The following is a 144,179-nucleotide window of genomic DNA, read 5'->3' as shown; positions in this document are numbered from 1 at the left end:
TAAAGCTTGGAAAACACAGTCAAGCACACTTCCAGGAAATGTTCAGCTTACATGGTTTCTCCACCTCTTAGAAGAATCTCTTTGTATCATACAGCTACTCTAAGTGCATCTCATCTTTTTTGTGGAAGGAAATTTGTTAGGAACTGACTTGATACACATACGGTTAACCTTTCTCCAAACAAAGAATGCACTTAGGTAACAATAATAACAAGACCTTTATGTCAAAAGCTATGTAATTACCTTCTAATTTAATATTGCCTTTCCCCCAGGAAATCTAAATTATTGAAGATTTACCATAAGCTGAAAATTATGGATTCCCGAGGAGAGGGATTGTTGCTAGAAATATAACAGTTTGGTCTTTTGGTGGTTGGAGGGAGCAGGTTGAGTTTTTGGTGAAGCGGAAGATTAAAGCAAGCACTTGGGCACTTTGACGATGGGTGAAGAGATGATGCGTGAAAAGATGGCTATGGTTTTATTATCAAGGCTTCACATCTGCCACAGGAAGAGGTCTTTATTAACTAAGGGTCGCAGCCACATCACTTTTGTTATTAAACGTTTACAAAAGCCTCCCTGAAAAAAAAATAATGTGGGCAGAATATGTACAAGGAAGGTTTCGGCATCTCATAAAACTGACACTAACACTTTTTCCCCAAAGATGTGGGGGCAGGGGTGAGGGCACTCAAAGAGCACGATGAAACCCTCACTCCCTAGCTATCTGTCTTCCTTAAAAGCGGGTTCCAACTCGGTTGAGTTTTGCGGTCAGAGAGCAAGCCGAATTCCTAGCCTCTGGACACACCGGTGGTGAACAATGATGGGCAAGTGTGTGTGCACACGTGCCCGTGTGTTTGCACGCAGTGCATTTAAAACACATATACTGTCCGTTATTTCCAAACACTTAAAAACATACTTGCCTTTGCTGGGTAGGGAGATGGGGGGGCTCGGCAGTTCTTATGAATAACGATGCTGACACGTTAAAACAAAAGAATTCAGGTGTTTCCCCGCTAGCTCCCCCCCCCCAAGGGATTTTGTCGGTTAATAAATTAATCAAGACCAAGTGTGGACTGCATTTGAAACTATACAGGGCCTGGCTCTCCTTGGATCCAGCTGCTCATACTGATGTCAAAACAGTAAAAGCATCCAAAAGTGATCTTGGGCTAACATGGAACTTGGGCCCGTTATTTTTAAACAAAGCTAATGAAGGATGTGAATTGCAACTCTGGGACAGACTGGGACAGTAGTTATTAAGTACTGATGTGGGCAAATGTTGCTTGTCAGCAGAGATAATAACGAATGGGGCAGCTGCTCAGATTCCTGACTTCGAGATGCTCTCTCCCGCCCACCTCGCCTTATCCATCTACATACACGTTTTACCCTTATCCCCTCCACCCCACACAATTTTTCCCCCCTGGAGACGCAGTGACAAGCCACAGGACATCTATTAGCATGCATTAAAATAAAAAGCATCACTTGGAATCTCTACTTTAGTTGGGGCCAGTCCAGCATCCTCGGGAAGCCAGAATCTGCCAAGTTTCTCTCTCTCTCTCTCTCTCTCCTCTCTCTCTCTCTCTCTCTCCTGGAATTCAGACATTTAATCAATGACACTTGCTTTGCCAAGGTTGTAAAAATAAAACAACTCTCAAAGTGCTAAGCTTTTGTTTTGGTCCGTAAAGAAACTCAAGCACTTCAGCTGGTGATCAGAGTGTAAAGAACCAGACCCCAATTGAGCAGAAAAGAATTGCACGCATGTGCAGGAGTGTGTGGCAAGTATTTGATGCCACCAAACATGGAAAATAGTCACCATGAGGGGCGCCTGGGTGGCTCAGTCGGTTAAGCATCTGACTTCAGCTCAGAGCATGATCTCGAGGTTCGTGGGTTCGAGCCCCGCGTCGGGCTCTGTGCTGACAGCTCAGAGCCTGGAAACTGCTTCGGATTCTGTGTCTCCCTCTCTATCTGTCTCTCCTCTGCTCACACTCTGTCTCTGTCTCTCTCTCAAAAATAAAGATGAAAAATATTTAGAAAAGTAGTCACCATGAAAAAGACATAATATACCCAACAGTCCAGCTAAATTTGCACTCCTGATTATCTTCAAAATCTTATCTTTTTTTTTTCTTTTTTTTTTTTTTAATTTTTTTTTTCAACGTTTATTTATTTTTGGGACAGAGAGAGACAGAGCATGAACGAGGGAGGGGCAGAGAGAGAGGGAGACACAGAATCGGAAACAGGCTCCAGGCTCTGAGCCATCAGCCCAGAGCCCGACGCGGGGCTCGAACTCACAGACTGCGAGATCGTGACCTGGCTGAAGTCGGACGCTTAACCGACTGCGCCACCCAGGCGCCCCTTCAAAATCTTATCTTACCTAAAACTTCTGTTTCCACATTTACTTCTGGTTCCGTATGTATACTAAGAGTCGTTGGATTTTGTACACTTCGTATTTCCATTACTTAAACTGTGAAGTACACATGTATGAAAACTTCTTTGCATGGCATTTTCACCGTCTCATATCCCAACATTAACATGTCATTTAACATAAAATTCATAGCATGGATATACGAGATATCCCCCCAGAAATGAAAAAGCATTGCAGTGTCTTCTATTTAAAAGCTATCCGCCATCATGATAAACCCTCGATAGACAGTAGAGTAATTTGCCTCTATGTCATGCTCAGTGTGCCTAAGTAAACAAGGTCTTGCCTGTGGGACACGGAATCCACTCATCCTAATAGACTAGGTGGACTGTTTATCATGATCTTTTATTCTGTGGGATAGGCTGTTCACTTTATTCGAATATGCATGGTTTCATAAAAACAGAGGAAGGACAGAGGAAGAACTCTTGGGGACATGTGCTAGGCCAGCTCCAAACTGGGTTTTGCAGCCCCACTAGATGGGGGAGAGTCCGCGGTAAGCTGGATCCAGGGTCCAGAGCCTTGAGCTGGGCTGTTGCGACCAACGGCTCTGCGCACACTGCCTGTGGGTCTCGTGGGTCCCTCAGTCCCCCTTATTCCCAGCCTCCGGGCCAGGAGGACAGCTGGACCCAGTAACTGCATTCTTTCTCCCACCGATTGAGATTAAATAAAAGCTGGAGGTGCTGATGCATTATTCATGATTTTCTTTGTAATGGAATCCAGAGTACATCTGAAGGCTCTCTACTTCAATATTTGCTCTAGGCAAAAAAAAAAAAAAGAAAAAAGTGTGGGGCCGGGGTGGTGTGGATGTGCCTGCCTGCCCGGCTTGCCGCAAAGATTCCATCTGAGAGCGGCAAAGTGGCCTGCCACCAAAGAAGCCCTTTGGTGACTTACAAAAAAGTGGAAGCCTGTTTTTAAATTCAGGGCGACTCTTCCCAGGTTAAAAAAGAGAGGGAGGGCATATTTTAACCCTACCTGATAGAAAGGATAGGCTTCTTTTGGTATCATCTGTTGACCTAAACCCCCAAACTAACTTTTTAGTTTCTCGCAAGCTCAGGGAAACCCTTAGGGCAATTCCTTTGTGAGAGAAAAGAAAACGGAACTTCATCGTCCTTGCGTTTTGCCTCTGAATCGACAGGCTTTCTGCTTTCCCAGGAACCCGCTGCGGATCAGTGGTCCCGTCCGCAGGTTTCTAGCAGGTTTCTAGTACTAACATACCCTGCACAGAGGGGCCGCCTGCAAATCGGTTTTTGGCTGACACCTTTCACGTGCGATGTCATCTCGTTCTTTTGGAAGGAGCCTTCCTGAGACACCACACTGCATTTCTGTTCCAAAGCTCCCACGAAGACATTCCAGTGGCCATCCCTTTACTACAGAGGTTTTGCAACGTTTCCATGGAGGGACTTTGTGGCTTCGTGGGGGTGACATAAAAGGAACGGAGGATGCGTGGGAACTTTGTGTTGGAAGAAGCTTGTCTAGCCCGGTAGTGATTAAGAGATTATAAATTGTGTTTTGTCTGAGCGGCTCACATGGCTTTCGATGCTATTCCCGTTTAGGGTTGGCCGCCGGCGGTGGAGGTGGGAGGCGATGGGAGACGGAGAGGCCAGCGAAGTTTCTAAGATTACGTGGCAAGTGGCCCCAAATCCGGGTGCAGCTCAGACCTCCTCACTCGAGAACGACACGTACTCTGCGTGGGTTTAGCTGGAGACTGTGTGGGGAAGGGGATTTCGGAAACGGCTGCTTTGGTTCACTTTCAGGGTTTTGGCATTGACGGTGACGCCTGGCTCCCTGAGCTGCGATGATTTACAGACGCGGGCTCCGACTCGTCTGTTACATGTATGTCACCCAAGACACAGAGGAAGGATCCTTCTTACTTTTGTTCGTGCTGTGTCCAGAGGGCCGCGCTGTGCGCGACTCCCTCTGGCTGGCCCTGGAGGAGTCCCTTTTACCTAGCATGTCACTGTAACTCAGAAGCCCCAGGCTGTGCTCAGGACTGCCCCGCAGTGCTGGCAGCTGCTGCCGTTTGTCTGTGACAGGCGAGCAGCAATGTGTGGTCTGTAACACAGGGGAGAAAACAGGAAGCTCTCCCTCTTAACAAGCGGTTAAGCAAGAAGCTTGAAACTTTCTTTTTTCGTGCCAGTATTCCTCCTTCTTCCCTAAAGCTTTGTTTTTGTGCCTATAATAAGACTGCTGTCAGTTGGATTCACTCTCAAACCTCATTGTTCCGAAAAGAGGAGGTAACTTGATAAAGGCGACCAGAAAAATGTTTTGTTGCAGTTTGGCATTTCTTACGAAGCTAAATATAGTTTTACCATGTGATTCAGACATTGGTGCTCCTCGGTATTTATCCAAATGAGCTGAAAACCTATGTCCATGAAAACACCTGCACACAGATATTTATGGAAGCTTTATTCACAGTTACCAAAACTTGAAAGCATGCCTTTCAATAGGCGAATGGATAAACAAATTGCATAATATCCATACAATGGAATAGTATTCAGCAATAAAAAGAAATGAACTATCAAGCTATAAAAAGACACAGGGGAAACTTGAATGTATATTGCCAAGGAAATATGGAAGCTAATCTGAAAAGGCTAATAATACTGTATGATTCCAACTCTATGACACCCCGGAAAAGGAAAAACTATGGGGATGGCCAAAAGATCATTTATCGCTAGGGCTTAGTTGGGGGGAAAGGACTGATATGATACGGTCATGGTGGGAACATGACTTCATGTATTTGTCAAGCCCATAGAGTGTACAGCCAAGGAGTTAACCCTAACGTAAACTGTGGATTTCACTTAATAAAAGTGTATCGATATTGTTTAGTTGTAACAAATAGAACTCACGAATCCACGATGCTAAGGGGAAATTTGAGGTGGGGGAATGAGTCTATGGGAATTGTCTGAACTTTACCTTCAGATTTTCCATAAACCTAAAGCAGCTTTAGAAAATAAAGTGTACTAATTAAAAAAAATAATTGGTAGGCGGGAGATAGTCAATACACTGGTTTTTTGATGGGTAGAGTGGGGGCAAAGTGTTTGGGGGCTTTAGGATATGAGTAGCAGGCACTGTATGAATCTCACATAATTCAGATTTCTCTACAGTCACATTTGATAGGCTTTGATTTTGGTTAAAGTGTCACTTGAATGTGTTGAAGAAATTCAAATCAAGAATCACATGGCCACCTTTTCATCTGTGAGTCTAGTCCTTTCCTTCCCCCTTCTTTTGTTCCTTTCTAGTTGTAGTATCAAGATGGGTGAGAGAATAAAAAAATCATCATAATCAACATCTTCATAACTTTTGTTTATTGACAGTCTATTGAACATTGTAGGAGAGGAAGAATAGTCTTTTCTCTACCCATCTTAGGTTCATGGGCTGGGGCCCTGTATATCCGACTAACAAAAGACAGATCACCAAAAGAAAAACAAACAGAAATTTATTAGCACATGTAGTGCAGCACAAACCCATGAGAGTACCCAGTGAGGAGTAACTCAGAGGGGTGGTTAAAATTTGGGCTTATAGAGCAGCTTAACAAAAAAACACATTCAATCAGGACAAAGGAAAAGAATTTTTAGTTTTTAGGGGTGGCAAATTGTGGGAAGGTAAATACATGGGGAAACTAATGGTGGATAAAGGCTAGTTTTTACAAGTTTATTGTGTCGATTCCTCTGCTGACATCTCTGGGCTGATGTGGGTCTAGGGTTGTCTCCAGAGATTAACTTCTGTTTATCCTGGTGGGGGGTGGAGACATCTTTACAAATTTGAATTTGTCTATTTGCTTTTAGTCAGATAGGGGGAGGGCACAGAACTTTTCTTATATCTGCTTCTTCTCAATTGCCTTCAATTCAAAATAATTCTTATGCCCAAGTGGCATGTTTTGGGGTGGCATATTCTACTTTTTAGCACCTACTATGAATATTGAGTTATTTTAAGTACATGGAGAGATACAAAGTTTAACCTGAAATCCTTTCTCCTGGATTCTTAAACTCTAACGGAGAGATGGTAAACTAACACATGAAGAGAACTACCATAAGATCAGCAATCCCACTTCTGGGTATATGCACAAAAGAAATGAAATCACTATCTTAGCAGTGTAACTTACAATAGCCAAGGTAGGGAAACAACCTAAGGGTCTGCTGATAGATAACTGGACAAAGAATATTATATGGCCAAACACATATATAAATATATACATATATACATTACATATATACACATATATATTATATATATGTACGTATTACATATACATATATATGTATGTACATGTATATATTTATATTTATATACACACACACACATACAGAATATTATTCAGTTTTTATAAAGGAAGTCCTGACATAACAATATGGATGAACCTGGAGAACAGAGAACAGCATGATGAGTAAAATAAGCCAGATGGAAAAAGACAAATATTGCGTGATCTCACCTATATGTGGAGTCTAAAAAAGTTAAAGTCATAGAGACAGAGAGTAGACAAATAGTTACCAGGTGCTGGAAGGTGGAGGAATTGGGGAGATACTGGTCAAGGGTACAAACTTTCAGCTATAAGATGAATAAATCCTGGTGACCCAATGCACATCGTGGTGACTACAGTTACTAAAACTCTAGAGTATACTTTCTAAGAGAATGGATTTACATCAAGTAATATGTATCAGTGGCTCCTTTGGTAAAATCATCACACTTGGTCCTTGCCCTTGTAGAGCTTAAAGTTTCTAGAAAATATAACCATTAAATTACAGGTAATGACACACAAGTGGTTGATCACTGTCTCCACTCCACTCCTTGTACTTTTCCTGGGATGCTTGGGACAATGTAGATATGGAAGAAACAGAGAGACCAAGCTCAGTGTCTTTGGAGGAGAAGGGTAGGGATGAGAAAGGAATGGAGGAGAAGTTTCAAAAGATCAACAGGACCGACTTTGACAGCAGAATTCTTTAGAAAATTTTGGTGGAGGGTCATGAGTCAGCTTTCCAAACTCGGAGTGAAAGAGGGCTTCAACGACCTCCATTTGGACCTCAAGCTTTCTAATTTATTAAGTTCTTATTTCTAACTTTTCTCTGACCTCTGGCAAAAGACCCTTTGGGCAAAGCATCCCCTGATGGGAACTGAAACCACCACCACCTCCCCAAGCAATAAAGACTCTTCTGAGCCAGCAAGACTCCTCCCACGATAAAGATCATGGTGATGATCAACTTGACTTTCGCTGTCCACCTGCACATGCTTGCCAATCCTTATCCCACATTTTCCTTACATAAACCTGGAAGTATTTTTGGCACTTTGGAGACAGTCTTTGAGACTTAGTCTGCTGTCTTCCCTGTGTTGGCCTCACTGAAATAAATTCCTTTCTTGGTTCACCAGCGCTCATCTTTCTGCCTTTGGATTTTTTCAGCAGTGAGCGGCCAAACACGGTCTGTTTGGGACCCCCTGGAGCCAGATGCTCCTGGACCCTTGTGCCCCTGCTCCAGGAGGAAATATTGTGAATGAAAAGTGGAAAGATAAAATTTGAAGACGTGTCTTGTATCCTTTCCTGCATCTTCCCTTTTCAAGCCTATATGGGGGATGGGTTTATTTATTTACTTATTTTTTGGATATGACCCCATGTTAGGAGGGCTATGGAAAGGGGAAAGAAATCCCAGATGGATTCTGTTGATACAGGAAATAGGCTGAGAGGCTCAAAGAGGGAGGAGAAGCAAATAGGATTGTGTAGTGGGAGAAACTAGCCCAGTGTGGAGGACCGAGAAAGCTGCCTGGAGGCAGCACCGTCTAAGCTGAGACCCACAGTCCTGGAAGGGTAGGATGGGTATGATAGACACAGGAGGCCACGAGAAAGACTTTTTTTTTTTTTTCCCCAAAATGACAGACTCTTGCTGACTCTGGAGCAGCAGGCAAGAGCCCAGAGGGCATAGGAGGGTCTTCAGTTTTATCCTGAGAGTTGAGAGCAGTGCCGGCACACCCAGGCCGTTTGCTCTAAGGGGCAGCTTGGGGGTGGTGGTGGTGACAAAGGACAGAAGACATTGGATCCGAGCTGGGAGTGGATGGATTTGCCAGCAAAGGGAAGAAAACATTATTCCAGTTGGGGGAACAGCAGGAACCTGGGACAAGAGACAGCATGGATTCTTGAGGTTTTCACTTTGGGCAGTTTTGACCAGACAATTTCTGTTGGTCTTGCACTCTAGTTGAACACATTCTTTCAGAAGCAAAATTTGGCTGGATCATTGGTTCTACCAGCTTTCCCAATTTCCTCCCAACTTCCACATTTGGATAGTTCTTTATATATAGCAATTGTTCCTGCCTTCACCAGGTAAGGCAGAAGTCTAGAAAAAAACCCTGGGGTCTACTGGTAGGCACCAATCAGTTTTAAAATCTATTGCCAAAAAATACGTACAGAAGGGACAATTAGCAGTGGATTAGTAGTTTCGAGGTGTCTGGCTGTGCCAGTTGTGTGGCCACTGCAACTGTTGGACATTTAAAGTGGGACAAGTCCGGGGGCGCCTGGGTGGCTCGGTCGGTTAAGCGTCCGACTTCGGCTCAGGTCACGATCTCGTGGTCTGTGAGTTCGAGCCCCGCGTCGGGCTCTGGGCTGATGGCTCAGAGCCTGGAGCCTGCTTCCGATTCTGTCTCCCTCTCTCTCTGCCCTTCCCCCGTTCATGCTCTGTCTCTCTCTGTCTCAAAAATAAATAAACGTTAAAAAAAATTAAAAAAAAAAATAAAGTGGGACAAGTCCAAATTGGTATGTGATGTAAGGGTTTCAAAGACTTTGCACTAAAAAATGTAAAAAATCTGACTGATAATGTTTATATTGATAACATGCTAAAACAATAATAATTTTGGATGTATGAGGTCAAGAATATATTGTTAAAATTAATCTCAGCTATTTCTTTTTCCTTTTTTATTGTGGTGTCTTCGTTCGTGAGGGCTGCCCTAACAAAACACCGCAAACAAACAAAATGCCAATAACATAAATTAATTTTCTCACAGTTGTGGAAGCTGGAAGTCTGGGATTAAGGGGTCAGAGCAGTACCACCCATGAGGTCTGGTGCCTGGGGGGCAGTGTGGTTCTCTGAAACTTAGAACACAGCCTCACCCCTGGGGTCCCGGAACCTTGGGGTCTATGCTGGTAGGAGCAACCTGCCAATCTCTGCCTACATTACCTTCAGGGTCGTTCCTCCCTTTTCTTGAAGGATAACACATGTTCACAGCTGGATAGCTCTATTGTTCTGTCCCTAGAATGACAGAAGTCCCCCCACCTTCCTTCATTTTGGCCCATCTCTGTCCCCCTTTGGCCAAAGGAGCAATGTTTCTTCCGGTATAACCCCATCTCTAATCCTGACTTCTGCTGAGATGTCTGACTGCGTACATACGTCATACCTGTAATCTTTATCAAATGATTTCCCAGCCACATCCTTGGTGTTCTCTCCAAGACACGCAGGCTCATTTTTTGCAATATAGATAGGCTGAGAATTTCCAGTCCTTCGGGTTCTGGTTCCTTTTGGCTAAACAAACCCTACTTCAATATACCCCTCTCTTCTTATATTTTACCATAAGCAGTGAGAAGAAACCAGGACAGGCCTTCAACACTTTGCTTAAAAATCTTAGCTAAATATCCAAGTTCGTTGCAAATTCCACCTTCCACAAAGCACTAGAACACAATCCAGCCAAGTTCTTTGCCACTCTATAACAAAGATGATCTTTCCCCCGGCATCCGATAGCATGTTCCACATTTACATCCGAGTCTCATCCATGGCACATTTAACATCTGTATTTCCATCAACAGTCCTTCAAGGCAACCTAGACTTTTCCTAGCTGCATTTCAAAACTCTTGCAGCCTCTGCCCATTAGCCAGGTCCACAGCCATTTCCACGTGTTCAGGTGTTTGTTACAGAAGTACTCCCCTTCTTGCTACCAAAATGTATATTAGTATGCCAGGGGCCACCACAACAAAATGCCACAGACTGGGTGGCTTAAACAACAGATTTATTTTCTCACAAGATCTAGGTGCCAGCAAGTCTGATTTCTCCTGAGACCTCCCTCCACGGTTTGCAGATGGCCGCCTTTTCCCTGTGTCCTCATATGGCCATTCCTCTGTGCTCAAGCATCCCTGGTGTCTCTCTGTGTGTCCAGATTCAGCCTTTTTATAAGGACACCAGTCAGATTGAATCAGGGCCCACCCTAACAGCCTCATTTTTACATAAATATCTCCTGAAATACCCTATCTCCAGAGTCATAGTCTAAGGTAGGGGGGTTAAGGCATGTGAATTTCAGGAAGATAAGCTTCATCCATAACATGTCTACTAAAAGTTTCAAAATTGCAAATATGGCTTGTGTTCACAGCTTGCCTCCTATTTCTACTGGATGGCATAAGTTACCCACAAGGGAAGGACCATCCCAGTACATTCACTTTACAGCTGGAGTTCAACTATCTAGTTCCCTGTTGACACCCAGTTACAAATGGACTTTGCCCATTAGGGCCTAGGAAAAGGGCGTTGGCGTGACTCTCTTTTTTCCTGATGTCCTTTTCACATATGAACCCAGTTACTCACTGAACAGGATGATAACTTGCAGACATTTGGCCACGGGGAGTAATGCAGGGACTTCCACTGTCACCATTCAAAATCCCCAAAGCTGGAGGTCTAGGATTCATTTCAAAAGCAGAACCATGTGGAAAAATTCACTCTCTTGTAGGTCACAGGGCAAGAGGCTAGGAACTTACGTGGTACCTCACTAGAAATTTCTTTGCCAGGTTTCAAAGACACAGACAGAGGTAGCAGGTGGGCGTGTGTTTAGAAAATGTGCCTGGAGAGTAGGTAGGGTGTGTGCATGTGTGTAGTTCCTTAGGACTGCTGTAACAAATTCCTACAAAGTGAGTGGCTTGGAATGATAGAAATTCTCTCACAGTTTTGGAGGCTAGACATTTGCATACAAGGCGTCTGCAGGGTCATGCTCCCTCTGAAGGCTCTAGGCGAGGGTCCTTACTTGCTTCTTCCTTGGCTTATAGCTACATTCCTTCAGTCTCTGCCTCTGTCATCACACAATCTTCTTCCTGGGTCTCCTCTATGTCTCTGTATCCAAACCTTCTTTTCTCTTCTAAAGACACCAGTCATTGGATTTAAGGCTCAGTCTCAAGTATAACTTCATCTTAACTTGATTATACATGTAAAGGCCCTATCTCCAAGAAAGGTCAGATTTATAAGTCCTGAAGGTAGTACTTAAACATATCTTTTTGGGGGGGGGGCACAACTCAACCCACTAGCATGTAAGGCAAAGATGGAATGTTAGGTAAGAAGAAGTTTGGGGAGATTCTAATCCCAGGCTAATGATCTTGGGTATCACTTGGAATGGGGGGCAGGGGAGCCAGGGAAAAGCTCGAGATGACACCTTTCTTAGGATCTAACCCTGGCAACAGAACATAGGTTGGGGGATCAAGAAAGGTTATAGGCTGGTTAGTATTGGTAGTTCACTACATTAATCTGGTAGATAAGCAAGACCTGCCAATGGCAATGAAAATGGTAAACTCACAGAGGAGGTTTTATGTAGGTGGAATCAGTCACATGGCCATTGATAGAATACTGGGTGAAAGAAAGATGAAGAAAGAAAAGAAAGGGAGAGAGAGAGAGAGAGAGAGGAGAGAGAGAGAGAGAGAGAGAGAGAGAAGCTGGTTTTGCCATGCAGATAACAGAGATAGGAGAAAAAAGAAAAGATAAGTCAGTTTTCAACATGTGAACTCTCAGGTGCTAGAAATTATTCCACAAAGACAGATTCAACAGAAAGCTAGGGTTGTGCATATAGAAGTTCAGCAGGAAATATTGGTTGTAAGAGAGTTTGCAATAAGAAAAAAAAAGGAACATTATAGCTTGTTATCAGTTTGCTGTTTTCCTGGTTTTCATTTTGAGGGGAGAAGTAAAGGGAAGGTGGTGGAAATAAACACATCATGTTACCTATATCCTACTAATCTGGGAGAGAGAAGCTCATGGGACAAATTGGGGTCAGGAAGCTATAAACCATGAAAATCAGAGTCTTTGATGAAAGATTTGACCTTAGATGGCAGGTGATGTGTGAAACACAGCCACAGTTACAAAAAGACAGGAATGGTAGGGCATGGCATGTTTACCAATATTCTTTTAGCTTCTTCTCTCCCAGGACCAATATTTTGTAAATCCAAGCAATTATATTTCTTGTCTAATTGTATTTCTTGTCTGTACTTTGAGAGTTCTGTTCAGTTCATATACTTTATCCATTGTGCTGACAATTTCATCTTTATTTGTATCTGGTGGCATATTTCAGTGTTTACTGTGCTCACGGACCTGTTTTCTAAGGACTTATTCCCATAATTCATGCTGAAAGGGTAGGTCTAGAAGGCCATGTTTTGCTCTATCCTGTCATCGTGTTTGCCATAGATGGTTGAGCAGAGCTGAACACCTGACCCAATGTCAACCAATCAGCTTGCTGGCTCATGACCAATCGGTTCCTCTCACAAAAATTTGAACAGAGACACTGAGAGTAGTAATGGGTATTGCATCTAAAACACTCAGACCTCTTGGCTACATTGAATCCAGTGGAGACACAACGTAGGCAGAGAGGAAAAGTGACAAACACAGAGAAAGGTGGAGGACCATGGAACTGCTGAGACATGGAGAGAGTCCTTTTCTGAGAATTTCCTGGCTGAATGGACCAGCTGTATTTTTCCTTCCTCTCTCTGGATGAGATAACTTTCTTATCCTTATAATAACCCACTTTGGGCAACTAACACCCTCACTCTCTGTAATTGAGCCAGAAATTAACCAGAAAAACAGAACTACTGGGAAATGCATCTTTCTAGTTGATATTCAAATATTCATGTCAACAATATGTAATATAATGTAATGTACTATAGAGCTATGCACAATCCTAGATACTGTAGGGGATAAAAAAGTAGTAAGGGACAAAATTCATTTTCTTGAGAGGATATGAACTTTCTTGGGAAAAATACACGTGTAACAAAGCATGGTTAATATCTCACGGAGTGGAGAGATCTGTGTAGACGACGTTGGGTGAAAACTTGGTGCCAGTTCTGAAAGGTTAGGTAAGATGCATGAGTTTTGTTTTGTTTTGTTTTGTTTTGTTTTGTTTTGTTTTGTTCTTCAGGTGAGATGAACTGGAGGAAAGTATGAAGAAAGTGTCTGCAGGGCCGTGAAACCGTCCTGTTTAGAGCAGAGTTCACATAAATGGATCAGAAAGTTAAGCTGTTTGGGTAAAAACTCTTCTGGAATGTTGAAGCCTTTGATATTCTGGCTGGAGAATTTGGACTTTACTCAGGGGACAATAGAGTTATTGAGGAGTTTGGGGGAAAGTAATAACATTGAAAACTGTTGCACTGATAAGATTACTCTGGGGCATCAGTACATCAGGAGGTAACCAGTGCTTCCGGTACCCTATAACATGCATCACTGGTCCACATCTGACTTCAGCTGCTGCTGGGGTGGACAGCCCCCCGGGGCACGCTGCCGGGGTCGCATCTCAAGGGCAGCTTTCAGTATCTCTGGGCTTTCCTCCCTCAGGCCATTATGCCTGCCCAGAAATGTGGGGGAGTTATGTCTTCTGAAGTCACTTCAACTGCTGGGGATGGGGAATCAGGTGATAAATGCCCCAGGCTCCTGTCCTTTAGAAGGACAGGTCATGAACATTCTGGAACGTACTTCAGAAGGTCTCCAACAGGATTGCACCGTATCTATATCTATATCTATATCTATATCTATATCTATATCTATATCTAATCTATGGTGATATATATATATATCACTACAAAATCACTCAACTATTGCCTTCCAAGTTTCAAAGAATCTCTCCATTTCCATCTGGCGCTCCTTTCCTCTGAGGTTGCAGATGGGACAATAATGACAATAGCTCTATCTGTTGAGTCTTCACGATTTTACAGGTACAATTTTAAGCACTTGACATGAATCCATTCATTTATTCTTCACATCAACCCTAGAAAGTAGATACAATGATGAATTTCATTTTGCAGATAAAGAGGTTGAAGTAAAGGGAGATTGAGCATCTAGACTAGAGTTATATAGCCTTCCAGTGGTGGGGTCTGGCTCTGAACTCAGTCCAATCTGATCCGCACCTCAGTAGCTGTGTTTCTTCACTAGCTGCTCCCATTTTGGAGGAACCTAAGATCAGAATTAATTCTTCCTTTAGAAACCATGGGGGAGTTCAGGAGAGAAAGATGGGTTCATCACGCACATGGAGTTTCGCATTCTAGCTGGGAATTTAGCTACAAATATGAAAAGAACAAAGGAAGAATGTTGACCCCCCACCCCCGGCCAGAGAGGTCACCCATGGAAGCTGATAGTGACCTCTGCTCTGTGGTCCAGGACAGATTGGCTGGGATGCACAGGTGGGAAAGCAGCCTGCTCCCAGCCAAGGACCCGTGCGGCTCAAGCCAGAGAGAGGCAGGAGCGGTTACAATCCACCGTGATAAAACCCACACTCAGTGGCAGAGGCTCACGCGAGTGAGACTTCGTATCTTATATCTCTTACTGCTGCTGGGTGCTAACACTGGCCTCTACCTGGCTCCCCTTCCTCCTCATACCTGGGCCTCCGAGAGACTAAGTTAAATGAAATGCCACGTAGCACGCCTCCCCAGTGCTCATATATGGAGTGAGCATCTTTACTGCAAGGCCACAGGGATCCCTTCTCCCGGGCTCCGCTACCCGCTAAGTAACCCGCAGAGCAAAGCATCCATGTTCTTCTAATGCACTGTTCGACACACATCCCGGGCAACATGTCTGTGGGATGTGGGATGTGGAAGTGCGTTGGGAGAATAATCCATTAAAGAGGGGAAAAATCAATAGCACAATTAGGAACCATTTCATCCTATAACGACGCCAGCTGCTGTGAGGGCCACTGCTACCCAGTGCTGCCTCTAATGGCGTCTGCTGCTCACATCAGCCTCTCTCCCTTCCCAGGATGTGATGTCCTCTTAGGACACGAAGGATGTCGAAAATACAGCAGATGCAAGGCATAAATATCCTGTCTTCATCACCAGTACAACAGAACAATTTATTACGAGACTAAAAACATCCTTCCCCAATCAGCTAAACTTCGTGGACAATGCAGTTTCACTTCTGGGCGTATTTTCTCTTTGGTTTTCTTCTTTTCCTCTTCTCCTTTCCCATGGAAAGAATTTAAAGCACCAAGACAGCTGATTTTACTATGTCAAAGAAGCATAACATTCCCTGGGAAATTTTGCATGAGAAATGACTTGCATGTTGTTGTTTTCATGTCTGGAAAAGAGCTCAAGTTTGCCGTCTTTGTCCTCAATAATCATCGTCTTTCATGACCACCCATTGATTCACTCTAGAAACATGCATTCGGTACCTTCCATATGTTAGAAATGGTGTGGGGCAGCTGTAAAGGTCATTAAAAACACAGGTTATTGACATTTCCCCCAAATAAAAAAAAAACTAATCTCAAGACAAACCATGAGCACATCTTTTGAAGGTCACTTAAAACCTAAGTTATTCGTGTTTGCTGGTGAAATAATTAAGACTAATTAATAATTAAGCTTTTAGAAGAAGAGATGTTCCCTGTTAGTTTCAGTGTAATTAAAATGTGTGTATCTTATAGGACAAAGTGGAAACGGAAAAGCACTTTGAGAATCCTGGCTTGATTCTTTAATTAAATGTCCTCGGACACCTGGGACAGTCTCGCATGCAGGTCTGGCTTGGGGTTGAGCGTTCAGTTGGCCGTATGACCTTTCTTCTTGTTTCCCGAACATCACTCAGATCCCAGGGACGAGCAATCATGTTTTAAATGGCTCCTGGAGGCTAACCACCCGGCCCCTGCCCCCAATGCCAGAACACTTCTGTCTTCCTCTCCGTCTTATGTCCTCCAGGGGAAAAAGCACTTAAAAGTCAATCTTTCAGGGGTTCAATCCACATGCCCCTTTCTCATTTTCTAATGCTCAAGAGGAACGAGAAATACACACACAGAACATGATGTCAGTGCTCCCTTGTTCGCTGCCTTGCTTCTTTTTGCCTTTGAGGCTCTTGGGCAGTGAGGTATCTGCTCCTCAACTTTGATAAGGACCGGAGGTGTCCACCTATCCACTGTGGTCCCAACTGCTTCCTTTTCTCCGACCTCCACAGAGGAAGGGGACCCTGCTACCTATCAGTGGGACAACATCAGGGCATTGGCCATCGATAATGGTGTCAAATTGGACACGTCTCCAACCGGCGTTTTGAGTTGCTTTTTCTAAATGCTGGTCATCTGCTTGCCTTTGCTGTGTGTTGAGAAGGGGCCATCCTCATGGCCAGGAAGCCTGGATCTGTAAATAAAAAAGGGTAATTAAATCTAATGCAGGACAAATGACATACGCTCATCACTGAGGTCAGGAAGGCATTATCAGTTCTCACGTCAGAATTACATTATGGCAAATAGTATGGTTTGGGGTTTCCCCTCTCATAGTTTTCGTGCATTAAGCATCACTAGAGACAGGATGCAGGGTGCAGTGATTCTCCATTACTGTGCAGGTCCCTGAATTGCATTTAGCCTCCTAGTTGTGCTTGCGTTTTCATAGCTGCTTATTCAACTTGTTGCTTTGGGTTAAGTTTTCCTTCCCGCAGAGATTCTGCGAGGAGAGGAACACTTGCATCTGTGTCAGGGAGGGAGCAGGAAACATCACCATCTTCCAGGCCACTTGTCGGTGAACCGATTTTCACATCAAAGATGAAAACCGAGCTCAGATATACATTGCCTCTTGTTTCAGGATTATAAAATATCCCATATTTCAAAATCAGTGTGATCTTTACATATAAAACAAGTAGTTCTAGTAATTATTTACTTTCAGATATTTTTTTTAAGTTTTTTTTAATTTATTTTGAGAGAGAGAGAGAGAGAGAGAGAGAGAGAGAGAGTCCCAAGCAGGCTCCCACCATCAGGGCAGAGCCTGACATGGGGCTCAATCTCACGATCCTGGGATCAGGCCCTGAGACAATATCAAGAGTCAGACCCTTAACCGAATGAACCACCTAGGCACCCCTCAGATCTTTTTTTTTAATGTTTATTTATTTTTGACAGAGAGAGAGAGAGAGAGACAGAGCATGAGCAAGGGAGGGGCAGAGAGAGAGGGAGGCACAGAATCTGAAGCAGGTTCCAGGTGCACAGAGCCCGATGTGGGGCTTGAATTCACAGACTGCGAGACCATGACCTGAGCCGAAGTTGGACACTCAACCTACTGAGCCACCCAGGCGCCCCGATCTTATTTTATTTTTAATTTTTTTAATGTTTATTTATTTTTGAGAGAGAGACAGAGACAGAGACAGAGAGACAGAGACAGAGGGACAGAGCATGAGCGGGGGAGGGGCAGACAGAGAGAGGGAGACACAGAATCCGAAGGAGGCTCCAGGATCTGAGCTGTTAGCACAGAGCCCGACACAGGGCTCGAACTCACAAGACGCCAGATCATGACCTGAGCCGAAGTCGGACACTTAACCCACTGAGCCACCCAGGCGCCCCACCTCAGATCTTATTTTTTTAACTGAGGTTCTACTAATCAATTGGATTTGAAAGCCAACACGAATACATGTTTCATAAAAGTGTCAACTTGCCGTCCTCCCTCCCCCTTCCCCTCTTACTCTGCCCTCTTAAAATCACTGAAAGCTCAAAGAGCTCTCCACTTCTGGACATGACTTTGAATTCTCTGGGCATAGTTGAGTCCAGATCTCTCTCTGTTGTGATGCTTAGGGTGCTTTTCATCAAAGGCGTTGCTGTGTGTTTTTGAGACCACTCAGGACAAGCAGCAACCAGCAGGAACCTCCTTCCTTCAACAAACTCCGGAATCCCGGCTTGGACACAAAATGTCCTAATTTACCAAACTTAAGCCTTAAAAAGTGCTCTGAAATGCTTCATGCCATGAAGTTTGCCGGGGCATCCCTTGGTTTGGATGAATCATCCCAGATTCGTTTTGCCCTCAATCCAAATGAAGCACAATTAACCTCGAGGGAGGAAGGAGATACTTTTCTTGCAAGAGGAAGGGGATATGAGTTGTTTCTAGCATTTGTAGTATCTGGATGCCAAAAATATATATGTTCAAAGTACGAAACAGAAAATTTGAAAAAGAAAAAAAATGAAATACAGGGAATAAATTACTTGAAGCAAGATAGTTCCTCTGTCAAAACTTTTGTCCCTGTTCTTCTATATTGACATACATTTGCACACACACACAAATCCTAGTTGCATGTGTTCCTTTTGAGAAAAGAAGAGGGTTTTACTATACAAACTTCTCTGCCCTGTACTTTGTACTTTACAATATATGGTGAACATTTTCTCCTGAGGCAAATATAATAGCCACCTTGTGTCTCATCTTATGAATGGGTCATATTTTGCTTTACCAGTGTCCTCCTGTTAGAAATTAAGCTGTTGTACAGAGAGGGCCACAAACTGTAAGAGACTCTTAAATACAGAGAACAAACTGAGGGATGCTAGAGGGGAGGTGGGTGGGAGATGGGTTAAATGGGTGATGGGCATTAAAGAGGGCACTTATGGGATGAGCACTGGGTGTCATATTAAGAGACGAACCACTGGGTTCTACACCTGAAGCCAAGACTGCACTGTATGTTTACTAACTTGAATTTAAATCTAAAAATAAAGAAATCAAGCTGTTGTAGGCATTATGCATGTTTCTATCTCATGATTATCTTTGCATTAGACCTCATGGTTTCTTTAAAATAAATTCCCAGAGGGGCGCCTGGGGGGGCTCAGTCGGTTAAGCATCCAACTTCAGCTCAGGCCATGATCTCACGGCTTGTGGGTTCGGGCCCCACGTCAGGCTCTGTGCTGACAGCTCAGAGCCTGGAGCCTGCTTCAGATTCTATGTCTCCCTCTCTCTCTGCCCCTCCCCTGCTCGTGCTCTGTCTCTCTCAAAAATAAATAAACATTAAAAAATGTTTTTTTAAAATAAATTCCCAGAAATGGAACTACAGGGTCAAATATTATGTACATTCTTCAAAGCTGTTACACCTGTAACTTAGTGGCCCAGAAAAAAATGGTAACCGTTTTCTACTCACATACATAAGCGGAGCAGCTATTTCCGTAGTCCTGTGATAATCATGAATAGTATGATTTACCATGTGCCAGGTGCTGTGTTAAGGGTTTTCTATGCATTTTTTCCCCGCTGGATTCCCACCCCATCCTCTGAGGTAGTACAACTATCATTTGCATTTTACAGATGTGTAGGATGAAGCTTACAGAGCATGAGTGAATTTGACCAGAATCCCATGACTCTGGTTTTGAATTGGAAGCCTGACTCTTAGCCACCATTGCATAGACTGATACATGCACATTTACTGAGTACCTACTAAGCACAAGGCACTGTGCTGGGGTACTACAACAGGCCTGTACAGGGAAATCAAGGATGACCTTTGTTTCCAGGATCTTCTAATCCAGTTCAGGGAAAGAATAAATGCTCTCACGAATATAAAATACAGCTGGGCCAAGTTATATAGTAATGGCAGCAGAAGAATGAGGTGGGATGGGAAGGAAGGGGACATCACAACCAGCTGACAGGACTAGGAAGCACTTTGAAGAGAAAGGAATTCTTTGAGCTGGCCTTTAAAGACATGAAGGATTTATGCATGTGGAAATGGAGCATGTGCCTTTCCAGTAGAGTTGGAGTCACGGCAATGGAGGAACCACACGTGGTCATAAGGAAGAGTTGATGGTAATGAAGGGGGTTATGGGAAATACGATGGGAAGCTGTGGTTGGAAGGAAAGTTATGGAAGTCTTTGCTGAATTTAGGAGATTAGATGTGTTCCTGCAAACAGATGAAGTGTCACTGAACTCTTTTAGTAAAGAGACATGATTCGTGTGCTGAAGGTTGGTGTGAGAATTGTTTGAAATGTGATTAGAGAAGAGACCAGGGGTGGGAACACAAGTGTCAGCAAGAGAATGCATAATCCTTAGGTAGAATCAAGATTGGATGTCTTATTGGCTACGGGGGCCAAAAGGGAAAGAATGCAAGATTTCTCCAAGGTTTTAGCCCTGGGTGAGTGGGAGGCTCAGATGCTATTATCAAAAAGAGGATGGACATTAAGAGCAAGGGCTGGTTAGGGAGAATAAGGAATCAAGTTTGGAACTGGTTAAGCCCCAAGTGCTTGGTGAATACTGGAGACACCAGCCGAAAATCTGCCCTTGACCTTGGGAGACAGTTCAAGATTTTAGAAATAAAGGTAAGCACTATCCGTAGGGAAACAATAGTGGAAGCCATAAACTTGAGTATTACTTTTGAAAGAAAAAGAAGAGAGAAAAGAGAAGGCCAGGTGAAGCTCTTGAAAACTTTTAAAATGCAAAGGAGAAGATGAATGAGCCAAAGAAAGTAAGGATCTGTGGCTATAGATAAAGGAGGATGGGTTCAAGTGTTCTGAGCTTAGGAGACCGAAAAAAGAAGAGACTCAAAAGAGCAGGAGTTGGTGAAGAGCAGGAAGCAAGGGCTTTGCAACGTTGGGGAGAAAGTGTCCTAGAGGTTCCCAGGCAAATGATGACTGAAAATAGGTCTTTAGACTTGGCAAGAGCCATGTTACAGGTGGTCCTTTAGAGGGCCACCTCAGTAGAATTCGAGGGGAGGGGCCCAAGGCAGGAAGGGATTTGGATGTTTGTTGTTGAAAAATGTGGAAGCAATGAGGAGAAAAGAAGAGAGCTCGAGGGTGTGAATATATACCAACGTGCATGTACACATACACATGTTATATACCTAAAGCTTCAATGTGGAGAAGACCTACCGTACTTAATAAGCTGAAGATAAGGAGCCAATAGCAGTATCCGACATAGAATGGAGATACAGGCAAAAGGGAATAACTTCTGGGAAAAGGCCCAAAGGAGGTGAAAGAAGTAAGAGCAAGAGCCAAGGTGAAAAGCTTATCTACTAACATGGTATGTCTTCTGGAGGAGGAGAAGGGAGTGAAGGTCATTGAGAGCAGTGTAGAGGTGGAGGGAAAAGCCAATGAGGCAATTGCTCTGATGTCCTTGGGGGCTTGGTAGAGAGGGAGACGCGGTCCTCTGGGGGGCATGGGGGCCAGGGAGAGGGTGGAGGAAGGCCTAGGGCAGGTGGTGTGGGACAGACACAGTAAGGAATGCATCATACTCTGACATTTATTTATTCCTGGCAAAACTAGCAATGGGAAATACCCTTCCCTTAAGAATCCTAGATTAACTTTTTCTAGAAAGAACATTCTGCTATGAAGGGTTAAGGAAGACAGAGGAGAAAGGGCAAAGTGATAGATGGGGCACAGGTGTTTTCACACATGGAGAGTTTGTTCAAGTGTGTAGAATGGATTGAGCGTCCTACCCCACCTCAATTCCATTTCAATAGGAAAGTGGTAGGATATCATTTTTCTTTGTAAAATGGTGTGTGGGGATATATAAAAGCTTTTAGGTATTTTACATTCTAAATCTACTATGTGACATGTTTACTAGATTTGCATATGCACGGAAACTGGAGGGAAACACGCACAATGAAAAATAACCACGTGGGAATAATAATTATTTAAATATTTGCTTTTTCTATATTACAAACCATGTATAAGGCCTCTGGCTGTATCGTTTTTTTAAATACAGAGAATGCTTTAAAATTGTTCTTTTAAGCATAATGTTTGCCATCCCTTTCTGGACATCTGAGGTTTCATTTTGACATAAGCGCTCAGATATTTGTGAGTTTCAAGGTAGCATAGTGACCCTTTTGTATCAGAACTGAGCTAATTCTGTAGAAGCTTTCGACTCAACTATTCATGACCTATTCCAGGAAATGCATTACGAAGGAGTGAGCAGATAACAAATCTCCAATCTAGGAAGAATTGCTTCTGGAAACTGCGGAGCATGAGATAAGGTTTATTCCATGGGAGCTGACTTTATCCAACCCCACACTCGAGTGATGTAGTGCGCTCTGAGTAAGCTGTGTACACAGAACTGATAAACTCTGCACTAAATTAATTAAGAATTCTATTGCTTTAATAGCTTGTCTTCAAAGACCAGTGACTAATACCAGGATTTATTATGCAAACAACAAAAAATAGACTATGTAAATTTTATAATGGGAGATCTAGGGTCATATTAAATCATCTCCAGATTTGCTGCTCTTTGTGATAATCAAGCTACACCATTACACTATCAGGCTACAGAATTACTGGATCATAGAGATCCAATGATTCTTTTGTAGACAGAATAGGAAATTTTGCCGTTGAGCTTAGGGTTTGTAAGGTAACGAAAATTGTGTCCTTTGAGTTTCATGACATCCCTTACAGGAGATATGACTAGTTCCAATGTATAGATGTAGATGCTGGTTCATTAAGATTCTGCTTCCTGGAATTCTTTCCAAGGAAGCTGATCTACTTAAGTGGTATGGCTGGGATTTTTTACTCTAGACTTCACGCTTCACATCCAATTATTTCTCTGCTATGCTCCAAATGCATTGAGATCTTGCTTGATTTTCCCCCTTTTTTCCTTTCCTTTCCTTTCCTTTCCTTTCCTTTCCTTTCCTTTCCTTTCCTTTCCTTTCCTTTCCTTTCCTTTCCTCTCCTCTCCTCTCCTCTCCTCTCCTCTCCTCTCCTCTCCTCTCCCCTCCCCTCCCCTCCCCTCCCCTCCCCTCCCCTCCCCTCCACTCCCCTCCTCTCCTCTCCTCTTTTCTTTTTCTTCTTTTTTCCCTTCTCTTCTCTTCTCTTCTCTTCTCTTCTCTTCTCTTCTCTTCTCTTCTCTTCTCTTCTCTTCTCTTCTCTTCTCTTCTCTTCTCTTCTCTTCTCTTCTCTTTTCTTTTCCAAAAAGGAAATGGAGACTCAGAAAGGCTAAGTGATGGCATTTCTAGTTGCTGATGAAACCAGAACTAAATCCGGATGCATCACCCTGACTAGGGCTATTTCACCTTGTGCCTTGGAGTAGAAGATAGGTTTAAAGCTGGAACTTCTAGGTGCTACCACATGCTAATTCACATGTATAGTTTATCTATCTTTCTATAAAAAGGTATGTACATTGTATATTTGTACAAACGTTTGTATGTCCAAGGCTAGGGCAGGGTGGATGCCTAAGTACTGTCGGACAGGGCCAACCATCCTATCACTGTCGACATTATCTTGGTCCCATTTGTCAGCTCTGCTCCCCGTGCTGAGTCTTGGGGGCTCTGCTACCATCATACCCCATATTCTTGCTCCTGACAATGGTATACATTTCTGGTAGAATGCCAAATAAGACATGTTTCTTTCTGTTCCACCCCATATCCTCTTATGGATAAGACTGAATCCTCTGCTCCAGTAATGGAATGTTATGCTCAAAGTTGGAGTTTCCATGGCTTAGATGCTGGATTAGTGCCTATTACTATACTGTTCTGAATCACTCTGAGCACTCCCAGATGGTGTCCACTTTCTGCAATTAGAGAATGAAGTCATAATATAATTACGTGCGTTTGTCTTCTAATGCATATGCACTGGCACTTCTGTATGTTATGTACCTACAAGTGGAGTATATCAGGTGAATAGTATTGACATCTGCAGGTTAACAAGAGAATTAACAAATGGCTCTCTATATTGTGGCTATGATGATTTAACTAGAACTGCCTGAGACTTCTGGTTTGATGTCATTACCATCATCTTACGATTCATTGCTTTCGCTTGCAGGCATCGTTCTACAAACTATATGTACCAATTCACCCAATTCTCACAACAGTCCTAAGAAAGAACCTATTTTTCAGATAAGGAGATTAAGGCACACCAAGTTTATACTATTTGCTGAGGGCCATGTAATTTGTTTATGGAGCTGGAATCAGATGCTTAGCATTCTGGCCCCTCAGCCTGCCCTCATAACCATCGCCGTAGGTTTTTTCTCTCCACATTTGGTGTGAAAAGAATTCTACAGCTTTGACAAAAATGTAAAATGTTTTTACATTGTTGTTTTAATTTGCATATACCTGATTTCTGGGATATATGTGAGGGTGGGCATCTTTCTGTGTGTTTGTTGTCTACCCAGGCTTCCTTTTGCATGCATTGCTTGTTCAACATCTTTGCCCATTTTCCTTTCGGGTTTCTTGTTTCTTTTTGATTTTGCATAGTGTTTCAGTTATGTATTGCCACATAACAAATTACCCCAAACTTAGTAGTTTGGGGATGGTTTTGTGGATTGCCTGGGCTCAACCAGGTAATGCTCACCTGGTGTCTTTCATGCAGTTGCATTACAGATGGTGGCTGGGGCTGGAGTTAACTAAAGCTCACTTACCTCATTGACTCACATATAGTTGCTACTGCTGGTTGTTGATTGGGATCTCAGCTGGGAAGTTCAGTGGGGACATCTACCCACAGCTTCCCCATGTGACCCGGACTTCCTCGAGACACAGTGGTGAGGTTCCAAGTGCAAGCCTCAGAAGAGGTCAAAGCAGAAGTGCTTGCTCTTTTTTATGACCTTGCCTCAGAGTTGACATAGCCTCACTTCCAGTGTGCTCTACTGGTCGAGGCAGTCACAAAGTCTCATCCAGGTTCAAGGGGAGGTGATGCAAACTCTGCCACTCTGGGAGGAGAGTCAATGTCATTGTAAATAGGATGTTTGAGATGGGATATTTCAAGGCAGCTGTATTTGGAAAAGTCCTTCAGGCCCCAAGAGTAATAATAATTTCTCCAACTCTTTTCGTGTCATTTCAAATTCTGAATAGTGTCTTTTGAGGCATAGCAGTCCAATTATTAGAGAGCCAATTTTATCAACCTTTTTCCTTTTGGTTTGTGTTCTCTTGTTGCTTTTCAAAGATATCGTTATTCTATGCCACAATTTCAGTCATGTGCATGTATAACATAGCAATATATATGTATAATATATATACATATATATATCTTTAAGATTTTAATTTAGGGAGGACATGTTTCTATATGGTATAAGATAAGGATCTAATTGCTCTCTTTCCATATTGACAGTTGTTGAAATTTGTGGTATACATTATACTTTTCCCTTATTTTTTTAAAATTATGCTTTCCCTACTTCTATCTTATTGAGTTTTTTTTTTTAATTTCCTGACACCTCCCCCCTGGCCTTCCCCCAATTTACTTCATTTCTTGCTTTGGAAAACATGTGTTTATTTCCATTTTTAGTAGTTACACACACACACACACACACACACACACACACACAGTTTTTTTAAAAAAATATTTTTAACAAATAATCTTGACATAATTAAGTCTAAATTTCCTCTGCATCTCTACCCTTCATTCCTCAAATATAAGGGCCTTAGGAGTTTTTAACTGTAATGACCCCCAGTAGACTATGATGTTGTGGTATAATGTTTTTTTCTTGCTTTTATATAAATAAAAATAAGTCAGTATTGTTGTTTTACTTATAGCCCATGTCTATTAGAGATATCTGTATGTTTGCAAATGTCTTCATTCACTAGTGTTTAATTCTCACATCACATCCTTCTGGGTTCCAATTTTCTTCTTTATACAGAGCGTGTTCTTTCAGTGTAGATATAAAAGTGTAAACTCTCTCAATATTTTTTTGTTTCTGTTTTTGTTTTTCGTCTGAAAATGTATCTCAGCCACTTAAGGGCGTTATTCCATTCTCTTACTGCCTCTATTTTTTCTGATCAGAAGATCTTCACAATCCAACTCTGTTAGTTTGTGGGTGTATTGTTTCTTTGTTTAAATATATTGTCTTTGTCCTTGATGTTTTCTACTTTCACTTGGTTTAGTCTAAACGAAAGGATAACCTTTTCATTTGAATTGGGTTCAATTTAATCTAAGGACTCCTATTTCTTACCAATTCTGAACAATTCTTCACCATTGTTTCTTCAAATATTGTATCTCCTTAATTCTATTTGATCTTTCTGGAATCCCTACCACATTCATTCTAATTCTTATTCTATCTACCATAAGTCTAGCTTACCTATTTTCTATACCTTTATCTGTGATTCATGCTGTATAATTTCCTCAGTATTGACTTCCAGTTCACAAATTCTTTTTTCAGCTTTGTGTAATTCATTGATTAACCCATCCACTGCGTTTTAATTTTAATGTCTTAGTTTACTATTTCTAAAAATTGTATTTAGTTATTAATAAAATGTACAATTTTTTAGTCCATCGAATCTTGTTTTTACATATTGAGTTTTATTCTGTCTTTCATATCCTTGCTTTAACATCATACATTTACAATTTTCAGATTTTTTTTCTGATGTCTTTTGGTATCAAACATTCCTGTTTGTTGCATCTCCCGCTTTGTTCAGAATAGAGCATTTGTGGGGTGCCTGGGTGGCTCAGTTTTTTAAGCTTCCACCTTTGGCTCAGGTCATGATCTCACGGTTTGTGAGTTCAATGCCCGCATCAGGCTCTATGCTGGCAGGTTAAAACCCTTACTGTGTGCTCATTTTCAGTGAGGATTATATCCCTCTGGCCTGGGTTAAGGAAGGTCCCACTGAAATAATTTAGCATTCGCCTTTACTGGGTATCCCAGCAACCCACTAGGCTGAGGCAAACTTCATGTTAGTTTCTCATTCTGAAGCTGTGTGTATCACGGAGGCAGTGCAATGCATTCTCTCAGTCACGCTGCTTTAGAGTTTCTGTTTTTCATGGGGATGTTTTCTCCCCCCACAGAAAATCTCTGACTATAGAAAATATTCCTTGCAATCTTGACTAACCAGGTAGTAGAGTCTTGGGGTGGGATTCTTTGAAAATTCTGACTTTATGCAAATGTTTCCGTGTCAACATCCCACCTTGACGGGGGGCACAAACTTGGTTTCTAAGTCCTGGTAAATGCAGTTTCCAAGTCATTAGAATCTCTCTCCACCAAAAACCTTTTTCTCTTATTCTGTCACCAGGCCAGCTACAGTTTCAGTTCCAGTGCTTACGGGCACTGTTTTCAGTTCCCTTTTCATTTCTGGAAACTGGTTTTTTCTCTTTCTTGTGTATTCAGCTATACATTTAACTTATTATTATTATTATTGTTGTTTTATCCAACATTATTGCTTTATAGCACTAGGACTTCTATGATAGCTTTTTCTGCACTGTTACCAGAACTAGACATGTCCTGAAGGATGGAGTAAACCCTGGGTGAAGCTTGGATTAGAGTTTTCTCATGGTCTTGGGGTCACGCAGCCGGCTGAAAGGCTATTCTCTGGGGTTCAACTCACAGGTGATAAACCTCTTCTATTGGTGTCAGCTTTGCGTGGTGTCCAAGAGGATCCTGTCTTTTGCTGCATGCTGTGCTCTAGAAGAATATTTTCCGGAATCTGTTTACAGGATATTAATACACACACACACACACACACACACACACACACACAAAGATTTTATGTGTATATGAGTTTGGAAAATTCTGGGATAAGCCAACTTAAACATATTTCTGTCCTGTGGTATTTCTCACAAGAGAAGAGAGATTCAGCTACCTTTAGCATCACTCCTGAATATAAAAGGAAGCAGGAAGGAACATGTCTTAGCAAGAGCAGGGATGAAAACCAGAGGGTCAGAGTATCTCTGAATCCAACCCCAGAAAGCAGCAGCAATCACATCTTGGGGGGCTGCCTCATTGGTTTCATTCCAATATATGACTGTTCACTTAGCAAGGACTCTCTTTAATTTAATTTTAACTTAGTTTAATCGAATCGTTTATGTAACTTAAGGAAAACACTCCTGTGATCTACAGGACAGTGATTTGCTGACATAATCAATCCACCTTTTTGATTTCAGATTCATCTCAGGTCAGATAGACTATGCAGAAGGAGAAGCAAAGTAAACGTGTCCTCTCGTAATTGTGAGGCTCACCTCAACTGTAACAACAGCTAACATTCATTGAGTACTGACTGCCTTCCACACGCAGCGGCCAGTGCCCTACAGGTGTGTAAACCTCACAAGTCAGTGAACTTGGTTCTACAATTAGCCCCATTTTACAGATGAGAAGACTCAGATGCAGAGACACCAAGTCTCATCCCTCCCCCCCACCCCCATCTCCACTGCCACGTTTCTACTGGCTTGTCACTATGTAAATGAATCCTGGACCACATCAAAGCTGATTTTCAGGACTTTGAATAAGACATTTTTGGCATTCATCTTGAATGGAGAGCCAGAGAGGAGCTGTCACTGAACCCACTCTTCTGGGCGTCAAATGTCCCAGCTTCTAGACTTTTGACTGCAGCATGTCATCAGGCAGAAGCTTCACCTCCTTGGATTTGTTTTTTTTTTTGTTTTTTTTTTTTAACGTTTATTTTTGAGACAGAGACAGGGCATGAACGGGGGAGGGTCAGAGAGAGGGAGACACAGATTCTGAAACAGACTCCAGGCTCTGAGCTGTTAGCACAGAGCCCGACGCGGGGCTCAAACTCACGGACCGCGAGATCATGACCCGAGCCGAAGTCGGCCGCTCAACCGACTGAGCCACCCAAGCGCCCCGGATTTGTTTTCTTCATCTATGAAGCAGGGGCTAATAACATTCGGTATGTTTACCTCATAGGATTTTCAGGGTTATTAAATGAAATAATATACATATATATGTTTATTAAGTGAAACGATACATATGGAAGTAATATGCTTTATACTGTAAAATGCTATGCAATATTTAAGCCACTATTATTGTTAATGGAACACAGCTTTGTTGTCTCTGCACCTGTGATGTGAATCCGAGGGCAGGCCATGCTCCTGGCAAAGGATGGTGCAGCCTGGTGTCTGAGTTCAAGGTGTGGAGTGGCTGTTGACTCTCCAGTGTGGCAGGTGGTCCAGAGTGTCAGTGACGGGGACAGAACATTCATCCTCGCTTCAGTCCGAGGACCAGAACTGGGAGCTTTCTTCAGCTTATATCCAGCTCTAGCCTGGATTTGCTGGTTATACTTTTAAAGTAAATACCGGCAGTTTATTCCAGAATGTTCTGATGGGAATGTGTGAGCCTTGTGTCAATGGAAAGGTTAATTTCCAGGGACTGTTACATATTTGTATTATTTTTCCCCCACCAGACTATCTCAAGATTCTTTATGATTAAAAAAATATTTTTAAAGAAGCATAGTGTACTTAACTCTATTTATAAAAGGAGACCCAAACAAGTCTGTTTGTCCTAAATCTGCCTAACAACTTGGGCAATAAATATTTCTGTATTTGTTTTTGGAGTCCATGAGAGCAGTCAGACATGTTTGATTTAGGCTTAGTTCCCTTAGAGCAGATGCACTTCCTTTTTCCTTTTACCACTATCATGTTTTTCCAAGAACAGAGACTCCCTCCCCCAGGGCCCCCCAGTCTCCAGTACTAGCTGTCTACTTTGCTGGGAAGCGTTGTGTTCCGTGTTAACTAAGTAGATGGGAGAGTCTGGGGTTGTAGGGAAAGACAGATTCTTGCCTTGCATAGTGTTTTTCCATCCATTCATTCACCGGGTGACCCAGCCATTCAAGAAATGCACATTCAGCATTTAGGCACGAGTCAGCTGTGAGTGAGACCTATAGGGCCTCTGCTAATTCCAGAGAGGAGGTTGTGAAGCGGACAGTCGCCTTATCATTTATTCCTTTATGAGGGGACATTTGCACGTTCAGTTCTTCCATGGGAAGAAATGGAGACCACAGAGAATTATTTGCTGGAGGACTTATCATGGGAGGATCTTGCATTGTTGGGAGGGCTATTTTATGGGTAGAGTTTGAAAGAGTTGTAGCTATTTCATGGGCAGGAGAGTAAGTGAGCTAAACTGTGTTTGAGTCTGGAGAAGAGACGTGAACATGGCAAGAGCCTGTAGTTTTCTGTTGAGAGTCAGGTAAGAAAGAATGAAGTTTGGAGGCACCTGGGTGGCTCAGTCGGTTGAGCGTCCCAATTCGGCTCAGGTCATGATCTTGCAGTTTGCTGAGTTTGAGCCCTGCATCAGGCTCTCTGCTGTCGGCGTGGAGCCCGCTTTGATCCTCTCTGTCCCTCTCTCTCTGCCCCTCCCCCGCTCACTCTCTCCGTCTCTCTCAAAATAAATACAGAAAAACTTAAAAAAAGAGAGAAAGAATGGAGTTGGAATTGCAGAAAGAATATCCAGCAACTGTGAAAATGTTAGACCTCGTCCAGGGGAATATTGAGCGTCAGGCTGCAGAGATGTGCCCTGGGTTTGGGGGAGAGGGTGGCTCCGGTTGAGGAGTGGGGTCCCGAATTCTGGGGGTTCTCTGGCTGTCTCAGGCCACTCCTGTTGGTTGCCACAGCTCTGCCATTAGAACATGGGTGGCCATGTGACTTGAGCCTCAGCGAATTGCAACACTCATTTCCTTTCACATACACCGCAGCTGGATCTTGCATTGTGTCTTTCTTAGAAGTATTTGATTTTTTTTCACATTTTCCATTTTTATCTATTATGATCTATCTCTTCCTGTCACAGCCGGAAATGTGATACCAGGATTAGGCAACTCTCCCGTCTCTTTCTCTTGGGTAAATCTGAAACAGAATAACCCCAACCCATCTGTTATCTTTGCAGCATTTTATTGCTGTTCTGTACCATCACTTTCTAATTTTGTGGGGAAAGAAATCAAGCATTTACTCTTCAAATGAATGTATTTATCTGAAGTCTCCTTTGCATCGCACCAATTCCTTTTGGTTTCTATGTGGGTGATCAACCATACACACGTCACGAGGCAATTTTGTCTTTCATTCCTGGCTAATTAGGTTGGGTATTCTTTAAATTTGGAGGGGAGGGGTACAGTTATCAGTTTTGTTTGTACTTAAATTCTGCTTCTTCGAGTAACATTGATTTCCTGTTTAAAGGAGTACATAAAAGAAAACAGAAAAGTAATGAATTTAGATTTTACTTTTAAGAGTCTGAAAAGCATAAGGAATTGTCTGGAGAGTAAGAAATCAGGCCACAGGGGGATGTTTATTGAAACTCCATATGTCAGGATAACAGAGGTGCCACTGCCCGCGACCTAATGAAGAAAGATCTGCCCGGGGCGCTTCCCTTTCAGAAAGCAACAAACGGGACCAGTGCTTTGGGAAGTGTGCATTTAGGACAGTACGGCTATCGTCACATCCCTGATGTTAATATGGTGACTAAGATAGAGACCGCGGGGACTCATCACATGTCACTTAAATCACGGAGCAGCTCAACTTCCTCAAAGAGCTTGGGAAATGCTTTTCATTTCAGAAATAAAAACAACCGAAAACAAGCCCTGCCTGCGTATGAAAAGCCAATCTTTTGCATTCACACTGACCACCCCCCCTCACCGGCACCTGACACTTACTTGTTTTACCACTTTGTAATATGCAATGGGAGGTATCTGACCTAAGCATACAGGAGAAGGCTTTTGATAACCAGAGATTCAGTTAGAGGAGCTAGGTGAAGAAGAGAGCTCATTCCATGACTGCGTTTTCTGTGCCATGAATCCCGCAATAGAAGTTAATACACTTTGAAATTAATCTGTTCTTTAATAAAGCTATTACATTTCTAGAAGTTTCCAAAAAGAAATTGCTTTAGGGACTCAATGTGGAAATAAATCTCTCCGTATGCTGCATCTATTTCTTTCAGTTACATTCTTCATTGTTCACTGAGATGTTTGTCAGTAGACATAAATTGTGTCAAGGTTCCAACGGACGCCATTCCTTATGATAAGCGCTTCAGGGAAAACAAGTGTAATTTGCAACGGATAAAAGACTTGAATTTATAGATGTGAATACAGTTCTGATTTACCAGGCAAACCATTACATTTGAGTTGTTTCTTTTGGAAAGCCTCATTGTAGAAAAGTAAAAAAGTATATATATACTTATATATATAAGTATATATATAAGTATACTTATATATATATAAGTATATAAGTATATAAGTATATAAGTATATAAGTATATAAGTATATATATATATATATACTCCTGTTTCTTCATCTTCATATCAAAAAAAATATCATATCAAAAAAATATATATACTTATATATATATATATAAGTATATAAGTATATAAGTATACTTTGGAAAGCCTCGTTGTAGAAAAGTAAAAAAGTATATATATATACTTATATATATACTTATATACTTATATATACTTATATATATATATATTACAGTTGTAATAAGTATGTATATATATATATATATATATATATATATATATATATATATATGGTTTGGAATTGCATGAGAGTTGTGAAATCGAATATTGGAAGGTAGAAACTACCATGGTTAATTTCTTCTACACAAACTTAAAAATTTCAGGTCAGTTTTTTCCTCTGTCATTCTAGGAATTACCATGGTAAAACAGAAGCGCTGAAGGAGATTTTGATTAAACAAAGATTATCCTGTGTTCTGAAATCTTTTACATTTTCAGGGAGCCTGGCCGTCCTGTAGCTCTTATGGGAAACAGTGCCGGGAAATTTGGGGGAGACAGCTATCCTGCCCCAGAGAAGAGGCCCACCCGGGTCTTCTTGAGAATCTAGAGGCCAGCTAGATTGTTTAAGAAGTAAAAAGTCCGTTTTAACCACCTGCACAGCTTCAGAAGTTGTGAAATGCAAGAGTCGGTGAAAAGCGACTTCCCATCCTGGTTTCTAGGAAATGTTTCTGTCTCATCGGAAGAAGACTTCAGGATCTGAGCCTAAGTCCCTTCTACTTTCTCTTTCCCAACTGTCTTATCCCTTAAAAAAATTCCACAGGGTCCTAGAGCTGGACAGTTCTGCTCTTGGTATCTGTTTTTAAATGTTTATTTGTTTTTGAGAGAAAGAGAGAGAGAGAGAGAGCTCAAGTGCACCTGAGAGGGCGGGGTGGGGGGAGGAAGAGGGCAGAGGATCCGAAGCAGGCTCAGCGCTGACAACAAGGTCCAGTGCAGGGCTTGAAGCCACGAACCATGAGATCATGACCCGAGCCGAAGTCGGATGCTTAACCAAATAAGCCACCCGGGCACCCCTGATCTTGATATCTTTAAATGAGCTCTGAACTTTATACTTGGAAGCTGTTCAGAGAGTGGATCTCATGTGTGATCACCATACAGCAAAAATGCTAATTGTGTGAGGGGTTGGAGCCATTAGCCAACTTGTTTTGGTAACTGTTTCACAGTATATACGTGCATCAAATCACCACCTATGTTAGCTGCCAATAAAATCTCAAGAAAGCTGGGAAAAAAATGAAAGACTTCTCCTGCAGTATTTCTCTTTATTCCCTCAAGTGGGCCTTTGAGGTTCTGTCTGGATGTGAGAGTTTCCAGGTACGGCCCCAGGGAAGGGATTTGGGGCTTTCTGACTTTCCTTCCTTGTCCTTAGGGCATGAAGGACATAAGTGGTGGTTATTAGCTCATCTTACTGAATGTGGACCTCAAAGTATTTAATAACATTTGGGATGCAGAGAAAACATTGCCTCTCTGTGGCTAAATCTACATGCTCATCCATTTTCCAGGACATTCAGCCTCACATGTGTCTGCGACATAGGTAGTGGAGAGAGGGAGGAAGAAAGGAATGAGAGAATATTAAGGTTGGGCTGAGGTAAGCATGTTTCTTGTCATTTACTTTATCAGGGTTGTATAGTCTCGCAGTTCTGTTCACACAGTGGGTGGAGGACCCACAGGAGATAAAACAAGAAAGCTTATGTTAGAAAATTAGCAGTTGAGTATTTTAGTATTTTCTCCTAGTTGTTCTACTTCTGTCTTAGGATGATGTGCGCACACACACACACACAGCTGGAGAGTCAAAGAATGGAGGAAAGAGGGTAGGAGACCCAGAGAGGAAGACAGACAAAGAGAGAAGAATTAACCTTGGTTTCATTTCAGGGAATTTCTCTCAAATTTGTGGCAAAAATGATCATTAATTAACTCAGGTTTAAAAAGTTCAGGGAGAACAGAGTCTCGGTTCAGATACTACATGTGCTCACGCTCTAGGGAAGAGAAGGGAGACAGACGTCCCTTAGTGTGGCAGGTGGACAGATGGAACTAACAATAGGCAAGAGCCATTTCTTCCCCAGTGATTTGCAACAAGACTATTATGATTGTCCCTGGACTTGGTGGGGGCTTCGAGACTCTGCGAGCACTCTCTTCTTCTGGTGATGGTGATTAATATTTATTGAGCACTTAATACATACCTGATACAAAGCACTGGACATCAGTTGACTCACTTAAACTTCAAAGCATCCCTGGTCATTACTCTGTTCATCCTCCCTGGTTCCTATTCCGGAATTTTCTTTGATATGAAGATGAAGAAACAGGAGCCTGCCAGTACTCAGTTGGTGGGGGCTGAACCGGGATTCAAACCCGAGCAGCCAGGCTGAGCTCCTGTCCCCAGACTACGCTGCCAGGAGCTCTGAAGTCTTATCTCTCTTTTGCTATTTGTAGGAAGCAGAGACTGTTACTGTCCTTGGTGACTGTTTTTCATTTGCATTATAACCTGACTCCTAGAAGAAGTCATACTGGGAGGACTCCAGGTAACCAGGTCAAGGTTTTGTGGCCATTTAAAGACAGAATCAGTTCAGGTCTTTTGTGAGTAACGAATGGAAAATTTTATTTGCTATTTTAGGTCACTTCTCTAAGTCACAAGAGCGGAGTGATACAAAAACTGTTATCGTGGGCGGTGTTTGCGAAAGACAGCGTTCAAAAGCAAAGGAGGGTTTTGTGGCATTAATGCCGCCCCCCCACCCCCGGTCTAACGCCAACACCTGCTGCTGCCGGGCTGGGTCCAGAACTGGCAAACGTCCTGCCCCCCTGCACATTCCTCCTGGCCCCTTAGCAGAGGAAGCCTTTCTGCAACTTGCCTTCTCAAGCTTGGCTTTTCCAAATTCACCTACCACGCCCAGGGACTGGGGAAGGATGAGAAAGAACTTGGCAGCTTATTGTACCCCGGGCATCCTGAGGTCTGTGTTTTCCCCTCTTTCCTCTCTGCCCTGAATGGGAGTCCTGTAGAGATCAGAAATCTGTAAGCCACCCCTGATGTTGTCCCTGCCACTTTGCCCACATCTTTATAGAACCGAGAGGCTTAGACAGCATACGACACGGTTCTTCAGGGTGTGCCAGGCGTGTTCGGAGAAACCCTGGCGCTCGGGTCAGATGGGGTCAGATGGTTGAAATGCAGGATCCCAGGCCTTTCCCTGCCCACTGAATCAGCACAGCAGAGGAATGGGCTCTGGAGTGTTGGCTCTAAATCAAGTGCCTCAGATTCTTTGCACAAGAAACCTTGCAAACCATCCTTTGACAAGTTTGCTGGTTCCTAGACACAAACTTCTTGGGTAAGAATTATTTTTTTTTAATTTTTTTAATGTTTATTTATTTTTGAGAGAGAGAGAGAGAGAGAGAGAGGCAGAGAGGGGGACAGAGGATCTGAAGCAGGCTCGGTGCTGACAGCAGAGAGCCCAGTGCGGGCCTCGAACTCACGAACTGTGAGATCATCACCTGAGCCGAAGTCGGGTGTTCAACCAACTAAGCCACCCAGGCGCCCTTTGGATAACAATTATTAAATGCATTTCTGCTCAAGGACTGCTGTGGCAGGGTCAATACCAGGGCCATGTGCGTTGATAACCACCTGTTCCTGCCCTGAGGAGGGTACAGGTTATCAACTAAAATTCACATATGTGTGAAATGAGCACGAGACTCAAAAGCAGGACAGATTCTCTCATTGCCCTTCTCTAGTTGACTGCAAAACTCTTGGAGGTGGGCGTTTTGAAATAGGTTGTCCCTGTTCAGGTGAGTTATCTTTCTGCTCCTTTACAGAGAATTTGACTCATAAGCCTTTATTTAAGACCTTTCACAATAGTCCTCAATGCAAGTCTGTGGTTTCAAACTCTTCAAGAAATCACAATGCTTACAAAAGCTTAAATATTTGGAATTCCTTGCAGACCATAGGGAAACTTGACAGCATAAACTAAAGCAGCACTGACTTTGTGGAAACTTTCCACCAGAATCAATAATACTTATCTCACATGGGGATGGAGTGATTGAAAACATAAATTGAAGTGTTATTGATTTTATTTATTTGGAAGAAAGAAGCGTATCCTTCCTAATGGCTGGTATCTTAATGAAAAGAATAGGTATTCTGAGAATTAAAAAAAAATTAATAACTTGTATTTTGGAGACATTTCACAGAATGAGAGATTTTCATCGACACTGCAGGGGAAATGAAGCATTGCACTAGCAATGATGTTTTGGTTTCCCAGTAGGGCTCCTGAATCTTTCTTTGATTTGGTGTTTTAAGGGCTGCCCCTGATCTATCATTCCTGTCACATGGGGACCAATAGTTTCAAACACAGTCACATCTCTGGTGGTTCCTCCAGAGAAAGGGTACACAGAAACCACCATTGCTCAAAGCAAGAATTACCAGATACGTAAATACAGGATGTATTTACGGTACAAACATATTCGTTGTTGTTCTAAAATTCAAATTCAACTGGCCGTACTTATTATATTCTTATTTTTTTATTTGCTACATTTGTCAGCCCTGCTCCCTAGAAAAAAGAAATAGTAGCATTTTTGAGAAGACCAGTAGTTTGAAGATACTCATTTCTCACTGTGATTACCCACATCACCTCTCCTGCTTACAGAAGCGGTCTGTGTGGCCATCCTCGGCTGACACCTGCTGCTGTCTCCCCAGCTCTTGCTGGACGTCTGACTTTCTCAGGCTTTACGGCCCAACAGTGGCTGAGGATTGGCATTTCAGAAAAAAGACAAAAAAAAAAACCCCAAACCCCCCCAAAAACAAGAAAACAAAAAACCCCACAGGATTACAGCACGTGTAAGTGACTGTTTCTCTGGGGTCAAGTCAGCTCAGGCTTCCCACCATTTCACACCGTAAGAGCTTTTGCACACAGAGGCTCACGACAGACCCAGGCATATGCATTCTTGCACACACCAGCAGGTGCACACACTCACGTCCCTCTGCCCAGTTTCATAGATACTGTATTTACTTACCACGTTATGGATTAGACACAGAGTTAATACATTTTTCATATATGTCACATTTACTCCTATGTCAGTCTTATGAGGGCAATACCATTTTCTCTCTATTTTTTTCAAGGAGACAATTAAGGCTTAGTATGGGTAAGTAATCTGCTCAAAGTTCTTACAGATTCACGGGGAACGCTTACTGAGCCCAAGCTCCCACCTCTTTCCTACTATCTCGCCCTATTTCACTCTTCTCACATGCTCACCCCATTCTGTATGTTATGTCAATCAAAAAGAGATCATAAGGATTTACTATGAAATGAAAAGATGTCTAGGACTTTGGGGTCATGCTGTCTCAGGGGGAAAGTTACTGAATCTTTCTGAGATCAATTTTTTTCATCTTTAAAATCGGGATACTGACCCTGAGTGCATAAGTTTGTTGGGATGAGGAGAGGAAGAAAAAACAAAGAAAGAATAGAAAAAAACCCAAACAAACACAGAAGAATTCCAAGAGCAGGGGAGGTTAATTGTCCAAAGGACTTGGGAGGAGGTAGGGTTAAACCTGAGTCTGATTTTTCATTTTGGGTTTCTTTGGAAGCCCATGGAATAATGCCAAGCATGAGAAACACTGATGGCTTTCAGGGGAACATGCAGAGCCCTCAGATTTTCACATGTAGAAGCTGTGGGTGCAACAACCCTGTGGCTCTTAATTCACCCTGGGAGGAGAAAGGTCAAGACTCAGTATTCCTGAGAATTACTTGAAACTCTGATTCATGACTCAGCAATATTTATGTTCTTCATAGGATATACAGTTGCTTTTCTGGGCTTCCCTTGGGGAAAGACAATCCCCACCAGTTATTTAAAAATTTATTTTCTTAAAAACAAAACAAAACAATCTGAGGCAATGCTTAAAGGCAGAGATTTCTGGACTCAAACAAAATGTTCAACTATTACAGCTCTCTGAGTAATCTTGGGTGGACCATGCCATCTCTGGGCCTCTCTTCCCCATTTGTACAGCAAATGGATTGACTAAGAAATTCCACGAACCTATGTCTTGTCCTGTGCCAGGCACCAGTCCGTGGGACAAGCCAAGGCTCCAAGGCTGTCCCATTACAGGGGGATGAGAAGGGTAAGGGTAAGGGTAAGAGAATCACATAACCCAGTGCACATTAATAGAGTTTATCAGATGGTCCACCCACTATGAAGAAATTAATGCCAGGCAGTGGAAGAGAGTATGGTGGGGGTAGACAGCCAGGAAGCAGAGCTGGACATATCACAGGAGGCTTCTCAGAGGAGGTGACATTTGGGGAGGAAATTTGTATAACGTGTAGGAACCACTCATGAGAGTGGGCAAGAAATATGTCACAGATGAATCTTCAGAGAGTCACCTGATGCTTAGGAAGGAAGTCAAGGCAGGGAGGAATTTGAGTTTTGTTGGGAAATGTGGAAGCAACAAGAAGATGCCTCCACTAGGTCCTTGTCTTCAGCTTACAAACACCTTTGGACTTCTCCACATTCTATGTGTATTTTAGATGCAGTGTGTGTGTGTGTGTATGTGTGTGTGTGTGTGTGTGTGTTGTGCTCTTACGAGATGGTGGGTCAGATGTGGCCACAAGAGAAGACAGAGGAGAGGCTCAGGAAACACAACAACAAAGTGCCTTATATTTGCAGGTCTTTGGGACAGGAGGCACCACTCACCGTGCAGGGCCATGTGGGGAAGACACCAGGGTGGCCAGGAGACAGGAGACGAGAGGGTAAGGGACACTGCTTAGTCCACCTGGGGCTTCCTCAGGAAAAGCAAAGCAAGGCAAGGACAACAGTTTATGACTGGCTGGTTTTTAATAATTTCCCCAGGCTTTGGGGTATGGGGGTGGTCCCCAGTGATTAAGGCAGAGGAACATGGTCTGCTGGGGTGTGATGACCACATAGAGGGCGTGTGGCTCTGGACTGGTTAGTTTTTTTTTTTTTATTTGATTGTAGTATCTCATATATATATATATATATATATATATATGAAGAATATATATAAACATGAAGAATATATATACATATATATACATTCTTCATATATATATACACACACACACACACACACATATATATATATATATATACACATATATATATATACACACACACATACATACAATATATTGTCATGTTAGCCAACATACGGTGTATATACAGTGTGCTCCTGGCTTCGGGAGTAGATTCCGGGATTCATCACTTACGTAAAACACTCAGTGCTCATCCCAATAAGTGCCCTCCTCAATGCCCATCACCCATTTTCCCTACCCCCAAGCCCCCACACCCCCTTCCACCCTCAATTTGTTCTCTGCATTTAAAAGTCTCTTATGGTTTTCTTCCCTTTCTGTTTGTAATGATATATATTTTTTTCTTCCCCTTCCCCCATGGTCTTCTGTTAAGTTTCTTAATTTCCACATACGAGTGAAAACATATGATATCTATCTTCCTCTGACTGACTTCTGTCACTTAGCATAATAGCCTCCAGTTCCCTCCATGTTGTTGCAATGGCAGGATTCCATCATTGCCAAGTAGTATTCCATTGTATATATAAACCACATCTTCTTTATCCATTCAGCAGTTGATGGACATTTAGGCTCTTTCCAGAATTTGGCTATTGTTGAAAGTGCTGCTATCAACATTGGGGTCCGAGTGCCCCTATGCATCAGCACTCCTGTATCCCTCAGGTAAATTCCTAGCAATGCTATTGCTGGGTCATAGGGTAGTTCTATCTTTAATTTTTTCAGGAACCTCCACACTGTTTTCCAGAGCGGCTGCGCCAGTTTGCATTCCCACCAACAGTGCAAGAGAGCTCCCCATTCTCCCCATCCTTCCCAACATTCCGCTCTTGGCTGGGCCCTTTGCTATCCCTAAGAATTGGAACCAGAAAGGACTGGCATTTTTTTTAGAATGTCAGAACAACATAATATACAGAAAAGTTTTAGAGAAATTTAGAGTGCAACATATATGTACATCCTTCACCTACATGTCAAGATGTGGAACAGACACAGGTGCCCTGGGGTTTCCTGCATCAGTCCCTGAGGACTGGTATTGGGGGGTAAACGGGTGCTGGCTATGTCTGTGTCTGCTGCCATTCCCATGTGGATGCCAGCCTGGCCAGACCCACCACCGGACCGCTTGGCAGGGGAGTGAGAGCCTGCTGGCTCCAAGGCGCGGGCTCTAGGCTTTGTGACATTGACAAGAAAGGGAGAATGCACCTTGCAACACAGGACAGAGCGAGCATCAAAGGCTGTGGGTGTAGTCTAGTCAGTCGTGGGACATTAGAGAACGAACAGTGCACATAAAAGGGCCTGGCCAGGAGAGAGAAGGTGGAGATGGGGGTAGCAGACAGGAAGGGCAGCTCTGGGCACCCAGGGAAGGCGCAAGATGGGCGGGGCCCGACTGCACCGACACTGAGGGAGGAGCGGTGTGAAATGGAATCAAAGCTCCAGAGTCCGGGGAGAGTTAGAAATAGGACGACAAAAGATGCTTTTCAGATGAATACGGTATTCCCCTTTTCCTGCGGTGTGGCCTTGCCTGGTTTCAGTTCCCCACGGTCAACCCTTCTGGAAGCGGATGATCCTGCTTCTGATGTATTTCATAAGGTCAGAGGTAGACTAAGCTATGTCACAGTGCCTGCGTCACTCACCTCACTTCATCTCATCATGGAAGCATTTCCTCGTCTCGCATCATCACAAGAGGAAGGGTGAGGACGTGCAATAAGATATTTTGAGAGAGAGAGAGAGAGAGAGAGAGAGACCACATTCACATAACTTTCATTGCAGAATACTGTTGTAATTGTCCTATTTTATTATCAGTGATTGTGATTAATCTTTTCTGTGCCTAATTTTTTAATGTGTATTTATTTTTTGAGAGAGAGAGAGAGAGAGAGAGAGAGAGAGAGAGAGCAGGGAAGGGGCAGAGAGTGAGGGAGATGCAGAATCCGAAACAGGCTCCAGGCTCTGAGCTGTCAGCATGGAGCCTGACACGGGGCTCGAACCCACAAACCATGAGATCATGACCTGAGTCCAAGTAGGATGGTCAACTGGCAGAGCCACTCAGGCGCCCCTTTTGTGCCTAATTTATAAATTAAACTTTATCACAGGTATGTATGTATGGAAAAAACCATAGTATATATGTATGGTTAGGTACTATCTGAAGTTTCAGTCATCTACTGAGGGTCTTGGAACAAAGATGAGGGGAACTCTTGTAGGAAGAGTCCATTCCCTTCCCCATGTGGTCTCCTCACCTTCCTGGTGCTCTCTGTGTGCACAGTAACCAGGCATGTGACATGTGGCAGAGGGGTAGTTTTCTCAAGTTTTTGCTGCATCTACTGTAGCAGCATTGACTTCACGGTGTGCTCTGGAACCTTCCATTCAGGCAGTAACACGGGGGGCCATACATAGACAGCAGAGGGGCTTTCATGGGACAGGGGCTTACTCAGAGTGTACCATTGCTTTATGCCGTTGCAGAAGTCTGCATAGAAGACCTAAAGATTAAGAGTTTAGGACAGATAACAAGAGTTCCTGGTTTGTTTGTTTTTTAATGTTTATTTTTGAGAGAGAGAGAAAGAGGGAGACAGAGCGCAAGCAGAGAGAAGGGCAGAGAGAGGAAGACACAGAATCTGAAGCAGGCTCCAGGCTCTGAGCTGTCAGCACAGAGTTCGATGCGGGGCTCGACCTCACGAACCGTGAGATCGTGACCTGAGCTAAAGTTGGACGCTTAGCCAACTGAGCCACCCAGACAACCCAAGAATTACAGTTTCTTAATCCAAAACGGCCTTGACTCAGCGTGGTTCACCTGTGGCATCGTACAGAATGCCCCTTTTGATGGGTATTTGCCAGCAGGATAGAAGTTGAAATGCTAACCACAGGGAAAGAACGGCAAAAACAACCAAACTCACATCGATACAAAGTGAATGAGTCACTTGTCATATTTTTGGTGATCCTGCTCTATTTTAAATTGAATTCCCCATCGTGTAATAAAAATACCAAGCTATTGATATGAAGAGGGTGCGGTTAATTCAAATTAATTGGGACTGACAAGATTATTCATGGGAATCCAAGTGATATGGCACAGTAATTTGTCGGAGGCCATGCTGATGGAATTTATCATTTCCCTAGTCTCGATGCCCTTTAAGTTGGGATTTTCTTTGCAGCTGGGTTTATTTTTCTGTCATCTGTGAAGAGCGTGGTCTCAGTGAGGTTTTGAAGTTATGCCTCTATTTAACTGTGTCTAAGGAACACTAATCAACATGGCAGAGATGGTTTGAAGGTGGCACTTTTTCTTCCTTTCATATAAGCATCAGAAAACAGATGCTAGGAACGCTTGGGTGGCTCAGTGGGTTGAGGATCCGACTCTTGATTTAGGCTCAGGTCATGATCTCAGTTTCCTGGGATCGAGCCCTGCCCTGGGCTCCGCGCTGACAGCTCAGAGCCTGCTTGGGATTCTCCCTCTCCCTCTCTCTGCCCCTCTCCCACGTGTACTCTTTCTCTCTCTCTCTCTCTCTCAATAAATAAACTTAAAAAAATAAAGAAAATCGATACTATTGGGATGCTGGTCTTGCCAAGGGCATCTGAAGCCACACCCCGTCTCCTCCATTACCATCTCCCCCTCCTCCCTGCTCCCAGCTCTGTTGAAATGCGCTGCCCTGACAACCTAGCATGCAAGTTTCCCTATGCTTTCCATACTTACATAATTCCAATATGAACTGATATAATCTTCACATACAGGAGGGTACGCCTTTGTTGTGTGGCTGTCTGTTGCCCTACAGGATGTTGAGCGGCTTGTAGCATCCTTTCCCAGGTGATGACAACCAAAACGTGTCTCCGGACATCACACTGTCCCGTAGCCCTGTGCCACCATTCTTCTATCAATGGATAGGAACGTGGTTCCCAGTTCTTGGCTCCTAAAAGCAGTGCTGCAATGAGGACCATTGTGCTTTTACAGATTCCCAGAAATGGCATTGGGGTATATGCGTTTTTAATTGTAATAGATATTGCCAGATTGCCTGATGAAGGCATTTGGAGAAAACTCTAAAAACTGTAAGTGAGACGAGACTGATATTATTCTAAAACTGAATGAATGAGTCCGGAGAGAAGTGATCCTTTCAGTGATTTTTTTTTGTAACATGGAAAGAAATATGAGTAAGTTGGAAAATTCGCCCTTTTTTCTCATTTTAAAAGTGACAATTCTTTTTTCGTGGGAGGGAGGGTTTAATTTTTTTTTTGATCAGTTCAATTATCAGATCTTTCAAATGTCTTGCTTGTCAAGGTTTATGGGCAAAGATATCAATTAAAATGAACAACTGTGAAAGAAAACTTGTAGGTTTTCCCATACCCAAGGTAACCCAAGTGAAATATTTCAAGGCCAGAAATGAAAATGGCATAGGGGGACTAGGTAAAATTGTATTAAGGAATAGAATAATAAAATGTATGTATGAGTTTCTTTAGCATTAATGGTTATCTGCAACCAGCCTAAATTATCAATCAGCCCAGTCTGAGTAATATGCCAATATTAAATGATTGATGAAAATAGTTCTCCATTTGACAGTTGGGACATTTTAATATACTCCTTTATCCCCTAGCCAACAGGTAAGGAAAGACTTTAAGCAACATTTTAAAAAATTATTTGTTTCACCACCCCCCTGCCCCCTTTACAGAGTCATCTGGTGAAAGAAACAAGCAAAACCTGCCTTCTGGATCCCAAGATCACATTGTCCAGTGTGGTAAGGAAATTAAGATGTTTCTTTTAAAGTTCTTGATGGGCTCACCAGGTCTGAGGTGGGCAGACATTATTTCTGATGAGTAATGATGGTTCTGCAGGCAGACCGTGTCTTCTGGAAGTCTATGTTCTGGGTCCTTCTCAGTATTTGTAGCGTATCAAGGGAAGAATAGTACCCATTGAAAATTAATCGGCGTGTTTGTCTTCTCTTGGTCAAGTTTACTTTAAAAAGAAATAGATGACTAATGCATATATGTTAGGCTTTGCACTGTGCTTCTTGGTTATCATATATCAGGGGGTGTTGGATCTGGAGCTCCAAGTCTCCGCTGAGCCTTTGCACTTTTCTTTGAAGACTTGATATCATACGATCTCACCCTGTCCGTTTTGCTCCTGCGATATACTTGGACTTCTCTAGTTCCTGTTTTCGTTTTTTCCCCTGGTTGTTTCTCCTCATAAGTAAGGTTCTATTTATGTCACTCCCATTTTGTTGTTGTTGTTGTTCTTTGCCAACTTACAATGCAATAATGGCATTTGTTGTATTTTTGGGTGATCCCTAGAAGGACATTTATAAAGAGTTGCAATTTAGAATTACAAGTTATGTCACAAAATTATGGAATATTAAGAGCAAAAGATACTTAAAACACTATCCGCCAATTATTTAGAAATAACCACAATTGTCACTGTTTGCTATCAATTTCGTATGCTTTCTTGTCATATTACACATCCAATTTGAAATTCGGACTTTAAAGAGCTTACCCTTTAATAGTGTAATACATGCCAAACTTAAAAAGCACTAAAAAGCTATTCGGTGAAATGTATGTATCTCTTCCTCTGTCCCTTGCCCCATGACAACTATTTCCCTTTCAAGGAGACATCTGGTGTTTCTGGGTTTCTAATTTACCGGACTTCTTAAACTATTTTCAGTGTCGATCGTCTGTTTCTATATTAAGCAGCGATTTGTTGAGTCAAAAGCTGACTTTATGGCTTGTTACACAGGGGGAGAGAGCGTGCGTAGTGCACGTTCTAGCCAAACAAAGCACAGGCTGATCTGGTATAGGGTGGGGAAGCACTGACTCCTGGGACTGACAGGCTTTCTGGAGAGGTAGTTCTGAGGGATTAGGTGACCCTTGGCTGCGGAACCTTGGCAGTTTTGTGTGTCTGTTGCTTATGGCTGGCTTCAGGAAGTGCCAGAAGTGAAGCGGATTGTCACTGATCCATTGGGATGGCTCTGAGAAAGGTTGACATGGTGACTTGTTTGTGCCTTGGGACTATGGCCACAGAAGAGTCACTGTTTTCCTTTCTTGACTTTGGAGTACAGGAACTTTAAATTCTCTCCGCATGAGAAACGCACGGGGATGGAATCGCTGGGTCCAACAGTATGTGCGTCCTGTATTTTGATTGACTTCCATAGAAGTTTACCCAACTTACACTCCAACCGCGAATGGATGACAGTGTTCGTTTTCCCACAACATAGTGTGTCATCAACTTTTTGATCTTTGCTAACCTGATAGGTGAAATACAGTATTTTCTTGAAGTCTTCACTCGTCTCTTTCTTAGTATGAGTATAGTTGAGAAACTTTGTACATGATTAAAAGCCATTCTATTTTATTTTCCATAGATTTTTGCTAGCATCTACCCATTTATAATGAAGTTTTTAATATTGATTTTAAAAAAAAAACTTTTTATATATTAATTAGTTCTTTACATTAAGAGTTGTAAGTATTTTCCTATCTGTTCTTTGTATTTTGATTTTGTTTGTTATGTTTATTTGGGGAGAGGAACAAATCAAAACATGCTTTTACAGAGCTGGATTGACTAATTTGTGTTGTTTTTTGGGTTTTATATCATAGTTGGAATGGCTTTCCATTTTGAGCCTATAATATTTTTCTGTGCTTTCGCCTAGTGCTTTTATGATTTAATTTTTGTTCATTATTCTGGCCTCTATAAGGGAGGAATACTCTTTTTCAGGGAGTTGCTTAGTTGCCCCAACACTATTTGTTGGGTAATACATTATTTTCCCACTAATTTGAATGATCATTTTTGCTCCAAATTCAATTTCCGTAAATATGTTGATTTATTTCTGACATTTATCCTTTGTTCCATTGATTTATATGTTGGTTTTTCCATTTAACATGATACTACTTGCATTTTTCTGCTTGTTGGTTGGACTTCTTGTTTATCATGGTACCATTTATATTAAGTGAGCATTCTACACTTATTCTACGATTCTCCTTCGCTTTTCCCTCCATTTAACATTGTGGGAATTTAGGTTACAAATCAACTAACTGATCCAAAACTTTACCTCTGTTTACTTCAGAAACAACCACTTGTGAAGGCTACTCTCTCAGTGAGCCCTTGCCTGGTCACCAATTTAGATTTGCCAATGGATGTTTCAAACACCCAGCATCCTACCTTCTACAACACAAGAGAACATTTTCCCATCCAAACAACATTTAGACCTTTGAGTGAATTGGTAAGAAAAGGCTGACAAACAGTTTTCAATGACCGGGTACCCGTCATGAAACGGGAAAGAACAATCTGTAGAATCTTTAAAATTTTCCGTTGAACTAGGACATCTAAGAGCTAAAGAAAAATGTTATACTCAGTTCCAAGTGCTGCTTGAAAATAGCTGGCTATATTACTTCATTTTCTTAAGAACGTGCTTGCACTGAAATCAGTTATTTTTTTTGTGGATGACTCAGAAACATTGGCTGAGCCATTACAGCACCAAATTTGTACGTGTGTGTGTGGGTGTGTGTAGGAGTATGTGTGTGTGTGTGTGTGTGTGTGTGTGTGTGTGTGTGTATTTCCTAGAGAATAACACCAATATTTATGTGATTCCCCATGGCTCTTCTAACTTTTATTCACCATACAAGAGATTCTGTTGATTTATATTGAGAAAGAGGAGAGTATTCCATGGATACTGAAGTAAGTTCTAATGCAGAAACAAATTCCTTTTTTTTGTACCTCAGTTTGTTTCACTGCTTAGGAATGGACACATCTGCTTACTCCTCTATAGGCTTTAAGTAGTTTTCCAAGTTTATTTTAAGACACAATGGCTAACACTTTTATTGGAGACTATTTGTTACTTAAGCAAAATTACGATTCCTCCTATGATCCCAAAGTCTTCACTGGCTGTAACTCATTTTTCTCCTTACACAAGGATGGATAGGAGTTAGTGACCACAGATAGTCGAGGTTACTCACCCAAGGTCCTATGGCAAGTCACTGGTGAAAAAAAGAAGTGATGGGTAAGATAAATGTCACCGTCCTAATAAAAATCTTATGCTGAGTGAGGTAATTATTATGAATCACAGCATATACTCAGTAGATTCCAGCAAGCACAACTGCATATGGCTGTTTAAATTACTTCTTATTATAGAATTTAAAAAAGGGGAGAATAAAGAATGAAGAATGATTGGTTTGATGACTGGTGACAGACTGAAGAATGAGCAGTCTCCCACTTTGTTCCTGCCTTAGTTGAGTATCATCATTCTCGCTAAACTCAGAAAAAAAAATCATTGCCTTCTTTATATGCTATATCCTCCTTCCAAAGAGTTGGTAGATGGAAGAGAGCAACTGGGGAGCATGGAGATCCAGAAAATACTTGTAGACTCTATGTGGGCTCTTTAGTCTTCACAGCCAAACTTTTTACAACACCAGGCCATCATTTCTGTGATGGTCAGTGGTAGCTCAAACTGGAGAATCTCCTTAAATTTCGTGGGAGATGATGTTGGCAAACCCCTCTTAGCAAAACACAATGTGATAGTGATTGAGTAAGGGGAACTTCCCTTGTTTTTTTGTAGGGGGCAGAGATGAGGGCACAAAGTCCATTCTAAATAGAGCTGCCTTAAAATCCCCGTTTTGATCCATCACAGAGAAGACTCCAATTGGCCTGATCCTTTAAGATGCAATTTCTGAGGCTGGGAGATGAAGTTAGAGCGTGTCCAGAGCTGCCATCCACCCCTAGCTTAAGGAGGTCTAGGTGGGACCTTGTTCTTTTTAGGGACTCTCCGGAATCAATGTTAGCTTCCCCAGACAAGGTCCAAAATAGAGGTGAAAATCAGGAGCCAGACAATGCTTTCTCAAAGTTTTCTTTTTTCTTCAGTGTTTTAAGTCTATTTATTTCTTTTGAGAGAGAGAGACAGTGCACAGGGGAGGGGAAAAGGGACAGGAAGACACATTGAGAATCCCAAGCAGACTCCATGCTGTCAGCGCAGAGCCCATTGCGGGGCTCAAACTCACGAACCTTGAGATCATGACCTGAGCCAAAATAAGAGTCCGATGCTGAGCCACCCAGGAGTCCCATCGAGGTTTTCCAAGAACGCACAATTCTGAGCCTCATCTCCAGGGTCTGTCTTGGTAGTTTGTGAGTGCATTTTGCTGGTCGCTCTTTAAACAGGTGCCCAAGGTGATTCCACTGAAGGCTGAAATTCTGTTGCGCACTGCTCTTTGGGATTGAATGTGATCACACCACGGTAATAGAATAATATGACCCAACCAGTAGTGATAATTGATTCATTTTCAGGTGGTTGTTCAAATTTGTCCAGTTCGCACATGATGGATTTGCACGTCAGTTCACTTCTATGTGTACATAAATACACACGAGCAAGTGCCATGCATGATTCTGCGGGAGGGGGATTTATCTGATATAATTTTTTTTTTAATTTTTTTTTTCAACGTTTATTTATTTTTGGGACAGAGAGAGACAGAGCATGAACGGGGGAGGGGCAGAGAGACAGGGAGACACAGAATGGGAAACAGGCTCCAGGCTCTGAGCCATCAGCCCAGAGTCCGACGCGGGGCTCGAACTCACGGACCGCAAGATCGTGACCTGGCTGAAGTCGGACGCTTAACCGACTGCGCCACCCAGGCGCCCCTCTGATATAATTTTTTTAGGGAAAAAAATCAAGTCTTGATATTTGGCGAGAGTCTATTTCCAAGTTGTGGTTTTCCTAGAGAAAAATTGGAGGGGGCTACCGACTCACCTACCTTAAGACCAAAAAGGGCAAGAGTACAGAATGAAGGCCAAACAATGATTTCATTATACAAATGAAATGGGAAAATGCAGTGAAATTCTATTCCTCCCTGAGGACTGACCCCACTTAGAAGTTAGAAGAACAGCCTAGAGTGATCTCACACTTACGGGCTCTATAACCATCACTCTGGAGCATTTGTAGGAGGATTATGACTAAGGATGAAAGAGTCATCACATAAAGTTTTGAGCTTTAACTACACTTCTGTTGGGTACATAAGAAATAAAATAATCAATCCAGACGGTCCATCCCCTGGTGAATAGTGAACAAGGGGTAACTAGATAGGTAAAAAAAAAAAAAAAAATCAGCAGTGAAAACCAAATAGGAGTGTCAACAATGGGTTTAAGGTCAGTTTCAGGGACAGACTGTTAGTACATTAGGTGACGTCACAGAAGATCTGTGATAAAGATGTCAGAAAGAACTGGCTCGGGAAAGTTTCAAACTCAAAAAAGAGTGATTCTGTGTATTTTCACGGTCCAGTGTGGTGTTCAGGGATTTTACACATTAAAACAGACTTCCCGACATCCAGATTTCTGACGAGGAAACAGAGTCTCGTCGAGGTGAAGTCTCGCAGACAGCGTCTCATTCACACACTTCAACCCAGTCACATGCATGGAGGACCCTCGGGTGTAGGGCACAAGGTCAGGGGTGTCCAGACAAGTGAGAGTCAGTTGGGGTGTGGCAGCTTCCTGACCTCTTTCTGTGTCTTAATTGTTCTTTCCCCTCCAGGAGGTCTGCGCTGAGGGCCCGTGGTAAGACTTTGGAATTAACATGAAATTTTCATCACTAAAATTAAGTCAGAGCAATAACCTAGACACCTGGAAAAGTGAACGTTTTTTTTTTTTTTAAAGCAGGGAGCTCTGGATTATGTTGCTTCTGTTTACAGGATAGCCACACACAACTGACGTAAGAGAACTCAGCTAACAAACCATTGTTCCATGCACAATAGATTGCTAATTACTCGTGAAGACATACTTTTTGAACAAGAACAGCGCATTTTAATTGCCTCTTAGTGAGATGCTTTGCCTTTTTTACCCCTCCCACCCAGATCCCATCAGCACTTACCCTTGCACTGGCCTGAGTTTTAATAGATTCATAATAGAAACATTTATGTATTCATAATAATAAAGATAAATGATGTTTGCAAGTGCTTCCCTCTACATTTCTTCTCCCTAACGACTCTGGGGGATATGCAGAACAAGTATTATTATCTCTGCTCTATTGATGAGGAAACCAAGGCACGGTGAAAGTTTTCCAAATTTTCAGGGGTGAATCAGGACTCAAGCTCTGGTTTTGTTTTTTTTTGTTTGTTCATTTGTTTTTTAATTTTTTTAACATTTATTTTTGAGAGACAGAAAGCAAGCAGGGGAGGGACAGAGAGAGAGGGAGACACACAATTGGAAGCAGGTTCCAAGCTCTGAGCTGTCAGCACAGAGCCCGACATGGGGCTTGAACTCACAAACTGTGAGATCAGGACCTGAGCGGAAGTCAGAGGCTTAACCAACTGAGCTACCCAGGCGCCCAGCTCTGGTTTTGTTTATTTGACATCCTGTTGTGCATTTAATAAGCCACGCTTGCTGGAACAAAATGCTACATGCCTGGCCACTTCTGTCCCTGCTGGCTATGTGTTCTTAATCTTTAGACGCTCAATTTCCTCATCTTTAATATGACAAATGTAACAGCTCTTCTATTATAAACTTTCAGTGAGGATCTGTTGAGAAAATCCATAAGAAATTGCTTTGAGGTTTGAACAGTTTGCTCTTTGCCCAGGGTCCTTGAATGGACTTCAATGGGTCTATAAAGACCTTTAACTTTATGCAAAATTTGGCGCTTATTTGCATATAATGAAGTTTTTTTGGGGGGGAGAGTTCTGAAGTTGTATAAGATTTTCAGAGATTTCTGTGATTAAAAAAGAATGAGAATTATTGCTACCAAACATTATGCAAGATACTAGTGTTATGAATACATGTCCTTTTGATTTTATAATTCATTCTTTCTAGAAAATGTGGGAAATACAGAAAAGTACAAAGAAAAAAATAATAGACATCTGAAAAAAAGAAACATTTAGAGAAAACCCTTCTATTTCCATGATACACTTTTGTCTGATATTACCTCTCAGCTTTTTTTCCCCCAAGAAATCAAAACTAAAAAAAGGTTCTGGGGCGGCACAGATATTTATATATATATGGTATATATATCCATTTACAGTTTGGGATCATTCTAACTACGTGAACATAACCTAGTGGTGTAATAGTTTTCTACACGACATTTAATGCCTGCCTTGGAATCTCTATGTGGCTTTCCCATAATTTCTATACCTAATACTCTTATACTTTTAGAAGGCTTGCATTTCTGTCATTTTCTTTTACCAGATTATAATGTATATGCTTTTACATATAGTTATACTATCTAGTCATGGAATATATATAGTTTAAAAAATCACCATGTATGTCTCTTATTATTCAAAACAGATGGTAAATTAGTAAGTACTTAATTCTTCGAGGTGTACTTTAGCTTTTCACTGCCATGTTTTCAAAGATTTTACTAGAATTAAAGATATTCATTATACCTAATAATTATTTGGGGGAGAATTTTCCTTTTTATACTTTTATCCTGGATGAAATGGTTTACCTCTTCCTTTGTTCGGTTCTTGCATATCTCCGAGTTAAGTTTTGTTCCTTCTTCGCTATTTCTAATCGCTTGTCTCTTTCTTTGCGATATATATAGATTGTCACTTGTCTTTTTCAAAAATGTTTGCATTGCTGGGACCTTCAGCATGGTGTTAGGAAACAGTGGCTACAGAAGGGGTCATGTCTTCTTTGACATCAATGTGGATATCACGAGCGTCTCAACGTTGAAGCTGGGGTTGCTGAAAGTGGGAGATAGGGGTCTTCATCTTTAGAAACATCGATGTCTACTCATAGTTTGTTGCAAGATTTTGAGACCGTCAGTATTAACTCCTGAAGATTATTAAATACATTCGGCTTCTAATGTGTTCATAGCCCCGCGTGACCCTTCTCTTCCGAACAATGCAGCAAGTTGCTTTGGGATTTCCATGGCACATCGTTCTTCCGTTCTTAGAGCAAATTTTTCTTGGTTCCAGGGTACTGTTTTTGGAATACATTTACCAACGGCATTGCCAATATTTTATTTAGAATTTTTTGCATGTAATCTTAGGCAGATTGGTCTGCAGTCTTGTTTCTCTGTAAGGATTGGCATTAAAAAATGAAAAGGCTTCCATGTTTCTTGGCAGGAAATTTTAAACAATTACAAACCCCTCCATACAAGTGTTGAATCAGGGTGTTGTATACCTGAAACTAATACAGTGTTGTATGTTAATTATACCTCAATTTAAAAAAAAAAAAACTAAAAAAAAAATTCCCTAGTTATTTCTTCTTTCAATTTGTCTACATCTTTTATATTTTATTTTTATTTTATTTTTTTAATAATTTAAAAATTTTTAAATGTTTATTTACTTTTTGAGACAGAGAGAGAGAGAGAGAGAAACAGCTTGAGAAGGGGAGGGGCAGAGAGAGAGAGAGAGAGAGAGAGAGAGAGAGAATCTGAAGCAGTCTCCAGGCTATGCATTATCAGCACAGAGCCCGATGCAGGGCTTGAACCCACGGACTGTGAGATCATGACCTGAGCTGAAGTCGGATGCTTAACCAACTGAGCCACCCAGGCGCTCCTATATTTTCTTTAAAAATCATACAAATTTATGTAGTTCTCTCATTTATCAGAATAGGATTTTATACAATTTTTATTTACATCTTTGGTCATGTTTCTTTTTTATTCCCAATTTTATATACTTATATTTTTCTCTTTTTATTAGATTAGACCTGCTAACTGTTTGATCAGTAATTTTTTTCTATGCAGACCAGACCTTAGATGCATTTATTATATTATTTAGCTCTTTTCAAATTCATTAATTTCTGCTGTTATTTTGTATTTCCATTTGTTTTACTCAAGTTTGTGTGTGTGTGTGTGTGTGTTCTTGTTTTTGCATTCTTTAGTTTGACACTGAGTTTAGTAAGTGTTATTTTTTTTGTGTGTCCTAACAGAAGGCTTACTGGTTATAGATTTGCTTGGATGAGTCCTTGTGAGCATTCCAGATGTCTTGACAGATTACATTTTCACTCTTGTTATTTTCTAAACAGTCTTTAATGGTGTGTTTGACTGCCACTGTGATCACTTTGCACAGAGTCATTTGTGGTCTGAGAATTTGGGCCTATTTTTTTTTTGCCATTTTTCGAGTTTATGAACATATATATCATATAATTTACAATTACTATTTGCAAATATTCTTGGTAAACTTGGTAGAAATATATCTTCCTGTTCTCCTTTGGACACAACATTTTCTGCACACCCAGTAAATCAGTCTTATTGTTTCTCGGACACTCTCTCTCCTCCTGCCCCCCCGACAGGGCACATCTATTTGCACATTTCAACTACAAGGGTCAGGGAAGGTGTGGTTAAGTCTCTTACCACGCCAGTGCTTTGGTTCACTTCTCTGTGTGCCTCTAATAGTTCATGATTACTATACTTTGAAGAATATTATATGGTGTGGAAGGATTTATGGCTTTTATATTTTCTGTCCAGATTTTATTTACTATTAAAACAATACAACTCTTCATTCCAGGAAATGGCTTTTTCTTTTATTTTTCCTCTGCCTGAAAACAATATGCCAACTCCTGTTTTCTTTCACTGTATTAATTTTATTTCTTCTTGCCTTTAGCTATTGTATCTTTGCCTAATCATTTAATATGATTTCTTTTGCTTTTGTTTTGTTTTCAGATTCTTATTTAAATTCCAGTTAGTTAAAATACAGTGCAATATTGGTTTCAGGATTAGAATTTAGTGAGTCATCACCTACATACAATACCCAGTGCTCATCACAAGTGCGCTCCTTAATGCCCACCACCCATTTAGCCCATCCCCCGTCCACCTCCCCTCCAAGAACCCTCAGTTGGTTCTCTATAGTTAAGAGTTTTGTGGGGGCGCCTGGGTGGCTCAGTTGGTTAAGCGTCCGACTTTGGCTCAGGTCATGATCTCGTGGTTGGTGAGTTTGAGCCCCACGTTGGGCTCAGTCAGGCTCTCTGCTGTCAGCACAGAGCCTGGAGCCTGCTTTGGATTCTGTGTGTCCCTCTCTCTCTGCCCCTTCCTCACTCATGCTTTGTCTCTCTTCCTCTCTCAAAAATAAATAAACATTAAAAACAATTAAAAAAAAGAGACTTGTGGTTTGCTTCCCTCTCTCTTTTGTTGTCAATTGCTTTTAAATGTCATAACTTTTAAATGCTATTTGGTGTAATTTCATTATTTCACTATTTGAGGGAGGGTATCTTTTACTGTGGTAGTTTTGGTGAGAAGGGTAGATTATTACTGATGTAATCATGCGTGTTCCCATTGTCTTGTTTCATGCTTATGTACAGATTCTTCCTGTCTTTTCCTCTGGCAACTTTTTTTTTTTCAATGTTTATTTATTTTTGGGACAGAGAGAGACAGAGCATGAACGGGGGAGGGGCAGAGAGAGAGGGAGACACAGAATCGGAAACAGGCTCCAGGCTCCGAGCCATCAGCCCAGAGCCTGACGCGGGGCTCAAACTCACGGACCGCGAGATCGTGACCTGGCTGAAGTCGGACGCTTAACCGACTGCGCCACCCAGGCGCCCCTGGCAACTTTTTTTTTAATGGCTTATGTTTTCTTTGCTTTTTTCTCTAGTGATTTTGTTTTAAATTCTACTAATGATTTACCTTAAGGTGTTAAAAAATGCTCATATCAATATTTATGAAACTATCAACATAAAAAATCAAATACTATTTACTCATTAGCTTCTATGTAAAATCAGGACATAAATAGTCTTTTGTTCCCATGTGATATTCAAAGCCACTTCCCAGTTTTTGTTGGTGTTATCTGTGACTTTAAAGTGGTGTTATTATTTTTGATGAGTTTTATTATATTATGATACAGTGTTTTTCTCTCAGTAAAGTGAAGCATATCCTTGACAAATACGTTCAGAGATGGTTGCGTGCTTTCTGGAAACATCTTTAAGTTACCTCATGTATAAGTGACAGTTTTGCGGGGGCGTAGGATTCTTGGCTAACATCTTTTCCCTTCAAAATTTGATGTGTGTGGTTTCAAAACTTTGATGATGCAGGGGAGAAATCTGAAGCACTTTTGTATACTTTTCCGAATTTTTTTTAATACACTGCTGATCACATTCTTTTTCTATCCTGGAAATAAAAAAGATCTATCTATATCTATCTATCTATCTATCTATCTATATTTATATATCTGTCTTTTCCATTGATTTTGCCTGAAACCACATGTTTTGGTCAGCCAGGTCAGATTTTGCATCAGGTGAGTGCGCTCTGCAAAACTGAGGGAGAGTCATCACTTCTGGTGGCACTAACAAGGTCCTTCAGGAAGGTAGACTATGATGGAGAGACCGCTTCACTGGAAGCAAGACACCAGATTCCAATTTCAGCTTTGTCGCTAAATGCCATGTGAACCCCTGGGCCCCAGGTGCCCATCTCTGAAACGGGGGTGTCAGAGAAGTTTCTCTTCTGATCCCCAGAATTAGTGAAGGTATTCAATACAAAGAGGTAAATTCATTTGCTGTATTAGCATTAACATCAATTTTTAAAAAATGAAGCTGCTTCTGTTTTCAGTTAAAGGAAAAAAGCTTTATGATCAAAAGTACCGGTGAGAACTAAGCAGGTGCCTTACGTACTGTGGTGGACAGAATAATGGCTCCCCAAAGACGTCCACATCCTAATCCCCAGGACCTGTGTGTATATCACCTTACATGGCAAAGGGGGATAAAGTGGGCAGTTGGAATTAATCAACTGACCATGACAGAGAGATTATCTTTGTGGGTTCAATGTGATCAGAAGCAGCCTTAAAAGTGGAAGAAAGAGACAGAGTGGAGGCCAGGGTGATGCAATGGGAGAAGCACTGGACCCATCATTACTGGCTTTGAAGATGGAGAAAGGGGTCATGAGCCGAAGAAGTTTCCAGAAGATGGAAAAATCAAAGAGACACAGTCTCCTCTAGCACCCTCAGAAAGCAGCACAGCCCTACCAAACCCTTGGTTTTAGCTGACAGCACCATGGCAGACATCTACCCTTCAGAACTAGAAGATAATAAATTCATGTTGCTTTAAGCCACTAAACGTGTGGTAATTTTGTAAGCAGCCATGGGAAATGAATACGTACATATTATTTGTGGTCCTCGAAACCCTTTGCTGTAGATGGTGTTGCCTCATTTTACACATGTAAAAACAGAGAATCGGAAAACTTTTCAAGGTTTCCCAACACGGCAGGATTCATTTGTGATTTCACCACACAATTAGCCAATTCTAAAGTCCACTGCATTGTTTCTACATTATTTTCCAGGACATTCTTTGGGGGGAGAAAAGGATTTAGCAAGAACATCCCTTATAGTTTCCTCGCAAATGTACATCTTCCCGCATACCTAGCCCAGGCTGTAATAATGCTCTACTGGTCCTTAGGCATGAGATTAGTGATGAACTCATTCATTTGCTATTAGAAATTGGAAGGAAGTGGCTAAGTTGGGGATGTCTTCACTCTGCTCTACTTCTCAGGCTCAGGAGACCCTCATCTCAGGTTGTGGTAACTGTAACCTCTACCTACTGGCCTCTGGCATGGGTCTTTCACGCGACAGCCAGAGTGATCTCTCAGGAATACAAATCTGATAATTCCTCAACCTTGCCTCCTCACCTCAACCTGCTTCCCTGCTCGTGTGCCCCTTGTGCCCCCCAAGTACAGCACTTCTTGCCCAGCATGGGGATCCCATTTTCCTCTCTCTACCCCCCTCCACTAGGTTATAGGTCTTTAGGGTCACTGTTGGGTTCCTAGAGTTCAGCATCCTTCCTGGAGCTCAGTAGTTGCTCAATTAAGACCCGCTTAATGAATGAGACATTCACTCTAAGGGTCTCTCAGATCCTATTTAAATAAATTCAAACCCTTGGGATTTCAAGTTCTGATTAAGTTTGACTTCATTTTGCCATCACATGTCATTTCCCAGAAACAGTTTCTTTTTTTCTTTTTTTTTTTTTTTTTTGGTGTACCAAAGGAAGAGTGCCCTCAGCTCCATCATGCAAGTCAGATGGCATTGGTAAGATTACCTCTAATATTGTCCTCAAGAAGGAAACAAAACTGAGGCCCTTTCACTCACGTAGACCACGCTGGGCCTGAGGCAGGCTGCTCGCCCTTGGTCAGACTCACACCATCCCTGTCTGAAAGCGGAGGTAGTGCCCCACCTGGGAGGCCGGTTTTTCAGATCAGACACTGTGTGTTAAGATGCTTGGTGTCAGTTGACACCCAAAGGCCTCCTATGCTCTTCGGGCTTGGAGTCGCTTTGGCAGAACCCCGTGGAACTGTTTGGCTCTTAGGAGCCAGAAGGCTGAGGGCACGCTGGGGCTGAGGGAAGGAAGAATACTGAGTCCCCAGGCGAGGTACCGGCACGGTGAGCGAACAGAGAATCTTTACTGAAGAACAAGGAGAACACGCGTTCCTAGAGACATCAGGTCAAGGACATGAGCTTTCTCCGAAAGGATCTCAACGCGTTTAATAAACACTTGGTGATTTAGAACTAGCAGTCATGACACCATCTGCTTATTGAGCTTCTGGAGAGGAGAGTCAGGCCTGTCCTGTACCGAATAAGAATGGAGTGAGGGTGTCTATTTGACCAAAAGCAAAGATCATGCCGTTTTACCTTTTTGAAGATTTGCAATGACCATTAGAAAAGCAGTCAACTCCAGAAAATGTTAAATGATGCTGCTTTGGGCAGATTGCCCTTTTTACCGGTGCACTGTTGACATCAAAAGGCCCCGGGTGTGGCTTCTGCGAGCTTCCGGGTTTCCACAGGGTTTAGGAGGACGGGAGGGTTCTTCCTTCCCCCAGATGCCTGTAGGGGTGGAGAGCAGACTGGGGGCCCCACTATGAGACACTTCCCACTCTTGTTGAATGTGTTGTTTTATCTGATGAAGGTCATCAGTTCTCTGATTCTTGGGACTAGAGTGAGGCATCCTGTGCTGGGGTCAAGTTGGGGGTTAGAAAATGATGGGCTTGGGTCTCAGGCATGGGTCTGCTGATATTTTCACATTTACATGTTCATCAGATTCTTGACACAGAAACTGGGACTGACGTTTAAATCATGAAGACCTTAGTTTAAAACCGATAGGAAAAGTATTTTTTGTCCTTCATATTTAATGTAATAAACGTGTGGAAGGAAATTAGAGAAAGAATTCCTTGTTAGTTTTGTCATTAGTTGAATAGACATAAAACTATAATAGGTCATGTTAGATTTTATATAACGCTGCCGGGATTTACGCAAGATGCAATTTTCCAGGTAGCTGACCTACTTTGTGTGATAATGAGCCATTTTGTCATTTGTATCAAAGACAAAGTAATGCTTTAATATCACAGAGTTGAGGCTAGTCAGGTTTCTTCCCCAGCTTTTCTTGAATTTCCAAAGGAAGGCTAGTGGCTATGTCAACCTGACCCCCTTTCCATGATAAGAGACTCCTGTTTTGAATGTGTTGGGACCTCAGTCTTTTCTGTATGGTCTGGGTCACGTCTTTGTCTGGTATCCTTGGCAGAGCTCATTCTCCCGGTGGCCAAATATGGGAAATTTTGTTTCCTTTTTTTTTGGCACACAGGTCCCTCAATTCAGAGGTAATTAAGGCACTATTAAAGAGAATTGAATGAATTTTGGTGTGAATTTGCTGTGAATTTCTAAATGGACACGTCGTGTGCATTTCTAGCTCAATGTAGAATGACCATTAGGTGGTGACCTTGTGGGTGCGAAAACAAATGACTGTTGTTATGGGTTGACTTGTGTCCCCACAACACTGAAGTCCTAGCCCTCAGTGCCTACAAATGTGACCCTGTTTGGCAGTAGGGTCCCTGCAAATGATCAAGTTAAGATGAGCTCATTGGGGTGGGTCCTGATCCGGTGTGACTGGTGTCTTTATGAAAAAGGAGGATATTTGGACACAGAGACAGAAAACACGGAGGCAAGATGATGTGAAAACACAGGGAGAACACCGTCTACAAGCCAAGAAGCATCAGAGACTACCGGAACCTGGAGCACGTTCTTCCCTGCATCCCTTGGAAGGACCCAAACCTGCTGATGCCCTGATCTCAGACTTGGCTGCCTCCACTGCTGTGAGACAATAGATTTCTGTCAGTTCAGCTGTCCAGTTTTGGTACTTGTTACAGCAGCTGCCACAAACTAATACAACCACTTAATCCCCAGTTCAGCCATTTGGGTTGAACACCGTGGTGGTGGTAATTCTCAGTAAGGTTTCAAGCCAGCTGATGGAGTCACTTATCTCTTGTCTCACAAGTCTCCCCGCTGCTCTAGGGGAATAGGGCCACAGTTGTTGTTACTCTTTTTTTTTTTTTAATGTTTATTTATTTTTGAGAGAGAGGGAGGGAGAGGGAGAGAGAGAACACAAGTGGGGGAGGTGCAGAGAGAGAGAGAGAGACACAGAAGCTGAAGCTGGCTCCAGGCTCCGAGCTGTCAGCGCAGAGCCCGATGTGGGGCTCGAACTCATGAACCACGAGATCATGACCTGAGCTGAAGTTGGACACTTAACCGACGGAGCCACCCAGGTGCCCCTAGTTACTCTTAAACCAAAATAGGAAGCACTCGGTTGGAAAGTTCTTACAGAGGGGACGTGCGATGAGGTTGCTTGGGCAAGTGGTGGTAGAGACTGGTTAACCAAGGTCTGATTTCTTTCTTCTCTTCTGACCCTTGGTTCTCCACAGACACTGCTTCCCCCTAAATGCTTCATCATGGGAATCAGCAGCACCCCCTGCTGCCCCACAAGTACAGGATATCATTTTGACCTTACTGTCTCTAATTTTTCCGTAGAATTATATATCATGTTTGAAAAAGTTCACTGCCGTGTTTAATTATGCTCTGCCCAGACAGGTTTCTCTTTCAAAATAATTTCACTGCAGCTTACGCACAAGTCTGCTGCGCGGTGAGCGGGTGGCTTGCGACCAGTGCCACCCGCCACGAGACACTTAACCAGCCTGGGTTTCGCAGTCGATGTCAGGGCTCGGGGGACGCGGGGGAAACCACCTGGATGCTTTGCTGGTTTGCCGAAGTCCCGGTCGTTTTCCACGGAGTCAAACCCCCGAAATTTAAACAAGGAACAAGGAGAGGAGAAATGAGGGAAAGGAAGGACGAGGGAGGGAGAGAAAGAATAGAAGAGAACATTCAAAAGGGAGAAAAGGAGAAAGAGACGAAGAACATGAGAGCCGGAGTGGACTCCAGAGGCGGCCCGGCAGGTTTTGTGTGTCCGTCCCGGGCGGCGACATCTATCTGAGACCACATCAAGCCCATTCTCTGTACCGAGAGACTAAGATTATACACCACCGCGGGTATTCGAGTTTTAAAAGCGCGATGAGACGTGATAGCGATACCACATTAAACACATCTCCTATTGATTCCTTCTAACCTTGCAAAACGAGCTGTGTGCGCTAAGTACCTTTTACTGCAGCCTGGCTGATGGGACCGCAAACGGTGGCTGCGGGGCTGAATTTCCTCGGAGGTCAGCAGACAGGGCGAGCGGGAGGTGAGCGGGGGGCGCGGCTTCTGGCCCGGGGACCACTTACCCTCCCTGCCCTCAAATGCAGCTCGAGGACACCTGTCTGGGCAAGTCTGCATCGCGGAGACATTAAGCCAAGCCAGCTACCCGCTGGCTACCCAGCCGCACGAGCGTGCGTGGCTCAGCGAAAACAGGGCCTTCGGGACAGAAGGACATGATTCGTGGTTTGTCGGGCTGATCTTTTGCAACGCTTGTTTTCTCGTAGTTACGGTCTTGTTTCAAATAAAAAAAAATTAAGTTATTTCATCTACTCGGCTCGCATGTGTCTGCTTTAACAGCTTTGTCCTTATGACTCTGCTCTCCGTGGGCTGGTGGTGGACACGAGAAGGGTGGGGACAGAGACGCTTTGCCATTTCTGAGAGTGGCGTCGATTGCCACTGTCAGGGCAAGTGGAAAGGAAGCAACTGCTGAAGCGGGTCCCCGGGGATGAAACCCCATTTGCCATTCTCAAGACCTCGGGCTAGCGTTTTGGAGGCCCTGCTTCTGCAACTGGAAAATGGGACGGCAAGACCCGGGCTAAGAATTAAGTTAAGGGGTGCCTGGGTGGCTCACTCTGTTGAGCAGCTGACTCTCGATTTCGGTTCAGGCGGTGACCCCAGGCTTCTGAGATTGAGCCCCGCGTGGGGCTATGTGCTAGCATCACAGAGGCAGCTTGGAATTCTCTGTCTCCCTCTCTTTCTGCTCCTCCCCCACACAAGCACTCTCTCTCTCTCTCTCTCTCTCTCAATAAACTTAAAAAAAAAAAAAAGAATTAGTTGGAATGCCTGTGTGGCTCAGTTGGTTAAGCATCCGACTCTCAGTTTCGGCTCAGGTCGTGATCTCGTGGTTTTGTGAGTTTGAGCCCCACGATGGGCTGTGCGCTGGTGGTACAGAGCCTGCTTGGGATTCTCTCTCTCTCTCCTTCTCTCGCTGCCCCTTCCCTGCTCACGCTGTCTCTCTGTCTGTCTCAAATATAGATAAATAACCTTACATTTTTTTTAAAAAAGAATCAGCAGTTAAGATGTATAGTATATAGTATGTCCTCATCAGCGGGTGGCTGTTATTTATTTTTTCCTGTTATTATTATTGCTACTATTAAAAAATTTAAATTTTCACCTGCTGGTCTAGATGGTTTCCCCCTCTGTGGAGGACAATCTGTATTTGCAGTGGGGCTCAGAATTCACCTCAGAGGAGGCAGGAGGAATCTGCTGCCTGCTCTGGGGCATTTGGAAAGCACTGGGAAGTTCCCAACACCTCCCACTCACGCTGGCTTCTCTTGGTGCCCAGAATCCCTGCCACCATCCCTTAGGTTAGCACAGGATGTCCTCCTTTACTCCCGGGAAGGGGTGTGGGGAGGGGTCAGTACCACTGATTTATAAAGTGTGAGACGGCAGGGGGCATCTATCTTGTATGTTGCTCACCCAGTATGTAGCATATGCACTGGATGAATGAATGAATGAATGAATGAAGTCCTAGGGTATCTTTCTCATCACGTTTCCTCCTTAGCGTGCTCAGCCTAAGGCTTTGCACAGGAAGCAGTCTGGAACTGCTCACTGCATTTATTAAGTGCAGTGGAAAAATGTTTGCGTGGGAATTGAAAGTACAATTCATAAAAAGGTGTCTCATGAAGAGGAGGTAAGTCAGATGGGGGTGAGGAAGAACATCGGGAGATGTTCATGACACTGGGGACCTTTCGGATGGACACTCGGGGACTGGGATCTGGGTCAGCCATGGAGCGCGGCGTGGATGTGAGTGCCTGTCTGCATATGCATCGATGTATGTTACACGGGCTAGAGATGCACGGTGGCCGTGCGTGTGCATGAGGGTGTGTGTGCATGTGAGTATGTGGTGTAGGCATGTCGTGTTTGCAGGCCTGATGCCAGTGTGTGTTACTTATGAACAGTGCAGGTGTTCAGTGTGTTTCTGGTGTGTGTGTGTGTGTGTGTGTGTGTGTGCGCGTGTGTGTGCATGTGCATGTGGTGCCTGTGTGTGCTGCAGGTGTGCCAGATGCAGATGCATGTAGATGTGTCCCGTTTTAGCACGGGCAGGAGTTGGAAACATTGTGTACCGGATGTCATGGGCCAGTGGTTCTCAAGCATGGCCCCTGCACCAACAGCATCAGCGTTGCCTGGGAACTTGCTAGAAATGCAGTCTCTCGGGTCTACCCCCCAGAATCACCGAATCAGAGGTCCTGGGGGTGGGCTTGCAACCTGGGGTGTAACAAACCATCTGGGGGATTCTGATGCCAGCTCGGGTAGGAGCATCGTTACCACTCATCCATGTCCTCCTTGCTTCGAGCTTTCTCCTCATCATTGCAGAGGGTAGATTTCTCTTCTTCTCTCCTGACAATGAGATCTTGGCAGTTCCTTCCAACCTCATAGAGGAAGGTTAGAAGTGGGGAGGCTGGAAATCGGATGCTCTGTGCTAGTTGCTTGCTTGACCATCTTTTCTTTAAAACGGAACAACCATGCCCACTCAAGAGTTTCTTTGGTTCCATAACATTGGCCCACTGCAACTTGGGGAAATGAGAGTGGCTGTTGGAAGAAGAGAACCTTATTAAAATTGTGGTCCTACCACTACTAGATGTGAGAACTTGGGAAATTGATTTGTGTTTCTGAGCCTCAGGTGCTTTACTTGTAGAATGGGAAGACTAATCTTATCTTACAAAGCTGTTGCAAAGATTAAATTAAATAGTCTATGTAAATCACCCGGTGTCATGCTCACTGCCCTATTATTGGCGAATGAAGTGTCACTTTCTTTTGAACACCTCTTTTGCTTGGCCAGAAACTTGATAACAAAGGAGCATCTTCTAGCTTTAGGGAATAGATTGATGAGATTATGGGTATGGCTTTCTAATTCCTGGTGGGATGGTCATTGGACAGCCTTCCTGGGAGACAATTCAAAGAAAACTGGAAGTTCTTTACCAGGCCCAGAGTTTCCCTCTCTGTACAAGATTTAGCTAATAGTGTTCGATCCAAGTTCCATGTCTTCTATGAGATAAATGATATTATTTTCTGCAGCAATCTAGAGACCACAGATACACGGAATAGTTGGAGTATGAGCCCAGCCCTGCTCTGGCTGTGTGATCTGGGACAAGTCACTTAGACCTCTCTGAGACCCTGTTTCTTCCTTTGAAAAACAGGTTTGCAGCAATGATAAGGCGCCATGATAAATGTAAATCACCTATAAAATGCCCAGCATACACTAGGAGCTTGGCTAATTATTTTTAAATGTATTGAATATTAAATAAATACTCCCTTTACTTACTCCCCCTTTGTGCCCAACCTGGGGACCAGGTCCCCAGAATACCACCGTCTTTGGAAATAATACCAGTGTGGGAGCATCTTGGGTTCTGGTTTGGGTTTGGCCTAATGTGGAAGCAGGACTTTCCCCACCCTGGTGCCATAGTTCTAGTGCAGTGTCCTTTCATCTCGTGAATGCAGATCAGAGCCCTAAAAGGCAACTGAAAGCCAGTCACTTAATCCCCTGGCTTTGCGGCGGAGGGAGCTGAAACCCAGAAGGGCAGGCAACAGGCTGTGGATTTCACACCTGTTGGGCAGCAAGACTGAGATGAGGACCATTCAGCCAACTCTTTAAGCCAACGACTCTCTACTTTTCGACTCTTCCACTGGGCCTCATGGAGAATAAAGAATGAGCCTTCTCTTGAGTCCAAGTAGTTGGATGGCCCTGCCTTGAGCAAGCTATGGTTTCTCCCGGTGTTTGTGACCTTATGTATAAAGCAGAGTTGATACTTGTCTACGAACCATTGAGGTTATGGAAAAATGAGAACTAGGCGTAACTATTCCAATTACTGGTTCTGGTGTTCAACAAGCTAAACAGATTCTCCTCGGTCTACTTCTGTCTTTTCAGTTCTTCTAGTCTCTATTTCCACGTTAATTCTAAGGCCTATATGCCTAAGAAGTTTCCATCAAAGACTTTAGCAATTTAGGTTGAGGCTTAAATACTGGTCGCTTTATTGTTGGCTCCTTAATAAAGACCTTTCTTTTTTTTTTTTTTAATGTTTTTATTTATTTTTGAGAGAGAGAGAGACAGTGCATGAGCAGGGGAGGGTCAGAGAGAGGGAGACACAGAATCCGAAGCAGGCTCCAGGCTCTGAGCTGTCAGCACAGAGCCCGACGCGGGGCCCGAACTCAAGGACGGTGAGATCATGACCTGAGCTGAAGTCAGACACTCAACCAACTGAGCCACCCAGGCACCCCTAAGGACCTTTTTTAATAGGCATCCTAATTGGTTTGGGAGCTTGAAAGTATTCTCTGTTGTAGAGGCTGTGGGGAAATGGGCCTTCTTACTTGTTATGGGTGGAAATGCATAATGACACAGCCCCTGTGGAGAGAATTTAGCAATCTTATATATCTATATGTTGTGGTTGCACAATTCTACTCCTAGGACAAGGATAAGCTAGCAAAAAAAAAAAAAAAAAAAAAAAGAACACAAAAGCTTGTTCATGTGGCATTAATTACAATAGAAAAAGGCTAATGTTCTTCAGGAGGGGGGCCAGCTGAATAAACCTTGCTACATCCACATAATGGAGTGTTTATTACATAGCTGCTAAAAGGAATAAAAGACTGACTTTTATACTGTTATGGGGAAATCTCTGGGATACACTGTTAAATGCAAAAAGCAAGGTGAAGATGAGAATGTATGAATGAGAGCCTTTATCTAAGAAATGGGACTATTTATTTTTTACTTCATTAAAAATAAGACAAAAACCAAAGATTAATACAAGTGGTTAATTATAAGAGAAGTCGAAAACAGAGTGGAAGCAAATGTGTTTGGAAGCCAAATTTTTTAAAAATGCACCTTGGTTTTTAAAAAAAAATTTTTTTAATGTTTATTTTTGACGGACAGAGACAGAGCACGAGCAGGGTAGATGTAGAGAGAGACAGACAGACAGACAGACAGACTCCAAAGCAGGCTCCAGGCTCTGAGCACAGAGCCTGACATGAGGGCTTGAACTCACAAACCATGAGATCTGACCTGAGCCAAAGTCGGACACTCAACCAACTGAGCCATCCGGGTGCCCCCAAAATTTACCCTGTTTTATACATTTAGAAGCACACAAAAAGTTTTTACAAAATTTTAAAACAACAGCTGAAGAAAGCAATCCCGTAATTCAAAAACAAAATCAAATTAGATAAAGTAACCTGATGAGAAGGAATTATTTCAAATGATTTTCTTGTTTTTTATTTTTATTTATTTTGAGAGAGAGAGAGCATAGCGGGGAGGGGCAGAGAGGGAGAGAGACAGACTCCCAAGCAGGCTCCGTGCTGTCAGGGCAGAGCCTGACATGGGACTCAAACTCATGAACCACGAGATCACGACCTGAGGGATGTCAAGAGTCTCAGGCACTTAACCAACTGAGCCACCCAGGAGCCCTGGAATCATTTCAAATGATTTTAACCTTCATTCATTTGGCTATATAACAGCAGTGGGATATATCCTAAGGACAAAATAAATAAAGACAAAGAAAAAAAAGGAAAAGAAAAAGAGAAAGAAAAAGGAAAAAAAAAACTGCCAAGAAATCTTAAATTGCTTTGAGAGTAATCGTATTGTTCGTAATATGTTGGTAGGGTTATTCTGAAACTTTTTGTACATAAATTAGGATAAAGCATATAACATTATATTAATGTCATAAAGAACCAAGCTTTTTGACATCAGAGAAAAAAAAGAATCAAACGGAAAATCAAAGAAATTAAGTAAAAACCTGTAACCCTACGCTTGAATTGGAAATATCAATGTGAACTCCTGACGTATTTCTCTTACAAATATTTTCTGACTTTGTCCACTGGAGAGGCTTAGAACCAATAACACTACAGGAACAAGGAGCTTCTTAGCACCCATACCCCAGTCTCCGACTACATTTCCCACTTAAAGGATCCAGGATGCCTCGGAAAAGTGGTTGATTTGAGGTTGGGTCAGGAAGTGTCCAAGATGGACCTGTAACATATTGTCACACTGGAAAGCAAGGAAGCTGCCCAAGGCCATTGGGCTGTGACAAAACGTTCACAACACACAGGAGCCAAAACCAAAGGCTCCTGGCCGGCCAAAGAGGGAACAGCCATATCCGAGGATGGATATAAAAAGAACAATGTCTCCAATGTATTGAAACATATGGGATCTGTTAAAATCCATGCATCCGTAACAACATTTACAAAGCTCATGCGCTCCCTTTGTAAGATGCGAGGCAACCAACTCACTGTTCTGAAAAATGGCACATAAAGGAATAGACCCAAACGTTTCACTTTCCCTTCTGGGTAGGGCTGTACCTTGGAATAACGAAATAGTTGAGGAAGTACATTTCTTCTTCCTTAGTAGAATTCCAATTTATAGATAAAAAACTAGTGAGGAGTTGGCATACCACCGCTCTGCAGCCCTTAGTGGAATAATGGATCTATGCACCTGAGTGTGGGATTGTGTTTGTGTTGGTGAAACCTTTCTCACGGGTATTAGTTTTGTGATTGCTATCAGTAATTGTGAAATGAAAAGTTGTTGTCTTCTATTATGGAAATAGAACAGAGAACAAGAGGAGGCGGTAGGTTTGGGGCTGGGACACTCGCCCATTGCGTCAACTTACCTCCTGCAACTACTTGTGAAGTCACGCCAAGTCAGAGGTGCGGACATTCTAAGACGTGCCCCTGATTTCTGGGAACGCAGTGATCATGGTGGTTGTCTGACTTTTCTTCCTATGATAAGGTGCTAATTCCCCGACACTTTCTCAGATGTTTTGTAGCTGCATCTAGGCCATCAAGAGGGAAGCAAGCTTTCCAGGGTTTATTGTGGTTCAAGTAAAACCACTCTTATTAAATCTTAAAGCAGATTAAATTAACCTGGACATAGTTTACAACCTCATGTCACACGTCTGCGGTCAAGAAATTGACAAGGTCTTCTTAATATTGTGAAAGAACTCTCTCTCTCTCTTCCTGAAATACTCAATTCCTTTGGTGCCACCATTGACCAAACCAAGAGAGCATTGAGTTTTCAATGCCCCTCTATGCAACTTTCCCCTTATCTGCCAGTCTGCAAAAAATCCACACCGTAATCTTAAGAGGGTGCATCTACACTATGTTCTTAACAGGGTGCAGTGCCTCAGGGAGGTGGGAGCTGACACTGGCCCAGAACATCTGGCTTCAAGAATGCAGCGTCCCCCCCACCCCTCCCCGCTGTCACCACCAGCTCAGCTACTTGTGCTTGGTGCAGGAGTTGTTCCTTTCTGATGAATCAGTGCATCATCTTGCTTTCTCTCAAAACTTGGGGAACAAATTGGGAACATGGTTTTCCCACCCACAGTCCTCAATAATCATCCTTTTTCTGCCTATTTTTATTTTTCAGAGACTTCTAGGAGACTTAAAAGGTGGTTTATTAAACTTGATCTGAATAGCAGCTGGGAAAAAAGATGAGTCGATGTTGGTTGTGGGTATGGTAACCATTTTGTTCTCTGCCAGACTTTGTTTCTGTTGTTGTAATAGAGAAGAAGAAAATTAGCCGTCCACTTGTTTCAATGATTTCAGAAAGTTGTATGGGAACCGTCTGAATGGGGAGGGTTAGGGCTTTCAAGATTTCTTTTCTTTCCTGTTTTTTTTTTTCCTGTAAAATGTCATTTTTTCCCCTGAAGAACATGGCCATTTGGTGGAATTATCATTGTACTACTTACTACAAAGGTAAACATCGGAAGAAAGACGTTTCTAGGGCTTAACATTTTATGTTTTTCCTCAATTTTATTTTACTGCCCTTTGAATATATGCTTGAATTCTTTTCCTTTGTATGACTGTTCTGTGTCTTTCACTTCAATTGTTGTCCTTAGCCGTTTATTATCTGTGTTTCCCATTGGAGTGAAATCACTGGACCTTATAATTTTCGTTGGTTTTCATTTTGTTCTTAGCAGGTAAAAGCTCATGTTTGAACTGTGGAGTGCTGTCTGCCCCTTATTAATTTGCTTTCTTACTTGTAAACGTTATTAGTAACCGAGTTCTTTAGAATATTAGAAGACAGCGTCTTGGATACTACAGTCTTAGATCACGTGTGCTAGGTCGTGGGAAGAGCCTGCCTTATTACAGACGTGTTCACAAATTGGTACGCACCGTGGAGAGACGTGAAAAAGTCTCATCAAAGGCTGCCATGATGGACTGCAGGGTGGAAATTTAGTTGAGAGAATTCAGAATGATTAGGAATGGAAGAGTCTGGAATCGCTTGAGTGGCTGGGTGGAATGTTTGTCCACTGTGATCTGGGTAGAGGGAGAAGGGCATCACGGAGCCAGGGTTTAATACACCACGCCTGTCGTTTGTTGGGTACCGGACCCTGGGCAAGCTGCTTCAGCTTTCTGGGCCTGTTTCTTCATCTGTCAAATGGGACAATAATAACACCCACCTGATTGGGCTGTTACACTATTAAATGAGTCAATAGTGAATCCTCTGCCTGTGCCTGGAACACGGTGTTTGTTGAATAAATTAAAATATTACATTTCAGAAATGGAATGCCTTGTAAATCATAGACCTTAATTGCTCTGTGTTTAAGGGGTAAAACAAAACAGAAGAAGGTGATTGCCTTCCGTCTTGGAAAAAATTGTAAGAAAAACTGCCAGGTTTTTAGAATGTCAGGCTGCATAAGTTTTATAAGCCATTCGGCTTCCTCACAGAGCAGCCTGGAGTAAGGACAAAAGGTGGGAATGAGGAGTGGTCCCCGAGGTACCCTGGATTCTCTGCCCTCATCTTCAACAGAGGGAAGAGGTAACAGTTAACACACAGGGGGATGGGTGGGGCTGCAAATTTAGCTGAGAGGCTCCTCTCCCCCCAGGACATCACAATCCTTTAATCTGGTTGCGTGCAGCCTCCAGGATATGGGCAAGAAAAACTGTTTCGATTTTGCGCTGTGCTGGTAAGAAAAAAACAGATCAGCTACATTCTCAGGCACGCGTGAAAAATAGGATGAATCAGGTACAATAAAAGAATGGAAGGAAAGAAAATAAAAGAACGAGAGGAAGGAAGAAAGGAAGGAAGGGAAAAAAGAAAAGGAAAGAAAAGGAGAAAAAAAAACTAAATGCAAATAAATCCCTAGGGAAAGAAAGGGTATTGTTTTACTACTGAGGTTCGTCAGGATCTATCAGAAAAACTGCCATTTGGGGCACCTGGGTGGCTCAGTCAATTAAGCACTTGACTCTTGATTTCAGCTCAGGTCATGATCACGGTTTGTGGGTTCGAGCTCTGTGCTGACAGTGTGGAGCCTGCTTGGGATTCTCTCTCTCCCTCTCTCTCTCCTTCCCCACCATGTGTATGCACACACTCTCTCTCTCAAAAAAATAAATAGAATTAAAAAAATGTCATTCAGAAGGGCTATTTTTGCCTTTAAAAATTATTTTCCAGGAAACAGATGCAAAGTGCCGGCTTCACTTAGCCTTTTTTGCGTTGAGATATTTCTTCTTTTTATTCAGTTCAGAGTTAGCTCTGAAAAGAACGCAGAAACAAAAACTAGACACAATTCAGTGTGGACCTTGTTTCTAGGCAAACCAGGCAGGTGTAAGTGATGGCTTTTCCTCTTGCACAATTTTGAGGCCACAGAACCATAAACTGCGATAGTTCCCAGAAACGGGACCTGCCTTCTGTAACCAGCAGCCAAATTATAAACTACACCACGTAAAGAAAAGATGCAACTCTTGGGGCAGACTTGGCCGTTGTCTAAACCTAAATGAAGAACTGATAATGTCAGACCTTGAAAAAGATATTGAGTTAGATTATCCCCTTTGGCTCTGATGAAAATGATTAATTTCTAAGTAACAATATTAGAATTGGTTATTAGAATTTTAGGCTGCTGTTGCCTTCGAAAATTTTGATTGTGTTTATATAACTAAACATCCTGGTAAGGATTTTGGAAATTTCCAGTATGCATTGACGTATCTTCTTGTGTAACTTTGTCTTTGGCTCAGTTTACAAAGAAGTCATATGGAAGCATTATGTGATTTAGAAAAAAAAATCTAGAAATTCTGCAAAAGCATTATGAGATACAATATAGGATGCCCAGTTAAATTTGCATTTCTGATAAACAACAAACGATTTTTTTTTTTAGTGCAAATGCATCCAAATAATGCATGGGGCATACTAAAAAATCACCCATTATTGGTCTGCCATTTAAATTTAACTGAGTACCCTGTTGCTAAATCTGGCAACCCTATTCTGGAAAAGTGAAGTGAGATATTAATTATTTAGTCCTTTGGAGAACATAGGCTCAGTTTCTGAAAAACTTTTTTTTACTCGAGTGTAGCTGGCAGCCAGCGTTCCATTAATTTCAGGTGTTCAACATAGTGACTCCACAACTCTTTACGTTATGCTCTGCTCGCCGTGAGTGTAGCACCACCTGTCCCCGTAGGACAAGGCTATTACAGTGTCATTGATTGCTTTCCTTATGCTGTGCCTTTTATTCCCACGACTTATTCATTCTGTAACTGGAAGCCTGTATCTCTCGTTCCCCTTCACCCATGTTGCCCACTCCCCACTCCTTCTTCTCTGGCTGTTTTAATTTACTGTGTCCCCCGTCCCCCCCAAACACACACCTCATCCATTAACCTGTTTTTGTGATTTGACCACTCTGCGATAACTTCTGTTAGCCTGCTAGACATTCCTGCCTGGGCAGCCCGTCTGTTTATGACGCAGCTTCTCAAATGTTGACGTGGCTGCAGATCGCTAGGGCATCTTGTTAAAAATCCAAATTCTGATGCCGGAGGCCTGGGCTGGGGCCCGAGACGATGCATTGTAACAACTCCCAGGAAATACCAATGCTGCTGATCTTTGGACCGAACTTTGAGGAAGGTATCTAAACCTAAGTTCTCACTTTCAACTAAACAGAAGCAAAACCCTCATGAAATTTTGTTTTACGCTGCTTCCATTTTGGCAGATTCTTTATTCTATTTTTCTTAAGCCAGAAAATGCTAAATGTTATGCATTTTGTTAATGGAAGAAAAATGTATTAGGTTGTGAGAAAATTCTGGAAAAGCACATGTTCCAGGAATTGGTCATTAGTTTGTTCATCCGTTCATATTTCTGGAAGGACCAGAAGCGTCATTAGAGAAATCACATGATTGTGCTTGGTTAACAGGCCATCCTGGGAGCCAAGTCCCTAAATGTGTCTGTTATTAAGTATGAAAACCTGCTGGAAGTGATGTTTTTTTATGACACTGAACCCAGTCAGGGAAGAGCGTGTTGCAATGATTTCAACATCTGCATAGAAAGGCTCAAAGGTCCTTTTGAAATGAGAATCCCAGATTAACAGCCGAACCTTTGGGGTGCCAGGTATTTTGAGCCTTAGAATGGCAGGACCCAAATTAAAGGGGGGAGGTGCTTGTCAATCAGGAGGGCGCTCACGCCTCTTCTCATCCCTTGTCCGACTAGCAGCGGGCTCCGAGCCTTGAGACGCAGGAGAGTTGGATGAAATCATCTCAATGTTGGAAGCTTCGTGTCTGCTCCTGACCCTGCAACCACTGTGCAGAGTCAGGCGGCAGAAGATGTGTTGACAGGCTGTGTGTCTGATGTGGCTTGTGTGTCAGACATGGGGCAGACTTGGAGGGGAGGGACCTGGTGGGGAGGGGCTGGGGGAAAAGGAAAAAAAACTGCTAGGCAACTCTTCTGGCAAAGCTTGACTATTTAAGGTCTTGCTCTTGGAGGGAATTTTAAGAAATGGAGTCAGCTAAAGGAGGGGTTGAAAACGTGTTTCCTCTGAGAGAGGTGAATGCCATCTCATTGGAGACCCTTTAGACTGGAGGTTTCGAAGGCTGGATTGTCTCTTGGCATCCTCCGAGACTAAGAATGAAGGTCTTCTCTCCTATTCTGAATGCACAGAAACCGTGGAGAAGGTCAAATATGCAGACGAGGCAGTTAAAAAATCACCTCCAAAGTTAGATCATGATCGAATTGCATCAGTGATCATTTCCTGATTTTGATTATTGCACCGAGCTTGTGTAAGAGAATATCCTTCTCCTTAGGAAAGACACGCTGAGATACTTAGCAAGGAGCCATCTTGTCTGCAACGCACCCTCCAATCATTCATAAGATAGAAAATGACAAAGCAAAAGAGGTAAAATGTAGGTGGTTGGGAACTCTGGTGAGGGTATAAAGGAACTTTTGTAATTTTGTTTCTGTGAGTTTCAAATGATTTCGGAATGGAAAGGAACCGTCTCCTGAGAATAGTGTTTGCTGCCCACCCCAGTCCCTTGTACCGTCTCCTCTCTTGACTCCCAGAGCACATGGGCTTCCAGTCTTTACCGTTAGCACTGAACCTGGCTGTCCAGTAAGGACATCTTCAGGGCTTTATGTCACTGTTCCTCTGTTGGCTGGTCAGACCCAGGGGATAGGGACCGGCCCTTGGAATCTCAGAACTGAACACAAAGAAAAGAATCAATAAACTTTCTTTATTTTGGCAGGGGGCGATGCTCAACCAACCTTTCTTTTTTAGTTGTGATTTGCTTAAGGAAAGGGAAAATCACGAGGCAACGTACAGTTTATAGAATTATCTGAATTCACACGTGTGGCACTACAGGCCAGCATCCTTCAGTTTAGAGCAGGGTGAATTCACATACGTCTTTGAGAGGGAAATGTACAGTCTTCCGGCATTCAGAAAAGTGTTTTCAAAGCAGTTCCCACAGAGCACAGTTCTGCCCTACAGAGAGGGTAAGTGACTTGTTAATATGCAACATAAAGGGGCAGAAAGGGAATAGACACTCAATTCTTACCAGCTCAGTGCCTTTCCATGCTCCCAAGCAAAGATACCTTGCATAACCTCCTCTCTCAGTGCAAAAAAATTTCTTGAAAATCCTTGGTTTCAGTCTACCTCGCTAATTCTTATCATTTTTTCAAATGCTAAGAAGGAGCTTGAGGTTTTTAAAGTCTAATATTAATTACTTAAGACAGTCTGTGAAGAGATCTTTTTAAAAATTTTTGAAATGTTTATTTGTTTTTGAGAGAGACAGAGACAGAGACAGAGCATAAGCTGGAGAGGGGCAGAGAGAAACAGAGGCACAGAGTCCACCCAAGCAGGCTCCAGGCTCCGGGCTGTCAGTACAGGGCCTGACGCAGGGCTCGAACTCAGACTCACAAACTGCGAGATCATGACCTGAGCAGAAGTCAGATGCTTAACCGACTGAGCCACCCTGGCGCCCCCGAAGAGATCTGAATGCCAGAGAATACTTCCCAAGCACATTCATTTGCATACCCCAAGCAGTAAAGAAACTATTCTCCCTTTCTCACCACAATTGAGCTGGTCAAAATCAATCATCCTGGGGAATTTTCAACCTCAAAGATCTCTGAGAGCATGTAAACTCCAAGATCAACGGCTGCCCTTTCTTCAGGGTAGAAAAATTGAATGCAGTTTAGAAGTATTATTATTATTATTATTATTATTATATATTTTTTTGCTAGAGAGTCTGTTTAGAGAATTCACTTTTTCCTTTTACGACTCATTTTTTTTTCTTAAAGAATAGTGGCTCATAATTCTGCCTTAGAGCTAGAGAAGTTGCTGCCATTTATATTTGTATTAAATTGTTATTGGACATCTTTTTTTTAAGATGCTCTGCCTACGCTCCCAGAGATTTACCGCAACGTCTTAGTCAATCTTGTTTTTCACTAAGAAAGAACCCTTTATTGCCCGGAGGCCCATCTGCAGCTCCCTGTCCCCATTCAGGAGATGGGAGGGCAGGGCTGCCTTTTACAGCTGCCTGCCTGAGCAGAGCCTTCTTATTAGAAGACAGGATGGACGGACACTGGGAGGGGAGGGGGGAGGCGGGGGGGGGGCGGGCAGGAGGACCAGGGAGCACTAAATAGCTCTCTAAGTGAGAACAATTAGTGATGTAAGTGTATTCTTGAAAATGAACTGCTTTGGGGCAAGATTACTTACAAGCACCATCATCCCAGCTAAAATCTCTATAAAGCACTCCGTAGTTCTGAGAAGTCATCTTCAGAGACAATGCTTATTGGAATTCATAGATAGTGTTTCCTTTTGTACTCTTTGAAATTAGCTAATGTTCTGGTCACTCCAGAGCCTTTAAAAATGGTCCCAGTCCCAAGGGCTTGATAGAGGGGAAGTCTGGCAGTGAGGCGATAATTTATTTTCAGTAGGCATCACATGGGGTCTTTTCTTTTTTTCCCCTAAGCCGGGCATAGCATTAGCTTTTCCTTCATTTATCAACAAATAGCAATGCTTTCAACATAACGAAAGCAGTCACATTTACAACATAATCATGTAGTCCTGATTTTTAAATATATAATTTAACTTTTTCAAAAGTGCAATTTTCTCCCAGAGGATTTATGGAACTTATCACATTTCATACTTATGAGGCTGGGCGGGTAGAAAGATGGCTGGTAATTTCTAATCATGTACTGACAGTGAAGTCATGGAAGCATTGTTAATATTACTTGTAGCTTTTTACATATAAGAAATAGATCTTATAGTTCAAGTAAAATAAATGGGAGATAGAGGGGTTCCTGGGTTTTGAGGGAAAAAAAATACTGAAATACTGACATTTGCAGCTTTAATGTAGTTTTGACCTTTTATGTTTATTATATTTAAATACAGGATTTTATAAAATAAAATGAAGCTTGAAACATCTTTCAAAGTATTTCAGTGATTGGGCAGTTGGTATAGAAGGAACTTCCAGTGTTTTCCATATGTAGGAGATACATATACACACCTCTTGATAATTACATTCATTCAAACTTTTAAGTGACCCTCTGAAAGAGCTGAAATGGCTTTTTTTAAGCTTTATTTATTTTTGAGAGAGAGAGAGAGAAAGAGAGAGAATGAGCAGGGGAGGAACAGAGAGAGAGAGGGAGACAAAATCCGAAGCAGGCTCTGAGCTGTCAGCACAGAGCCTGATGCGGGGCTCGAACTCACGATCTGTGAGATCATGACCTGAGCTGAAGTCAGACACCTAACTGACTGAGCCACCCAGGCGCCCCAGAGCTGAGATAGCTTTGTGACTTACGAGGTGCTTCAGACAATGTACTAGAAATAAAATCTTTATAATTCTCTTGATAAAGCACTACACTCAAAACATTTCTGCCTTCATTTTCTTTAATTGGGGCTTTATTTTAATTCCGGCATAGTTAACACACAGTGTTATATTAGTTTCAGGTGAACAATATAGTGAGTCAACACTCCACATGACAGCCTGTGCTCATCACAAGTGCAACCCTTAATCCCCATCCCCCCACCCACCTTCCTTCTGGCAACCACCAGTTGGTTTTCAATAGTTAAGAGCCTGTTTCTTGGTTTGCCTCTCTCTCTCTCTCTCTCTCTCTTATTCTCTTTGCTTGCTTGTTTTGTTTCTTCATCAAAGCATTTCTAAAGTGCTTCTTTAAACCTTCCCAAGTCATCGATATTTATATTTTTGAATATTATTATATGCATTTAATTTTTAATATGTTACATAATTCATACTTCCCTAGTTGATCGATACTTTATTATAAATTGACTGGCAGATGAAAAAAAGCATGTGAATACCTGCTAGACGGTATTGCACCTTCCAAAAAAAAGTCTGGGCTCCACTGCAGATGAAACTCTGCCAGTTCTTTTTATTTTTTTCATTAAAAACAATTTTAACATTTATTCATTTTTGAGAGACAGAGCGAGACCGGGCGTGAGTGGGGGAGGGGCAGAGAGGGAGGGAGACACGGAATCCAAAGCAGGTTCTGTGCTGACAGCTCAGAGCCTGACAAGGAGCTCGAACTCGTGAACCGGGAGATCATGACCTGAGTCGACGAAGTTGGACGTTGAACCGACGGAGCCACCCGGGGGCCCCAAAACTCTGCCACACACATCACTGTGGGCATCGCTACACACATCACTGTGGGCATCGCTAAGTCGTGGCCGGGCTGCTGTCAGGGACCCACATGACAGCCAGGAGAAGGGGGGTCAATTTCAGCCAACGTGCTTGGTCTGCCGGTGGGCAAAAGGTGGTGTGCAAAGAAAAATCGGTGCATGATAGCAACAACAGCAGCCAGCGAAATGCATGCTGCTATAGGCTGGAACTTTGTCTCCCTCTAAAATTCATAAGCTGAAGTCCTAATCCCCAATGTGATGGCATTAGGAGGTGGGGGACTTGGGTGGTGATTAGGTCATGAGGATGAAACCCTTGAGGTTAGTAACCTTCTAAGATACACTAGAGAGATCATCTCTCTCCCTGCCATGCAAGGACACAGCACAAAGGTGGCCACCTACAAAGCGGGAAGAGGGCCCCCACCAGATGCTGAATCTTCCGGCACCATGATGGACTTTGCAGCCTTCACAACCCAGAGAAAAACATGTTGCCTGAACCCCCCAGTCCCACACTTGTAAGGCGCCCCTAGCAGACGGAGTCAGGTGCCGAGGGAGCAAAGCCAACAGATGTCTGCGCGGTCAGGAAAAGTTTTGTCACAGCCTACCTGACATTTGCTCACCACCAAACAAATGCACATGTTTTAAAGATATTTTGGGGCATTTCCCAAGCGTGCACTTTGGAGTATCAGTGACATTTTCCCTTTACTGAACTAGAAACCCGAAGGCGAGAGGACCTGTTTGAGCCAAACTGAATCTTCAGCCAAAACAAGACTGGTTTTGTGAGGTCGCTTTGGGTTCTCTTGTCTCCAAGGATCACATGCTTCCTTTGAGTTCTGAGTCTTGCAAAATTCCACACCTTGCCTTATTCAGCTATTGTTGCCTCTTGTCTAAGATCTCACCCTGCTTACCAAAAAAGGTCCTTTAGAGAGGAAACCATGTATTGGATTTCTTTATTCTCCATTACACATGGCTTGGCGTGCAAAAGACACCAAATAAATTCTTGGTTACATAAGTTTTGGAAATTGGAAAAACATTCTCTAATATGCTAGTGAAACTTACATGGTAAGAGATGAGATTGTACAATTTTCTCACACACCGAAAAGTAGTTAAACCCTAGTTCTAAGACCAGCAAGTCTTCTGGTGACTAAATTAGAGGTTTTCCTATTTCTATTTGATACAAGGTATTTTTTTAAGTTTATTTATTTATTTTGAGAGAGACAGACCCAGCGTGAGTGGAGGAAGTGGCAGAGGGAGCAGGAGGTAGAGGAGAGAGAAAGAGAGACAGAGACAGAGAGAGAGAGGGAACCCCAAACAGTCTCTGTGCTGCCAGCACAGAGCCCAACATGGGGCTTGAACTCACCAATAGTGAGATCATGAACTGAGCCCAAACCAAGAGTCAGGTGCTTAACTGACTAAACCGCCCAGGCGCCTTGATACAAGGTATTTTAAATGTCTCATTTCAACAAATACTGCATTGAGCTCTGATCATACATTTTATGAATGGCTTTGGAAGCTGAGTAAGGAGACGGAAGCATCTTCCAAGAGAAAATGACAAGGTGTCAGTACCCTCCCTGACTCCCACAGGGACGTGACAATGCCTGAAGACACGGCTACTCCCAGCATCTCATCAACATCGTCAATAATACAGTCTTTGAGCACCTATCACATAATGAACTTATAAAGAGGGATACAGCTGTGACTAAGAAGTTTACAGTCTAAGTTGAAGAGGAATGAGCACAGAAGCACTGACAATGTTTCGCATGTAAGAGAAGAATAAAATGTGCGTTCTCGGAGCAAAGACCCAGCTCAACAGAACAAAACCCCAGCTCTTCAAGGCTGGATTATAGCACCTCTCCTGACAGCAGGGCTGTCTCATGCTGGGGAAAACAGAAAACTCACTTTTCTCCCCAGCAGGAATTCCTTGGTTGACTCTTCGCTCCTGTGTCAGGATCAGGGCCCCCGGTGAAGAGTTTGAGGAGGCTCAGTTTCCAAAGAGGGCTTGTAGTTGCCAATGTGGTTGACCCAGGTCACGTCGGTCTGAGGGCTATACTCTGTTTGGATGGCTTTCCCAGTGCTGCTGTAACAAAGTCCCGCACACTACGCGGCTAAAATAATTGAAATGTATCGTCTCACACTTCCGGAGTGTGCAAATCCAAGACCAAGGTGTTGGTGGGACTGAATCCTTCAGCGGCTGTGACAAAGTGTGTCCCATGCCTGCCCTCTAGGCTCTGGTGGGTTGCTGGCAATCTGCTTTGTAGGCGTGTCACTTCAGCCTCTCGTGTATTCTCCCTGTGTGCCTGTCTGCGTCCAAATTTTCCCCTTTTATAAGGACATACGTCATATTGGATCAGGGTCCACCTACTCGAGCGTGACGCCATCTTAACTGATGATGTCTGCAGTGACCCTATTCCCAAAGAAGGTCACGTTCTAAGGTCCTCGGGGGTTAGGGTTTCAACATACGGATTTGGGAGAGCACAAGTCAACCCATGACAATAGTAAAAATCCATATTTTGCTATCACCGCCGCCCCCCACAGGTGAGAATTCCCAGTGCTCTGGTCCTTAGTCCCCTGCCAATACCCCCCTCCCAGGTATTTCCAAGTGAATGCTGGTGTTCCCAGATACACCGGTCAAATGCCTCTTGCTCACGCCTGGCACTTTCCCTGGGCACAGTTGGCTCTTCTAGATACCAGCGTGCAGTGGGACCCTCACTCTGTGACCACGTGGCAGGCTGGCACCCCAACGACAGTACCAAGCCCTCTGGTATGGAACTTACTGTGTTTCTGGAGCCTTCTCCCCTCAAGGAGCCTTCTGAAGTGCAGACATGTTCCTGCCCCTCTTTGTTGTTACATGGTCCATGCTCTTTGAGGTTTACTGAGGCACGCAGCCTGCCTGTGGATTGTCCTTCAAAGCTGTTGGTGAAAACAGCACGCTACACGCAGATGATGACTCAAGCCAGCCTTGTCCGCTTGGCTTTGTGTTCCGCTAGCGCATGGTTTTGTTTTTCCAGAACGTTCCTGGGCCTTGCATTCGAATCACGTTTGCACAGCTGCCCCCAATTATGCCAGAAACCCTCAGACAAGTCTGAGCATCACTCAAGGTGATGAAACTTAGCCTCCTCACAGCTTCCTTCTGTGTGCCCACCTTTATGCTCCTTGTTCCGGACAGAATGGACAACGAAACCGATCTGATCATCTTCTTCACAGGAGCTGCGTGCACTGATCAGTGCTGTGATCTGACAAGGGGTGGGGGTGGTATTGGCACTTTAGATGAAGAGAAGGCCGTGATGAACAGACGTGAGTCTCTAACGGAGGGCTTTTCCGCCATGGCGGTCCCTGTGGGGAGAGTGCGTGTGTTCACGTGCACGCGTGTGCCTATGCGGGCAAGCGTGTGCCTGTGTGTGCGACACGCGCACGGCATGTTCTCTTGGGGCTTTTCCTCAAATTTCTAGTCTAAGCCTGTCACTTCTGGCCCCATTTAGCAGAGAGGTTTTCACGTATCTTGAGCCAGTGAACCCTTCCTTCCGATGGAATCTTCAGATGCGAGTGAACGGCCAACAGGGGCCCCGGCTGAAACCATCTAGCTTTTAATTCTGTACTTAACTAAAGGTGTTATTCTAAGAGCAAGTGGGTGAAATGCACGTAGTGTTTCGGACACTGTTGCCTAGAGCTGCTGGCTAGAGGGTAGGTGTGGGGTGAGACCCCAGCTCTTCAGACGGACGGGTTCTCTTCCTCCTTCAGAGATGCCCGCGAGTCCCTTCTAGAAACCCCACAGACTCAACGACGCCTAGTCTGGAAGCTCCCAAGGAGTGACTAATTCCGTAACTGCTCCCAGCCAATAAAAAAACGTGGCAAGTATGGGCCATAATAATCTACTTGAAAATAGGAACGAAGATGGGCTTTGCAACTTCAGGTGGATAATTAAATGCATTCTTTGACTTGGGAAGCTTTAGAAAGTTAATGCAAACTCTCTTTTCCTAACCGATTTCACATCAACCAAAGGATGTCTGAAGCAAGTATCAACCTTTCAGTTTCCAGCAGGTGGATGGTGGTATGTCGTAGCCAGTGGTTCTCACACGTTAGTGATCCCAGAACTCCCTAGAGGGCTTCTGGAAGCCCGGACGGCTGGACCCTGTCCCCAGAATTCCTGATTCAGTAGGTCTGGTGTGGGGCCTGAAGATTGGCGTTTCTCACGAGTTCCCAGGAGATGAAGGAGGTTAAGTCCAAGTCACCCCGGAGCCTGGGGGGAGGAGCCGTTGGGTGTTCATGCAGGAAGCACGGGCACGCTGAATTTTTGCCGGTTCTGAGGGACTCTGAGATCTCAGGTAAGAAGCGAAGTCTTCTGTTTTGTTTTTTAAGGAATTATTTAGGGGCGCCTGGGTGGCTCAGTCGGCTGGGCGTCCAACCTCAGCTCAGGTCACGATCTCATGGTTTGTGAGTTCGAGCCCCGCGTGGGGCTCTGTGCTGACGGCTCAGAGCCTGGAGCCTCCTTCGATTCTGCGTCTCCCTCGCTCTCTGTCCCTACCTGACTCTCGCTCTGTCTGTCTCTCTCTCAAAAATGAGTGACCATTAATAAAAATAAATAGGCGAGTATTTAGATAACAAATGTATGCATGAATCAGGAAATTTCCTTTCTGTCTCTCTTTTTCCCCACCAACCTGTTCACCTTTCCCGGATTAGTGTTAGCTGAAAACTTCTTCACTGTCAAGACCAGAAGTTCAGTCACTCTCAGGCCAAGCTGCAGGAGACACCTGTGAGGAACATGCCATCAACGCAGCCAACAGTGATGCCATTTGGCTCGTGCTTTCCCTGGACGCTCCTTCCTTCCTTTCAGGACCACATCCAGACACACCGGTAGTGAAATCACACAAGCCTAGGACTTAACCAATTCATGAAAACTTCAAATAAAGAAAATAACACTTTTTTTTTTTTTGAGAATGGCCAAGAGCTGTTTGGTGGGGAGGAAAGACACATCAACGTTATTTTGCATTGTAGAGCAGCACTGTTTATCAAGCAAGCCCAGGAGGCAGTTAGAGGGAAGATTGCAAGGTGAGGCGATACTACCCTTTGCGAAACTGTCTTTACCTCATGCTTGACTGATGTTTCAGATAAATGTGATGAGATGAACAAATCGCCAAGATGAAACCGCGGTAGCATCTCCAACACGTAGAGATGGTCTGATAACAAAAAAAAGAAAGGACAAACAGGAAAGGTGATCTGTCACACTCAGAATCTAAGAGACGCCTGGATGGATGACAAGGGCTCCCGGTGAAGCTAGTTTACTTCGTGAAGCTCGGAGCTTATGATCACAGCTCAGATTTGATCCCGAGGTAATTAGGAGCTGCGGTGGGACAGAAGGGATCCACGTGGCTCTAACCCAGGTAGAGCAGGGACACTGGCGTGGAGATGCTGGGGGCAAGAGGTCCTGGACCCCGGTTTTACTGGCCGCATTGCCAGAGCTCAGGTAGGGGACCCAGGAGGGGTCCGGGAGGGGACCTTCTGGGTAAAGGACCCAGCACAGAGCGTGTGAGGGAAGGGCTCTGCAGAGGTGCTCCTTCGCAAACACAAAGAAGAGGTTACAATTTAAAGAACAGGTTGCCCATAAATACAAGCGGGCACGAATGGTTCTCTTTCCAGTGTTTGAAAAGTGGAGATTCCTACGCCCACTTCAGACCTTGTGTATCAGATTCTGGGGACTGGGTCCCCAGAAATTGCACTGTTTACAAGCATCCCAGGGGATTCTGAGGCAGTCCATTAGGAAACAAGGTTCGGAAATCAAAGCTCTGGTGGAGGGCCAAAATATGGCCTAAAACATCGCAGAAATGATGTATCAATAGACGGGTATTTATTAACAAGGGTGCTCAGTAGCGCTGTGCTGTTTCACTGCAGCCGTTTATAGATGCTCTCAATTTGCACGAGAATATGATCCCCGGACTATTCGAAAGTAATTTCAAACTGGAAGTCAAGTTGCGGAAATAAAGATAATACAGAGAGGACACATACATCCCTTCCTATACACGGTTTGCCCCATTTGCTTTATTATTTGTGTTCTCTCTCCACACACAGATGAACGCACACATACGCATATGCACACACACATGCCCTGTTTTCTGAACTATTGGAGGGTAAGTTACATACATTGTGGCCCTTTCCTGCATCGTGTGCTCTTTCCTAAGAACAGGGAGAGTCTCTTACATAACTCTTGTGCAGTTATCAACTTCGGTAATTTTAACATTGATAGAGTGTTTTATCTGATCTACCCTCTGTGTTCCAATTTTGTCAGTTGACCCAATAATGTCCTTTCGGTCATTTCCCCTCTAATGCAGGATCCCTCTCTTTAGCCTCCCTAATTAATCTGAGATGTCTCTGCAGGCTTTTTTTGTGTGTTTTAGGACATTAACATTTTAAAGAGTACCGTCGCCCCACACCCCCATTCTCCTGATAGGACATTTCTCATTTGGGGTTTCTCTGATGTTTCTTTGTGATTAGCTTCACGGCATGCATTCCACGCTGGGATTCTGCACCGGGGACGTTGTGTACTATTCAGGGGACCATATGTGGGGACCGTCAGTGGTCATCTAGCCCATTGGTGCTGTTAATATTGGTCATCTGGTTAAAAGGCTGTTTGATATTTTCACAATTTAGTTACTCTTTTTTTTCTCCCTTGCAACTAATAAATAGATGACATTTTAAGGCCACACAGACGTCTCGTTCTTCATCAAAAGTTCTCCCTAGATTTAGTATCCATTGATGATTTTTGCTCGATCCGTCCCTACTATGATAATTGCAAAATGCTGATTTTCTGGGGGCGCCTGCGTGGCTCAGTCAGCTGAGCATCCGACTCTTGATTTCGGCTCAGGTCATGATCTCATGGTTTGTGAGCTCGAGCCCCAAGTCAGGCTCTGCGCCGACAGTGTGGAGCCTGTTTGGGATTCTCTCTCTCCCTCTCTCTCTCTCTGCCCCTCCCCTGCTCATACTCTATCTCTCTCTTTCTTTCTCTCTGTAAATAAATAAATAAACTTTAAAAAAATGCTGATTTTCTGCTTTCTATACCCCTTCTTCAACTATCAGTCACTCTACTGTGAGTAAGCTCCATCCCTTCTCTCTGACCCATTTATTTCTTTATTATCAGCATGTGTCATGAATACCTATTTATCAGGAGTTCACTACTCTACCTCATTATTCTGGTGTTCAAATTGTCCTTGATTTGGCCAGTGGTGACTGTGTCCTTGAGATATGTCACCATTATTTTTTGAGCACTTTTTTTTTACTTTCCAGGTCATCTGGACCCTTTCCTGCCCCAGCCCTAGATTAGCTGCTTCTCTGAATATACTTGGTTCATTTTAGGGAACGAATCCAGACAATGGTATTATATGTCAAAATCTGAATACTAGATGTGCTCATTGCCACTGAGGTGTCTGTTTCTGAGCCTTTCCGGGGGACGGAGTTAGGAAATACATGTGCGTAAGTGCATGTGCAAGGAAATAGACATGCAAATATACCTACGTGACACAGATTATAGAAGTAATCAGTTCATGCCAATCCCCCTGATTCGAATCTATCCCCACAGAGTTGTCTCTTGCCTTCTCCAATTACATAGTTGTATATTCCTTTTTCCACCGTGAGAACCCTGGCTCCCATCGACACCTGCACATTTACACTTCTGCTCCATCCTTTAATTGTGATCTGGAATAGGTACGGAGTTGCAGAATTCCACTGCAGGAAACCAACCTCCTAAAAAGTGGTCAGGATTTGTTTGCCATTCTGCTGGCATCCACCGTAGCCAGAACGGAGGTTCTATAATCACATGCTGCACTTACACATTCCTTGGACTTCCTCCCGCCTCTTTCCTTTTTTTCATTACCAATTTCTCACTTTCTCCTATCTCCCTTTTTGTCACGGCGTGGCATTCATTTCAAATTACCTTCATTTTTTTGTTTCAGTTTGCTTTCGATTTCAGCTTTTGTTCTCCTCTCCACTGGGACGGATTCTATTCTATTTTATTTTATTTTTTGAGCATTCAGACCCTCAACAGGTGTTCAAAAGTAAAATATACCAGGAGATGTACTCAGAACAGATCACTGCCTCTTGGACGCCTTCCTTTCTCTCACCTTCCTCCCCTTGTAAGTAACCCTTCTTTATGGTTTCCTGGCTTCTGCTTCCTGTGTTTCTTTCTGTAAAAATAAGCTGATCTACATATGTTTTCCTATTTTCCCTCCTTCCTACACAATAGGCAGCAGACTGTTTGTGCTCCTTCGTGCTTTGTGGGAATTCACGAGACTGCTGTTCTAGCCCGTGTTCCTTCCCGGATGAGCTGTGGGCCCTCAAATCTCAATTTCTTCATCTGCCGAATGTGAGCATTTACAAAATTCTATATTTCTCTTCTCTCTCACCGCAAGGAAGTTTGCTATGAAAAACATGCAATTTTCCTCTTCTTACCCGTTGTAAATTTAGAAATGTGTCTTCAGAACAACAAATAAAATAAAAAGCCCAAACAGATACTTTGGAGAAGAGGATGGGAAAAGGCAGGACTGACACGAGCTCTTTTGTAGCACACAGAGTGTTTCTAACACTTTCCAAGTCGGGAAACCCAGCTGTACCGTTTCCCCTGCCCCCCTTTGAGGTCTGTCTGTCTGTATGTATTTTCTTTATAAAAATGGCGTATCTTTAAGGTGTGCAGCCTGATGGTTTGATGTACATACACATCGTGACATGATCACTAGCGTGCCTTTCCATATACATTCTTGCCACGATGGGAAAAGATAGTTTTTGTGTTCATTTATGCAAGCGTCTCGGCATGCTGGTGTAGACCAACCCGCTCCTCGCCAGAGACTGTTGGAAGCGGCACTCGATTGGATGCTCCCTTCCTCTCCCTGATCTGAGGGCTGCTATAGCTGCTTGTAGCAATTAGAGCGTGTTGTGTGCACAGACTAGAGTGTTGACTGAACCAATTAAAAGATCAATTAGCACAGCACAAGTGCTTTGGAGAAGTAGTTTTCTGTGACGCGGAGCGGATTTGCCTCAGCACATGGAGCTCCAAGGGAATCCAACACTCAGGAATATGGAGTCTTTGTTCTGGACTCTTTTAACATGTCCTGTGTCTCTGAAACATTCCATGGAAGTTATTAGTCAGTGGGCTAGTATAACAAGATGGCTTTTGTTGTGATAGTATTTTCATGTACAGTCATCAAAGGAATTAATAGTAATTCAGAAATGTGTAGCAATTACACGATCTTAATTAAGTCGAAGCTGTAAAATAACAAAGAATTTACGCAAGTATTTTCTTTTTGGCTCTGATAGAGTTCATTCAAAAAAGTTCTGTTTGCCCATCAATTATTTATATGTGGTTTGGATTTCTTTTTTTTTAATTTTGTAAATGTTTATTTTTGAAAGAGAGAGAAAGGGCAAGCAGGGGAGGGGCAGAGAGGGAGACACAGGATCCGAAGCAGGCTCCAGGCTCTGAGCTGTCAGCACAGAGCCCAATGTGGGACTCAAACTTACAACCACAAGATCATGACCTGAGCCGAAGTCAGGTGCTTAACTGACTGAGCCACACAGGTGCCCCTGGTTTGGATTTCTTTTTGCTGTTTTTATAACTAAAAAAAAAAAACAATCCCAGTTTTAGTTTTTCTTTTTATGTTGGAATCTTGGCAATTCCACAAGCTGTATGCAAAACTTTGTGTGTATCAGATCTTGTGACATAGTTCTTATAGGCATGAGACGGCGTAAAGATGGAATACATTGAATTTTCAGATCTCTGAAGTGCATAACTCTGGGAGGGGTCTTCTCAGCAGGTGATAAATAAAAAGCCACTCCAGGAGAATTTGTCAAGGTGTAAAGTCTTTCAAACCTTTATTCAACAAGTATTTAGACAATTAGTGGATCGTAGAAGGTGATATGAGTGAAGCCAAGACATATTGCCTGTCCTTTGGTGATTTATATTCTAGTTGGAGAGGCAAGGGCTACTTATATTACTTATGATGGTGGGTGACCAGGGACAGAATATCCAAATGCTTGACTCTTTTCTCTGCATCTTACAATCCTGTGAGGTCTTCAGAGAGAGAGAGAGAGAGAGAGAGAGAGATGCACTGAGAAGATAAGCAGGGGAAATCTCTAGGGTGTGTTATGTTCAGGTCTTTGGGGGTAAATTTCTCTCAGGAAGTTCTCTTCATGATGAATTAAACCTGGCTAAAGGTGACCCAGGAGAACTTCTGCCTTGGGAGAAGCAGGTCATATGACCTCCCTTAGGTAGCCTCTCATCTGGGTCCTACTCCGTATCCTAAGTGGCTCTTTCTTATTCTGGAAACCTCTACAAATTGGAAGTCATCCCCCAGTCCTTCTCGCTCTCCTGCCACATGGATAGGCAAGGTGGAGAGCTTAGAAGGGAATCCAAGGAACTAAAATGGGGATTCCCGAGAGAGTACTCCAGGTTGAGTCCCTAGTGTTTACCCTTTCGTTCTCCAAAATCTCTGCCCAGACCCTGTGACCCAATAACATGCTTGGCATGGGATGATTCTAACGTTCCTTCTTGTGGATGTGAGGGCAGAAGGAGCTATAGCCATCTTCTGCGGACTGGAGTGGCATCTGCCCAACAAAAGATTTGTGTGAGCGAGTCATGATGTAAGGTCACGTTTGACAGAGCACCAAAACGAAGGCAGCATCGTAGCACATGCCCCAAAGTTCTTGGCTATGGACCAGAGTTCAGTCTAGCTAATTTTACCAACATAAGCTACATGGTAGTTGGAAGTTTGCGGAAATTTTAAGAGGTTCAGAGAACCATGCCCCTATACACGCCAGGAGAAACCCACCCACACCCTAAACGGTTCTAGAAGAAACCTCATTCCTGCCATCATGTCTGTCAGTTGACCCAGATTCATGTCCTCACCCTGGATGCTCCTTGGTGCTCACATACACATCACCCCTGGGCGCAGCTGCCTGGCAGGACAGAGCTCACCAACCGAAAGAACCTGAGCTGTCTGTGAGCCTGGGGAACGTGGTTGTCGCTCTGCAGATGAACATGCCCTGGAAGGGACAGGAGCGGATGTCCCTGTGTGTATCTACAGAAATGTTACAGGACTTGGTTGAAGGTGGAAAGAAATGTCGTCGGGTGACACCTTGGGAAGAAGTGGACATTTATTGAACTAGAAGGATGGTGTTGTTCAGAGGAGGGGCTGGGCAGTTTAGGAAAAATGAAAGCATATGCTTGACATTGGCGATGGATGTGACCCTCCCAAAGGAGGCACTCCAAAGGCGGCTGAGGCAGGCACGGATGGAGAGTTGACGTTTTGGAGTCAGAATGGGCGAGGCCACACAGAAAAGATGGGGGAAGCTCTCTTGAAAGAGTTTGGACGCCAGAAATTTGGGGCTTCTGCGTGTGGAGGAAGGGCTAGAGGTTTATAACAGAGAAGGGACATGTTGAGCCCCAAGAAGGAGTCTGGTTCCAGTGTGTAGGACCCCTTGAACGGATATAGCCTAGAGACTAAGGAACCAGCTAGGAATGTGGCAGAGCACCTACCCGAGTCTTTTCAAAGGGAGTCCTGTTTTGGAGAAGGGAATCGAAGTTCAAGTGGCAGAATTTTCCACTTACCGATGGGGTGGCCTTGGCAAGTCACTTGACATCACTGAGTTGGCTTTTGCATCTGTAAAATAAAGCCTGTACTCCTCAGCACCCCCACTGACCTGGGTAGCTACGAAGCCCTGATAATGGGGTTTACAAGAGCACTTTGTAACCCAGGTAGTGGCACACAATGTGAGTTATTGTTGGTATGAGAGGGAGATTCGGTGCGAAGTGGTGGCTGATAAGGAGACAAGAGAGGAAACTGTCAAAAATGGCTCTTGGCTTTCTCCTGAGAACAGAAGGAACAGGTGAGCTCCTGTGGAGCGGAGACTTCGGGGATCTGGGTAGGTATAGCAGTGTGGATTTGAACACGCTTGGGGCCGACATAAGGGAAGACAGGCAGAGGAAAGTTGCAGAATCAGGACTGAAGTTCTGGTGAGGTCGAGGTAGGATGAAACTAGAACATTATTTTTGTTCCCTGTTGTTCCAGAAAAACTACAAGGAGGGTCTAGTTAGCTTGCTGCGGAGTTCATTTGTTGGTTTGTTTATCCATTTAAATTCTTCTTTAGCTACAAGTCTAGAAGATTTAAGCTATTTAGGGACTAAAGTATTCGAAGAGTAAATCAGCGGTAGGAGACGGACCGTCCAGATTTGCCTCAGACTCAGGGGTTCCCAGGACACGGGACTTTCAGGGCTGAAAATGGGACAGTCCTAGGCAGGCTGGGTTGAGCCAGGTGGTCACCCTCACGGGCTGAGAGGAACCAGGAGGAGCGAGATGGTGACTCCTGGGTCATCAAATGGTTACCAAAAGACACTCAGGTGGCTCCTGTTGGAGGAGGGAGTGTAGCTAGAAAACATTATAGTTTAGTAAGAGAAACTCTGGAGAGTTACAAGGTCCTGTTGTGTTCAGGAGAGAGACAGAAAAGTCGCTCCAGGGAAGAAAGAAAACTGGCATCCTTAAAACTAAAATCGTAGTAGGGCTTATCCTATCAAATTAAGAAGGATGCCGGGGGGGGGGGGGAAGAGGATTCACGTCACCCCAGCAAATAAGGACACCCATGTACTTGAGGAATTTCCATTTTGGGCGGAGTTACCCCGAAGAAATATTTTCCCCTGCGCATTTAATGTAAGTTGACAATCGCCTGGTTCAAGACTGAGCCCTTTTTCCGTTTTTTTTCAAAGACCTGGAAATAAAGAGACGGCCACCGGCATGAGGCAAGACTGGTTCGGACATGTTGGTGGCCTCACCAAGCGAGAGCAGAGCCCCATGAAACAGCGGGTCCAAGAAGTACAAGGATCCTTGCCTCCTGAGCTGCCTGGGTGAAGCAGACTGAGAGGTTAAACCTTCTGCCCCTGCAGGCTTCCCTGCCTGGCCCTGTGCTTTCTGGGATGATTCAGAGATAAATGGGCCTCCAAGACCAGAGGAGGGGCAAGCGTCATAAGGAAGCCAACAGCTGTAAGATTATTCTCTATTTTGTAAAAATTAGGCGTGCCCTTAAGAAGAGTTACCTGATTTTTATGAGTCGAATTGTGTCCTCCCAAAATTCGTATGTTGAAGTCTTAACCCCCAAAGCCTCAGAATGTGACCTTACTTGGGGCCATGGCGGATGTACTTAAAAGGGGGTCCTTCGGGTGGGCCTTTAATCGAATACGACTGGTGTCCTGCCACCAAGGGGGAAATTTGGACACAGACCTGCAAACAGGGAGAACACCACGTGAGGCTGAAGACAGAGACCGAAGTTGACGTGTGCCCACGCCAAGGAACGCCAAAGATCGCCCAAACCACCAGCAGCTAGGAGAGAGATCTGGAGCAGATTCTCCCCGGAGGCCCTCTGCAGGAACCAGCCCTGCTGAAACCTTGGCCTCACGCTTCCAGCCTCCAGAACTCAGAGACAGTGCATTTCTGTTGTTTCCGCCACTCAGTTTGTGGTACTTGGTTACAGCGGCCCCAAGAAATTCATCCACTAATGAAGTTTTATTTGTACATTTTCTCACCTAAAAAAATAGCCTGTCACTTGACTACTGTGTGGTTTGTTTTTGTTTTTGTTTTGTTTTGTTTACCTTTCAGTAAAGTAGAGCAAGCAATAGTTTGAGAGATTACTTCTAAACAAACTGAGACCAATCTTACAAACTAGGAGAAACCAAAAATGTTCTTATTATTGGTGTTTGGTAATCGTTTTCAGAAATCACGACTGACAGCCGTTCGCTTGTTTACGGTAGGATTTTCCAGCCTCCAGCACTCAGCATTTATGAAACAAAATATTAGTGGAAGGCCTCAGAAGATTGCCAATAAAACTGCTAAAACACGCTTTTGATCTCTAGGCGGCACTGAGGACAGATACTTCATTCCTTCTGGAAAATGCTTTGTTCTTTTGACTCCACTTAAGGAGGCAATAGAGAAGCGTATAATACATCAGGCTTTCCTTCTTTGTAGAACAAAGTTAATCCAGGTCCTTATCGTATGAAACTGCACAGGGATATAATCTTTTGGAAGACATAAATAATTCTCTGTAGTACATTTGGAAATACTTTGATCTTCCTGTAAACTTCTCCGTAGCAAAACGGTAGTGCAAACTTTATTTTACATGTTTAGAAGTTAGTTAAATAAAGTTAGGGTGGTAGTATTAGAACTTTAAAACTGTGTTTAAAAAAAAAAAACAGAGAACCAACATGATAAAGATAATTTTACTAGGTAGGTCCTGAAAATTTCTAAATTACATGCCGGCCGACCCCTCCCATTACGATGCTGACACCATGGATTTATTCGCCGCGTATCTACTTTTCTCTTGTTTTATTGACTCTGTGAGTGGGCTTTGAAAGAGTCTTTACAAACCCAACTCCCCTTGAAAATTTTAATATTCATTTTCTTTTTTAATTTATTTTTCTTTTTAAATTTTTCTTTATTTTTTTTAAAGTGTATTTATTTATTTTTAGAGAGAGAGAGAAAGCAAGAGCGGGAGGAGGGCAGAGAGAGGGGGAAAGAGGGAGAATCCCAAGCAGGTTCTGTACCCTCAGTGCAGAGCCCAGTGTGGGGCTCAAATTCCCAAGCCACAAGATCATGACCTGAGCCGAAGGCAGATGCTTAACTGACTGAGCCACCCAGGTGTCCCAATATTTGTTTTCTTTTAGCATTCCTGCTCTGTCAGTTCTAACGGCTCTAATCTCCCTCCCCCGCTCCCCACCCCACCCCCGCACACATACCACTCCCACTGTGGATGGGGCTGATCAGGGATGGGTGGAAAAGAACAGAGAAGAGGAAGGTAGAATCTTGGGTCAGATATTCATTCCATAACAAAGAGGTGAGGTTCCTTTGATAGGGGGTGGGGGCTTCTGAGGAATTTGAAAGAATGGAATGAGGGACTCAGATGTGCCACTTGGAGGAAGCACATGGGAAGCCAGTTAGGGAATGGGTGGATGGTCTCAGGGTAGGGGTATGAGGCTGAAATCAGAGAAACTTGGTTGCGAGGCCATGGAAGTAGGAAGACATGGCCGCCCTGAGGGTGGGGGGGCAGATGGAGGAGGCAGACAGATCCAATCAGAGTTTGTCAACTGTCTACACATAGTGCTACCTGTGTCACTTCACTGCTAAAAACAGAGGTAATCCGGATGACTTGATTCATCCCTTTGTGGGAAAATAAAATTTAGTAGTCGAAGCCATTTAGCAAGTGACAAAAGAACATCAGGAATCTTCACTTGGCCCTAGATGTTTCCATCCTGACTATGTTCGTCGCATTCTGAGGAATTCAGGAAATTCCAGGTCAAGAAGCTTGGTTGAGGCGAACTCTTGCACGTTTGCAGAATTCCCTGGGCCAGTCCAAGGGGTCAGCGAAACCGCTTTGCTATATTTCTCTGCTGTATTTGTGCCCCACACACCTAGGGTGGCGTCTTTTTCTGATACGCTCAGGACGGGCGCAGAGAGCAAGAGATTAACTCAGCTGGCCTCAGTTGTGTCGAGGTGGGGTCTGCAGGTCTGTGTTTAGCAGCCCAGGGCCCCTGTGTTGTGAACACTTGTCCCATTTCTAGAAGTTGAGGGAAGTGGTCTGTTACCTCCCAGAATTGGGGCCACGGCTGTGGCATCTCAGGGAGCTCTTCCATTTTCCGTGGGGTGGGGTGCCCAGTGTTGGCCGACGGCCCCAGAGAGAACCAGACAAGATGGCTTGCCCTTTGCCCAGGAGGTGGTACCTTCTCCACATCCAGGGGGCAGGTGAAGCCTTGTTACCAGGTGTGATCGAATCTATTTCACCCAGAAGGCCAATAGGTGGCAGAGTAACGTTTCCTATGTGCCCGAGTGAAAACGTATATCGAAATCCCCTTTATCAGAACTCTGTCGCTAAGCCTCAACTACGAGACACTGGAATAATTCATAACTCGACAATTTCAGAATTTTTACATACGTTACGTATTTATATACGTTGACGCTAAATGTTGTGCAAAGTGTTTCCAATTAATGACGATGTTAAGCCCTGGAACAGTTAGCCAAAATATTTATAGGCACAATTTATTTACTGGAATCTTATCTTCTTGTGGTTATAAATTTTTTTTCTCATTTTATGGGATATGCCTTTTTTTTTTTTTTTTTTTTTTTTGGTGTGCGGGAACAAAGGTGCAGACAATGCTAATTGTAGGACATTTAAAACAATTATCTTCTGTGGGTTCGAAAGCAGAATATCTACTGAGGGTTCGTCTGTGTGGTTTGAAAAAGTCCTGCACCTAGTAACAAACGTATAGATATACTAACCGTTTGGAGTCTGAGTAATGGAAAAATTTGCCTCTTTGAAAAATCAAGCTTTTGCTCTTCAAGTGGAAATTAAGATACTGGCTTAGAAATCCTCGCATTATTATTTTAACTACATGCATTTCACTAATGTTTTGTTTGTTTGTTTGTTTCTTGTTTGTGGAGCTGACAAAAAAGTCAGTATTGAGAGCTAATTCAGGAACAGCCAATGGGAAGATTTCAGACACAGCCGCAGATGTCCAGGTGGCTGTTATATATCTGGAATTATCCTGTGTCTCATATAAAGTGGTCTCTGGGGTTTCGTCTGCCTTGGACACCTGGGGGGTTTCCTCGGCATCTCATCTTTGCTTTTATTCCCTTGCAGTCAGGTCAGGGCTGGGACTTGGGTGAGGCCCGTGAGACACCGGTTCTGCGCATCATTGAAGGGGACATGGAAAAATTCAGCCATCAAGATAAACAACATTTAATGCAACATTTTCAAAAATCAAAATTAATGCAGAAAAATCCTTGACGAGCAAAATATCAAGAGTCTAAATAATAACGAGAGCAGCCACAGTGCTATCTTGAGCCCTGTTCGAGCCTTTGGCAAAAGGAAAAATCAGGAGTACTCAATCCTGCCTTTATTTAAAGCGTTTGTTGTTTTGTTGATCGTGATTTGGGGCATTGATTTTGCCTTTTTAGAATACATATTCAAAGCTTACCCACCTTGATTCCTGCATGTTACAGGTGCCCTCTTGAGTTTTGTGTCCTTGGCTAGTGTCTCACTCACCTCTGCTGGTCTTTGTGGTGTTAAACATCTAGAGGCCCTACTTATGACCAGGATTGTGGCCATAATCCAAGAAGAAAACAATTCTGAACTGTAAAGTATGAGTAAGGATGTCTAGCAAATTGCTGTGGTTTCCCAAGGTGACTTTAGTTGTTTTTAAAATCTAGATTATATTCTTAAATAATTTCTTTAGTTTCTTCTCCTTCTCCTTCTCCTTCTCCTTCTCCTTCTCCTTCTCCTTCTCCTTCTCCTTCTTCTCCAACTCCTCCTCCTCCTCCTCCTTCTCCTTCTCCTTTTTTCTTTTCCCTGTCTTGCTTGTGGCCCATCCGCACCCTTAGTCTGTGTGTCGGGTAACCCAGCTGTGTTTCGGTAAGATGCTCGCATAGTCCTGAACGTGTCTCCCATCCAGGGGTTTTCAGAGCCCACATCACGCCCTTGCTTCAATCAGGCTTCTCATTGAAAAAAGTGCTATAAACGGGAACTTTGCATGTTAACCCATCTGAATACCTAAGTGACGGTCAAATTGAATCCAAATCTCCGTGTAGATTCCTCTGAGTTACAGCCGGGTGCTACAGGGGACACGCTGACCCAGGTGCTACAGGGACATACTGGTTTGCTAATGGCCCCTTTTGTCACAGAGGCAGCCTTTCTTCCAGGATGTTTTGTCTCTATATATATTGTACACTCCTGATACCCGTAGCAGCAAAAGCCTCTTATTCTGAGAAAGCCAACCAGTGGAGTCACTCTCTGCTCTCTGTACCCTTTCAAGCTGTTGTTTAGCCTGGTCAAGAGAGCTAGCTATGGACCATCTGAACACTTGGCTCTGGGATTTCCTTGGAAGCTGGCACAGGGAACATTCTTCTACAAATGGAAAGAAGTGTCTTTTAAAAAGCAAAGCGAACTTAATTTGTTCTGTTCTATTCCTTCTTCCTCTCTATCCGCCCACCAAAAGTGGGGCAATCTCAGCCCCCGAAGGGCTGAAACTCCAGAGTGGGCCAAACAGGAGTGAAAATTCCAGGCCATCTGGCCAAGTAGTGCTGGGGAGCTCACGCACACAGGAGGACAGCCTCCCTTGAAGGGAAGGGCATCCTCTACTTTCCAAGGACTTTTGCTTGTAAACAGTGAGGAAGGAAAAGCCAGGCATGAATGCCAATTGGAAAAGTACACGTTTGAGGCCCAGGGTCCTCAGAAAGACGTGACAGGATCAGGGGACAAATAAACATTAGTTAGAAGAAGGACAGTCCTCTGGGAACATTCTATGAATGTGTGATTTAAGAACTACTTGGATTGGGAGAATTTGTCTCTTGGACTGCAGAGCAATCGATGGTATTTAGGATGGGTATTTTAAATTTTTTTTTTTAACGTTTATTTATTTTTGAGACAGAGAGAGACAGAGCATGAACGGGGGAGGGTCAGAGAGAGGGAGACACAGAATCTGAAACAGGCTCCAGGCTCTGAGCGGTCAGCCCAGAGCCCGACGCGGGGCTCGAACTCACGGACCGCGAGATCATGACCTGAGCCGAAGTCAGATGCTTAACCGACCAAGCCACCCAGGTGCCCCTAGGCTGGGTATTTTAGAAAACAGTCAGATTTTAGAAAGATTTAAGTCGGGGCACCTGGGTGGCTCAGTCAGTTAAGCTCGCCACGGTTGATTTCAGCTCAGGTCATGCTCTCTCCATGCGTGGATTGGGCTCCAGGTTGGCAATGTGAAGCCTGTGTGGGATTCTTGCTCTCTCCCTCTCTCTATTCCTCCCCTGCTCCTGATGTCTCTCTCTCTCTCTCTCTCTCTCTCTCTCTCTCTCTCAATAAGTAAAAAAAAAAAAAAAATTAAAGAAAGATTTAAGTTAAAACACTTCTAAGAAAAAAGAGATTAGAATCAGATTTTCTTTCTTACAATTTTTAATTTTACATTGAAACACTCTAAGGAAAAGGAGACTCTGCTTAGAATCAGGCTTTAGGTATCTAAATATTATTTTTTTTTCTACAGCAATTCTTTCTCTTAAAATTCTGAACACAGAAAATCATCTTTCTGATTATGTCAATTCCCAGTTTGTTATTTTTGAAAGAAATAAAAGAATGTTTTTACTTTTATGATTACTTTAGGGCTTGCATTTTTTTTTAATTTTATATATTTTTAAAAATTTTCTATTTTCCCCATCATTAAGCAATTCTGGAGCAGGAGGACAAAACAAAATTGAATATTGAATAATTTAGTTGAGTTATTTTTCTCCTTACAAGCATGTTTAAACTCATGTTGGAAAAAAAAAAAGTTGGATGACTTACTTTTTAAGGATGTAAATGTATATTCTGTCTTTTCCTGAATACACAAGAAAACTTGGTTAAGCCATATTTTCTTTAAAATTATTCTTGGCAGCTCTTTGGGAAAATCTGTTAGCTTGTCAAGATAAATTTTACAAGCAGTATCCCAGGTTATGGAAGCCATTGCAAAATTTCCGAGAGAGAAAGGATCTTTGCAGAACTAGGGTTACACGTGTGTTTATGTATTTTATATATATTTTGGTACTGTGAGTACTCAAAATATTTGGATGTTGGGTAAGCTAGAGACAGCTTTCATTATTGTATTTTATTTTTTAAGTAAGAGATACCAGAGTGAAGGCGGATTTACAGTTTGAAGGGGGCACCTGGCAAGAATGATCTGCTCCCAGATTCTCTCAGGGGCGAATTCTCTGCTCTTTCGAGAATGTTTTCTGTGGACGACGGTCTCGTGCATTGTTTTTGTTCCCAAATGTTTATTGAGCGTTATCAATGGGGACAAGCCCCCACGTTAACCAAATGAGTCAGGCGCTATGATTCTGAATTTGTCTATCACGTTGGCCGTCACAAGCTCTTTCATTGTCTTTTGCCTTATTTGAATACGCGTTTGAGTATACATGCTTTTCTTTCAAATTTCTGCTGGTTCTCAAGTGCGCGCCATTGGTTACTCCTCCTGACACACGGACGCATGCTTTCCCTCCACCCTCGACATAGGGGGAGGTTTCCAGACTTCGGGAAAGAAAGGCCATGTAAGGAAGTGTGGCCCACCCACACTATGCTATTCGTTTTCGTACGATTCTAATAGAAACTTAGGGTGTCCTAAATTGAAAACATACACTGTGGATCCGGACAAGCCTGAATTCAAAAGCCCGTAGCCCACTCCCTGGCTGTGTGACGGCAGACAAGTTATCACCCACTCTGAACTCTTTGCTTTTCGGTCTCATAAAGCTGCTGTGAGAGCTCAACGAGGTCACGTGCACGCGTGCTACACAATGGGGGGAGTCCCATAAAGGGGCTTTGGTTTGTGTTGTGCCATTATCGTCACGGTTATTGCTGTTGTTATTAACAAATCCCAGGGTCCCATGCAGGAGCAAGACGACGCAGGAGACGGGAGAAGCAAGCAAGCAAGAGGCAACGTGGTTTGGGGGAGGACGGCCATGGGGATAAGAGATTTGGAAGGACTCTACCTGGACCGCAGCCCAAGGGAATGAAATGTACCTTCTGAGAACAAATTCAGTTCTTATTCTTATCAGACCGTGGCCTGTGCTGAGATAACCCAGTTGGCAGGAGGCGACACAAAGATGCCGTGTGTCCCCACGCTCTGCGAGGCCCTGGGGAGCCCAAGTTATGAAGTTGGACTCTTGAAACTCCTCCTGCTCTGGAAGGGCACAGTTCAGAAGATCCTTAATGACTCAGCCCCGAGCACGTAAACCTACCCCGGCCCCGAGTGAGCTCTGCTCCCGGGGCCTCTCTGCGCTGGCTTCCCAGGCCCCCCTCGCAGCGGGGTCAGGCCCAGGTTACTGGCCCCGGAAAAAAGCTTTCTCACCTTTGCTTGGCTTCCCCATCGTCACGTGCTTGGTTTCGCTGGATTCTCGGCCTGCCTCCTATCTGGGTCCTGCCCTCCTCCTATCACCATGTTTTTTGTCCTATCTGAGTCCGCTCCGAGAGCCGTAGGGCTTGGGTAAAATCCTGGAAGTTTCTCTGGTCTGACTTGTGAGGGCTGCTCTTCTGACCTGACTCACTCTCATCTTTTCAGGGTATGTAACTCTCATCCCTTCCTATGTTTTAAATCTCAGGATGATTCAGGGGCGCCAGGGCGGCTCAGTCGGTTGAGCGTCCGACTTTGGCTTAGCAGCTCAGGTCATGATCTCACGGTTCGTGAGTTTGAGGCCTGCTTGGAGCTCACTGTTGTCAGCATAGAGCCTGCTTTGAATCCTCCGTTCCCCTCTCGTTCCGTCCCTCCTCCACTCACGCTCTCCCAAAAAGAAATAAACATTAAAAAAAGAAATAGATATCAAGATGACTCATAGAATTTGGGCTATTTTTCACCCTTACTGACTTATATTGACGTCTCTAATGACTCTACTCCATGAATGCAGAAGGCTAGATTCTCATTTAATGGAGAACATATTTTTTGAAGTATTTAAAAAAAATATTTTTTTATTTTTGGGAGAGCATAAGTGGGGGAGGGGTAGAGAGAGGGGGACAGAGGATTCAAAGTGGGCTTTGCGCTGACAGACTGACAGCAGGGAGCCTGATGCGGGGCTCGGACTCATGAAACTGCGAGATCGTGACCTGAGCCGAAGTCAGACGCTCAACCGACTCAGCCACCCAGGTGCCCCTATTTTTGAAGTTTTAAAATGGTTGGAAAACAAAGAGATTACTTTCAAATTGAAGGATATTTTGAATTGTTTTGAATTCATTAGAATTAATGTTGAATAGGGCTGAGGTTAAGAACCTGAAAAGAATGTCCTTGGCCATAACCGAAGAAGTCAAGTGACCCGATATTCTTCCCACTGTATTTGGCCATCTTCCCCGCCCCCCACCTTTTTTAAACATTGTGAGAAAATATGCACAACATACTATTTATTATTTAGCCTTTCGTAAGTGTGCAACTTGGGGGCATAAAATACACTCGCAATGCTGTCACACCAACTGCGCCCCAAACGTTTCATCACGCCCACCAGGAGTTCTGTTCTCGCTTCTGGCCCCTGTGAACCCTTGTTCGTTGTTTTTAACCATGAAGAATGGAACTCAACTAGCTCACTGTATGCATTAGTTTTTTGTGCTGTTTCGTTTTTATTGCCACATAGCAGATGATCACAAACAGAGTGACTTAAACAACATACATTCAAGACCTCACCGTTTCTGCAGATAAGAAGTCTGGGTGTGGTGCGGTCGGTCTCTGTCCGGGGACATCACAGGCTGCAGCAAAGACGCTGGGCGTTCTGTGGTCCCCGTGTGCGGCTCGGGGACCTCCTCCAAGCTCGCTGTCAGTGGAACTCATTTCCTTGTGGTGCGTGACCGAGGCCCTCATTTCCTTAGTACATGCCGGCCTAGGGCCTCCTCAGCGTCCAGGAAGAAGCTGCCTGCCGTTGCCGGCTGTGAGGTTCTTGTGGCGGTTCGTAGCATGGTAACTGGTTCTTCCAGGCTAATAGGAACCTGCCCCTGACTTCTTCCTGGGAGAGCAGCCAAAGACACTTGCACTTTTAAAGGCCTCACCTGATGAGGTCAGGCTCACCGTAGCCAATTCCCTCCTTTCGCCGTATAACGGGACACAATCCCAGGACTGATATGCCATTATATTCACAGGGTATATAGGGCATGTGCCCACCGAAGGAAGACATCTTGAACCCCAGGATACAATTCTGCCACCACGTCCTAACAGGGCCAAGAGTCCAAATGTTCTGTAATAGTCCTTTCTGTGCCAAATTTCTACCAAACTGTTTCTGGTGTTCTGCTTTTTAAGGCTGTGCGGGTTGGATACTGGGGCCTGGAATGTAAATCCCCGGCTCTAATTCATGTGAACTTGATCGGCTCCTTTCCCTTCCTGGGTTATTTAATCTTTGCTTGCATTTAGGGGTCCTCAGTAAGGGTTGCAGATCCATGATATGACGGACAATCACATACTCACTCAACAAACACTCACTATGCATTTACCATGTGCCAGTCCCTGGGAGGGCTGTGATTACTGCCAATTCTGACTATCTCTCCAGGGGATTTCCTTAGTCGTGTGTGTGTGTGTGTGTGTGTGTGTGTGTGAGCGTGCACGCACGCGCAGGGGGATCTCCTTAGTTGTGTGTGTGTGTGTATTCATTAAATCCTAGTGCATACCAGACATTGTTTCAGGTGCTGTGGATACATCAGTGATTGAATCAGCGAAAAGGCCTGACTTCTTGGAGCTGACATTATCTTAAGAGAAACAGAAAGTAAGCATCGTACGTATACACGATGTGTAATGTGCCAGACTATGATAAACGTCACGGTCAAAGACAGTTCTGGGTAAGGCTACATTGGAATGCGGGGTGTAATTTTCAAGGGTGGTCTTCAGTACCACAAAAAGCCCTAGGAACACCAGCCAGGTGATATTCTGAAGTCATCTCTTGAAAATAATCATTAACCGAGAGAGGCCTTTATCAAACAGGCAGCTACACGGACTGATGTGCTGTTGAAAGGGATTTCGTGTCCACGGCCCCGCCTGTAAGGAGTCAACACTTCCAGTCTCCTGCACAGCCATGGGCAACAGCGGAGTAATAATAATGAAATGTGCAGACCCTAGACGTGGGGAGAGCCGGCTAGCTGCACATTTTCAAAAGGATTTGGAGTATTTTTGAGCAACTCCACTTTCAGCTGGGGCCTCATCAGCTTTAGCAACGTCCCCGGGACAGGCACAGAGCCAGGACCAGGAGAGCCGGCCCTCTTCAAACGTTTCGCGTGCGAGTTCAGGAAACTGTGGTCGTAGCAAGCAGGTGACTCCCCACGGTCACCCCGCCTCAGCCCTCCTGACTCCTCATGCAGTGCTCTTCCCACTCTGTCTTCCCAGCCAGGGCCTCCAAGGGTTCCCTTCTGTCCTGCACACCCCCACCTGTGCCCAGCAGGTGCCTCTCTCTAGCCTAAAAGCACCCAGTGGAAGGACCACACCTAATTTGATGCTGGATTCATCTTCTAGGGTGGCCATAGTGAAGCACCACACACTGAGTCCCTTTAAGCCTCAGAAATTTATTGTCTGCAGGCCACAAGTTCAAGATCAAGGTGTCGGAAGGGTTGGTTCTTTCTGAGGCTGTGAGGGAGAATCTGCTCTGTGGTTCTCCTAGTGTTGCTGGTGCTTTGCTGGTGATCGTTGGCATTCCTTGCCCCACCTCTGCCTTCATCGTTACTTACTGTTCTTCCTACATCCAGGTCTGGGTCTAAATTTCCCCTTTTTATAAGGACATCAGTCATGTTGGTGTCCACCCTAATGACCTTACCTTAACTAATTATACCTGCAAAGGCCCTATTTGCAAATAAGATCACGTTGTGACATCCCAGGAGTATTAACAAATAAATTTTGGCGGGACACAATTGAACCCATAACAGACGTTATAAGTCCCAGCACATAGCCTAGAAGTGGCACTTAATACAAATATGGGTAACGAAAAGAGTGTGCCTTGTCCTCCCTGGATTCTACGTTGCCATGATCCGCCCCCCACCCATGATCCACCTTTCTTATCTCTTAGCACCTCTCAGTCTCCTGTCTGTCTATCAGCCATGGGTCTAGTCTAGGTCTAGTCTACCAGTGAGAGAGGACTAGATCCCCAGGGGTGGTTCCCAAAGGAAGCATTGATTGGTAGACATTTTGACCATAGGAAGGAAAGCGGTACTCAGGTGGATATTTTTAGACGCGGTCTCTGAGACGACATAAAGTAAGGCCAGGACTTAAGCTTTCGTCTTCTCCACACATTCCACACTCTGGCGGTCTACCCGTGGAGCATCTTGGCCAGATTTCTCCATGCACATTGTTCTAGTGAAATTTCACCATAAATATTTCATAGCTGCAGAAGCAGAGGAGATCCTACAATGTAGATTTCAAGGCTCAACACTGACTTTAGTACAAAAAAAGTTCAAGAACTTTTTCCACCAGGAGGAAAGTCTTTCTCCTCCGAATCCCTGTAGCACTTACCGTCTCCATCATGCACAGTGTATTATCCCAGAATCTAATATACTGTAACTGTTGGCCAAGATATTGAATATAGAAGCAGATGATTGGGGTGGTCCAGAGATGGCCTTATGTGTTAGCAGAGTAAGTTTTCAAGTTCAGGCATGGTGGGAAGTTCCTCCTCTGTTTTAAATAATTCTTTCTACCTTGATACCAGAAATTCCCGTTAAGGAAGGAAGATGGTGTACGTCACAATTATCAAGATAAGACATTTACTTCAGTTTATACTAAGGTATGAGTGACTGATATAACATCCTCATCCAAGATTAGGTCTTAATAAAAGAAAAGACAGCAGGGCAATGCAGAGGTTGCTTGAAGGGAGGAGAGAAGAGGTAGTGGGGAAAGTGAGCTGAAACATGAAGAAGGGCACAGACGGAGGAGACAGGAGCCACTGAAGATCAATTTGACTCACTCTACAATTTTGCTTGTAACCGTGTCTCGAGGAGAAAAGAAGGTATGAAAGATCCTGGTTCCCTTGGTTCTCAAGAGAATCATTCTATTCCCCCACCTATTCGGCTGCTGTGTCTTTCCTTTTCAATATGAAAACCTTTTCTGACCTTTTTCTTTTTCTTTTTTAATGTTTATTTATTTTTGCGAGAGTGCAAGTGGGGGCAGAGAGAGAGGGGGACAGAGGAACTGAAGCGGTTTTGCACTGACTCAGAGAGCCCAATATGGGGCTTGAACTCACGAACCACGAGACTAGGACCTGAGCCAAAGTCGGACGCTCAACCCACTGAGCCACCCAGGAGCCCCATGAAGATTTTCTTTATGAAGGAATATGAATGCCTAGATGTGTAGGAATATGCTGAAAGCTGATAATTTTATCTTTGAACTTGATCTTATACTCCAGTTGAGAAAATACTTACCTAACAAGAGAAAGTCACAATCTAAGCATTAGTAGCTCTGTGAAACAACCATGAGAAAAGCACTTGAGTTTATCGGAACGTCTCTAGGAAGTCGTGAGTTTAGTAAGCTTCGTGGTACTTAGGAGTCACATAAAGGTCCCCAGGAAGGTTCCCCAATAGATGGAGGTCTCTTGTCTTCTGTAATTTAAAACATGTCCCATCTGGCCAGGAAATGTGCTAACTAGACCTGAGGCTCCACTGAGCTCCATCAAGAGGGAAGTTCATTATATCAACCGACAGATAGCTCAGTTAGGCTCTCAGGAGAGATGTGCCTGAAATTGTGTCTAAGCATTCATTCTAAAGCATGCCAGAAAGTTTGAGGAGAAAGCTCAGCCACAGACGAGCCAAAGACCTGTCTTGCATCTACAAGGCAGGGCTTAAGCCCAGTCATTGGAACATGCAACGCATTCGTAGTATTAAAAAAAAAAAGAAAAAAAAGTTCAGCCAGGAAGAAATGCCAGGCACTCTGCTGGCTGGGCTGTACCTGACGTATGTTCATTCATGGGCACGGAGCCAAGACGGGGCTGTTCTCAGCCCAGGCCAGACTTAATGCTTCATTAGCTTTGCCCACCTCAACACAGGATGTAATGTTGAGCATTGGACAGTAATAGCTGGCAATAGAAATCAACATAAATTACCGTATGTTTAAATACTTGGATGTTTTTCCAGCGTACGCTCACAGTCTGTATTCTGAAAATAATTTGGTAGGGTACTTAACAAACCATAGATCTTTGATCGCAAGTGAATTGGATCTAGTAAATATTTTCTTATGTTGATGGTCAATTTCTGTGCAGCATGCGAAATATAAGTAAAACAAAGCTGTGATTTTCCTTACGGAGTTTATGTCTTTTCCAGGAACTGAGTTTTGGAACTAAAAGAAGAGTAAAACGCCAATTTTCGTTACATTTACGAAGTATTTATTTTATGTTTCGTGTTCCTTGTAGCGGATAAGATCATGTTACATGTGCATGTGTATTTTGAGTCTTATAATTAGTACATCACGTAAATTGGAAAATGCAATTAAGATTCTTTCTTTTTTAAAACTACTTTATTGAAGTGTGAGTGACGTACAAAAAGCTGCACATATTTAACGTATACAATTAGATGAGTTGGGTGGTAATTAAACAGCCATGAAACCATCATCACATCGTAGGCCATAAACATACCTGTCACCCCCAAAGTTTTATATTATCCTCCTTATTGTTATTAGTTTTTCTGATAAGAACACTTACCATAAGATCTATCTGCTTAGCAAATTTTTAACTATACAATAGCATTAACTATAGGCTCTATGCTGTAGATAGATCTCAAGGGCTTATTCCTCTCACAAATCTGAAATTTGACACACTTGGATTAATATAATTTGGTATTTTAGCATTTCAGAAGTGGATCTGTCCGTATGACACAGCTCCTCTAGCTCGAAAGGAGGGAGGGAAGAAATCTGAATGTGGTATGGAAGGAGTAGGGAGTTTCAAATGCATAATTGAAAGCTCCAAAGGTAACGCGCATTGACTGCTCAAAGCAGAACTCTTTTCCATCTGTGGCATGACATTTTGCCTTTTTCTGTCCGTTCACAGTATCTTCAGAAAGTGTTGACAAATTTTGACAAATATCACACACTATTAAATAATCTATACTTTAACTTTGATCTACCCTCTTTTCACCAAATAAAATGTGCCAAATGAGGTTTTTCAGTGATTTTTGATGAAGTTTGATTTGAGGTTATAGAGCTATCTGAACACACTGGATGGAAATCTGTGTGCAATGGCCTCTAGTATGCCAAAGAAATTGTTTCTGTGTGCAAATTTGTCTATTTGATTTTAAATGCATGCTTTCAATGGTAGTGAGTGGTTTTAAGATAATTTGTAAAGTGCTAAAATGTGTGTGTGTGTGTGTGTTTGTGTGAGAGACACTCAACACACACACACACACACACACACACACTTACACTTGCTGTTTGTTAGTTATTCTGACATTTGGAAAGAAAGCAGTAGTTTAAACAATTTTTTAAAACTATTTTGGGGGCGCCCGGGTGGCTCAGTCGGTTAAACATCTGACTTCGGCTCAGGTCCTGATCTCATGACTCGTGGGTTCTAGCTCCGTGTCAGGCTCTGTGCTGATGGGTCAGAACCTGAAGCCTGCTTCAGATTCTGTGTCTCCCTCTCTCTCAGCCCCTCCCCCACTCTTGTTCTGTCTCTTTGTCTCTCAAAAATAGATAAACATTAAAGAAATATTTTGAATCGGGGTGCCTGGTTAGCTCAGTGGGTTAAGCATCCAGCTTTGGCTTGGGTCATGATCTCGTGGTTCGTGAGTTCAAGCCCCACGTTGGGCTCTCTGCCGTCAGCGCAGAGCCCGCCTCAGATCCTGTGTCTCCCTTTCTCTCTGCTCCTCTCCCACTCACGCTCTCTCTCTCTCAACAATAAACATCTAGAAAAAAAGTATTTTGAATTGCTACGTTTTTAATTGTTGTGCTGAGTGGAGTCTTTATGTGTATATAGTTAAAATGTCAATGCAGTTTTGAAAGGTAGAACTTAAGAAATCCTAAAGGACATCTTGGCCAATCCCCTCAATGCAAATCCTGGATCTGAAGCCCCACGTTGTGTTGTTTTGCTAGAGTCATATCATTTGTGATTTCCTGCTGGGACTCCATGTACAGTGCTCTTTCCACTACACCAAGGCACCGTATTTTCAGATGTTAGTTAGTAAAAACTCAGATAACTAGAATACACCGCAGCATTCCAGCAAATTTGGGATCTTTCTGAGAATAAATGTCCTCCAGTATCTGTTCTCTGTTCCTTTCAGTGATTCACACTCTTGGTCTGTGCTGGGGAAGAAGAGGGACATTTTTCCTGGACCTCACATTCATACATTCATAAAGTGGCTTAACCTTGGAACTTTGGCAATATCTTTAATTGATGATATATATATTTGTATACATATATTTGTGTATATATATGTATATTTGTGTATATATATATATTTGTGTATATATGTGTGTGTGTATATATATATATATAAATTTGTTTAACATAAAATTTAAAAATATACCACAATACTTTTTAATATTTCATTTTAATATTTCGTTTTAATATTTCATTTAATATTTCGTTTTAATATTTCATTTTTTGGAATACTTAAGAATAGAAATGGCTGAGGTCTATCCACACTGAGAGTCCTCTTAATACTTACAACTCAAAGAACCCATGTTTCCCCTCTTTCCTTTAGAATTCCTGGAGGAAATCTTGGTTTTTTCCTAGCCAAAAAGTGTGATAGAATCCTGGCTCTATCTTTACCTGTTCAAATTCCACAAATTCTTCTAGAAAAAAATGTCTTGATTTCCTGAGATAGGAATCACTGTGATCTTTTCAACATTCAGGACACTAAAATTCTGTGTGTTAGTGTTCTGTGTTTGTGTCTTTTCCTCTCCAATAAATGGTAAGACCCTTGTGGCCGAGCCAGGGTCTCACTCGTCTTTGCATTTTCGCCCAGAGGAGAGACTTGGTGGTGCTAAGTACCTGCCCTATTTGGCGAATGATGACGTATATAATCTAATCCCATGTGCCATAGACTACATGTTTGTGTCCTCCAAAAATTCATATCTTCAAATCCTAACCCTCAAGGTGGTGGTTTCTGGAGAGGGAGTTCTCTGAAAGATAATTGGGTCCTGAAGGTGGAGCCATCGTGAACAGACTTGGTGCCTTTATAGGAGAGATATCAGAGCGTTTACTCTCCTTGTTCTCCACCACAAGAGGATACAGTGAGAAGACGGCTATCCGCAAACCAGAGAGCAGGCTTTCACCAGACACTGAATCTGCTGGCGCCGTGATCTTGGACTTCCCAGTTTCCAGAACTGTGAGAAATAAACGTTTGTTGTCTTAGCTACCCAGTGTTATGGGAATTCATTGTAGCATCCTGAACTAAGACGTCATGACAGGCTTAAGGAGAAGAGTAGCGAGAGGCTAGGGGATGGAAGTTGGGGCTTGATTTTGTATGGTTAAGATTTGAGTTTTTATTCCAAACATAATGGGGGCCGTCAAGAAACGTTGGCTAAGAAGGAATGTCATGAGTAGAATATGCCCTTGGAAACTTAATATGATCAATTCATGCATAGAAAATTGGAGGGAGTCCTTTGTAACATTTCAGACAGCTAGGAATATTGGTTTGATCTTGTTGGAAGTAGAAAGAGGGATAAAAACTGGAGTTATAATGAGAGTGGTATTGATTTGGAATTGGCTAGGAATTGATTGGATCACAGAACTACATTAAAAATGACCTTGTAGATCAGACTGCCCAGCCATGACTTGCCCCTGAATCGCCCTGGAAGACAGGGGGCAGGTGGTGAACCAAGACCTGATACCCTAATGGCAACCTCACCACCTCCTAATGTATCTGTCATCACCTTTGGACAATATGAATTTTTCCTTAAAGTAAACCCAAAATCTTCTACATCATTCCCATCCACGGGTCCTGGTTTTGCCCTCTGAGACAGTGCTAAATAAATCCACATGATTGTTCTTTAAATAGTTGAAGAACCTTGTCCTGTCCCTTCATGGTAAACCTAGTCTCCACTAGCTACCAGTCCAGCCCTTTGTCATGTCAAGTTTCTTCACCATGACTGTTGTTTTTCCCTTGGATGACCTCCAGTTTGTCTGTGTTCCATATGAAGCGCAGTATCGGGACTTACTTGAGTAGATATTCTTGAGCCAGGGCCAGAGCTGAAAACTCAAGAGAAATTGGGGGGAAAGAAGCAAGTCACACAGCCACATAGAGAGAGAGACTGAAAGGCACTGAACCCAAGGACGCTGTGGTAGGCAGCTTCCAGAATGGCTCTCAATGATCCTTACTTGCTGGTATTCATATCCTTGCGGAATCACCTCCTTATAAGTGTAGACTAGACCTGGTGATCTACTTCTAATAAATAGAAGGTAGAGAACATGATGGGATGTCACTTCTGAGATTACACTGTAACACAGTGACTTGTCTTGCTTGTTCTCTGTCTGGTTCTTCTTGCTTGTTCACTCCGGAGAAGTAAACTTCCACATGGTGAGCTGTCCATTGGAGAGGCCAGTGTGGCAAAGGGCTGAAGGTACACTTTGTCCATCAGCCTGAAAGAAGTTGAAACCTTCAGTCCAAGAGCCCAGGGGAAATTGAACCTTACCAACAGTCACGTGAATGAACTTGGCCTTGAGTCTTGACTCAGAGGATGTGTGATAAAAAACAACTGTTATTTTTAAGCTACTAGGTTTTGGTGGAATTTGTTATGCATCAATAGGTAACCAACACGAGTACCTCTTACTGCCACTAACCCAGAATAATTGGGAGGTAAATGAAGGTAGATTTCCCAGCTCATATCAGGGTTTTGAAGCAGAATGGAAGAGTGGCTGGGGCCACAGCACTGTTGAGGTAGAAGGTTTCACACAGCCACAGAAATGCTACAACGCCAACAAGGAAGGAAGGAGGAAAGTGCAGTCTTGGCTATTCACAAGCTCACATGAAACTCCCCAGAAATCTCCGTGTTATGAGTGATACATACTTACTCCGTGGTAGGGATCATGTTTAGGGAGTGGATTAATTTTTCAGGACTTCTGTAACAAAGTACCATGCCCTGAACAGCTTAAACAACAGAAATTTATTGTCTCCCAATTCTGGAGGCTGGAGATCTCTATTCTGGTATGATCTCATCCTAACTAATTACATCTGCAATGGTCCTATTTCCAAATAAGGTCACATTCTGAAGTACTCAGGATTAGAACTTCAACATATGAGTTTTGGGGAGACATAATTCAATCCCTAACAGGGATGGGCTGGGGAGAAGTAAATGGCATGTGGGAACAATAAATGGGGGGGGGTCTTATGTGTCTGTAATGGTTTTTAGAAAGAAATTTGAAGCAGATATGATAGAATGATTTGAATTGATAGAGTTGATCAGATAAAATGTTCTGTAATCTTGTCCAAATGATGGAGTAATTTCACACTTTAAAATTATTAACACGGTCCCTAAGTGGTTCTTATGTAGTGTAGCAGGTTGGGGAATGTTGACCTAAAGGAAAATTCTTCTTCTAGGAAGACTGATTGAAGAAACAGAGCTAGGGAGTGTGAGTGAAGAATCCAGTTGTGTTCTAATATGAATTACTCTCACGTGGAAAGGCGGGTCCGATTGGTGCTAAACTCCTTCAAGTGTTTGAAGCAGACTCAAATGGCAGAAGCCATTGTGACAATAGATTTTAGCTTAATAAAAAAATACTTTCAGTGAGAAAATATTTGCCGACTCATCCAAGCTTTCCAAAATAGTTTCAACAGTTCATAAATGAAATGCATCATTTCGAGTTGCTAAGTGTCATACACTAGGGATGACCAGTAAAGGTCAAGTGACACTTTGGAGAGGATGTTACATGTGAACTTCTATATTGCCCAGCCATCCCCGAAATTCCTCACGGATCTGGAATTGCTGTGTTTCTGCTATAGTCTGATTGCCTACTTTGTAAAAATACGGTAGAGAAAATGACAAGGGAGTGATTCTGACTTATTCCTTTTTTAAAAAGTTTATTTATTTATTATCTTGAGGCGGGGAAGGGGGAGAAAGAGAATCCCAGTCAGCCTGTGCACTGTCAGTGCAGAGCCCGATTCAGAGCTTGAACTCACGAACCGTGAGATCATGACCTGAGCCAAAGTCAGATGTTTGATCGACTGAACCACCCAGATGCCCCTGACTTATTCTGTTTTTGAAGAACCCGTCTTGCTCCTAGTGCTAGCCGCTGTTCAAGATTTCACAAACTATCTACGTAACGGTTGATTCTTGAATCATGTTAGAAATGATCATTTTGCAGAATTGGTCTTATTCCCCCTTTTACTTGAGACGTGTATTTTTCATGTCTCAGTTTTTCCCCCCTATTTCCTATGGTTCCTTGGGGATGGATGATGATCTGGGGACCACGCCTGCCAAATGTTCCAGTCGCAGAATCGGGTTCCCAGGGATAACAGACTTGAGAAATGGGCCAAGGTAGCAATGAACTCCTTGGCTTTCAGAGCTCAGACCTTTAATAGCCAAGTGCTATGAATATCCTCTAAAGTGTTAGTTCCTTTATCCGTAAACCTAACTTCCTAATCCAGAGAGTGACTCTAAGAAGTCCATGAGAATGCATCTGGCACATAGGAGCTGCTCAAAGAAGGCCAACCATCCCCAACGCTAGCTCAGGTGTCAGCTTTATCATCACACATAGTCTTTGTAGGCAAACCAGGTTCTCAACAAAAGAGATGGCTGCCTCTACTGAGGCAGTTCCAATATCTTTCCATCGTCTGTGACACACGCTGGCCTCGTTCTCAGGGCAACATGATGCTAAAATCCACCCCCTCCTTTTTGTCCTGGGGAATTTTTAAAGGACTTGGGGGGGGCTTCTGGCCTCCAGAATTTCCAATAATCTCATTTCAAGCTGGTGCTGCTGGTTATGAATGTCTCTTTCCTTCTCTGCCCATGTGTTGGAACTGCCCCAGCTCACTGGATGACAGGCCTTCTCATCCCTGGAGACATCAGTATTTGATTTTCCTCTTAAAGGACATTCCAGTTTATCATCAGTACTTCATTTTTGCAAGGTTCCTTTCCTTCTTGAAATAATACCTTTTCTTTCGTGACATATGAAAAAAAAATCACCTACTACAGTCTTTGGAACACTCTAGGTGTCAAATGAAGCTTTTGTTTTCCTTAATTCTTTTGTGGCCATTACAACCTCTAAAATAACATTTTCTTCCAAGATTTCCTTTCTTCTTGTTCCAACCATCTGCTCGGATTTGGAATAACCATGCTCTGTATCTTTTTGAGAGATGAACTTTGGGAGTAAGTGAGAAGGAGTTGGAGGTGGTGCCCAGTTTCATAGCCTGGGGGCCCGGGAATTGGTAATGGCTTTTCCAGAAAGAAGGGAGAGGGGAACAGACTTTAGAAAGAAGGAAGGGAAAAGATGGTTGACCTTTAATATGTTAGATTTTTTGTGCTGGTGGGATATGCTTGTGTATCATGATCTGTTCAATAGATAGTTTATGGTAGAGGCTGACCCTGGCCCTCCACATTTGCGAATGACCCAGGGGCAAGGCAGGGACAAAAGAGGATCTCTGGTTGTGGGGAAATCACAGATAAAATAGTGTAGGAGGTGTGGGGGTCACCTGACAGCAGACTCCTGGAAGCCACCTTTAGTCTGGTGGGGGACGAGTTGGATCCACTAAAGACAGAAGAGGTAAGAGCAGAATGAGATGAGCGTTTCACTTTGGAAGAGAAGCAAGGAGAACCTTCGAACAGCTTAAAGAATTTTGAAACAGACAATGCAGAGAAGTTAAAGAAGGTAAAAATGGAAAAAGTTTATTGGATTGGGCCACGCCGCATGGTAACAACAATAACACACCCCTCCCTCCCAACCTTCCAGCGCTACTGACCACGGGGATGGGACCATGAAGGTGTTCATAACATCACTGAGTCATTACAGTGTCTGTATGAGACATTGGTATTTATTATAACCTGATTTTAAGATCTGCATGGAGAGAACATTATATACATGAGTTAAAAAGACTCAGTAGCATTAGCCCTCAGAAGAATTGAGCTTCTAACTCTTGGTAGCTCATTCTAATGCAGGGGTTTCGTAAAATTTAGTTGGTACAGAAACCTTGTCTCTATCGTAGGGCTGAAGAATATATTGCAGAGGTCAAGGACACCTTGGGTGATGAGGAAGTAACAGCAGGGGGTGTCAACTACTTTTTCCAGAAATTTGGCGGGAATGAGGCGAAAGAGAGGACTAGCGTATGGCTGAGAGAAGTTTAGAGTTTTATTCTCTGAGGATGAGGAGGACAGGATATAGGTCAAAGAGACGGAGCTAACAGACATTCAAAGAGAAGGCAAGGTGCTGTAGAAACCTTACCTGGAAAGTTGTGGGAAGTGAGTGTTACTGAGATGGGTGCAACAATAAACTTTTTAGCTTTAGGTTAAACAAAGAAACAAACAAAACCAAAACCAAAGCCCAACTCATTAGTAGGGAGGTCAAGGACAGGTGTCTGGGAACATGGCGAAGGATGGACGCAAGGGCAGGAGAGGAGAGAAGAGGAGACTCACTGCGGAAGAGAAAAGAAGGTTGGGAGGGTGAATGGAGAGAGCCCGGAAGAGGAGTGCTGACCCCAACTCCTGGTGGGATGAACCTAGTGATGCCCCCACCCAATAGCCTTTGCGGGATCAAGTGTCAAGGGAAAACCGTGTCATCAGGTATGACACTTCAGACTTGCCATTCTATAACGTGACGACTCAGTGGGGAGGGTGCTAGCACCTTTGCGATACGTTTATTGGGCTATTGGGCATTTTGTCAGCCAGAAGGTGCCCGGCTCTACGCTTTCCTTGGTGGTATTTTCCGGAACAGCATAGGTCAAACCAATTTCAATTTCAAATATGAACATAACTAGAAGTTCCTTGTGTCTTAATTAGAGGTCATCAACTTCCTTGTAAAGTGCTCCCTGTCAGGACGGCCTGTGGGTAATTTGGGGAGTTCAGTGAAGCTTAAAATGATAGATTTGATAGTCAGGGGTTTTTTTGTTGTTTTTTTTTTTTTTTTAAAGTCAGATTGTTTTGTTCTTCCGCAAATAATGGGTAGCCCAGACTCCAATTAGAGCAGTATTCAAATAATTTTCGATTTGCATATTTGAATTGGTCGTCTTTGGGAAGGAGAGGCCAGGCCATGCAGCTCTCCAATTATTTAAAGCAATTAGAGGAGATAATCAGACACTTCTGAGGTCTCATTAGCAGGCATGTTGCCCTGCTCCGACATCTCTGAAGATCACAGCGGCGACTGGGCCTGGCCGCCCACACTCCCTTTCTGGAGAGTTCTGCAGACAGTGACTCACTCTGAGTGAAACAAAGGTAGCTATTTTCACAGCCTAATTTTACTTTCCCTCTGAAAAGTCATTCATTACTGCCATTTCTCTAAAATATACATTGTAAATACCAATGTCTTTTGCTACTTCAAAGCCCTCTAAATTTTGTTTTAGTTCTAAACCCATCATCATTTCGGTACTTAATACCAGGCCATAGTAATTTCCCAGCAATAAAACTCGGTGCTCAGAAAACTAACTTTTGGGAAAGGAGGCACCCAGCGTTCTCAATTTTGGTGCATTCGACTCCAATCCTTTTCCCTGATGCTAAGCACCTGAAGAACACAGCAGAGTTTTGGTAGGAAAAGTCCTCCAGTTGACTAGAGCGTGGTCTTAGCTCTCTGTTCATGATTGCGCTTGGTACCATGGTTGCCAAATTAAGGACTTCCTCTGTGCTGACGCCCAAGCCTCCCGTGCCAGAGGAGGCTCCAAGCCACCCTCCAAGCACTGAGCGGAGTCAGAAGGATGGGTTCCCTTTCCTGGGATCCTGCGACATCAAGCAGGGGCCTGCCTCTGGCCCCATGTACTCCCGGAATTAAGGACATTGCCTGCATTCTGGAATCCAGATTTTAAATTACAGCAGAGTAATCGTCCTCTGCATTTTCTGGGTTCCATTGCAATTTCCACATGACGCTCCGGTGGAGTGGAAAGAGAACGGGTTTAGATTAGAAGATGTAGCGTTTACTAATTTGTTAACATTGGGCCAGTGATCCATCACTTACCTACAAAAGGTGGAAGTTGAGGCGATGCTGCTTAGGGGTTTAGAGTGTGAGTTCTGGGGCCGGACTACCTGGGTTTGAACTCTTGCCTCATCGCTCTCTAGCCGTGTGGCCTTGCGATGTTATTTGGTCCCTCTCCTTCTCAGGCTCCTCCTCCGTACTGGTGGAATTATAATAGGATCTGTGTTATAAGGCTTTATGAGGACCAGGAGAATAAGAGATACAGAGCCATGCCTATCATGTAAATGAAATGTGAATATCAGTGAAACTTCAAAAAACCACATGTAATATGTGTTTAATCAATGAAGATACCGCTTAAACCAAATAGGAAGCCCTTTGCCGGTTACTTAACAATTGTTGGGGGTATACCATCTTTGATTTTTGCATATTAAAAATAATTGGGGGCACCTGGGTGGCTCAGTCAGTTAAGAATCTGACTTCGGGGGCGCCTGGGTGGCGCAGTCGGTTAAGCGTCCGACTTCAGCCAGGTCACGATCTCGCGGTCCGTGAGTTCGAGCCCCGCGTCGGGCTCTGGGCTGATGGCTCAGAGCCTGGACCCTGTTTCCCATTCTGTGTCTCCCTCTCTCTCTGGCCCTCCCCCGTTCATGCTCTGTCTCTCTCTCTGTCCCAAAAATAAATAAACGTTGAAAAAAAAAAATTAAAAAAAAAAAAAAAAGAATCTGACTTCGGCTCAGATCAAGATCTCACGGCTCATGGGTTTGAGCCCCGCATCGGGCTCTGTGCTGACAGCTCGGAGCCTGGAGCCTGCTTCGGATTCTGTCTCCCTCTCTCTCTGCTCCTCCCCCGCTCATGCTCTGTCTCTCTCCATCTCCCAAAAATGAATAAACATTAAAAAAAATTTTTTTTAAATTAAGGGGCACCTGGGTGGCTTAGTCGGTTAAGTGACCTACCCTTGATTTCAGCTCAGGTCATGATCTCATGGTTCATGGGATCAGACCCCATGTCGGGCTCACTGCTGATAGTGCAGAACCCCCTTGGGATTCTCTCCCCCTCTCTCCCTCTCTGCCTCTCTCCTGTCACATGCTCTCTCTCTCTCAAAATAAATAAATAACTTAAAACAATAATTAAGCATTCAGCCAAACATTCCCCCACTCTTATGGGTCTTTATAGTGAGATTCTGTCCTTCAGGTCTTTAGGAATGCTTGTAATTTCACTTCTGTATCTTATTGAGGATGTTTTAGTAAATAATAATTAAAAAAAACAGGAGCCTATGTTAAACTTTGAAGAAACAAATATCCAATCCCAAACTTTAAGTCTTTTTGTTACTGAAAGCATGGCTTATTAAGCTATGGAAAGATCTCTCTTTTCTAATCAATCACTTCTACCCTCTCAGTTTCTTCCAGAATGGCATGATCTAGCCTGTTGTACCACCGGGCCTACTATAAGAATTGGCCCTGATACCAAATGTTTTGTGACCAGGAATGGGATCATACAGCCATTGTGGGGTCTTAGCTTGGCTCTACGCTGGGTGCAGAAATGGTCATGAATTGGCTTTTCATCAAAAGACTGGCACCCAGGTGAAAACCTTTAGCAGGTTCTCTATGCTTCTTTGCAAAGACCAAAAATCTCCCAGAAAAGGACCAGAGGCTGCAGCATCAGTCAGTCAACCCCGTCTTAGAGGAGAGGTCACACTATGTGCCAACAGGCTGGTGACTGCCCTCAGAGGAACAGGAACGTGTGGATGAGACCCTCGTCTGTTGCACGACTTCATTCTATGCGCAGGGTCACGGTAAAGGAGAATAAAGGTCAAGGACAATGGACATGTCTGCTATGTATTTCCCTGGCCTTCTGTTCCCATGATGAGTCTTTTCTTGCCTGCCTAATTAACTTGCTGTCATTCCTTCTCATCCACGGGCTCTCTCCGGTTCTCTCTCTCATCCCCTCCCTCCCACCCCCGTGCAAAACATCTCCCCACCTCAAAACAAAACAAAACAAAACGAGTGTCTGCAGTGACAGGGACTCTTTGGGGGAGCAAATTCCAGGAGTCCCCAGGAATCAATCTCTGCCATATAATCCAGTTGCTAATATCAGACAAGCAGCTCCTCTAGTATCACTTTAATGAAGCCGGCTTTCACTATACCAGTGCTCATGCACTGCTTCCCGCTGCCAAAGATTTTCTTATGTTTTCATCCATTTATCTTTTGAGGCGAGAAAAGGCAATTTGATAACAAAAAACAATCTGATTTTAAGTAACCATGATCTTTTGGAAGAAGTTCTAGGGCTTTCTTAAATGCAATGAAACAATAAAAATCACCAGCTTTTAAATCCTTCAGGGCTCTAGCCTTTTGTTGTTTCTTTTTACTTGCCTGCGTCCAGTTATTGCGACGCCCTGTCTTCATTTTCTTCCAGGAAAGACTTCCAGAAGCCATATTTGGCAACCTGGCCACAGCGACCATCTGAATTTGTACTCCGTGGATATGAGCGAGAACAACACGGCATTTGGAGGCCTAAGAGCATGAGTGCCAGCAGCCGAGGGGAACATGTGTGGCCAGAGTCCTATAAGTTGATCACCTTTTCATATTTATGATACTGGGCGATGAGAGGAAGCTCAGTGATGAGTGGGAAGTTCTCAATTTTGTTCTTATGGGTCCCTAGGCAAACCCTGTGTTTCACACTGACCACCTCTCACATCCTACCACGAAATACTTTATGAGCGCTTTACCTCTGAACCTAACTCAGTGGTTCTGTGTGGGATAAAAACATGAGAAATTCATGGTCGAAGGTTGTATATGTGCTTTTACTGGCATCAATGGCAAGAGTGCTAATAATTGCAAGTGCTCATATCACAGGAGACACCAGGGCCACGAGAAAGACACAGAGGAGGCTCAGAGATCATTCGAGCAGCTCCCCCCCTCTCAAAGGAGGAACAGAGGATTGGGCCGTCAGCGAAGGTGACACAGCAGGCCGGAGAGGGCATGGGACCTGGGGCCAGAGCTGTGATTCTGCTTTTGTAGCTCCATGCTCTCCCAAATTTGCTCTGCAGAAATGTGTGTGTGTTTCCTGTTTCCAGAGCTGTGTGCCTGAATGAACTGTGTCTCATTTGTAAGTAATGCCAAGACCTATGTTTAATCCATTTTTAAAATATCAAGAAGTAGGAATTACAGATGTGTGTTGCAGAGAGGGAGACCCTTTAAAAAATTTTTTTAATGTTTATTTATTATTGAGAGACAGAGACAGAACATGAAGAAGGGAGGAGCAGAGAGAGGAGGAGACACAGAATCCGAAGCAGGCTCCAGGCTCTGAACTGTCAGCACAGAGCCCAACGTGGGGCTTGAACTCACAAACCGCAATATCATGACCTGAGATGAAGTCAGATGCTTAACCAACTGAGCCATCCAGGTGCCCCAGAGAGGGAGATCCTTTTAAAGACGTGTCTTTTTAATGTTTATTTATTTATTTTGAGATAGATTGAGAGAGGGCATGAGTAGGGGAGGGGCGGAGAGAGACAGAAAGAGAGAGAATCCCAAGCAGGCTTCTCGTTGTCAGTGCAGAGCCCAACATGGGGCTCGAATCACGAACTGTGAGACCATGACCTGAGCTGAAATCAAGAGTCCGACTAAGCCACTGGGGCGCCCCTGAGTACATATCTATTAAACAGAAGCACAAGAATGCCCTTAAGGAATTAATGAGTGAATTTCTTGCGACTCAAACTATCCCCCATGATAGAATTGTATTTAAAATTTTAAGTCTCTGGAACTCAACTGTTTAAGCCACTGATTATAATCATAAATAAATATTCCTTCTGACCTTCAGTGGGCTTACTTAGATAAAGTTGTTGCATTGTGCTAAATCTTGTGCTTTTGTTAGAAAATGAATCTTACTTCTGATAAAATCAAATATTCCAATCCCTATATAAAATGAATATAGTTACTATTCATTACTATTCATTATTTAATAATGATAAAACCAAAACAACAAAATAAATCCACGCTAAAAGTTTGAGAATGCCAAACTTGACATTCTTGTTGTTCTGGAAATCTGTTAGGAAATCTGTTGTTTATAAAATGTGGTCTCTTAAGTAACTTTCTTTTTGGGACCACTCTGAAGTTCAGTGTTATCCTTTCAGAGTTCAGCTGTCATCTTTCACACTGAAGTCACCGCTGGCAGTTTCATGGGAATTCCAGCTCCTTCCGTCAGCAAAGAAAAAATGTATTTATTCACAAAATAGTTAGAAATTGTCAGAAAATACATAATTTGGGTGGCATTGGAATGCGGGGATGGGAGCTGAAACGTACACCATGTGCAAAGAAATTTGATGTTAGAAACAAGTGTTGGAGAAGTCCATGGTGGGGTAAAGAAAAAATGAAAAACAGAACTACCAAGTGATTCAACAATTCTACTTCTGGGTATTTATCCAAAAGAATTGAAATGAGAACCTTGAAGTGACATCTGCACTCCTATGTTCAGTTCAGCACTATTCACGGTAGCCAAGATGTGGAAACAACTTAATGTCCATCAATGGATGAATGGATAAGAAAAAGGTGGTTTATACATGCAGTAGAATATCATTCAGCCTTAAAAATGAAGGAAATCCTGTCCTATGCAACAATATGGATGAACCTTGGGGACATTATGCTAAGTGGAATAAGCCTGTCACAGAAGGGCAGACATTACATGATTCCATTTATATGAGGCGTCCAGAACATTCTAGATCATAGAATCAGAGGGTCGAATGATGCTTGCCAGGGGCTGGCAGGGGGAGGGGAAACAGGGAGTTGGTCAATGGGTATAAAGTTTCAGTTATTCAAGGTGAATGGGCCCTGGAGATCTGCTACACAGCACAGTCCTATATTAACAGTACTGTATTATGCACTTGAAACTTTGTTAAGGGGGTGGATCTCATGTTAAGTGATATTACCACAACACTATTAAAAAAGAAGGGGCATGGTAGGTTCACTATACATCGGGCACCGGTTAGGTACACGAAAGCCATCAGAGATGCAATACAATAGAAAAGGTGAACCCATTCCTTGGGTAAACAGGCCTAATTTTCAGAACTTCCATTTGGAACACAAGACTTAACTTTTCCAGCGTTCAAAGGGACTACCATGATGCTAACCGCCTCTTCAAAATAAAGTTCTGATTTTGAAACTTGAAAAACCTCCCAAATAATGATTTGGTTACGTTTACCTAATTCTTATTCATTGGTAAGTATCTAAAAGAAATCACTATTAAATCTACCTCACTGATCGCTCTAAGTGTGAAATAATAAATAATGCATTTCTACGTCAATTAATCTACTTAGACATCTCACGGGGCAAATGCTTCGGTGGAAATGCTCTAATCTACAGAATCAATCGGCAGCATGATTCTGCCTCTTGACGTTTGGAGCCCCCTAACACAGAGCTTTTAATTCCAATTACGAGATAAACAGTCATTTAGATGACCACGTTCTGCCATTGTGCCCAAATAAGTGATATGAGGCATTGTAATGACAATTCGCAAGTCTACTCAAGGCAGACTTTGGAGTGAATCGGCCCTCTCCCCCACCAAAAGGAGAATTTTTAAATTTTCATATGCTTGTATATTTTTCAACCTAATATATGGGTCTACAAATACCCGACTTTTTTTTTTTTTGAGTGATGTGTATATCATCTCATTACTGTGGGATTTATGAAATGATCCAAATTCTATCAGGGTACAAGTGTTGTTAAAAGGATTATTAACAGAACATCTAAGGGCTCAAAATAACCAGAAACCCTTAATATTAAGTTAGCTGTTTTTATGCATTTTATTTTTTATTTTATGTTTTATTTTTATGCCCGCCTTTCTTATTCTTTTGTATATACATAGACATTTTATGTGATTAAAATCACAGTATGCCCTTTTTAGTAATCATTATATTGAAAATGTTTCCTTGTGGCAAGAGGTTTCCATAATTGTAAATTTTAATATTAATTATGAATGCTATATGTAACCTAGCTAAAGAATAAAGCATGGTTTAACTCTCCCATTAATTTTAGAAATTCAGTTGGCTGCCATGTTTTTATTATTATAAATAATGCTGAAGTGAACATCTTTGTACATAGAGGTCTTCTGTCCCCCTTTCTTTTGGGGTCAACGGTCAAGAGACACAGAGTCCAATTGACATACAGGTGAGCATATAGGTTCACTAGAGTCTTCCCAGGTTTAGACTTAAAGTATATGCTAACACAATACACAGAAAGTTACTACATTAAGTGTACATTTCGAATTACTAAATGAGATGGAGCTTTTTCTTCCCCACAACTGTGCTCACTAACTAAATTTCATCTTGCACTTCTGCTTATCATTTGGCCATGTATCTACATAGATCATTGTTTTATCATTTTTAGGAGATTCCTTTGCAAGAATCTGTAACCAAATCTACGAGGGTAGTAGAAGATTAAAGGTGACAAAGTGAGACTAAGGGCGGTTATTGTATATTTCACATGCTGTTAATCTCAGGGAGTTAAAAACATATATAATTGTTGAAGCCAGACATAGAAAGTTCCCTGCGGGCAGCATTGTCCTTCATCTGTTCCATACTTTGCACAGAGTTCTTCCTGGAGAGTCCTCCATAAATTGCTGTGAAATTAACTCAGGTACCTTTGACCAGGTTATTTCTGCTCTCTCTGAGCACCCTCTCTATCCGAATACCAAGCTCTTGGTCGTTCTTGAGAACTTTGGACATCACTTTTTCTACAGCCAGTGCGTAGGTTCTCGTCTGTGCGGTCTCCCTCTCTGCACAGGCCTCTGCTGTGGCTCACATGGTGGTGGGTTTATTTATTTATTTACACCTCAGTCTCCCTGGTCGACTGCGAGCACCTGGGAGAGGACGGGAGGGGCTGCACATTCTCACCTCTGCATCCTTAGTATATGGAATGATGCCATCTGCTAAGATTAATATGAGTCAGTGTACATTGGGTGCTCAACAAATGTTTGCAGGTGCTCAATGAATGCTGAAGGGATTATATTTCATGTCGATATTATTTCTGTACTCCTATCACATTACCTTCTTCCTAGGATCTAAATCGACTCTTTAGTTATAAAGAGCCTTTAGCCAGACTCTTCCTTGGGCTTCCCAGTGGTTGCTAGCACTCCCCACTTCCAAGAGCTACTCATCTCCTTGCATGCTCTCCAGATGTGGTCCAGGCTCCATGCCACCAAGACGTGATGGAGTAACTGGCCGTACTGAAATATGAGCTGTTTCAGTGTAAACAGAGTGATTTCCATTATGCTTTTTTATCTCTCTTGTGTTGCCACACATACTTTTGTAGAACGTCTTGCACACCCTTACATACCACTGTTGGTTTCATAAAATAATGTCACCGTGCCGCGAAGCGTTTGGGAACATTTGCGTACGTTGCATATAACTGTCCAGCTCTGGGAAGGAAACATACATATGTCCGTGCCTTTATGGGAGAACGAAGTTAGAAATTCAATCACACTCGTTCTTTGCCCCAAATAAATACATTTGTCAGACCCCAATTAGACGAGTTCACTGTGTTGGTGCTAAGCCTGAGAGAAGTTCATGAGATTCTTGAAGACTAAGGGTTTCCATTTGGTTGTTTAGCGAAAACTAGGCTGAATGCTTTGAAAGAAATTAAGTTACTCTTGTTGGCTTTTTTTTTTTTGATGTCATGATGGTTGATAAGACAATTGTTTTTGGATGGCATTTTTTTTAAGTTTATATATTTATTTTGAGATAGAGAGGGGGGAAAGGGGCAGAGAGAGGAGAGAGAGAATCCCAAGCAGGCTCCATACTGTCAGTGCGGAGCCCGATGCAGGGCTTGTTGAACACACTGTGAGATCATGACCTGAGCCGAAGTCGGACGCTTAACTGCTGAGCCACCCAGGTGCCCAGATGGAATTTTTTAATAGGCTTATAAGATGCCTCAGTTGGCATTTACTTAAACGATGATAGAGATTTGAAGGGCAAACACATATCTGTAACCTATTTTTTTAAATCATATACCAATAGCACTTGTAGGTATTCATCCTGGGGAACTGCTATAATCGTGACCTAATGATGTGACTGTGTCCTTGACAGTGAGGTAAATAACAAAGTCAATGTTGCTTCAGCCCAGAAATCTGTAGAAGTAAGCCATTTGCCTTCTCCTGTATGGTTCAATAGTGGTGTTAAGTCTTTACCCAACTTACCGCCCATGAATATTAGGATATAAGCGTTTGGAATAAAAAAAAAATTTTTAAAAAGGGGGCACCTGGGTGGTTCAGTTGGTTAAGCATCTGACTTCGGCTCAGGTCATGATCTCACGGTTCATGGGTTCGAGCCCTGCATCGGGCTCTGTGCTGATGGCTCAGAGCCTGGAGCCTGCTTCGGATTCTGTGTCTCCCTCTCTCTCTCTGCCCCTCCCACGCTCAGGCTCTGTCTCTCTGCCTCTCAAAAATAAAGAAACGTAATAAAAAAAATTTAAAAGAAAAGGATATAAGCATTTGGAAATTAAAGACGCAGTGTAAACACAGTGAATTTTCCCCATACCGTTTAACATCTTTGTGGCAGTGGCTAGGATTTCTAGCTGGCTCTTCGCACAAACGTTTCATTGAGTAAGGGAAAGAGGTTCCTTGAATAGGAGGATGTTGTTGACTTTACTCCAAAGGCAGTATTCTTGAGCTACAGAATCTTAACTATACACGGTAAATGCACTTCATTAAATGCGTGACTTCTACGGCAGGAGGGATACAGTCTCACTTGGGAAACCACAAGTGGATGGAATGTACTAACCGGACAGTGTGAAAAGCCTTCTGTCCTGTGCATTCTGTAACTGCAAACCAGGGGCCATCACTGACAGATAGAAACGCTCCTGCTTGTGGTAGCAGTGGGTAGCCACACTGTGGGATAATAATAATAATGATTAATAATAATAATAATAATGCCTGTCTGCAAAGTGAGCACTTTTTTTAATAGATTAGATTCCGACTCATTTATGAGAGAATCAACTTCAGTCTAGAAGAAACTCACCTTTTGTTTTTCTTAAGGTTTCCTATTGCCCAGACAGGCAAAAACAAATTCTGGGTTGCCAACTGACATTTCCCAGCACTCTCTGTGAAGCAGGGAGTACTAAGTTGCATCAGTAGTGACATCTCGGGCCTGCTCATTCATGCTGCGAGGCTGTCCTGTGTGTCGTAAGGTGGTGAGCAGAATCCCTGGCCTCTACCTCCCGGATGCAGCAGCCCTCACTTCTCCTAGCCAGTGCAATCCGAAATGTCTCTGGACGTGGCCCACTGTTCCCCTGGGAACCAAAATCGTCTCTGATTGAAAGCCACTGGTCTAAACCAAATCCCACAAAAATTGGTGAAGAAATCTGGGAACCTGCCTCTAGCTGGGACTTCGTTGCTTCTTCACAGGGCAGGTCCCTCGGCCTTTCACCGTCCCCTGCACAGTGGTGACACGGGCGCGATGCCACTCACTTCATTCATCCCACAGAAATATGGTGGAATCACGGAAGTAGGGTCAGGCACCGATATTTGTTGACAGAATGATGGATGACTGGGTGAACGGATGCAGGCGTGTAATTAGCAGATCTCCGAGGAAGAGGGTGGCCTCATTTCACAGATTCTCCCTGCAACTGGACAGTCTCCCGGCTTTTGTTGACATCTGCCTTTCCACAGCGTGGATGGAAGGTGGGAGTCTTGCCCAGCGCCGTGTGTCTGCTGGTCCTCAGGACGAGATCTGTGTTGCACGACTGACAGTTCTGACCCCTGGAGGAAGAATCCCAGGACCGTGCGCGCGTGTGTTTGTTGTTGTTGGCTTCTCGGTTTTGGTTTTGTTTTTGACTGTCAGAATGTCAAATGTCAAGCTAGACTCAAATCGTGGCGAGGCTCCCGTAAAAGTAGAATAGGATTTTATGGCTCGGTTTTACCATACCTTCCCTCTAAGAGTTTACATCACTTGCTTCTGATGGTGAGATCCATCCCATTCTTTTTAAAGTTTCTGACTCCCTCTCCCTACCCTCCTCCACCCCAGCAAAGGCTTCATGTCCATAAGAACCCATGCGCGTATATAAGGCAAAAAGCCTTCTTTGCATCATTTGGCTTCTTGTAAGTGACAGAGTTAAATCACAAAATAAACCACTCTAAAAACAAAAGTATAAATACTAATAGCTTTAGATACGTATCTTCTGCAGCGAAAAAAAAAAGTCACCACCAATAAATAACAACGTTAGCTCATACAGGTTTAACAACCAGCCCCAGGAACTTCTTGATATTGTTTTCTGGACACTTAGAAAACATATCTTTGAATTATAGAAGCTCCTTTACTTCTCCAAACTCTGTCCTTGAAGCCTTTATAAATACATTTACTTTTAAACCCGTGTATGGGAAAGCTATTGTGGCCTGGTTTCAATCACGTATTGGGTACATGGCATCACAAGAAATGATGTAAATGTGGAGGTGAGAAATTTTAAGTTCCTCCTAAGTTTTAGAGGCTTTCCAAATGGCTTCCTTTTGGCTTTATTTTGTACTTTTGTGAAATCTGGCACCTAGCTCTTTAAAGGTAATGACCGATATAAGTAAATAAATAAATGAACAAATACATAAATAAACAAAAATTGTCTTTCCTGATGATTATTTTGATAATTGATAAGGTAACTTCTTGCAGGCTACAGCTATATTACCCTCACATAGCTTAGAATGCAGGATAATATTCCTGAAGTCAAAAGAAAATCTTGTTGGCAGTAACAGCAGTGACTGAAGGTTGGGGGATTGATAAAAACAACATAAAATCTAATTTCTACTTCCAAAATGTCATTTAGTATGTCGAGTATTGACTAAATTAAGTCAGTGAAGGAAGCAAAGTTCACGAACTCCAAACTTAGATGTCCTAAGACATTAAAATTCTAGGTTCCACGGCGGTCCACTACCTAATGTCCCATTAGGGCAGCCCTCTTCTCTTCTCCCTGGATATACACTCTGGTCCCATCCAATCCACTCTCCACTGGAGAGCCCAAGTGACTTTTTCTAAGTACAAACGTGACCACATCACCACCTGTCTGCCTCAAGACAAAACAAAACCACTTTTAATGATTCCCCACTGTTCCTTATCGAAAGCCAAAATTTCTAAACACGATCCAGTAGGCCTTCCTATTCTGCCTTTGTCTGTTTCCTGATTTCTTCCATTTCCGTGCTCTGACTGGTCATTCTCTGGAATCCTTTCTGCCCCCGTGCCCTTACCTGGCTTACTCCTCATCCTACTTTGATCTCTTCCTCAAGTGTTTCTTTCTCAGGGAAGTTTCTCCGGACTCTAGACTAGGTCGGTCTTACAGTCCACACACCGTCCCTCCTCCACAGGGCCTGCTGGAGCCGTGGTTCTCCATTTATGAGTGCGCCAAGCAGAATCCTGTCCGCCACCCTCACCAGACTCTCAGATCCAAGATGGCAGATGCCTTGCCTGTTGTTTCTCAGCATCGTGTCTCCAACATCTTGCATAGTGCCCAACATACAGTAAGTACTTAGTAAACATTTATGGAATTAATGAATATTTAGTCATGGCACCTGTATCTTCTCTCCTTTCTCATTCCTGCCCAGGCAACTCCATCAAGTATCATGCCTGTTGCATGGCTCTTCCTCTTCAAGATGGTACCCTTTTCTACATACCTATGCACTTGAAGCACACATGTCTTCTTTGAGTCCTTTTTTCCCTTTTTTTTTCAGTCATTCCTCATAGATCTTTTCATTTTCATTTCTACCAGAATGACTGGCTGTCTTAAGCAGCCTGTTCAAGTTGTCTGTGTCTCTCTTAAGGGAGAATGAAGAAAATCAGACCTGGGCAGCTCTCTGGGTGAGTTTCCTCACCTATTACTGAATATTTCAATCCTCGGTGCAGGGGGCACTGGGAGTCATTGTCTCAGATGCCAACGGAATAGGCGTACAAATGGCAGGTGAATTGCAATCAAAATGTCTACATAATAGCAGGGTCTGTGACAGTCACAATCTGTCAAAGTCTATGAGAACATACAATGACTTATGAATTGTCATTCCATTTGTATTTCTACTGCCCAAGGTAGATTTTTTTTAAGTGTGCTATTCTTCCCTTTTCCTTAAAGATGGGTAGAAAGTTCTAGTGACTTCAAGGGATAAACTGTATAAATTTCAGCAAACGCGTTTGGATTGCACAAGCCCTGAGTGTCTCAGGTCCACAGACTCCTCGGGAGAGCTGAGGCATAGGGAAGAATCAGACGAGAAGCATGATCTAGTTGCACCATCGTCTGTCCCTCTCCAGAGGACCTCTTGTCCAGGTCATGTGGGTGTGCATAGTATGCGATCTGCAGAAGGTTGGACAAGCATGACCAGAGCCATTTCAGTACAATGATGAACATGATGTCGATTTAGATTCCTCCTGGAAGTAGATACTTCAAGCCCAGCCTGTCAAGGAGCCTGCAGATAATTGAATACATATCTTTTTAGGTCCACTGATGAAAAGTGCTACATAAGTACAACGTAGGAATCATAATTGTTATTTATTATTGTTATTGAAAGTGTGGTTGGTCATCTGGATCATGAGACCTAATGTTAGATGGGTATTGACAAACCATCATCTGATTTAATAATCTTTCTGGCCATTTTTATTTATAAATGAATCTTCTGTCAACATCAAATTCTCATTAGCATGATTAGCATTCTACCCTCTCCTTGGTGGGATCATGTAAAATTGATGGGATCAAATTTCTATTAAATGCAGTGCATGATGCTGGGTTGTTATTTATACTGAGCATTCTGGAAGCCTGGGATCATAATATCTTGTAAATAAACATTACATTCAGTGATATCACCTTTCATTTTAAAAGGGTCTTTAGAAAGCTTTTAAAATGGCACAGGGATGGAGTACTCATTATTAAGATTAGAAGGAATAGAGCAATCATTTTATGAGTATGGAATTTCTGGGTAATAAGTACAAATTAACATTACAGAGAAATTGATGTGGACAGAGTACATCTAAATTGAGATAGGATACTCAGATTAAGAGCAAAAAAAATTTTTTTCATGTATTTATTTGCCCAGAGGTTTTCCAATCATTATACGAACTAGACTTTTCCATTTTGGCCTTCAGTTATAATGGGGCATAACGCTGGATACTGAAGACTGGTCAAATGATGAAACATTTTTTTTCAAAGACCCAGGAACAGCTGCTGCTTATTGAGTTACCAACACCACTTCCTGAAGAATGTGATTTTGTTTCAAAGATAGCCAAGTACTGACCAGGCTGCCTCAGCGTAGTTTGAGCTACGATAACATGGCATGTTGTTGTCATATTATTATTAGGTACATTTCATAAAGTGATTCCAGATCCTTCTCCCTTTTACTTGGGGAGGGGAGGCTTTATTGATTTTGGAGACTATAAATCGAAATGGCACTTTCATAATTGAGAGACGTACAACAGAGAGAGAGGGTTTGAACGACGTTTTAGGAAAACGAGAAAATTTCATAAGCTGGAAAAGAAGAAAGATTCATGGGGTAGAGGCTGGATTGCAAAATGCATGGAAGCTTACTGGAATCTGTGAACTTCTTAGGGTTACAAGAAAGATGTGGACTTGCTTGCCAAGCCTCCCTCCTATGGGATTAAGTTTAAGGCCGACGTTCAAAGTATTTCTTGTGCTGCAAGATTTTGGAATGTCTTTTCAGTGAGACAGCTAAAACACTGTTGGGGCTTCTAGCTCATTCATCTTGTCTCCACCCTGCATTTTCAAACTATTTTTCTGCCTAGCCATGTAAATAGACAGAGAATTTTTGTCCTTAACTTAAGATGCAACATCTTCATCATAATCCTCTTTTAGGTAAAGATAAGCATTTTGGCAACCAGAAGATTTTTGATGTGCAATGAAATCATCTTTCACAGTGAGCTGTGAAAAGCAGAAAAGAATGACACGGGTCTATACCAGTCCATACAAGAGGACCGTTAGGTCAGCAAATATTTTTCTTGTCTTCAAGGACTAGAAGAATATATGGAATATTTAAATCAAAATAATTTCAAAATGTCATTTGACCTAAAAATTCCAATTTTAAGGATTTAGGCTAAAGGAATAAATAAGGAATAAAGGAATAAAACATTCCTAAAGGAATAAACAGTAATCATTGGCTAAAATAATATTCCTTGCAGAATTGTTTATAATAATAAAAAGTTATCTGGTCATACAGTAAAATACTAATAAATATTAATAATTCCTGTGGAGGACTACAATTATACATTGCAAAGATGTTTGCTATGGAATTAATACAGAGATTTCCACAATGCCATACAATAATTTCTCAGGAAAGTGTCCTTTAAATTAATTAATTTTCTGGCGCCCGGGTGGCTCAGGTGCTTAGGCGTCCGACTGCGCCTCAGGTCATGATCTCATGGTTTGTGAGTTCGAGCCCCGCATCGGGCTCTGCGCTGACAGCTCAGAGCCTGGAGCCTGCTTCCGATTCGGTGCCTCCCTCTCTCTGCCCCTCCCCCACTCATACTCTGTCTCTCTCAAAAATAAATAAACATTAAAAAAATTTTAAAAAAACAAAATTATTTTCCTACTCAGATGCTATTGACTAAAATGGGGGATTTATAGCAACTTCTGGTATGAAAGCTATACTTAATTTCAGGAAAACAACAACAACGGCCAAACAATATTCAAATGAAGTTCCATTTTCCAAGGGACTTGATGAATCTCAGATTTGGACTCTTACAAAACTCTTTTGTTAGTTATGCCGAGCAGTCATAGTTTACTCTGGACGTATTTGTTAAATAAAGTAGGTATCTCCTAAGACAGTTTTAGGGGCATGTTCCTCTGGAGTCTTTGGGTCCTTAGTCAAGGATGTAAAAGCTACTAACTGGAGAACAGTACCTGGAACATGGCAGTCCAGGGACGGATAGTAAGTAAATGAATGGGTGGGTCACCCTTTATGCAAGGGTCACCCTAAAGAGATTTGACAACTCCATTTATTTATTTCAGAACGTTAACTGGGCACCTATTATGTATGAAGTGCTGGGAATACAGGTGTGAAGAAACACTGTCCCCAAGGTGGCCCCTGTCTAGTGTGGGTCTGATTAGACCAGATTTTCCTGCTTGTAAATCAGATCATCCTAATAGAAGTTTAGGAAGAAGAATTCTAGGAAGAGGTACCGAGAATTATGGGAGCATTGAGAAAGGCAGTGCTAGCCTCTGTTTGCCCAAGAACTTTCTTGTGTTTAGCACCAAGAGTACGGGAACCTCTTCAGATCCCAGACAAATGAGGATGGTGGGTCACCTTAAGAAAGGCATCTAAGTTAGCAGTTTTCTGGGGGAGGTGGTCCTGGATTTCTGGCCTGAGTTTCCGAGTCAGGAAGGGCCAAGCATGGCCAGGGAAGATGGCAGGTGGAGGGCCAGAGTGAGGGTGGAGGAGGGGATTCTGGGCAGAGGAGGCTGCCTGAGCAGAGAATCAGCACAGTGTGTGAGGGGCCACGCGGCTGTTCTAACATCACTGGAGCACCAGGAATGGAGTACTGGAATAGAGTTGGGGACAGAGGAGTCCTCAGGTGACCAAGGCCTGAATCCATTGGACCACGGAGGGGCTTCGGTGGGCGTGTCAGTCGTCTGTAACAGAGCCCCAGACTGGGAGGCTTACACAACAGAAATTTATCATCTCCCAGTTCTGGAGGCCCCAAGTCAGAAGAGACTGAGGTGAGGGCAGGGTCGGATCCCTCTGAGGGCTGTGGTTGCTGGCAATCTTGGGCATCCCTTGGCTTATAGATGCAACACCCTCATCTCCGCCCACATTTTCACATGGGGTCCTCCCTGTGCGTGTGTTGGTATGTGTGTGAGTCTCTGTTCAAATTTCCCCTTTTCATAAGTCATGATGGATTCAGGCCCAACAGAATGACTTAGCTGCTTTTTTGGTTTTTGAAGTAATAGCAATACGTTGTACATTCATTTTCAAGGTGGTTTGTTACACAACAATATATAACAACGGGAGCATCAGGAAAGTAAGCAAAGACCTGAACAGAAAGGGGACACCTTTTCCTATGTTTTAAAACCGAGGTATAATTGACATATAGCATGGTATTCCTTCAATGTTTGTATAGATTGTGAAATGATCACCTTAATAAGTCTAGATACCGTCTTTCACCATACATAGTTAGCAATTTTTTTCTCTCATGATGAGAACTTTTAAAACTCACTCTTTCAGTAACTTTCAAATCTGCAATACCACGTGACTAACCATGGTCACCGTGATGTGCATTATATCCCCATGACTTATGTGCTTTATAACTGAAAGTTTATAAGGTTTTTGATCCCCTTCACCCATTTAATTGGCATCCACCAACCTGTAATCTATGAGTTTATTTTCCTTGTTCATTTTTGCTTTAGATTCCACATATAAGTGAGGTCATACGGTAGCTTTCTTTTTCTTTGACTTATTTCGCTTCACCTTATTTCACAAGGTCCATCCATGTTGTTGCAAATGGCATGATTTCATTCATTTTTATGTTTGAATAATATCTTATTGTATGTATATATCACATTTTCTTTACCCATTCATCCACTGATGTTGTTTCCACGTCTTGGATATTGTATGTACAGTTTCAATCAGCAGGGGAGTACAGAAACTTTGCAAGTTAGTGTTTTCATTTTCTTTGGATAAATACCCAAAAATGAAATCACTAGATCATACAGTAGCTCTTTCTAAAAACTTTTGAGAAACCTCCATACTGTTTTCCATATTGGCTGTGCCAATCTACATTCCCACCAACAGCGCACGAGGGTTCCCTTTTCTCCACACCCTCTCCAACATTTGTATTCTCTTCTTGTCTTTTGGATAATAGCCAACCTAATGACCTTATCTTATTTTAATTAATTACATCTGCAATGGTCCTGTTTCTGAAAAAGGTCACATCCTAAGTACCAAGGGTTAGGACTCCAGCATATGAATTCTTGGCGGGTACAATTGAACCTGTTACAGTGGATGAAGCGAAGGAGGTTGTATGGAGAGACTGAGTTCTGGTGGCCTTGCAGCCCAGGGAGTCTGTTGTCCTTATTGGTTCGTGGTGGGAGAGACCCAACCATGTAGGGGAAGACCGCACTTCGGGACACCAGACACACAATGAGGAGACACAGCTGAGCACTGGGGAAGGACCTGAGAAGGGTTGTCCACCCCCATGTAGACAGTAAAAGGAACAAGGAGTGAGGGCCATTTCCTCTGGGCAGCGAACACTGGGGCTCCTGAGATCTCTCTTTAGTCAAAAATTAACTGGATAATGGGGCGCCTGGGTGGCGCAGTCGGTTAAGCGTCCGACTTCAGCCAGGTCACCATCTCGCGGTCCGTGAGTTCGAGCCCCGCGTCAGGCTCTGGGCTGATGGCTCAGAGCCTGGAGCCTGTTTCCGATTCTGTGTCTCCCTCTCTCTCTGCCCCTCCCCCGTTCATGCTCTGTCTCTCTCTGTCCCCAAAATAAATAAACGTTGAAAAAAAAAATTAACTGGATAAAACACAACCTACTAAAAATTACTCTAGGTCCAGGGCGCCTGGGTGGCTCCGTCGGTTAAACGTCTGACTTCAGCTCAGGTCAGGACCTCATGGTCCGTGGGTCCGAGCCCCGCGTCGGGCTCCGTGCTGACGGCTCAGAGCCTGGAGCCTGCTTCGGATTCTGTGTCTCCCTCTCTCTGCTCCTCCCCTGCTCACACTCTGTCTCTCTCTCTCTCAAAAATAAGTAAACATTAAAAAAATAATAAAAAGAAATAAAAATAAAAATTACTCTAGGTCCAGAGGAAAGTTATTCCGAGGAATGCATTCAGAGAAAGACTTCTCAGCATCGCTTACCAACATGACCAGGAGAAAACGATGTGGCAATTAGGATTCAAATGTGTAGGGTCTCCGTGTAGCAGTCTCTAGAAGACGTGAGGGGATGACAGTGATAGACTCCTGAGTGGCACAGGAAGGACTGAAAAGGCAGCAAACAGAAAGTGGGGTCAGAGGTCTCATCACACGCTGTGAGCTGCAGGATCCATAAGGCAGAAAACAGCACTAGAGTTCTTCCAGAACACAGAAGTAAAGACCCACATGTGAAAAGAATGGGAGGTAAAATGAAAGGCAAAGGACCAAAACAGAGATTTCACATGCCGTCATGGGAATTTACGGAAAAAGGCCAGACTAGTTGGACAGGACAGTCGAAGAAAACATTCTTGATCTGAAAAAAACAAAAAACAAAAAAACAAAAACAAAACATAACTATAAACGCATTTGGGCATGTTTTGTTCATATATGATGATGATACATTTAATTTTCCGTAAGCTGTAATCGTATTTTTCATATGTAGTTTTGTTCCTTTTTTCACCCTCAACATAATATCATGGGCATTTTCATGTCAATAGACAAAGTACACAAGAGATTTTTAATTGTCGTATGCTATTTTATCATATGATTATACAGTAATTTAACTATTCTGTGATTTAATTTTGAGATTTTGCCTTTTGCAAATAATGCTTTAGCATATATTTTTTGTTTACAAATTGTTTTCTACAGCACACATGATTTCTAGAGAATCATTTCCTGGAAGTTGAATTACTGGGTCAGAGGGCATGTAAACCACTGGTTCCCAGACTTCAGGATTCCACCGACCAAGAAATTAAAAAAAATAAATAAAGGACCAAAATAGGGTCGTCTGCCTTTTCTTTCGTCAAGCAAATCCATTAAAGAAAAAAGCCTGTGGTGCAGTCTGATCATGCAAAACACAGAATATATTTTCTGCCCCAAATTTGAGAGGATATGATCCCAGAATAAAGGGCTGTATTTAAGCTGAATAATTACGTTCCATGAAAAATTCAGGGTATCGTCTTGAATATTTTTTTATTTTACTCTGCCCTGGCGGCAATTTTGTCGTGAATGGACAGTGGTCCATCAGTGGGCACTTTGGAACCATCGAGTAGACCCTCTGCCTCTGCAACATGGCAGCGCACTGCCTTCTAGTTTGAATCTATAACTTTCTTTAGTTTTTCCCTTCTGCGTTGTGATCCCTTCTGTAGATGCGTGGATTCAAGCTGAATATGTCATTTCAAGTTCTTTTTTTTAAATTTTTTTTTCAACGTTTATTTATTTTTGGGACAGAGAGAGACAGAGCATGAACGGGGGAGGGGCAGAGAGAGAGGGAGACACAGAATCGGAAACAGGCTCCAGGCTCTGAGCCATCAGCCCAGAGCCCGACGCGGGGCTCGAACTCACGGACCGCGAGATCTTGACCTGGCTGAAGTCGGACGCTTAACCGACTGCGCCACCCAGGCGCCCCTCAAGTTCTTTTTAATAGTCCTGAAGGCACCAACCATTTTTTTCAGCCATCCCTTTTACAGATTGGCCCTTTTTGCATTGCCAAAAAACATCCGTGTCTTTTGAGTGAGGCGCAGAGGAAGGTTTGTGCTCTGGAACTGAGGTTAAAGGCACAGACTCTGTATCAGAGAGATCTGGAATCAAATCCTGCTCCTGCCATGCTTCCGTGGTTATATTAAAAAAAAAATCAACCCAATCACTGGCATACTCTAAGTGCTTAATGAATGTTACCTAGTCTTTCTGAAAATTCCTATTTGTTTTTCAGTACTATAAATCAAGGAGTGGCAATTTTCTCCCCTAGAGGTTAAGTAGTAAATATTTTAGGCTCTGTGGGCCCTGTACTGTCTGTCTCGACTACTCAGGTTGACCTACTGTAGCATGAAATCAACCACAGTCAATAGGAAGCGAATGAGTGTAGTTGCGTTCCAATAAAACTTTATTTATGAACACCAAAATCTGAACTTCCTATAATTTTCATACATTATGAAAGGTTCTTCTGATTTTTTTCCCAACCATTTAAACATAAAACTATTCTTAGCTCAGGGCCTCTATAAAAACAGCTGGCCTTGGAATTCATCGTTTGCCAGCCGGGGCCATAAACCATAAGGAAATGTTAGAAAAATTGTATCCAGTTGTACTTTTGTGAATCACACATTTTCTTGTAACTAAGATTAAAAATAGTTATTTTGAAAGGAAGGTTTTAAAAGTTGCCCTAATGTACTGCAAGAAAAATTGTAGGATTGTTACAGGTATAAAAATTTCGGGTCCCACCTCATAATCTGTGGAGCAGGGAGCTGAGGGCCACAGGCTAAGTGAGCTACAAGTTCTCACTGGAGAGAAGGAAGACTGACATGGAACGTTCCAGACTCCTGGCCCGGTGTTCTTTCCACGGCATGGAATCCCAAGATTTTTATAATGCATACCTCATAGTTAAGTAGACACTGAGATTTTTATTCATCAATGAAAAGCTTATTCAAAACTTTGTTCCCCTGAGAAGAAAAGATAAACAATAATTTCACGTGGTAATTTTCCAAATTTCTCTACCATATCTACATATCCAAACACAGCTGTATGAAGGCACATAAATTGGCTCCAGGCGAAGAATAAGGCTGCCTACCCTTGTTTTCAAAGGCAATGCATGTTATGGGCGCAATGAAATATTGCATACCCCCCACCCCAACTAAAAAAGAAACAAAAACAACTAAAAAGAAAGGACAGTTGTTAACAATGTTTCCCATTGGCTCTGCATTTGAAAGGTAAGGGGAGAAAGAGAGAGACAGGGGTGGGGGTTGGAGAGAGATTTCACCTTTCAAACAAAAACATATTCATTGACTATTGCTTAGTGAAGTTCTTGACCTCACGGTAAGACTCCACTAAATGACATCTTGGGCAGCTGTCTCAGACCTATGGATGTGTGATTAAAATGTATGTATATTATAGACTTATTCCTGGAGGTTCAGAACTGTTCCTTGTACTTGTACTAAAACAAAAATAGAATTACAGGGCATTTAAAAGTTTTCTTCTTTGGAGGTGCCTGGGTGGCTCAGTCTGTTAAGCCTCCTACTCTTGACTTTGGCTCAAGTCATGATCTCACAGTTTGTGAGATCGATCCCTTCATCAGGCTCTGTGCTGACAGTGAGGAGCCTGCTTGGGATTGTCTTTCTCGGTCTCTCTCTGCTCCCGCATCCCTCTAAATAAATACTAAATAAACTTAAAATAAAAAAAATAGAAGTTTTCTTCTTTGTATTTTCTCATTTTTCTATAATATGTGTATATGTATGTACATACTCTGTAACCATGCTTAAAATAGTAAGAAAATGAAGAACAATGGATATTGTATGCAAGCTTTTTAAAAAAAAAACACAAAACTTTTTCTTAAAAAAAGATTCTTACACTTTATGGAACTTTATAGAACTCTGCTGTTCACTATGATGACTACTTTCTTTTTAAAAAATTGTTTTAATGTGTATTTATTTTTGAAATAGAGATAGAGAGAGACAGAGCATGAGCAGGGGAGGGGCAGAGAGAGGAGACACAGAATCCGAAGCAGGCTCCAGGCTCCGAGCTGTCAACCCAGAGCCTGACAAGGAGTTCGAACCTACAAGATCATGACCTGAGCCGAAGTTGGATGCTTAACTGACTGAGCCCCCCAGGGGCCCCAATAGGAAGACTGCTTTCTATAGGAGATGTTTCTGGTGCAGATTGAGATGTGCTGAATGTACGTTCATCCTGGATTTCAAAGTCTCGGTAGGAAAAAAAAAAATCTGTAAATATCTCGATATTTTTATATTGTTTACATGTGGAAATAGCAGTTTGCCTATTTGGGGCTAAATAAAAGTAAATATTAATATTAATTTCACTAATGTGGGGCTAAATAAAAGTAAATATTAATATTAATTTCACTAATGTAGCTACCAGAAACTTTTCCGTTGCTTACGTGGGTTGCATTATCTTTCTACTGGCCGGTGTTGTGATAGCTGGTAAGCTCTTACAGTGTGTGTCTGGGGTGATTCTTAAGAGCTGTTAACAGTGGTTAACTCTGGAGAAGGCAACCAGGAGACTTGACGAGTTGGGAGGGAGGTTGTGTCCTCCTCTTCTGCCTTTTATGTTTTTTCCACCGCACATATTACCTATTTAAATAATTTTAAAAGGATAAAAATTAAAATTAAATGTGTTCTTAAAGAAAACTCTACTTTTCTTACTCTACTTTACTCTACTTAAAGAAAACAATATTATTGTTACTGGTGATCAGAATCCTGGAAGGCCGTGGAGGGTTTTCCTTTATTGCCCAAAAAAGTAACTATCAAGACATACTATTTCTTATTGCTAGTGTGAATGTGCGTGTGTGTGTGTGTGTGTGTGTGCACACGCACGCACATGTATGGATGTGTGCAGGCATGCACATGATTTTTTTACAGTTTTTTCTTATGGACAGAATTAGATCTGGTTGGCTCAGGGCTTTACTCTCCCAATATATTAAAGAAAGTAAATTTCATTTAAGGAATGGAATAATATTTTTGTGGGGACAATTAAAATACATTCTCAAAATATCCTGTATTAAGAGGAAGACAGTTAATAGTTTAAAACCCTGGCTTGGGACCCATTCTCCACAAAGGATGTAACTTAATGATTCTGTGGTCATTAAAAACAACAAATATTTTTTTCCACTGACATAAAAATGCAACTGTTTGCTTTTAATATAAATTCAGTTTACTTCCACTTAAAATAATCAATTGCAAGGCAGTAATCTTTAAAAATAACGCTCTATCACAACTAACATTTAATTTTCTTTTATAGAGAATTAGTCCCTGAATTATAGCCAAAGATCAAATTCTGTTAATTTTGTAATTATCAGTTTTATTACTAGTCATCTGGTTTATCACAGTCTTAAAAACAATTAAATTCTAAACAGCTACTCTACGGACTAATTTGTATTCAATTAATAGCTTATTCTTCTAACACTATAAAATGTGATAAATTACATAAAACTCATACATGAAGACTCTAATTACAGCAACATCACCGTTTAGAATTAGGTTAAACTTTATGTGTGATATTGTGATTTATAACAAGAAATATATATTTGGTCTTCATCTTCTGTCCTGGCACAGGGCTCCTAAAACTTTTGGAATCTCCTAAATGAAGAGGGAGATACAAGTGAAAGGAATATCTTATTTTTTTTTAAGTTTTTATTGAAATTCCAGTTAGATAACACGTGTTGTAATGTCAGTTTCAAGTGTACAATATAGTGATTCAACACTTACATACAACACCCAGTATTCATCACAACAAGTGACCCCTAAATCCCCATCACATATTTCACCCATCCTTGTACCCACCTCCCCTCTGGTGACCACCAGTGTGTTAAGAGGCTTGTTCCTTAGTTTGTGTCTCCCCCCACCTCCCCCTCCCCCGCTTTGCTCCTTTGTTTTGTTTCTTAAATTCCACATATGAGTGAAATCGTATGGCATTTGTCTTTCTCTGACAGACTTATTTCACGTGGTGTAATTCTCTAGCTCCATGCATGTCTTTGCAAAGGGCAAGATTTCATCCTTTTTTATGGCTGAGTATTTTTGTTGTCCATAGCAAACCTCCTTCAGCCACATCTGAGTTTATGTTAATGAGGTGATATTTGGAACACCCTCAGGTAACCTAACGGTGGGAGCTAGTTGCTGGGGAAACAAACCTGTGATCAGATGATTGGGAATTTCAACACCCACCCCTCACCTCCCGGGAAGGGAGAGGAGGGGCTGGAGCTTGAGATCAATCGCCATTGGCCAAGGATTTAATTATGCTGATGGGACGAAGCCTTATAAAAATCCCTGAACTACAAAGGTAAGAGAGCTTCTAGGTGGGTGGACCAGAGCCCATCCATAAGGCGGAGAGGGTGGCACATCCCAAACTCCAGGAGACAGAAGTTCTTGTCTCTGGGATCCTTGCCGACCCTTCCCTATGTATCTCTTTATCTGGTTGTTGATTTGATTCCTTTACTATGTGTTGTAATAAACCAGTGATCTCGTAAGTAAACTGGTTTCCTGAGTTCTGTGAGCCACGCTAGCAAAGTATTTGAACCCAAGCAGGGGGTCGTGAGGACCTGTGATTTGAAGCCAGAAGGTCAGACGTACAGATGACGACCTGGGCTTATAAGTGGCATCTGGAGTGGGGGAGGCACAGTCTTGTAGGCCTATGGGATCTGACGCTCCCTCTAGGTAGATAGGGTCACAACTGAGTTGAGCTGTAAGCCGCCCCGCTGGTGTCCCAGCTTGATGTATGGAAACCCCACAGTTCTGGCTACCAGAATGGCACTTTGACCTGGTTCAACCCAGTATTTACTGAAGTCTCATTACTTCCCATTTCCTGGAAAATGACCTGTGGTCTAAGGAATATGGGTCACTGCTTCCTTTTATATTTCAGTTTGTTTTTTCAGCCGCATTTCTCGTGTCTATTTTATAATTAAACAAAAATTGGTGCTCTTTTTTAGCAAGTTCATTCTTCCTATAAATGGTTTCCAAGGTATTAAACAGTATGATCTTTTATCTTGTGGTCTTCAGAAAAGTCATAGGTTCAGCTGTGGAATTATTTTAGCTATGTGGCAACTTTGCTTCCCAAATCCTCTGCATAAAACTTGGTGTTAACAATTTCAAAATATTATTTAAAAAAAAAATAGTCCACTGTCTTAGCCTTCTTAGGCTGTCAGAACAAAATACCAGAGACTGGGTGACTAACATTCCAGACATGTATTGTCCACAGTCCTGGAGGCTGCAAGTCCGAGATTAAGGTGCCAGCCAGTTCAGTTCCTGGTGAGGGTTTTTTTTCTGGCTTGTAGATGGCCGCCTTCTTGGTGGGAAGGAGGGGAGGGACAGAGAATAAGCACTCTGGTTCTCTCTTTATAAGGGCGCTAATCCTATCCTGAGGTTCTACCCTCACGACCTCATCTAGCACTAAGTACTTCCCAAAGCCCCACCTCCAAATACCATCACATTGGGCGGCAGGGCTTCAACATATGAATTTGGGGAGGGACACAAACATTCAGTTCCTAACACCCACCAAAAAATATAAATAAACAAACAAACAAATAAGCTATCTCTTATACCATTGAATGTTGTTTTCTAAATACTTCAAAGGGGGGGGAATCTTTTTTTAAAAAACGAATTCACTTATCCATTTATTTACTTAGGAAATGCTTATCAAGCTATATAGTCTGACTCCTGTCTACCTTTCCTGGACTCTGTTCTTTTCCCACTCAGTGCCTCCTTAGCTCTCCTCGCAGAAGCTTACTTACTCTTCTCCAAATAGTCCAAGCAGTTGACCTCTGGGTTTCCCACCAGTAAGTATGGAATGTTCTTCTTCATTGCCTGATGTTTGAGCTGTCTTGCTCATCTTCTTCAATTCAATTCAAAGGGCACCTTTCCTAGGATGCTTTTCCCACTTCCCTGGGCAAAACTAGCCCTCCTCACCTCCCTCTGAATGTTGTTTCTCCGTCCCCTCCCATTAGACTATACGCTCTTTGGGGTAAAAGATTTTGTCTCACACAGTGTCTTAGACACGGTAGGAGCTCGATGAAGGCAGATTGCGAGGAGTGGTTATATAATTGTCATTGCTACCAGGGACCATGGACTCAGTCACTGAGTTCAAGAGCCCGTCATACAGAAGGTACAATTCCTTAAATGCATTGTGTCTCTTGGGTGATGAGAGCTGCGGGCATCTGGGGTTTTCAGAGGGGCCCATCCTAAGAATGCGTAGCTTTGGATAAGCTCACAGATTTCAGAGAGGCAAGCATGCTCGGATGTAAGGCCAGCCTATGGGCCATTGCTGAGTATAGAGCTTTGAGGACATGGTGAGGGATCTGTGTGAGGCTGGGGTCCTGATACCCACAGGTAAGCAACTTACCTGTGCTTTGGCTTTTGTAAGTTTCTCTACCATCTCCTCTCCTCTCCCCAGCATGCACACACGTCTCCATTTGACTTTTTCTGCTCTTGGTCTAATGCCTTCTAGAAGTACATCAGTCTTAATATAATTTCATGAACTTTCCTGAGAAAGAATTTCTACTCTGAACATAAAGACCTTTCCCCCACTGTGGGTACATATCTTTGAATTTATGATGGTTGGGTTTATTTGATAGCACTTTTTCTTTTCCTCTGGTTTTTTTTTTTTTTAATGCTTCCTTATTTTGAGAAAGAGGAGTTGGGGAAGGGCAGAGAGAGAGGGAGAGAGAATCCCAAACAGACTCTGCCCTGTCAGCGCAGGGCCGGGTTTGAACTCACTGACTGTGAGATCTTGACCTAAACTGAAATCGAGAGTCAGACACTTAGCCAACTGAACCACCAAGGTGCCCTGATAGTACACTTTCCAAAGCTAGCCTTGCTGGGTTGCATATATTTATTATATTATGATTAGAAATGTAACTTTCATGTTGAACGGGAAAAGAAGACTCCATGCTTAACGCTGGAAAATCAGCAAATACAGAAATAAAAGACACAAGTTTATCATGGGAGCCTGTTACTGGAGGCAGAAGGAAAATGAACATTTGCCAAAATGCAATGCTAATGGCAATTCAGGCCTGCTGAACAATTTGAACTTGAAAAGCTTGGAAGGGTACGTTTTAGGGATAAAAAGATTGTGAACTCCCGCCCCTTGCTTAGACAGAAAAAAAATCTCATGATTCCTTAATGTTCGGCTTCCAGGATTTGCAGGCTATATCAAAATGATAGTTTTTTATGCATTAATGTTTACATAACTGCTATTTTTGCAGACATTTAAATTATAGAGAACAGCGATTGTTGAGGGAAAAAAGTACTATAAATAAATAGAAGCTAGAATTTCCCCCCTTCGGAGGTAAGATTTTGGTATTCCTAGCACAGAATTTATGTGCTGTCTGTATGGGGTGTCCTTCAGGCCAGCAAAAACTGGTTTCCCCAAAAGAAAAACGTTGTAAGAAGGAGAACATACAATTGGCTAATAAAACAACTTTTGACTCTTCACAAGTGATACAATGAAGGATAGATTTTTGGTTTGGAGAGGTACATTGGTTCCCATCAGCTGTGCCTGTCATTTTCAGGAAGAAAATAAACAGGGAGAACAAGGTAGGCAGGGTGCATTTCATATGGTACATCCTTAGCTTGGGCACCATTAATATCCCATGTCTTGGAGTAGCTTGGGACTTTATATCACAAAATATAGGTGTGGAGCTATTATAGGCTGTGAATCCCAGGATGGGTGTAACCAAGATCCTGTGGGTCCCCGAGGGCAGAGGGGATGGTGCGGCCCTGAGTCTTGGCAAAGTAAACACACAGCCCTTTGCCTACATGATCCCAGGGCCCCCTGTCTTACTCCCCAAAGTGCCCCTGCTATGATAAACTTGACGGTTACCTTTAACTGAGGATAAACGCCAAGGATGGAGGGGAGGACCCAGCTTAAAGCGCCATGAAAGCCCTAAGTCACCCCAAAGAAAGGCAGTGATGATATCCCTCCTTATGGGTCACTGATGCTTTCTTGGTCTCATGTAAGTAGACCTCTTTAACAGACTTAGCTATTTTTATTGATCTGTAACTTGCGTCCCCAGTGAAAACATCGAGGGGGCTGGCAAATGCGGCCCTGACAAAGCCCCCGGGCCCTGCTTCCCTCCTCTCCCCCCACCTCCGCCACCCAGCGATTTTTGTCCCCCCAAGCCAAGCCTCTCTTAGATGTCTCTATAGAAACCCTGAAGCCCTCACTGCTAAGAACTGTCCTGACAAGGGCATTACTGAGGAACAGGGGGCCCGGTCCAGGGATCACTCCATTTAGAAAGAGAAAAGAGATGGGGACACCTGGGTGGCTCAGTCAATTGAGCGTCCAACTCTTGACTTCAGCTCGGGTCATGACCTCACGGTTCGTGGGTTTGAGCCCCGCATGGGGCTCGGCGCTGACAGCACAGAGCCTGCTTGGGATTCTCTCTCTCTCTCTCTCTCTCTCTCTCTCTCTCTCTCTGCCCTTCCCTCACTCCTGTGCATTCTCTCTCTCTCTGTGTGTGTCTCTCAAAACAAATAAATAAACTTTAAAAAAAAAGGGGGGGGGAGAAGAGATGAAGAAGTTCAGGGGACGTAACAAAGAAGAAATGTGACAATTTTGAGGATGAGGAACTCTTTGTGTACCCATGCTCACAGCGGCATTATTTACAACAGCTGAAATGTGGAGGCAGCCCAGGTGTTCATGGGTAGATGAGTGGAGAAACAAAATGTGGCATATATATAATACATCTAATTTAAGCTTCAGAGGGAGCAAAGCGCTGATATGCCCTACGCCATGAATGAACCTTGAAGATCCCACACCAAGTGGAAGAAGCCAGACACGAAAGGACAGAGAGTCCATGATTCTACTTATATGGGGTCCCTAGCGGAGTCCGATTCAGAGACGGGAAGGAGAAAGGTGGTTGCCAGGCGCTGGGGGAGACGGGAATGGGCAGTCCGTGTTTAACGGGCCAAGAGTCTCTGGGAAGATGTTTTCATAACATCTTGGGGATGTGTGGCAGCGATGGACACAGGAGACTGGTGCTGACCTTAACGCCCCTTCGTTGGACGGCTAAAACCGAGTAAGATGTAACTCTCGCGTTCCGTGTATTTTCCCCGAGTTCAAGTAAAAGCAGTACTTTGAGGATGGGACGGTGTCCGCACACGGACGTGAGCACCAGCCAGTGTTTCTTCTCCGGGGTATGAGTGTCCTGGGGTTTGCTGTGACAAATGCCTACAGACGTGGTGACTTAAAACAACATATTTATTCACTCACAGTTCTGGAGGCTGGAAGTATGAAATCAAGGTGCCTGCAAGGCTGCTTCTCTGCGGAGGCCCTGAGGGAGAATCTGTCCCTTGCCTCTGCCTGGCTGCTGGTGACTGCAGGCCATAGGGGCACCCCTCCTGCCTCGGCCTCCCTCTTCTCGTGGCCTCGTATCTCTGGGTCCCAAATCTCCCTCTGCCGTTCTCTTGCAAGGATACCTGTCATTAGATTTGTTTCATCCTAAACACAAGATGATCTTGTCTTGAGATCCTTAATTAAATCTGCAAAACCCCATTTCCCGAAGTCCTGTTCTGTGAGGTTCTGTGAGAACATATCTTATTTTGGTGGCGGGGTTTCGGGGGGGGCACAGAGTTTGACTCAGTACATTTGGAAGAGCTGGCTTCACTCAGGATGAGGAAGCAAGGCAAACTTTCCATCAGTGAGCTGTGTCCACCCTTCCAACGGACTGTGGAAACTTCTTGACTCCTGATTGTCTCTGCCTCCCCCCCTTCCCTGCCCTCCCGCTATGGGTCTACCCCAGCTGTCCTGACAGGTGTCTGAGCTCAGAACCAGCACAGATGAATCTTAAATTCATCTGTGGAGTGTCTTGTCTCCATTCTACGTGAGAGAGAAAGCAGGCTGAAGTCATCGAAGTGGAGGAAGGTTCTATTTTACCCCACGCAGCCATAGACTTTCATGCCGCGGGGCCCTCTGTAAGCAATACATTGGCCACAGGGGTGGTTACAACGGTGGAAGTAGCATGGAAGGCAGCCCAGCAGAACCTTGACACTCTCCCCAAAGTCACGCTGTATCAACACCCCCCCCTTTGCCTTCGTGTCCGCCTGTTACTCTCAGACTGTCTTTTCCTTGGCCAAACAAACTTCTTCCAGGACCCTTTGATCATTTTCTCTTTCCGTGCCAAATATAAACCTTGTTATCCGCTGTGTCTGGAACATCCTCCTACTTTCTAAACCATGTTGTTTTTTATTTCTGCATTGATTGCCAAGTCTCCCCCTTCAGGTGGGTTCAAGCGATGTCGTAACATCACGGCCCTTCTTCCTCAAGACGGCGGTTTTTAAAAACAAGTGTTTCCTTTTTTTTTTTTTTTTTTCAACGTTTATTTATTTTTGGGACAGAGAGAGACAGAGCATGAACGGGGGAGGGGCAGAGAGAGAGGGAGACACAGAATCGGAAACAGGCTCCAGGCTCTGAGCCATCAGCCCAGAGCCTGATGCGGGGCTCGAACTCCCAGACCGCGAGATCGTGACCTGGCTGAAGTCGGACGCCCAACCGACTGCGCCACCCAGGCGCCCCTAGTTTGCTTGTTTTACTGCAAGCTGTGCATGGGACCGGGTGGGCCGTGGGGGGCACATGAAACTCCGTTACAAAGCCTCATGCTGCGTAACTGAAAGACATCTCCAGAAATTCCTGGGTCTTCCTTATCAGCGTGGCTTTGAGGTGAGGTCGATTTGTAGTGACGGCGTGGGGGAGTCTTGGGCAAGATCTGACCCTGGTGAACAAAGCAAGAAAGATATCATAGGTGGATTGCCCCAGCACACGTAAATGTACGAAGTACATTAACGTGATTTTTTTTCTTTTTGTTTCAGGACTCTCATATTTCATTTGAATTGTTTAAAAAAAAATGCTCAGTTCACCAGACGGTTTGATTAAGTAAGCATTCTCGACTTAAATGGTGAAAATAAATATCAGGAGAGTAATCGCACATGCCAAGTCTGTTCAGTGAAGCATATGTGTAGGCAGCACCGAAAACAGTGACACAGTGATTATCTGTGCATAACTTGGTCATAATATCATCACTGTCTAGACCACTAGACAGTTAGCATCCAGACATGCTATAGCTCAGATTGAGGAAGGTCATTAAAAAAATGAAAGAGAGAATAGGCCCATTTGGGAAAGACTCACTTCATTCTTTTCTATAAAGGGATATATGGAATTTAACCTTGGACTGAGGTATGCTTTCAGGTTCAGTTTTCTCTTACGGGTCTCTGCTTGGTCCCTGTTTCTATAAAATGTAGATAATGGGAGCCATTTCTTTCGGTCATGTGTTGCAGTAATTTTACATGTATTTAGGGCAAAGGCACATTTCTTTGATGCGATAATTTACCCCAATTTCTACCCCTTTGCTCCTCTTATATTGTGTGAAGGGACAGATTTTAGGGCACCTGAGCGGCTCGGTCGGTTAAGCATCCAGCTTCGGCTCAGGTCATGATCTCACAGTTCGTGGGTTCGAGCCCCGCGTCGGGCTCCGTGCTGACACCTCGGAGCCTGGAGCCTGCTTCGGATTCTGTGTCTCCCTCTCTCTCCCTCCCTCTCCCCCACTCATGCTCTCTCTCCAAAATAAATAAATAAATAATTTTTAAAAGGGACAGATTTCGGCATGTAAGGAAGTATCCACATTATAATGGAAGCCTCTATGCAGAAGATACTATAACCTCAAAAGATCTTCAACACAATCTGAACAGGGATGTGTATAAGAAAAAAACAGCATCTATCTTGCAAGTCATTTATCCCCTTTTATCTACTGAGGGTTTTATGTGACGTAACTTCATAGGATGGCAGAGGCTGTTGTGTGTTCATACATTTTCCCGATTCTTTCTTCTCCTGCAACCATAGCTAGACTACATTTCCCAGCCTCCTTTGCAGTTGGGTGGGGTTATATGACGGAGTTCTGGCCAATGAAATGTGGGCAGAAGTGATGCCTG

The sequence above is a fragment of the Lynx rufus genome, unplaced genomic scaffold (genome assembly GCF_022079265.1).
Source record: "Lynx rufus isolate CCGP_SWC_20201006 ecotype Redwood Valley unplaced genomic scaffold, mLynRuf1.p SCAF_5, whole genome shotgun sequence".
NCBI classification, from domain to species: Eukaryota; Metazoa; Chordata; class Mammalia; order Carnivora; family Felidae; genus Lynx; species Lynx rufus.
Note: the sequence above shows the minus strand (reverse complement) of the source record.